Source organism: Chiloscyllium punctatum, chromosome 18 (genome assembly GCF_047496795.1).
Source record: "Chiloscyllium punctatum isolate Juve2018m chromosome 18, sChiPun1.3, whole genome shotgun sequence".
Lineage (NCBI taxonomy): Eukaryota > Metazoa > Chordata > Chondrichthyes > Orectolobiformes > Hemiscylliidae > Chiloscyllium > Chiloscyllium punctatum.
In genome coordinates, this window is record NC_092756.1 from 57,774,281 (window position 1) to 57,918,459 (window position 144,179).

The 144,179-nt window shown below is 44.4% G+C and overlaps 2 long non-coding RNA genes across 6 annotated transcripts; one reads left to right on the forward strand and one right to left on the reverse strand.

Annotated features, from left to right (window-relative positions):
- Positions 1-33,804: 33,804 nt before the first annotated feature.
- On the reverse strand, positions 33,805-82,095 carry LOC140489150 (uncharacterized). 3 transcript variants are annotated; one of them, XR_011963102.1, is made up of 8 exons: positions 82,051-82,095; positions 80,917-81,023; positions 75,311-75,436; positions 68,778-68,886; positions 59,105-59,211; positions 53,508-53,633; positions 37,368-41,279; positions 33,805-34,084 (listed from the first exon to the last, which is right to left on the reverse strand). It is a non-coding gene; the product is annotated as an uncharacterized lncRNA (long non-coding RNA). The 3 variants fall into 3 exon arrangements; XR_011963100.1 differs by lacking the exons at positions 68,778-68,886; positions 75,311-75,436 and having other exon boundaries at positions 33,805-41,279; XR_011963101.1 differs by lacking the exons at positions 68,778-68,886; positions 75,311-75,436; positions 80,917-81,023; positions 82,051-82,095 and adding an exon at positions 59,373-60,151 and having other exon boundaries at positions 33,805-41,279.
- Positions 82,096-88,728: 6,633 nt separating this feature from the next.
- On the forward strand, positions 88,729-120,647 carry LOC140489151 (uncharacterized). Of its 3 annotated transcripts, none has more exons than XR_011963104.1 (7): positions 88,729-88,885; positions 89,839-89,956; positions 95,892-96,193; positions 100,966-101,092; positions 105,528-106,855; positions 109,034-109,140; positions 118,771-120,647. It is a non-coding gene; the product is annotated as an uncharacterized lncRNA (long non-coding RNA). The 3 variants fall into 3 exon arrangements; XR_011963105.1 differs by lacking the exons at positions 100,966-101,092; positions 105,528-106,855 and adding an exon at positions 97,307-97,385 and having other exon boundaries at positions 95,892-95,976; positions 96,059-96,193; XR_011963103.1 differs by lacking the exons at positions 100,966-101,092; positions 105,528-106,855 and adding an exon at positions 97,307-97,385.
- Positions 120,648-144,179: the final 23,532 nt, after the last annotated feature.

The following is a 144,179-nucleotide window of genomic DNA, read 5'->3' on the forward strand; positions in this document are numbered from 1 at the left end:
AGAGTAAGTAAACCTATGCACCCCTCAACTACACTGTAACTGCTCCAGCAGCTACATCACAGCCCATCTGTCAGGCCTATTTTTTAACTGCTCCAGCAGCTATATCACTCCCCATCTATCAGGCTGAATCAGCAACTTGTCCAGCAGCTTTATTTCTCCTCATCCAGAAGGCCTACTCTGTAACTCTTCCAGCAGCTATATCACGCCCCCATCTGTCAGACCTACTCTGTAATTGCTGCAGCATCTATATCACTTCCATCTGCCAGGCCTACTCTGTAACTGCTGCAGCAGCTCTAGTACTCCTCATTTGTAATGCCTACTCACTAACTGCTCCAGCAGCTAGATCACTCCCAATCTGTCAGGCCTATTATTCAACTGTTACAGCAGCGATCTTACTCTCCATCTGTCAGGCCTACTCTGTAACTGCTTCAGGATGCGAATCACTCCCTATCTGTCAGGCCTACTCTGTAAATGCACCAGCAAATATATCACTCCACAAATGTCAGGCCTACTCTGTAACTGCTTCAGCAGCGGTATCACTCCTCATCTGTCAGGCCTACTTTTAACTGCTCCAGCAACGACATCACTCCCAATCTATCAGGCCTCCTCTTCAACTGTTCAAGCAGCTATGTCACACCCCATATGTGACGTCAACTCCATAACTACTCTGGCAGCGACATTACTCCCAATCTGTCAGGCCGACCCTGTACCTACTCCAGCAGCTATATCACTCCCCATCTATCAGGCCTACTCTGCAACTGCACCAACAGCAATATCAGTCCTCATCTGTAAGGCCTACTGTGTAACTGCTCCACCAGCTAGATCACTCTACATCAGTCAGGCCTCCTCTGTAACTGCTCCAGCACATGCATCACTCCCCATTTGTCTGGCCTCCTCTGTAACTGCTCTAGCAGTTATATCAATCCCCAACTGTCAGGCCTACTGTGGAACCGCTCTAGCATGTATATGGCTCCCCATCTGTGGTGCCTACTCTGTGACTGCTCTAGCAGATATTTCACTCCTCCTTTATTTGTCCTACACTGTAACTGCTCCAGCAGTAATATCACTCCGCTTCTCTTCAGCATAGTATGTAAATGCCCCTGCAGCGATATCACTCCCCATTAGTCAGGCCTACTCTGTAACCGTCCATTAGTAATATCACTCCCCTTCTCTTCGGCATAGTATGTAAATGCCCCTGCAGCAATATCGCTCCTCATCAGTCAGGCGTACTCTGTAACCAGTCTAGCAGTGATCTCACTCCCCATCTGTCAGGCCTACTGTGTAATTGCTCCAGCAGCTATGTCTCTCCCAATCTGTCAGACCTTTTGTGTAACTGCTCTCACACCTATCTCACTGCCCATCTGTCAGGCTTACTCTGTAACTGCTGCAGCAGCGATATCACTCCCTATCTGCAGGCCTACTCTGTAAATGCACCAGTAAATATATTACTCCACAAATGTCAGGCCTACTCTGTAACTGCTCCAGCAGCGGTATCACTTCTCATCCATCAGTCCTACTATCTAACTGCTCCAGAAGCGATATCACTCCCAATCTATCAGGCCTACTCTACTCTGTTCAAGCAGCTTCGTTACACCCCATATGTGACGTCAACTCCATAACTACTCCAGCAGCGACATCACTCCCAATCTGTCAGGCCGACTGTGTACCTGCTCCAGCAGCTAGATCACTCTACTTCAGTCAGGCCAACACTGTAACTGCACCAGCACATGTATCACTCCCCATTTGTCTGGCCTCCTCTGTAACTGCTCCAGCAGCGACATCAATCCCCATCTGTCAGGCCTACTGTGGAACCGCTCCAACAGGCATATGACTCCCTATCTGTGGTGCCTACTCTGTGACTGCTCTACCAGATATTTCACTCCTCCTTTATATGTCCTGCACTGCAACTGCTCCAGCAGCAATATCAGTCCGCTTCTCTTCAGCATAGTATGTAAATGCCACTGCAGCGTTATCAGTCCCCATCAGTCAGGCCTACTCTATAACTGCTACAGCAGCGATATCACTCCTCATTTCTCTGGCATACTTTGTAACAGCTCCAGAAGCTCGGTCTTTCCCCATCAGTCAGGCCTACTCTGTAAGTGCTTCAGCAGCTGTATTACACCCTCTCTGTCAGGCCTACTCTGTGAATACTCTAACTGCTAGATCACTCCCCATCTTATCATCCTAACACCCTCAAATGAAGCTGCATCAGAACTACGCAGAGCAGAGGAAAATCACCTATACCATGGATCCAAAAAGAATGGGACCCCAATGAACACAGTCCTCTGATTGCTCAGCAACAAACCCAAACAAGCAGACAAATCACATCGAGAAACCCGAGCCACTCTCCGTGACATCAAAGACATCTCGGAAATGACTGCCAGACGACTCAGCCCCCTGGGCATCATGGTAGACCACAAACCCGCTAATACACAAAAACAGCAGCTAATGAACTTGAAAGATCCTATACGGAAAATGGGCAAAAAAAAACAAAATACCGTGCATGGACTGTAACAAACACGGCATTGGACACACAGGCAAGAAAGTAGCCACCAGGATACATGAACACCTATTATCCATAAAAATACATGACCCTCTCTCACTCGTATCCTCACATGTGGAGGAGGAAGGACACCACTTCGACTGGGACAATACATCCATCCAAGGACAAACCAAACAAAGACACGCACGAGAATTCCTAAGAGCATGGCATTCCAACCAGAACTCTCTCAACAAACACATCGAGTTAGACCCCCTCTACCAGACCCTGAGAAAAGGAACAGGACGTGACTTCACCACAGGAAGTAACATCACCAACGGAAATGACATCACCAACATAAACACAAACATGTAAATAGAAAGCAGGATTGTTCAGCATTGCTTCACGTGAGGTCCACTGAAGATGTTACATAGTAGGATAACGAAACATCTGGAAATTAACCTTTCAGCTCAGCGAGCAAATCTATAAACATAACCTCAACCTGAGCTAGAAATCTCAAACCCGCTATCTGTAAGTGCATCAGCAGCTGTATCACTCCCCAAATGTCCAGCCTACTCTGTAACTATTCCAGCAGCTGTGTCATTCCCCATCTATCAGGCATACGCTACAACTGCTCCAGCAGCCATATCACTCCCCATCTCTCATGCCTACACTAACTGTTCCAGCAGCTATATCAATCCAAATCGGCCAGGTCTACTCTGTAACTGCTCCAGCAGCTATCGCACTCCCTTTCTGTCAGGCCTACTCTGTAACTTCTCCAGCAGCTATATCACTCCCCATCCCGGAGGGCTACTCTGTGACTGGTCCAGCAGCGATATCACTCCCAATTTGTCAGGTCTACTCTTTCACTGCTGCAGCAGCTTTATCACTCACCATCTGTCAAGCCTCCTCTGTAACTGCTCCAGTAGCTTCATTACTCCCCATCTCTCAGGCCGATTCTGTGACTGCTCCAGCAGCAATATCACACTCTGTCAATCAGGGGAACTCTGTTTCTCCTCCAGCAGCGATATCACTCGCCATATGTCCGGCATTTTCTGTAACTGATCCAGCAGGTATATGACTCCCCATCTCTCATGCCTACTGTATTGACACTCCACCCTCTGCATCACTCCCCATCTGTCAGGCCTACTGTGTAAGTGCTCCAGCAGCTATATCGCTCACCATCTGTATAGCCTACTCTTTAACTGCTCCTGTAACGACATCACCTTCATCATTGTGGCCTGCTCTGTAACTGGTTCAGCAGCTATATCATTCCCCATCTGTAAGGCCTACTTTTTAACTGCTCCAGTAGCGATATGACTCACCATCTGTGTGTCCTACCGTGTAACCTGTCCAGGAGGTGTATGATTCCCTATTTGTCCAGACTACTCTGTAACTCCTCCCGCAGCAATAGCTCTGCCCATCTGTCACTTCTTTTCTGTATTTGCTCCAGTAGCCATATCACTCCGATTCTGTCACGCCTACTCTGTAATTTCTCCAGCAGCTCTTTTACTCTCCATTTGTCTCTCCGACTCTGGAACCGCTATCGCAGCTAAATCACTACCCATCAGTCCGGCCTATTCTGTAACAGCTTTAGCAAATATATCACTCCACATCTGTCGCGCCTATTCTGTAAAAGCTCAGCGGCTAGATCACTCCCCATCTGTCAGGCCGACTCTGTAACTGCTCCAGCAAATGTATCAGTACACATCTGTCAGACCTACTCTCTAACTGCTCCAGTTGCTATATCACTCCTAATTTGTCAGGATTACTCTGGAAATGGTCCAGCAGCTATATCACTTCAAATTTGTCAGACCTATTCAACTGCTCCAGCAGCTATGTCACACCCCATACACGATGTCTTCTCGATAACTGCTCCCACAGCTATATCACTCCCCATCTGTCAGGCCTACTGTTGAACTTCTCCAGCAGCGACATCACTCCCCATCTGTCAGGACTCCTCTGCACCTACTCCAGCAGCAACATCGATCCTCATCTGTCATGCCTACTCTGTAACTGTTCCACCAGCTAGATCATTACACATCAGTCAGGCCTACACTGTAACTGCTCCGGCACATACATCACTCCATATTTGTTTGGCCGACTCTGTAACTGACCCAGTAGCTACATTAATCCCCATCTGTCAGGTCTACTCTGCAACTGCTCCAGCAGCTTTATGACACCCCATCTGTGAGGTCTACACTGTAACTGCTCCACCAGATATGCTACTCTCCCTTTATCTGTCCTGCACTGTAACTACTCCAGCAGCTATATCATTCCCCTTCTGTCAGGCATCCTCTGTAACTGCTCCAGCAGCAATATCACTCCCCTACTCTTAGGCATAGTGTATAAATGCAACTGTAGCGATCTCACGCCATATCTGTCAGTCCTACTATGTAACTTCTCCAGCAGCTATGTCACTTCCCATCTGTCAGACTTTCTACGTAACTGCTCCTGCACCTATCTCACTCCTCATCTGTCAGTCCTAATATGTAACTGCTCCAGCAGCGATATCACTCCCCATCTATCAGGCCTGCTCGGTTACTCTTCCTGCAGCGATATCGCTCCCTATCTGGCAGGCCTACTCTGTAACTGCTCCAGACACTAGATCACTCCTCATCACTCATGCCTACTCTGTAACTACTTCAACAGCTGTATCACTCCCTATCTGTCAGGCCTACTCTGTAACTGGTCCAGCAGCTAACTCACTCCCCATCTGTCAGGCCTACTCTTCAACTGCACCAGCAAAGACATCACTCCCAATCGGTTTAACCTACATTGCAACTGCTTCAGCAACTATTACACTCCACATCTGTCGGGCCTACTGTGTAACTGCTCCAGCAGCAATATCACTCCCCTACTCACTGGCCTCAGCAGCTATTACACTCCACATCTGTCGGGCCTACTGTGTAACCGCTCCAGCATCGACCTCACTCCCAATCTGTCAGACCGACTCTGTAACTGTTCCAGCAGCAATATCACTCCCCATCTGTCCAACATAGTATGGGAATGCCCCTGCTGCGATACCACTCCTCATCAGTCAGGCCGATTCGGTCTATATCAGCACCTATATCAATCCCCGTCTGTAAAGCCTACATTGTCACTGATCCAGCAACGATATCACTCCCAGTTTGTCAGACCGACTCAGTAACTGCTCCAGTAGCGATATCACTCCCCATTTGAGATGCTTACTCTGTAACTGTTCCAGCAGCTATATCGATCCTCGTCTGTCTCGCCTGCGCTGCAACTGCTCCAGAAAATACATCATTCCCCATTTGTCATGCTGATTCTGTAACTACTCCAGCAAGTGTACTACTCCCCATCTGTCACGGATACACTGTAACAGCTCAGCAGGCGTATCACTCCCCTTCTGGCATGCCGACAGTGTAACTGTTCCAGCATCGACATCACTCTCAATCTGTCAGACTACTCTGTAACTGTTCCAGTAGCAATATGACTCCCCATCTGTCCAGCACATTTTGTGAACACCACTGCAGGGATATCACTCCCCATCCATCAGGCCTACTCGGTTACTCCTCCAGCAGTTGGATCAGTTCCCATCTGTCAGGCGTACTCTGTAACTGCTCCAGTAGCGATCTCACTCCCCATATGAGACGCTTACTCTGTAATTGTTGCAGCAGCTGTAACACTCCCTATCTGTCACGCCTACTCTGTAACCACTACAGCAAATACGTCATTTCCCATTTGCCATGCTGACTCTGTAACTACGACAGCAGGTGTATCACTCTCCATCGGTCACGTTGACTCTGTGACAGCTCCAGCAGCGACATCACTCCCCATTTGTCCGGCCTAACCTGCAATTGATCCAGCAGCGATCTCACTCCCATCTCTAAGGCCAACTCCTTAACTGTCCCAGCAGAGATATTATTCACCATCTGTCAGGCCCATTCTGTCACAGCTCCAGCAGCGATATCACTCCCCATCCGTCACAGTGACTCTGTAACAGCTCCAGCAGCGGTATCAAACCCCATTTGTCAAGCATACTCTGCAATTGCTCCAGCAGCCATATCACTCTACATCTGTCAGGCCTCCTCTGAAACTGATTCAATAGCTTTACCACTCCTCATCAGTAAATCATACTCTGTAACTGACCAACAGCTATATCACCCTCCAAATATCTGTCAGGCCTACTCTCTAACTGCTCTAGTGCATTTCACACTCGCCATCTGTCAGGCCTATCCTGTAACTGCTCCAGCAGCTTTATCACTCCCCATTTGTCTGGCATACTATGTAACTGCTCCATCAGATATCTCATTCCCCATCTGTCAGGCCTAGTATGTAACTGATGCAGCAACGATATCACTCCCTATCTGTCAGTTGTACTGTGGAACTGCCCCTGCAGCTATATCACTCCCCATCAGAATGGCCTACTCTTTAACTTCTCAGCAGCGACATCACTCCGCATCTGGAAGGCAAATTCTTTAAATGGTCCTCCAGCGATATCACTCCCCTTCTGTCTGGTATAATCATGTAAATGGCACTGCAGTGATAACATTCCCCTTCAGTCAGTCCTACTGTGTAACTGCCCCAGCAGCGATATCACGCCCAATCTGTCCAGCCCACCCGGTAACGTCTCCAGCAGCAATGGTATTCCCAATCTGTAAGGCCTACTCTTCAATTGCTTCAGCAATGATATCACTCCCAATCTGCCAAGCCGACTCAGTAACTGCTGCAGAAGCTATATCGCTCCCCATCTGCCGATCCTGCTCTGTAACTGCTCTGGGAGATATATAATTTCTCATCTGTCATTCCTGCATTAACTGTTCGAGCAGCGATATCACTCTCCATCAGTAAGGCCTACTAGGTAACTGCTCCAGCATCTATGTCACTCCCCATCTGTCAGACCGTCTGTGTAACTGCTCCTGCACCTGTATTACTTCTTATCTGTCAGTCCTACTCTAACTGCACCAGCAGCTATATCGCTGTGCATGTGTCAGGTTACTCTGTACGGTGCGGTAAAACTCACCATCTGTCAGGCCTACTCTGCAACTTTTCCAGCAGCCACATCACTCCCCTCTGTCAGGCCCACTCTGTTACTGCTCCAGCAGAGATATTACTCCCCGTCTATCAGGCCAAATCTCTACCTGGTCCGTCAGTTCTATCACTCTCCATCTGTCAGCCCTGCTCTGTAACTGCTCCACCAGCTATACCACTCCTCCTTTGTCTTGCCAACTCTCTGACTGCTCCAGCAACTATATCACTCACCATCTGTCAGGCTCCCTCTGTAAATGCTCCAGCAGCAATATCAATCTCCAAAGTATATGAATGCTCCTGTAGTAACATCACTCTGCATCAGAGAGGCCTACTCTGTGACTGCTCCAGCAATGATATCACTCCCCATCTGTCAGGCCTGCTATGTAACTACTTCAGGATCTATGCAGCTCGCCATCTGTCAGCACTTATATGTATCTGCTCATGTGGAGCACTCCCCATCTGTGAGGCCGGCCTACTCCTTAACTGCTGCAGCAGCGATATCACTCCACATCTGTCAGTCCGCCTGTGTAACTGCTCCAACAGCGACATCTCTCCCCATCTGCCAGGCCAACTCAGTAACTGCTCCAGCAGCTATATCACTCCTCATTTGTCATTCCTAGTTTGTAAATGATCCTATATCACTTTCAATTGGTCACGCCGACTGTGTACCTCCTCCAGCAGCTATATCACTCCCGAACTGTAAGGCCAACTCTTTAACTGCTCCAGCAGCTATATCACTTCCCATCTGTCAGTCTTGCTCTGTAAATGCTGCAGCAGCTATACCACTCCCCATCTGTCGGGCCTACTCTATAATGTTCCAGCAGCCACATCTCTCCACATCTTTAAATTCTCCTGCACCCTCACACTGTCAGGCGTAGTCTATACCTGATCCGGTAACTACATCACTCCCCACCTGTCACGCCTACTCTGTAACTGCTCCAGCAGCGATATCACTCCCCATCTGTCGGGCTTACTCCAGTCCTGACAGACACTGCGGGCTATTGTCACTGTCACCACATTCAGGCCCTCAAAGTCCCCCTATATTCAGAGTATTTTTCCAGGCACAACAACACTCCTCAACTCTGTTTGTTCCTCCACTCCCTACAACACTCCCCGTATATCAAACGCTCAACCTTTGTGTAACTCGTTATGAAATATATAAATGAATTCTACCGATGTGTACTTTGCCTCATTAACATGTTTGAAGTTGACACTAAAATTGGAGGATTAGCAGATTGTGAAGAGGACTGTCCGAGAATACAGCCGAATAAAGATAAATTGGCGATTTGGGCAGAGAAGTTGCAGATGGAGTTCAATCCGGACAAATGCAAGTTTCTGCACTCTGGAAGATGCAATCGGAAAATGAACTATATAGTAAATGAAAAAGTCATGGGGAAAATTATGTGCAGAGAGATCTGGGTGTTCGGATCCTTTGTTCCCTGAATGCGTCAATGCAGGTCGATAGAATGGTCAAAAAGCCATATGGCACGCTTTCCTTAACTGGACGGGGTAATTAGCTCAAGAGTTGTCAGGTCATCTTACAGTTGTGTATGAATTCGGTTCGGCCACATTTGGAATAATGCATACATTTCTGGTGGCTACCTTACCAAAAAGATGTGGACGCTTTGGTGAAGTTGCAAAGGAGGTTCATCAGGACGTTGCATGGAATGGCAGGGGCTAGCTATGTGCTGAGATTGTGTTGATTAGGATTATTTTCATTAGAAAGAAAGAGGTTGGCGGGGACCTGACTGATGCTGACAAAATCATGAAAGGTGTAGATAGGGTGGATAACAAGATTTGTTTTCCCAGAGTGGGGGACACAATTACTAGGGTCACGAGTTCAAAGTGAGAGGGGAAACGTTTTCAGCAGATATACGTAGGAAGTTCTTTACGCAGAAGGGAGTGATTGCTGAGAACAGTTTGCCACCGGAGGTGGTAGTGGCGGGAACAATAGCATCATTAAGACGTATCTAGACAGATATATGTATGGGAGAAAGCTAAGGGATCTCCATTCTTAGAAAATAGGCTGTCAGTTTAGATACAGAATCTCGATCAGCACTGGCTTGAGGACTGAAGGGCCTCTTCCTACGTGGTAATGTTCTTCGTTCTGCAACTCTCCATCTGTGTTCCATATTACTGTCTCTAAAATATCCATCCGTGCATAAAAAATTCCTTCAATCTTCCCCATCTCTGTACTCTCCTACAGCTCCACCATCACTTTTTATCTGTGCAACTAACTCCAATCATTGAACTCTCTCAAAATGTGGAGTCCCTATAATTCTTCCCAATGTGTTTTCCTATGATGTCTGTGCAACACCCCAATCTGTAGAATCCAGTCCAATTCCTTTTTACTGTCCTGATCCAGTTCCTATAAGACTCACTATCTATTTAAGCTCGTCCAGTAGCTTCATTCAGCTACTCATCTCCATATTCTCCTCCTGCTGTTACACTCCTATCTGTGTAAACGTCACCCTGGCCTACAACCCTCCATATTGCAAGAATCTCCTCCAGTTTGTGCAATGCTCCCTATCTGTTTGTCTCCAGGCCTTATTCCTGTTCTTGTGTCTGTAAGCTCAGCCAGACTCTCCAGCCTCCTCATCGATATAAGATCCAGACTTTCTCATCCAATATCAGCAAATGTCTTCATTCACTGTGGCCTTCCGTATGTCTGTTAGTTCGTCAATTCTATTCAACTCTCTTAGTTTCTGTAATTAGCACTATTCCATAAAATACTCCTCATCTGTGTAAATTAACCCCATTCTACACTGAGAAGCCTCACTGTCCTTTTTTTAATCATCTGCTGTCCCTTCAGATCTCCCTGTGTCTTTCCTAAAGCCATTTCTCTCACCAACTTTGTCGACTGCTTGTAACTATGCGGTTCTTTATAACTTCCTCGATCCCCTGAATGTCTCCCTAACTCTGTGACCCCTATCCATCCAGAGAAACATCCACAATCACTGAAATACCTTTGGGATTGTGTCCAGGCAAATGGAATGACGGCATTAACTGAAGTGAATAGATATGTTCAAAATGTCATTATGGAGATGTGGCGACAGAATTGCGTGGCTTTGAAGTGAATATCGAAGGGTTGTCCGGATTTCAGCAGCTTAGACAAAACGACAAACAAGGTACATTAATGTTGTAAATAAAGGATGTGGTGAGTGCATTGTTAAGACAGCCATATGGATCTGAAAGTCAAACTTTAGATTCTATTTGGGTGGAACTGAGAAACAGCAAGGGGCAGCAACCGTTAGCAGGAATTACTTTATAGGCAGTGAACAGTGGTGGTAATGTAAATATGGTTACAATCAGGGCACTGAATGTACTTGTAGCAAGGTCAGGACAGGAAATGCGTGTGACAGTAGTCTCCATCCTAGCTGGATAACTAATGAGTATCAGAGATGTAATGAATATAATTCTGGATTGTGTACAAATAGCTTTCTGTAATACCATGTCAGGAGCCAGCAAGAAAATTCCCTACTCTAGATCAAAAATTAGATAAAGAGAAATGTTAAATAATCTCATTTTCAAGAAGATTTGTGAGCAAGAGAATCATATATATAATCTTTTATTGACCTTCAGTCTGATTAAGTGAAGACCATGAGAATTAGAGCTGCAATTAGGACATTTGACCCATTGAGAGTTTCCGGCATTCAGTGAGATCATGGCTGATCCAATGAACCCCTAATTCTGCTTCACTGTCTTTCCCACAACACACTTGTTTCCCTGATTAATCAAAATCTGACCATCTCTGCTTTCAATATTCTTAATAATCCAACCCTGTCAGCCCTCTGTAGTCACGAACCTCACAGAGTCACTCCACTCCAAGTGAATATGTTCCATCTCATCTACATCTTGAATGAGTGAGTCATTCCTGGGATTTGATGCCCCCTAGTTAACGATTCTCACACAAGGGAAACCAAAAGAATTTGCAAAGTTAATTACGGCAGACAACAAGAAAATTAGTGGAGTTGTGGACAATGCGGGAAGAAAATAAAGGTTGCAGCAGGATATAGATCAGCTGGAAAGATGGGTGGAGAAATGACAAAAGGAGTTTAACTTGACCAGTGTGAGATGAAACATTTGAGTGGTCAACTGCAAGAAAGTCAGGATGCTGAGGGATATGGTTTTACAGTTGGATCTTGGTGCATATCCAATTCTCCATGTAAGTGGCAATGCAAGTGGTTGAGATGGAAAAGAAAGTACACGGTATGCTTTCCTCCATCACTCACCGCTTCGAGTATGGCCGTTTGCATGTCATGTTGGAATTGTGTGTAACTTTGGTTTGGCTACATTGGAATACTGTGTGCAGCTCTCATCGCAACACGATAGCAAGAATCGGGAGTATTTGTGAAGGGTATAAAAGCAGGTTACAAACATTCTGCCTGTGTTATATCTTTTAAGAGTCTGTTAGCTTTTACCTTTACCTTTTAAGAGAGGTAAGATTGAGCAAACTTGGATTGTTTTGCGAGTATCATAGGCTGAGGCGTGAAATGATACAGAAATATAAAATTAGGAGAGGCAAGGATAATGTGGATGTCAGAATATATATTCCAGTGTAGGAGAATCAAATTCAAATGTACATAGGATTAAGCGGAGCTGGGGAAAGTTTAATAGAAATGTTCGAAGCAAGTGTTGTTATACTGAGAGAGTGAAAAATATGAAGGAAGTTAGTAGAAGCGGAAATGTGAGCAAGGTTTTGACGTGGCATTTAGTCAGAGATGTGAACAGGTAGGGACAGAGGGATATGGACCGTGTGCAGGAAAATGAGATTACTTTAGAATAGCATCATGGACAGCACAACTATGGTTGTCTGAAGGGTCTGTTGCTATGCTGTACCGTTCTGTTTTCTAACTTGCCAGTATCCAACCTGGCAAAGCCGCTCAGAATGTTGGATGTTTCATTCGATGTCTTCCTCAATCTTTGAAATTCCAATGAAGTCAAGCTGAATCAATCCATCACTTCTCTTTTTAAAATCCACCTGTTCTATCAGCTGAATCAAACTTTTCTGGTCTCCCGTCCAATGCAGCAATATCTTTCCTTATGGCACTCATGCTGTTCATAATATTCTTCGTGTGGTCTGACTTGTACCTTGTATAGTTTTAGCAAGACCTCCCTATTTCTAGACTCCATTCCCTGTGTAATAAATGTCGGCATTTGATTTGCCTTCTTTATTGCCTGCTGACCCTATAAGCTAACTTTTTCAGGTTGATCCACAAGGATTCCCAATACTCTTTGCACAGTCAGTCAGAAACCAAACGGTTTAGCCTGTTTCATGCAGTGATAAGCAATGAAATGCTGTTAGGTGGCGAAAACTGTTCTGCTGCTTGTGTCCTTGGCAAGTCGTAAGCAGAAGTTACCTTCAGGCTGACTCTATTTGATGATGTGAGGTCAAAGGTTTTTTCGGTAATGCCTTTGTTACCCATTACTGTCAGCGTTACCCAAACGCTGTTTTCCTATTCTGCCTTAGATGCCGCAGGATTGTGGCCCGTTGCATATTAATGTCCCACCTCTTTTTCGTCCTGTAACCATTTCTCTCTGGTATCTAAACTTCATATCCGTCTGTGTCACAAATCCAGTTACCTTACTGAGATACTTTGTCCATTCCAAAAAAATACATAATTTCACCTTTCCCACAATTTCCTGTCACAAACCGATTCCCTGATGTACAGTTTTAGTTAAACTCTATCCATTCTTGTTTCTTTCTGCTTGTCTTCAATCCCATCTCTGCGCTGTTCCAATGCTTCACCTTTTCTGTTTGGATTTGGAAAGCACCTTTCACCTGAACCCTGTCCATACATCCACCATGTCAGCCTAAAACCCTGTCCGTAAACCTACTAACATGATTGGCCAAGGCACCATAACTAACACAGTTCCATTGGTGCTAGTCCAACGGTATTATTATTATTTACTCGTGGATTGTGTGTGTTTCTGGCTGACCAGATTTCTTGCCCAGTCCGAGCTGCACTTGAATGAATGGCTTGCTCTGCCATCTCAGAGGGCAATTAAAAGGCAAACACTTTGTTGTTGACATGTCATGCAGACCACAAGAGAATGGCAGATGTCTTTTTCTGAAGGACAAGTGTATTGATGTACAAATGGCTTTTTTGTACATCCGCAATGGTTGAGTACTTATTTATGGATTGTTGATTGCATTTTTTTAAATTATTGATTTCAAATTCCACTATTTCAAACCTGTCTCCCCTGAACATTAGCTGAGGTTTTGGATATACGGTCTCGCAATGATACAATAAGGCCATCATCTCGCATGCTCACAGGTTGCTCATTCCTGACCAGTTATACCAATGTAACATGAAGCAAATCTCTCTCTCTCTCTCTCCCTCTCTCTCTTGCTGAAGCACAGAAACGGTTCCTTCGATCCAACTAGACCATGCTGACCAGAGACCCTGAACAACTCGCATTCACCTGAATTTGATCCCATATCCCTTCAAACCTTCTCCAATCCATTTACCTGCAAAAATGTCTTTTACATGTTGTTATTGTGCTTTTCTCTACCACTTCCCCTAGATGTTCATTCCATACATGCACTATACACTATGTGAAAAATGTTCTCCTTCAATCCCTTTTAAGTCTTTCCTCTCCCACCTCATATTCATGCCGTCTAGAACATAGAATATGACAACACAGTTCAGGCCCTTCTGCCATCAATGTTGCGCCAACCTATGGAAACAACCTGAAGCCCATCTAATCAACACTATTCAATTCTCGTCCATATGCTTATCCAATGACCATTTAAATGCCCATAAATTTGGCGAGTCCACTACTGTTGCAGGCAATCGATTCTACGCCCCTACAACCGTGAGTAAAGAAACTACCTCTGCCATCTGTTCTATATCTATTACCCCTCCGGCACGGCATCGCTATCGAGGGAAAAGGTCTCACCCTTTGAACATCTTATTTGTCTCAATTAATTAATCTGTCAACTTCCTGAACTATGGCGATATCACTCAATATCTCTCCATGAGGTGTCCATCATTGCTTGGGTCTATTTGTTGCCTCTGTCTGCGCCTCTCGCTCTTGTAGCTCCTCCACATCCTGAGCCAACAGCAATCTCTACTCCAGAGAGACGAGGCAGTACACACCAGGGATGGAGACTGGGATTTTCCAGATCTCTGTTGGAATCAGTACTACTGTACATGAGTCATCCTCACTGCGTCAGTCCATTTTCCCATTCTGACTATTTCTCCGTCTCCCGCAGGTAATCAGGATGTTCCTGACTCAGCTGAATTCCTAACTCCTGTATCGTCCATAGCCACATCAGAGACAGTTGGTCACCCAGAGAGTGATGGAGATGGAAATCTGGAACCTTCAGTAAATCCTGCAACCCACGAAAGAAACATCACAGTAAACAGCATAGGGAGGATTTAGTTGACTTCAATATTCGTATCAGGAAGATAAGATGTTGACACACTGCTGGGCAAGGAACAGCTACATTCTAGGCTTCATTCCCACTATCCTGTCAGGGTCCTGCGCTCACCTCTGCTGTACGTTCCATCCCGACATACCTCAGTCTCTTTGAAAAGCCCTGCTTATTCTTAAAACTCTCCCTACGTATGTTATCTAACCCAGACTCCAGAACTCTCCCTATCTCTGTCGGAACTAGACAGTCAAAGTGGCTCCAATAACTTCAAATCTTCCTCATCTTTCTAACTCCCTTCGGTTGTGAAACTCTCCCCAACTCTGTAACGTCATATCCTACAGGGTCGAAAGCCCTACCTATCATGTATGCTCATCCAATCCCTACAACTGTCCTTATTTTTGCAACATTGTCCTGACTCTTGAAACCTGTTTGTTAACCCTTTTCAGGCACTGCACTTTCTATGTTTCTGTTACTTTCCCCTGCTCTTAACTCTCCCTATCCCTATGATCCCCTGCAGTGTCTGCAGCCTTCCCTATCTCGAACTACCAACTGCCTCACAACCCTCCCTACATCATTCATCTCTTCCAGTCCCTTCAGCACATTCTATATCTGCAAACGTCGCATGTTCCAAGCTACTCCAGCTCCCACAATGTTGGTCAGAATCTGAAACTCATACTCTGTCTAACCTGCAGCTCTCTCTATAATCCGTGAACATCTGCAGCCACCATGACTGTCCGTGCCTTCTTTCGGTCATCCAGTCCCATTAAGCTTCTATGGAGCCCCTTTAATCTTCCTTTGTTGGGTAATCCCTTGAAATACCTACCAATTTCCCGATCTTAGCAGCAACCCCAATCTTTGTGACTCTCCAGTTCCTATAAGACTCGCATTCAATGCTAGCTCATGTAGTCTCTAAATCCACCTGTAATCGACTTATTCTTCTCTAATTCTTAGAAACTAACCTATTTCAAATTCACCCCCCTAACCTCCTCACAATAGGAAGCTCTCTCAATTTGTCGAACGCTCCCATTTTTCGAACTGTCTCCAAACCAGCAACGTTGGATCCTCCATTGCCTTTCTATCTAAACAGCCTCAAGAACCGAGAAGCCTTCTTATATCAGTGAACATCTTCAGTCACTACAATCTTCCATATCTCAATATTATGTGCAATACTCTTCTCCCTGAAGCACCCCTGTATGTGCCACTCAGTTTGCCTGCCTCTCTCTATATCCATCCCTATCTCGATGTTTAGAATTTAATCCAGCTCCCTCTACTTCTGTAAATTCCTCTAGTCCCCAAACTCCTTTGTCCACTGACATTCTTGACTAGATGTAACTCTGCTAAATGATAGCGTCCTCAAGCCCCTGTAAGCCTCCCTATCCCTGTACCCTTTACCCACCGTTCATTTCCACTCCCCCAACTAAGGAATGACTCCCGACATTTCCCAAAAGGCAGATTCTTTTATAGGCACCAGACAGTGAATGTAATCTAAATATGGTTACAGTCAGGACACTGAATGTACTTGCAGCAAGGGCAGTACTGTAACGATGCATGACAGTGGTCTCCATGTCGACTGGATAACTATTGAGTGTGACTGCTGTAATGGATAGAATCCTGGATTGTATACGAGATGGTTTTCTCATTCATATCAAGAAGCCACGAGAGTTCAGGCCATGAGATGTAGGAGTAGAATTACGCCATTTGGCCCATTGTGTGTGCTCTGCCTTTCAATGGGATCCTGGCTGATCTGATGATCCTCAACTCTACATTCCTGCCTTTTCCACAAAACTATTGATGCGCTGATTTATTAAAATCTGACCATCTCTGCTGTAAATATTTTCAATGACCCTGCCTTGACAGCCGTCTGTCATAAGAAATTCCTACATGGTAATTACCCTCTGAGTGAAGACAATCCTCCTCTTCTCCATGTTAAATGAGTGAGCACTTGCTGGGATTTCATGTCCTCTGGTTACAGATTCTCCCAAACGTGAAATAAAAAGCAGTGACAAAGATAATTATTGCAGATGACATGAAAATTAGTGGAGTTTGGGTGAATGTGCAAGAATATCAAGGTTGCAGGAGGTTACAGATTAGTTGGAAAGATGTGCAGAGAAATGACGAATTGAGTTTAATCTGGACATGTGTCAGATGATGGAGTTCAGGATGACCAATTCAAGAAAAAATAGGATACTGAGGGACATTGATGTACAGAATTATCTTGGTGCAAGTCAGTAATTCCTTGAAAATAGCAGCAGAAGTGTTACAGATGGGAAAGAAAGCAAATTGAGCACTTCCCTTCGCCAGTCACAACGTTGGGGATAATGGTTTGCACTTTATGTTATAATTGTATAAAATGTTTGTTTGGGCACATTTGGGGTGCTGTGTGCAGTTCTCCTCTCCATACAATAGGAAGGATGTGGAGTGTTGGAGAAGATGAAAAAAGGGGTTGATCAGCATTGTATGTATGTTCGGTTTTTTAAAGTGTATGTTAGGTGTAAGAGGAAATTCAACAACGTTGGATTGCTTTGCGAGAGTATCAGAGGTTTGGAGGCGACCAGGTACAGGGTTACAACATTAGGACATGGACAGATATCATGGATAGTCAGGATCTGTTTTCCAATGTGTATGCTTCAAATACTAGAGCGTATCGTTTTAAGGTGAGAAAGAGAAATTTTAAACGAGAGATGTGAGACAAGTTTTTTTTTAACAGAGACAGTGAAATTTACTGAGAGAGGTCAGAGAAGCAGAAATGTGAGTAACGTTTTGAAATGACATTTAGACAGAAACATGAGCAGGCAGAGAGTAGAGGGATATGGATCATGTACAGGCAGATGGTATCAGTTGAGTCATGGTCATGGTCGGTACAGCCATTGTGAGCCAAAAAGCCGATTGCTGTGCTGTCGTGTTCGGTTTTCTAACTTCCCAGCATCTACCCTGAATCGTGGATGCTTCATTCAATTTCTCTCTCATTTTATCTAAAATTCAATGCGTTCAACCTCAATCTACACCACCTCTTCTCATTTAAAGAATCCCTCCATTCCCAGGATCAGCCGAATGAACCTTCTCTGGCCTATTTCCAATGCGACAATATCTTTCCTTATGGTACTCATAGAGTTTATAACATTCTGGGTGTGGTCTGACTCGTACCTTGTATAGTTGTGGCAAGACCTCCTTCTGCTTGAACTCCATTCCCTTTGTTATTACCTGCTGACTTTGAAAGCTACCTTTTTCAGATTGATAAACAAGAAATGCCACAACCCTTTCTTCTGCAGGTCTGAAATCAAATAGTGTTAGCCTGACAGTAAATCGTGAGCTGAAATGTGTTAGAAAGGATATGTCAATAAACAATAACTAGAAACTTAGGAATACTTTTTTTATAAACGAGAATTTGTTATTGAGCCTGTTGGATTTTGATTGTTGGTGTGAATATAAATGGCAGAGTAGATAAGGCTGAAGAGGGGTGTGGTGGTATGGGGCATATGTTTTATTTGGATTTTCAGAAGCCTTTATTTATGTTTCAATAATGTCTAAAGAGTAAATTGATCGAGAATTGGTCGACTCCTTCATTATCAGTAATTTCCTCTATGCGTGGAAACAGAGGAGGTGGGTGCGATATTAAGCAAGAAAAGTTACCGTCAGAATTTACTGTGGAGAAAGACATGGAAGCTCGGGAACTTGGGGAAATAAATAGTGATGTCTTGGAAAGAATTCTCCACATAAAAGAGAAAGCACTGGAACCTTAAAACAAATAAAGGCAGATCAATCCTCCGTAGCTCATTAGGTCGATCCTAGAATATTGTGGGAAGCTAGGGAAGAGATTGCAGTGTCCGTAACAGAAATATCTATGCTATCAACAGACACAGTGAGGTGCCGGAGGACTGGAGCGCGGCTAATGGCATTCCATCACTTAAGGACTGCAGGGAAAAACAAGGAAATTACAGACCAGTGAGACTGGTTCCAGGACCTCTGCTCTTTGCGATTTCTAGAAATGACTTGGATATGGGTGTGGAAGAGTGGGTTAGTAAGTTTGCAAATGAAACGAAGGTTGGTGGAGCGGTGGCCAGTGTGGACATCCGTTGCAGTTTGCAACGGGATATTGACAGAATGCGGACCTGGGCTGAGAAGTGGCAGATGGAGTTCAAATTGGAAAAGTGTGAAACGATTCATTTTGGAATGTTGAACTTGAATTCAGAGTACAGTGTAGTGTAGCTTAACAGAGAGACCTTGGGGTCCATATCCATACATACCTCAAAGTTGCCACGCAAGCTGACATGGTTGTTGAGAAAGACTATGTTGTTCTGGCTTTCATTAGCTGGGAAATTGAGTTTTAAAGCCATGAGGTCATGCTGCAACTCTATCGAGTTCTGGTTATACCACACTTAGATACTGTGTTCATTTCTGGTGCTCTCATTCCAGGACGGATGTGGAAGCTTTAGAGGGGGTACAGAGGAGATTTAGAGAGCTGCTGCCTGTACTAGAGAGCGTGACTTATGAAGAAAGGTAGAGGAGACTAGGCTTTTCTGATTCGAGAGAAGAAGGGTGAGGGGCGACTTGGTTGAGGTGAACAAGACGATTTGATGATTCGGAGATGATGTGAGGCATAGATAGAGTGAATAGTGAGAGACTTTTTTTCCCATAGCATAAATGGCTATTTTGAGGGGGCACAATGTTAACATGATTGGACGAGGGTTAGGGGAGCTTTCAGTGGTAGGTTCTTTACCCAGAGTTTGCCAGGTGCGTGCAATGCACTGTCAGTGGTGGTAGGAGATTCAAATAATGTGGGACATTTAATGCACTCTTGCATAGGCACATGGATGATAGTAAAATGAAGGAAATATCGATTAGTTTGATCGTACAGTCGGATAAAAGGTTTGCATGATGTGAGGGGCTGAAGGGTCTTGTGCTGTACTGTTCTGTGTTCTACATTCCGAATGGTAAACTGGATAATGAGTTCTGATCAACATAAAAAGATATGGCATTCATGTGGAGCTAGTGAACTGGATTCAAAATGCAACATGAGCTGAGGTTTTGGAAACATGCTCTGGCGATCACACCACTAGATCATCACTTCGCCTGCACACTGTTTGCTCATCCCCGAGCGCTCATACCAGTGCACCAAAAAGCAAAACCCGTTCTTCATACCCAATTGCTTGATTGTGAAATCATGCTGAAAGCTGGTACTCTAACTCAGTATCTCTCCATGTGGTATCCCTCACTGTGTGGGTCTAATTGCTGTCTCTGTCAGCGCCTCTCGCTCTTGCAGCTACTCCAGATCCTGAGCCAACAGGATTCTCCACTCCAGAGAGACGAGGCAGCACAGGATAGGGATGGGGACTGGGATTTTCCAGAACTCTGTCGGACACAGTACCATTATTCATGTGCAACTCTCACTACATCAGTCTAATTTGGCATTCTGTCTATTTCTCTGTCTCCCGTAGGTACTCAGGAAGTGCGTGACTGAATAAACTTCCAAACTGCTGGGTGTCTTGTCCATCGCCACATTGAAAATGTTTGGTCAGCCAGGGAGACAAAGGCAGGGAGATCTGGAGCCTTTAATAAATCCTAGAGCGAATTAAGTTCGCTCACGTTGAACAAAGCAGAGAGCAATGAAAGGGTTCCAAACATCAGCTAACAAGATATGACTTAGATACAGTGCTGGAGGTGAAGCACAGTACAAACCCGACCGAGGCTAAATCACCACCACTACTGTAAGTTATTGTGGCACTGGGACACCATAGGGAGTGCCACACTTATCAATCCAAGCCTATTCTGTCTTCGTGAACAGAGGGGAAAGCAGGCATCCCACGAGAGGGCTGGAATTCTGCCTGGGATCTTTCTGTTCCGTGTTCCCCCTTCAACACTGTGTCTATGGCATGTCTTGCAGACTAGTGTCTTCATTTTCTTTTAATTTCCTCTAACAGTTCCTGTCCCTGTAATCTCCTTTATTCCCGTAGGGCCTCCAAATCTTTTTAAACAAAATCTTTACAGTGTGAAAACCGGCCCTTCAACCCAACTATTCCACATCACACTCGGAATACTAACCCACCAAGACACATTCCGCCGAACTTATAATTACCCCTGACTAATGCACCTCACTTACATATCTTGGGCAACCTACCAATGCACAGCCAATTCATCGAACCTGCACATCTTTGGGCTGTGGGACGAAACCGGAGCAATGCCACACAGACCCAGGGAGAAAGTGCAAACTCTACAGAGGCAGTCACCCGAGGCTGGTATCAAACCCGGGTCCCTCGCACTGTTAGGCCACCGTGTCGCCCCCACGAAACATACCGCAAACCAGATTACCATCTCTATTGCTGTAACTTGCTTCACTGTCTACACTCCTCCAATGAGTAACGACAGAGTCATACAGCACAAAAACAACGCATCCAACTTCTCTGTGCCAACCACTGTTCCTCAACTGAACGAGTCGCATTTGGCTGCATCTGGCTCATATCCCTTAAACCTTCTCCTTTCCATGTGTCTGCCCTAATGTCTTTTACTGTTGGCACAGTAGATTTCTCTACCAATTCCCCTGGCAGCTCATTCAGTACGTGCACCATTCTCTGTTTGGAAAATGTTCTCCTCCAATCCCTTTTACCAATCTCCTCTCTCACCTCATATTAATACCCACCAGCTATGGTCTCCCCAAAGTGGGGTAAAGTCTTTGGTTGTTCACCTTACGCGTTCCCCTCATGGTATTATTAACCTTTATAAGGACAACCCTCGGCTATCGATGCCCAATGCGAATAGGAAGGACCATATAAATATCTCTGCTCGCGTCCCCGCCACGACTTTGCCACAATGTTCTTTGATACACTTGTTCAATACCTTGGGCTTTCTCTACCTTTGTGTTGTAAAACCTGCAGCACCACCTCTTCCGTAATGGGGACCCTTTTTTAAGACATCGCTGTTTCTTTCCCTTTGTTTCCAAATCTGGGTCCACAGAACGTTCTGACACAAAATATTCATTTAGGCTTTCGCCCATCTCCTTTCGTTGCACATATGGATGGCGTCATTGATCGTCGAGGGGCCTGTTGTGTCTCTAGCTACTTGTTTGTACATGCATGCCATAGAATCTCTTTGGATTTTCCTTAACCTTATCTGCCACAGCTGTCTCATCCCCTCGTTTTGCTTTCCAGTTAGTCAAACCCTCCTGTATCAGTGACATCTTTGTCAATATTTGCTTCATTTACAGTTTCGGCAAAAAAGCTTCCTAAAGCAGGATGATCAGAAGTCGATACAGTACTCCGAAGTGAGACCCAGCAATGTCTTGTACAGCCGTAGCATGATTTACCAACTCATGTACTCAAATGTCTGACCCATGAGGCCAGTTGTACCAAATGCTTCTTTCACCATCCTGTCCGCTTCTGATGCCACTTCAAAGGAACAATATAACTGCACCCCTTGGTCTCTCTCTGTTCAACAACACTGCCCAGGGCCCAATCATTAACTGTGTTACTCCCCCCTGGTTTGTCTTAACAAAATCCAACAACTGAATTCAACTCCTTTATTCATTGCTTATCCCACTGGTCCCTCACGATAACTGCATTCACTGCTCACTATAACAGTAATTCTGTTATCCACAATATGATTAACAATGAATCATTTGTTTAAATGATACGCAACAGTGGACATAGCACTGCTCCTTATGGCACATCGCTGGACACAGGACACCACAACCTGCTCTCACTAACCTCTGTCTCCTGTTCTCAAGCCAATTTTGTACACACTACTAACCATTCTACCCAACAACACCCAGTCAAAGGGCTTGCTGTAAACAGTACAGGCAACGTTTACTGCTCTGTCTTCATCAATCTTTTTGGTCATCACCTTAACAAAATCTGTCAAGTCAGAGAGACACTATTTTTACGCACAAAGTTGTGCTGACTCTCCCTGATCAATCGTCGCCTTTCCAAATGCATGCAACTTCTGTACCTCAGAATCGCTTCCAACAACATTCACACCACTGACATCAAGCTCATTGGTGTTTCTGTACGTCGCTTTCCCTCACAGCCTTTCTTAAATACTGGCACATTAGTCACCCTCCAGGTTTCCAGGTCACCACCCGTGGCGGTAAGTGATTCCCTAGCTTCACACAATGTCCTTGAACACACTTGATAAGTTCCCAGGTGTTCGTCTATTTTGAATGCGTTTTAAAACATCCAGCACCTCCTGTCCTCCAATGTAAACTGCTTTGAATACATCACTGTTTATATCCACATTCACCAGTCTTTTGCCACAGTAAGTTCTGACGTGAAATTTTCTTTTAGGATCTTCCCCATTAATAGTCGTTCTCATTGGTCTTTCAGGGGTCACATTCGGTGTCAAGTTCATCTTCTGTTGTTCATATTCATGCAGAGTGCCTTTGGATTTTGCTTATGCTTATCTGCCAAAGCTCTCTCAGGTCCCCTTTGGGCCCTCCTGATTTCCGTGTATTACTACACCAGTAAAGTTCTTCAAGGGATTCACTTAACCCAGCTGGCAACATATGACATTTGCCACTTTTTTTCTTGGCCTGAGCCTCGATATCACTATTCATTCAGTGTTTCCTACTTGTGTCAGCATTGTCATTCTCATTAAAAGGGATATGCTTGCCCTGAACTCTCATTTTATCTCTCTTTTGAAAGCATTCCACTTGCCAGACGTCCTTTACCTGCTAATAGCCTCCATGAATCAATGTTTGAATGTCTTGTCTAATACCTTCTGGATTGAAGCAAGGCCAATTTTGATCTTTCACTTGTGGAGCACGCCAGTCCCTTTCCATAGCTATTTCCCCACTAACACTTCAGACCCTTTCCCTATCTTGTTCCTTGAATACGCTGAACAAATCCAAACCATCCAAGCTCTGAATACCCTGGCAGTGCCAGTGGAGGTTTGGAAGGTTACAATCCCTGACCATTACAATCCTATCATACTTACACATACCTGAGATCTCAAGACATATTTGCTGCTCAATTTCCCGCTGACTGTTGCGGGCCTGTAGTACAGTCATACCAAAGTGATGACTCATGCTTATTTCTCCGTTTCATTAATATAGCTTCACTGGATGGTACACAGGAATATCCCCTCGAAGTGCTGCAGTGATGTTTTCACTGATCAAAAACTCCACTTCACCACCTCTCTTCTCTTCTCTTCTTTTCCTTCAGGTAGTAGATTTATTCTGGAACATTGAGCTGCTTGACTGTCCCTACCTCAGCTGTAGTTCTGTAATTCATTTGATTTTCCAGTCCCTTGTTCCCATCCATGTGGTGACTTCATCTGACTGAATTGCAGGCATTTTACATCTAGGTAATTGCAGTTTAATTGAGGAGTTTTCCTCGTTTTCTGCTGTGTTCTTGCCTGCCTTGTCTATTTAAATTATTCCCTTGAAGTTCTGTCCCAGCCTCAACAATCAGTCTGTATCCTGACACCATCCGCTTCACTGTGAACAACACCTCACTTTTCATGTCATCTGCAAACCTGCTAACGATACCTTGTGGTTAGCATCCAATTTATTAATGCATATAATAAACACCAATGGTTCCTGAATAGATGCCAGACGAACAGCAATTGGTGAAAGAATTTCAACACATAAACATCCCTCCACCAATTTTAGATCCAATTTACCAACTTGACTTGGATCCCATCGGCTCTTCTCTTTTGGACCAGCCTTCCAAGTGGGATATTGTCAAAGGCCTTACTGGAGTCGCTGTCCTCGTCAATATTTTCAATTGTAATTTCAAAGATGTCTCAGCTGAATTTATCAGACAGGACCTTCCTCTGTCAAATTCATGCTGACTATCTCTAACAGACCCCTACCATTCCAAATGTTGATTCATCCTGCACCGCAGAATTGTTTATACTAATTTTCCTCCCACTGCTGTCAGACTATCGGCTGTGTAATTACCTGGCCTATTCCTGCTGCCTTTCTTGAACAAAACAACCACATTAGCTGTCATCAAGTAATTTGGCACTTCACCTGTGGCCAGCAAAGTATTAAATATACTCACCTTTGCCCCAGAAAATTCCTCCCTTTCCTCCCATAGCATTCTGGATACATTTCATTGTGCACGGGGAATATTTCCAACTTTATGCCTGTGAAAACATTTAATACCACCTCCTTATTGATATTAACATGTTCTAGAACCTCACCATCCCGACTGAAATCCCGACTACAATGTCTTTCGCCTGTGTGAATACAGATAGGAAGTATTCATTGAGGATCTCACCTTCTTCCCCTGGCTCCATGCAGATTGTCCCTTTTGTTTCTAACAGGCCCCACTCTTCATCTAGGCATCTTCCTCCTTTAAATATACAGATAAAATACCTTGTGGCATTTCTGCAATCGTGTCTGTAAAATATATTTCATGGCCATTGTTTGCCCCGCATTTTCCACAGTCCCCTTGCAGTCTTTATACTTGTGAAAGGCTTCACCTGTTTTTTACTGCACTCTAATTTATTCATCAAACTCACGATATCGATTGATCAGTATTCACTGGACATGTTGCCTTTACGGTTCCCTTGTGCACCACAACCACCTGATGAAGATGCGCGCCCCAAAAGCTCGTGCCTCCAAATAAATCTGTTGGACTGTAACCTGGTGTCCTTTAATTTTTAACTTTGACTACTCCAGTCGAATACCAGCAACTCTGCATTATAAACTCCCATCGGTTGACTGAATCGTTTTGAAAGAAATGGAACCACTGGCAAATAGAAGTCTTTTATAGGTGTAATATGAGGAATCAAGGGCCAATACGTCCCTGTTAGAGTGAAGGGAAAAGCTGGCAAATTGAGGAATTCCTGGCTGATGGAGGCGTAGAGGCTCTAATCAGGAAACAAGAAAGCTTTAAGCTCTCATTATCTATGTAACCTCTTCCATTCATAGACACGATCAATATGTGGAGTCCCTACAATCCACTCAGGTCTCTGTAACACTCGTGATCTGTCGACCTCACTCAAATGCCTGTGATTCACTAGATCCAGTTCCGAAAAGACTCACTATCTGTGTAACATCCTCCCGTCAATCGCACCCCACCGTCAACGTAATATCCTCCAGTATCTCCATCTATCTACTCATCTCCATAACCTTTTCCAGCTCTTACACACCTATCTGTGTAAACGTCACCATCCCCTGCAAACCTACCCACTGTGACCAAACTAGAGGAGGTTACTAATCTCCCTTATCTGTGAAACTGTGTCCAACCAAAATTGCTGTACTCATCTCCTGGGAAAAAAAAAACTGTTCAAGGCCACACCCTCTACATCTAAATAACTGGCAGAACATCAGCTTTCCTATGTCAATAAACATGTTCAGTCCAAACTACCCTCCACATGTTTGTTTGTTCTTCTAGTCTATACAAGTCACACTATCTCTCTAATCTACTTCATTCCCTAAACAGTCCCTGCCTGTGTAAACCAGCCCTGTCCTACCAAAACCCTTATCCCTGAAAAATGATCCATCCCTCCCAATCTCCCCATTTCCATGAACACCTGTGCGTCCTACAGCTCGCCACATTTCTGTAACCTCCTGTGGCTCTGTTGTCCTCCGTTCCTGTGAAACCACCTCCAGTCTCCACAACTCTCCCAGTCTGGATCGTCTGCTCCAGATCAGCCCATTGCTATCACTGTTCCTCCCAACAATCCGAGCAAGCCTTCCTAGTCGTGTGTCTTCATTCAGACCCAATTCTCTCCAGCTTTCCGAAACCTCTTCCTGTCATTGTGATTCTCCCTATTTCAAACATAGAACAATACAGCAAGCAACCGGCCCTCCAGCCCTCGATATTGTTCTGACCTTTAATCCTACTGTCAGATTAAACTAACCTACAGATCATTAATTTCATTGTCATGCATGTGCCGATCGAAGAGTTGATTAAATGCCCCCAATGTATTTGAATCTACTACCGCTGTCAGTGCATTCCACACACCCACCACTCTCTGTGTAAAGCAGCTACGTCTATCATCTAAGCTAAACTTTCAATTACCTTAAAATTATCTCCCCTTGCGACAGCCATTTCTGCCTTGGGAAGATGTCTCTGGCTATCTACTCTCTCTATGCCTCTCATTACCCCTACCAAATTACTAGTCTTCCATCTTTGCTCCAATGAGAAAAGGCCTGGCATCATCAACGGTTCCTTCATAAGAAATGCCCTCTAGTCCAGGCAGCATCCTAGCAAAAGTCATCTGCACCCTCACGAAAGTGTTCATATTTTCCTCACAATGTGGCAACCAGAACTGAACACAGTATTCCAAACGTGGTCTAACCAGTGCTCGATAGAGCTGGAGCATAACCTCGCAGCTCGGAAACACAATCCTCTTGTTAAGGAAAGTCAACCCTATCAGCTTGAGTGATCGATGGATGTGGACCCCGAGATCTGCTCGTTCCTCCACACTGCCAAGAATCCTGACTTTAACACTGTAAAGGTTTCTTGCTGAATCCTTCAATCTTAAACCCTCCCTATTTGGTAAATCCCTCCAGTCCCAAAAAACTCATGAACTGTGTAAACCTTCCTCCTTTATTAGCAGCAACGCTCAAAATCATTGAAGTCTCTTTTGCCACTTCAATATTCCTAATACCTGCAAAATCCTTCCATTCTGATATCTCTCCATATCTCTGTAGCCCCCCACAAGCTCCAGTCCCCTTCTAGAGAATATTGCAGGGGAAGGAAGAGTTGCAGGATGTGGACCATGTTATGGAGGTAAGAAGGGAGAATGATACAAAGGATGTGGATTCTCAGAAGGTTAAAGATAACAGAATTCTTGGAACCTGCAAGGTGAGACAGGGCATAGGTTGTGGAACGTGAAGGATGTCACAATTTGAACAGAGATCTTTTTGAATCGGATCGTTCAGCCGATCTTGTTGTCCTAATTCTGGAGATCTTTGCTGGAATGGGTGAGCACAGCTACAGATTCCAGGCTGGGATATGTGAGTTCAGATGTGAATCTATTTGCCCATTCTATCTGTGTGCCTGATACTAACCTGGTACTTCTGTATGACTTCCAGATCTGCATGACTTACCAGAGCTCACCTCAAAAAAACCTTCAGTCGGAATGCTCTTTATTTTTTCATTATTTTTAATTGCCAGTTTTGTGAGATGCAGGAATGGGGAGTTTCCATTTTTGAGAGAATGAAACTTTTATCATTGAGTCTGATACATGCAGAGGAATTTCGTGGATTCTGCTGTTCGAGGAAGACTATCACACAGAGGAATATCCACGGAGTGCCGATGGTCTTTGGTTGGTAGAGTGTGAATTCACCAGTTTATGTCGGCTAGGGCGCAGTGTTTCTGGAGAATGTATAGGTGTGTCACTACCTACCGTGTGGTTAAGGGGTGAGTGCCCGGGCCCTGAGCACCAGGAGCTGGGCAATCTCATGCTGTTTGCACGTGGGGCTTGGTCACTAGACTGGGTGAGAGCAGCTCACTGAGTAAATGTCAGGTCAGAGATTGGAGTCCTCCTGTATATTTGACCTTATGCCTTTTGGTTACCTCCCTCTCATGAGTGAGCGTGTCATGTTCTCCACTCCTGACAGTGTCCACTTCCTGTAAACCCTTCCAGCTGTTGAACATCTTTTCCTCTCACTCCCCCTTGGCTTTCCAACCTGGCCTTCGCCTCATATCTCCTACAGTCCCAAACGTCCTTGCTCTTTGCTATCTCATTGTATTCCTTTGAACTGTGTGTGAACAAACCTGAAGTCGGTTTGAGCCACTGAAAACAAGATGACTTTTCACCTCTCTATCTCTGTCAAATGGAGTGTTCTTGTTTGTCTCTCTCCCATAAGAGAAAGGAAACATCCCTTCAGCATCCACCCGGCCCATCCCCCTGAGGATCTGTACAGTTTAATGGGGACAAATATCTTCCTGATGACCCTCATTGGCACAGCATCGGAGTGACATGTTTGTGTTCCTCTATTTGCTGCAACCTTTTCCTGTTTCGCAGCGTCACTTCCATTCCGAAACCTCCCCCAGTCTGGACAGTACTCCGAATCACTAAGTACTGAGAATGCTCCAATTTCCCTACCTCTGTAAACTCCTCACATTCTTGCAATCCTCCTTGGTTGTGTACCCTTCCAGCATCTACAGTCCTTCCAATTTCTAGTATCTCCTACAGGCTCCACCATCTCTGTATCGTCCAATTGCTATATTTCTCACTGCCTCTGTAAACGGCTCCAACACCTTCAAACTTCCCTATCTCTGGCATGGTTTGCAGTTCCAATAAAAATCCCTCTAATAGGAACTTCCAACCACCACCCTCCATGTCTCCGTAACCCCCCACAGTTCTCTCTATTTCTGTTCCCACCTTCAGTCCCAACAAACGTACTTGCATGTACAACCTCATCAAGTTCCTATATCTCTCCCAGCTGTGCAGTCTCCACCAGACTATACAACTCTCTCGCTGTCCCTGATGATTGCAGTGATTTCAAACCTCCCCAATTCTATAACATCTCGTGTCTCTGTGTCCCTCCCTTTCATGGTGAGCTGCTCCAATTGCCACGACATTCCTGCCTGTGTACACCATCAAGTTGATACAACACTTCTCATTTCTGTAGCGTCTTGCAGACCCTACAATCCTTTCCATGTTTGTTAATTCTGCCTACCGCTAGTACTTTCTTTATTCGAGTAAATTCCTCCAGTCATTACAATCTCCTCTAGATTCTACAGCTATTGCTATCTATGTAACCTCATTCGGGCCCACATCATCCATTGTGCTGAATCCTGCATTGCCATTGCAGATCCCTTATTGCTTAACATTGTTCAGCCTCTAAAACAATCCCTATGAGTGTAATATCCTCCAGTCCCTACATCACTCCCGATCTGTGTAACCTCTTCAAATACCAACAATCCTCCCTATCTGTTTAAGAGTTCCTATATGCCTTACTATTGGTTTAACTGTTTTGAGTCCATTATATCCTGACTAAAGTACTGATGAGTATCAGTGCTGTAATAGAATCCTGGACTGTATACGAGGTAGCTTAAGTAATACCATGTCAATGAGCCATTAAGAGAATGGACCATTCTATAACAAATTTTGTGTATTGAGAAATACCTAATAATGTAATTGAAAAGGAGCTTTGTTTAAAGAGAAGCAGAATATTGTGCATTTTTTTTCGAGGTGAAACATGATTTAGATCACTCAGATGTGAGAGTGGAATTTGACGATTTGGCCCAACAATTATATTTCACCATTCAACGAGATCATTGCTGATCAGGTAATCCCCAACTCTACATTGCTGAATTTTCCAGGTAGCCTTTGTTTCCCTGATGAATTAAACTCTGACCATCGTTATTCTAAATATACTTAATGACCCAGCCTCACTAGCCTTCTGCAGTAAGAAATTCCCACAGATTCACTATTCTTTGAGGGAAGAAATTCCTCCTCACTTCTATCTTGAATAAGTGTACCTTGCTGGGATTTTATGCCCTTTGGTTGCAGATCTTCATACAAGGAAAACCAAAGGAAGTGGCAAAGATAATTATTGAGTGTAAGGCTATGGATAGTGCCTACATGGGCTTTAGTAAACCTTATGCAACGGTAGGTTGGTCCGAAAGATCAAATCACAATCCATGGAATCCATGGTCTTTGGTAAGTTGGATACAAAATTTTGTTGGTCATAATAGACAGCAGAACCTGGAGGCGTATATTTCTGATTGTATCTCTGTGGCCAGAGATGTTTCATAAAGATCAGTATTGCGATTTCTGATTGGAATTTATATCTGTGACTGAGATGAATTTCTCAGTAGTCAGATGAGCACTTTTGCAGAAGACATTTGAATAGGCATGTACTAATTATGGATAGTTGGTGAAATTGTGGGAAGTGAGGAAGTTTTTAAAGGATGCAGCAATGTGTAGATCAAATGGAACGTTGGATGTAGAAACAGAAAATTGAATTTCATCGTGACAATTGTGAGGTGATTTATTTTTTAAGTGAAATGCAAGAGAAAATTACACTGTAAATGACCAGACCCTTGGGAACATTGATATGCAGAGGGATCTTGAAAAGAAATCCATAACTCCCTGAACATAACAACACAGCAGGATGTATGATTAAGAAGGAGTGTGGCAGCATCGAGTAGACACATTGGCATGTCATGTTTCAATTTAATAAAAAATCAGATTGGCCACACATGCGTATAGTTCTCATCGCCACACAATAGGAAGCATATGGAGCTTTAGAAGGGGTGCAGTAATGGTTTACCAGAATGTTGCCTTGATGAAAATGTGTTTAATATAAGGAGGTTGGACGCAAGTCGATTGTTTTGCGAGAATATTGGAGGCTGTGGGGTACATTAGTACAGGTATATAGAATTATGATTGGCGTGGATAGTTTGGATAGTCGTAACCTTTTTTCCAATGTGGCAATGTCAAATACTAGGCCGCCTTGGTTTACGTTTGCGAGTGAAAAAAATTAAATGAGATGAATGAGGCAAGTTTTTTTTTCCATAGAGGGTGGAAGCTGCTCAGGACGTGGTAGAAGCTGATATGTTTGCAAAGTTTTGATGTGGCATTCATACAGACACGTGAACAGGAAGAGAGTAAAGGGATACGGACCATGTGCAGAAGATGAGATTAGTTTAGAATAGCATCAGAGTCAGCACAGCCATGTTGGGCTGAGGGCCTATTGCTGGACTATACTGTTGTATTTTCGCACTTCCCAGCATCTACCCTGGCAAAGCCCCTTTGAATCTTGCATGTTGCATACAATTTCTCGCCCATTCTTCGCAAATACTAATGGGTTCAAACTCAACTTACTACGTCTCTTTTCATTAGAAAATCGCTCCATCTCCAAGATCAGATGAGTGAACCTTCTCTGGGCTCCATCCAATACAAGAATATCTTTCTTTAGGACACTCACACTCTTCAGAATATTGTCGGTGCGCTCTGACTCGTATTTTGCACAGTTTTTACAAGACCTTCCTACTTTTAGACAACATTCCCTTTGTACTGAATTTCAGCATTTGATTTATCTTCTCTATTACCTACTGAACCTGTAAGCTACCTTTTTCGCATTGATACACAAGGACTCCCAAAACCCTTTGTGCAGTTAGTCTGAAAGCAAACAGTATTAGCCTGACAGTTAGTTGGGAACGTGCAGAGTATATTATAAAGGATATGACAATGAACAATAACTGGTCCCTTGGAAACAATGAGAGATTCATGGTTTTATAACAGGGGAATATTTTTAAATCTGTTGGATTTTATATTTTAGTGTGACCTCCAATGTTAGAATGGATAAGTGTGGAGAAGAGAATGATGGAATGGGGATATTTGGAGATTCAGAAGCATGCTGGCAAGTTTCAACAAGAGCTAAAGGTTAGCTAGGGAGAGGATAGGGCCGCTGAAAGGTCAATGAGGTTGTCTATGTGGAATCACTGTTTCATGGGCGAGATCCGAAACAAATGTTTTGCATTAGGTTTTACTGTGGAGAAAGACATGGGAACTCGGGAACTTGGGAAAATAAATTGTGATGTCTTAAGCAGAATTCACATTGGAGAACTGGAGGCGTTGAATGTCTTTAAATGCAAAAAGGTAGCTAAAACATCGGGCCATGGTCAGATGTATCGCAGCACCTTGTGAGAAGCTAGCGAGGAAATTATAGGCCTCATCGTAAAGAAATTTGGATCATCGACGGCCACTACAGACCTGTAGCATGGGTAAGTTGTTGAAGGAGATCCTGAAATTGGATCTTCATACATTTGGAGTGGCAATGACAGAATTGCGATCGTCAGCATGGCTTTGTGGGAAAAATGTCTCTCAAACCTGATTGAGTTTTTGAGGTCGTAGCCAAATAATAGGTCAAGGCAGAACAGTAGTCGTTATGTACATTAACTTGAGCAAGACCTTTGACAAGGATCTGCATTGCAGACTGATTAACAAGTCTAGATCACACATAACCAGGAAGCACTCACCACCTGGGTACAAAATTGGATTGACGGTAGGAGACAGGGCATGTTCATAGAGGGTTGATGCCCAAACTGCAGGCCTGTGATAAACAGTGTGCCATGGGGTTCGGTGCTGGGTCCACTGTTGTGCCTCATTCATATAAACGATTTGGATAAGAATACAGGTGTCGGGCTGATCATATTTGTGAGTGAAACTGAAACTGGTGGTAATGTGGGCAGTGAAGATGATTATCTAAGAGTACGTGATCAGCAGTGCTCCTGGGCCAGTGAGTTTCGGAATAGCAGGTGGAGAAATGCATGTTTTGCATTCTGGTAAAACAACCCGAGGAGGGAAGGGGAGCTTGTCTAGTTAATTTTAGGTCCCTGGGTAGTTTTGTCAAACAGAGAGATGGAGGGATGCAGGTACACAGTTCTTTGAAAGTTGTGTCAAATGTGGACTGTCTGGTGAAACAGGTGTTTGGATGCTTACCTTCATTGTTATGAGCATTGAGAATAAGACTTGGGACGTCATGTTGTGGCTGTACAGGGCATTGGTGAAGCCACCATAACAGCATTGTTCATTATCTGAAAAAAAAATCTAATCTGGTTCACGTACGTCCCTTTGAAAGGGCATCTGACATTCTTACCTGGTCTGGCTCACATGTCACTCCAGACCCACAGAAATATGGCTGACTCTGAGCCACATCTGGGCTATTTTCTGTGGACAAAGAATCCTGGTCCAGCCAGTAGACTCTTCAGTCCATGAATGAACAAGGATAAATACGTATTTTCATTGCTGCCTCTTCAAATACTTGCAGCTGCAGCAATTCATACTGGCTTTGTGACACTGTTCTGGACATTACCACTCTCCGTAACACACTCGCCACCTTCAGCATCTTTAACTCTGTTTGCTCCTTTCAACTCATTAAATCCCGAGAAAGTTTCTCCATTATACCACACTCCTCCTGAGAGGACACCCCTTGAAACCCGTTTAAGAAATATTTCCATGGTTCCTTCAGAATTGTTAGGTTATTTGTCTTCTAAACATTTCAGAAGCACAGGCGGGAATGTCCGGCTGAGATTTTGTCATTTTGTTTAATATTTAAATATTTAACTGTTAATATTTAACAGTTCCGTCAATTCTTTTCCACAGTTCATTTACAGCCAGTTATATCGATCTGTTTCCCCTGTTTAGCTTGGTCAGTTCTTCTCTCAAACTTCAGGGGATTGGCATTTTTTCTGATCGTCGGGTGCGCTCAGCGGTCACTTAAAAATTCACAATCTCTTTGACTTCCACTCTATTGCAATTTCCCATCGGTTCGCTCAGTGTGACATCACTCCTTCACTCAGTTTCATCACCCAACGGTCGATCTGAAATAGTTATGCTCTTAGCTAGTTGCAGAAACCCTGATAAAAAATATTCTTTGAACTCCTCCCCGAGGATCGCTCTTGCCAGTGTGATTTTCCTAGATTATACAAAGTTTGATGTCTCCCCAAATTATCATACAACATTTATTTAAAATTCCAACCGATTCCTGTTTAATCCAGCGATGAGAAATTAAATCCTGCACGGCACCATTAAAAAAAACTGTTCTCCTGCTTGTGTTTTTGACACGTAGTGGCCAGAATTTACACTGATTCTATTACAAAATCTGAGGCCAAATATTATCTCTGTCATGCCTTTGTTACCCACTACGATCAGGTTACCCTTCCTGCTTTCCCATTTTGCCTGAGTTCCCGCTAGGTTGCCTACCATTGAATTGAAATGTTCAATTTTTTCTTCACTCTGTAACTGCATCTCTCTGGTGTCTAAATCACTTTCATATCTGTACCACAAGTCCATCTACCTAATTGCAGAGAATTTTTCCATTCAAAAAAAGTTATAATTTATATTTTCCAAATCTTTCCTCTCACAAACCTATTCGCTGATGTACAGTGAGAGGAAAACTCTTCCTTCCTATTACTTTCTGCTTGTCTTCATTCACATCCTCATGCTGTTCCAATGCTTGACATGTTGTGTTTGAATTTGGAAAGCTTCTTTTACCTGAACACTGTCTCAGAATTCTCTCTGTGAGTTTAAAGCCCTGGCTATAATCCTACCGACATGATTGGCCAGGACTATGGCCCCAGCAGATTTAGGTTTTAATTCATACGTGGAATGTGAGCATTTATGGCAGGCCAGCATTTCATGCCAACCCATAGCTGTCCTTGAGCTGAGCAGCTTGCTCGATTAATTGAGAGTGCAGTTGAGATTCAACCCCTTGATCAGGACGTGGAGTCATATGTAGGCCAGACCAACTGACTATAACAGATTTCCATCATTAAAGGATATTGAGCTTTCAGATGGGTATCCCTGACATTGGCATTAAGTCCTGGATGAACAGTCTAATGAGAGTAAGACGAGGCCATCGCCTATCCCCCTGATAGCTGCCTCATTCCTGAGTACTGATCCCAGTGCACCATGAATCAAACCCCTCCTTCCTGACTGTGGTTTGATCCTGTTACCTTCCTGCAAATGGATATATCAATCAATATCTCTCCATGTAGGATCCTTCATTGTGATGGTCTAATTGCTATCTCTATCTGCAGCTTTTTGCAGCTACTCCAGATCCTGAGCCAACAGAATTCTTCACCTTGAAGAGACGAGGCATCACAGGCCAGGGATGAAGACTATGATTTTCCAGATCTCAGTTCGGCTCAGTGCTGTTTCCCTCATCGCCATGTGCAACCCTCACTGCCTCAGTCTAATTTCCCATTCTGTCTATTTCTCTGTCTACTGTCGTTACTCAGGAAGTTCCTGACACTCAATTTCTAATTCCTGTATTGCCCAACACCTCATTGAACGCAGTTTGTCAGCCAGAAGGCAAGGAGATATGGAGATTGCAATAAATCCAGCAGCGAAGTAAGAACACTCACATTCAACAGGGCAGAACGCATTTATAGCGCTCGAAACATCTACCCACAAAACATGATATTGACACAGTGCTGAAGGATGAGAACAGAGCAGTAAGAACCCAGGCTCAACCTCCACCCACTTGTGAGAGGACGACGATCAGCTCTGCTGTACTGAGCCTTCCTGAGACAGCATATGGAGTTCCCACTTATTGATCGAGGCCTGCGCTGTCTTAATGAGGATCAGTGCAACAGAGCTGAAGGCAGTACTCTCATGACAGACTGCTAATGCTGTCTGGGATTTTCCTGTTTTGTATTCCCTCTCCAAGACTCTATCAATTTCATGTCATAGAATCATACAGCAAGGAAACAGGAGAACACATCTGTTCCAGTGCCTTAAATCCTTCTAACTCCTAAAACTGTTCTTATCCCTTTAAACTCTTCTGCTTTCCAACTCTTCAATGCATCATCTCCCTGTAATCGCCTCAAATACTACCACGCCCTGTTTTTGTAGTATTTTACAGCATCTGCCACCATCTCGATTTCCGTATCCTCATCCAGAACAGCACTCCACATCTCTGTGTAACTGATGGGAATGCTGCAAACCTGCCTTCACAGCCCTCATTAACCGTCTGAAATCCTGCCGCCCTACTGTCCTCAGCATCTCTGGTCCTCCAATTCCTACAATTTTCCTGGATCTGTGAACTGATTAAGCCCCTTTAAAACTCCCAACCTCAGTAAACTCTTGTCCCTACAACTAACATGACAACTGTGTCGTGCCCAGCCACTACACCCTCCCTATCTCTGTAAACTCGTTGGTAAGCTCCAAATACCAACCCTATCAGTGTAATCCCCGTTCTCTATAATTCCCCCGATCTCTGTAACTTCTTCAGGACTGATAAGTCTGTACCTGTCCCGACAACCTATCTGACCTCGAAACAACATCAGTGATCTCACAATATCTGACCTCTGTAGCATCCTCCAGTCTGTACAGTCCTGCTTTTCAGTGTTAGCTTCTCTTGTGCCTGAATTCCCCTTTATCTCTGGTTATAGACCTTTGCTCAGGAGAACAACATCATTATCCACCCTGTGAGAACGCAAGAATCTTTGGTGTATCAACACATTTGCCTTGTTTTCTCAATAAATTCTAACCAGTTCAAAGTACAATTTTCTCCGCCTCTTCTCATTAATATCCCAGCTTGAGGATCTGTCTGGTGAATCTTGTCTGAACTGCCTCCAGTGCAAGAACATTTTCCCTTTAGATAGGGGACTAAGTGTTTTCTGTTGTGAGTTGATTCCTGCCTTCTGTCGTTGTTGCATGCCTTCGCTATTATTATTTTCCATTCTCTTTGGAATCAATGCCAGCATTACATTTGCCTTCTCTATGACCGGCTGATCCTGTATGCCACGTTTCTGAGATTTATGCACAATGATTCCCAAGTTTTTTTCTGTGGTGGAGCTTTCTCCAATCGATCTGAAACCAAGACATGACAGTACTAAGAAGGAACGTGTCGGAATTCCTGATGAACATTATGCCCGAAATGATAATTCACACTTCAAACCCAATGGAATAAGGACAGTCCATAAGTCCACAAGATATAGGAGTAGAATGAGACCATTCGGACCATTGAGTCTGCTCCACCATTCAATTATAGCTGAAATGTTTCCCAACCCCATTCTCTCTTCTAGTCCCTGAAAGCCTTGATCCCCTTAGTCATCACGAACTAATCTATCTCTGAGTTAGGTATGCAGAATTACTTACCTCCACAGCCCCGTGAGGCAGTGAGTTCCACAGATTGATCATCCTCTCGCTGAAAATATTCCTCCATATCACATTTTAAAGGATCATTCCTTCGCTCTGAAACTGTGTCCCTAGTCTCTCTCACTCGTGGAAACATCTCCATGTTCAGTCCATTCAGGCCCCTCACCTACAGGCGGATGTAAGAACATAAGAACGTAGGAGCAGGAATAGGCTATCTGGTCCTAAGAGTCTGCTCTGCCATTCAATCAGATGATGGCTAATGTTTTCATGGACTCAGCTCCACTTGCCCACCGTCTCAACGTGCCCGTTAATTCTTTTCTTGTTAAAAAAGTAATCGATCTTCACTTCATACTTCTACCGAACTTTGAAACGCGTTCAACCTTCAACCTACCCATGTCTGTCACCTTCTCTGGTTGCCTTCAACCTCCCAGTTCTGTCACCTTATCCAGCCGGTTCAACCCTCCAAATCTCTATCACCTTCTCTAGCCCGTTCAACCCTCCATATCTGTGTAACCTACTCCACCCCCTTCAACCCTTCCTATCTCTGTAAGCTTCTCAAGATTCTTCAACCGTCCACATCTCTGTAACCTTCTCAAGCCGCTTCAACTCTCCGTATCTCTGTAACCTTCAAAGGCCTCTTCAACCCTCCGTATCTCTGTAAGCTTCTCCATCCCCTTCAAGCTTCCATAACTGTGTACTTCTTAAGACGCTTCAACTTTTCATATCTCTGGAACATTCTCAGCCCCTACAACGCTCACTATGCCTGTAATCCTCTCCAGCCCCTTTGACCATCCATATGTCTGTCACCCTCTCCAGCCTCTTCAGCCCTCCCCATCTAGGTAACCTTCGCAAGCTTCTTCAACCTGATATCCCTCCTTATCATTGTAACATTCCCAGCTCCTACACCCCTCTCTGTCCCTGAAACATTCTCCAGCACCTACACCCTCCATATCTCTGTAACATTCTCCAGCACCTGCAACCCCTTCCTATCTGTGTACCATTCTGCAGTGCCAACACTCCTCCCTGTAATCTAATCCAGCACCTATACCCCTCCCATTTCCTGTAACATTCTCCAGCACCTACACATTCTCCCCATGCCTGTAACAGTCTTTAGGACCTTGGCCGTCCCTATCCCTGTAACATTGTCCAGCACCTACACCTCTCCCAATCCCTGTAACCTAATCCAGCACCTGAAACTATGCACTAACCCTGTAACATTCACCAGAGCGTGCCCCCTTCTTAGCACTGTTACCTTATCCAACACCTCCCTCCCTGCCTGTGTATGCTTCTTCAGAACCTATAACTCTTCCAATCTCTGATACCTACCACAGCATGTAAATGTCTCTTTATTCTCTGCAACCTCCTCCAAATACTAATATCTTCTGATCTATGTTGCCCTCTCCACACTTCACTCTGATCTCTCTTTGTAATCTCGTCAAGTCCATATACTCCAAGTGGGAATTCAGAGGAATAGAGCAATGAAGAAGTTGTTGATAGTTTGATGTTTCGTCTGTATATATACAGGAAATACTCTGATAGTTTCCCACATTGTCAGGTAGATGCCAGTGCTGTAGCCCGGCAGGAACAGCTTGAATGGAATGTAATCAGAGCACAAACACTTCGCATTATCCAAAACCACCAGCCATTTGCTGATACTACACAAAATGAACCGAATTAGCTGAAGACTGACATCTAGAGGAATCTAAAGCAGATCATCCCATCGACCCTTCTTTCTATACATTGTTGGGAATGGTTCAACCTTATCTTCTCTTGTTGTGCTGGGCTCTTTCATTATTGAGAAGGCAACATTTATGGATCCTCCACCAGTAAGTTATTTGATTGTCCACAGCATTCACCCAGACTGCAGTCGACAGGAGTGCAGAGATTAGGTCTGATTTGTTGGTTCAATCTGTCTATCACTTGCAGTTTTCACTCTTTGGTGTGTAAGAGATACTGTTTGTTAATGTTACCTCATTTTCAATATACCTTCGCAGGCCCTCCTATGTTCCTCACTGCACAAGGGTTCATTCCCCCTGGCCTGATGGTCAATTTAACGAGGAGGATACGCCAGGCAGTGTCAGTGAAAATTGTGCTGGAGGGTAGCAAAGCGGGAAGAGGAGAGGGAAAAGGTATTGAGAGAGTGGGGAGCGAGAGAAAGAGAGACAATCAAGAAAGAAGAGGTACAGAACAGTGAAAACAAAAACACAAATAAAGAAGATAAATAAAATAATTTAAATAAAATTACCTGAAGTTGTTTGAATTCAGCAACTTCAGACAATTTTACTTCATTTTTTTAATTTATCTTTTTTATCATTTCACCTGCACTATCATAGAGCCATTAGATATGGACAGCACAGAAAACACAGTCTTCAGTCGAACTCGTCCTTTCCGAACAGATATCCTCACCTGATCCAGCCGCGATTGCATGCACTTGACCCATTTCTCTCTAACCCCTTCCTATCCAAGTACACATCCAGATTCCTTAACAGTATTTGAATTATACCATCCATCACCAGCTCATCTGGTAACTTACTCCAGAAACGCACCACCTTCTGCGTGCAGCCGTTGCCCCTCACTGCCTTTCGAATTCTCACCCTCCCACACCAGATTTATACCCTCTAGTTCTGCACTGCCCCACCTGAGCGAAAGGAACTTGTCTATTAACCCGATTCATTCCCCTCATGATTGAAAAACCTCCATAAGATCAGCTCCCAGCCTCTGACGCGCCAGGCGAAATAGTGAGTGAGTGTTCAGCCTGTAAACTTTTGCACCTTTTCCATTTTCAAATGTAGGATGTAGCATGCTGTCTGAAGCAATCATTTTAGCAGCTGACCTGTCGCTGACAAACTCTGCAGGAAGGCCTGTAAAACTTGCTAAATATGCTGTCAAACGAAGATTGCATAAGCAGCATGAGTCATTGAGCAAAACGTGCAATTGACTTCTGAGCTGTTGCTGACACCAAAGCAACTGCGTCGTTCGGGAGCAGAAAGAACCCCACTGATAGATTACAATTCAAATGCATTTGGCATACGGTTCGTAGCAGTTTATAAGCAGCACATAACCCTGATTCCAAAGGTCTGTGAGTATCCAGAAGAACAGTGAGCGATCGTTGAAGGTACGTTTCTCCAGACGAAATTTGTCAACGTGACAAGCTGCAGCTGAGCTGGTGGCGTTGCGATTGAAATTACATGCGTCCGGATATTGTGCTGAATTTTAGATATCAGAGCAAATGGTTAACTCGAGTATGCGCGTTTGGAAAAGTAAATGTCTTTTTTTGTTGAAAAGCTTTGCAACGAAAGGAAATGCTTCAGACTGTCGTGCGATCGATTAGAAGCAGAAAATGCCCAGCCGCCGTGGTTGTGAGCACCGGCAATATAGGCATTTGCTTTCACCGGCGCCCACGCTTTGGTCCATTAGCTCAGCTGGTTAGAGCGTGGTACTGATAACGCCAAGGTCGTGGGTTCAACCCCCAAGCTGACCATGTGTTGCGCTTGTGTGGTTTTGCTGTGCTTCCAAACAACGTGCTCCACAAAGCAGGAAGCGTCACCTGCGCAATAAAACATTTGACAGGGATAGACGCAAGACTTGATCACCATACCCGTGATGACTGGTAGATGTTGTCTGCAGCAATACAACCAGTCTCAATTGTTTTCACCAACAAATGCAAAACGTGAAGTATATGCAGTATTAGGCAGACCTGGCACAGTGTCGGAGGAGAACCAGAGTTCAGGCTTCAATTCAAATCAAAGATTCGTCATGTTATTTTCCTGGATCTCTGTTAATACTTGTCACACGACTTCCAGAGGGAATTCGTTCGCTTGCTCACCTCTCATGCATCGACACTGGAGTTATCATATCACCGGCAAAATCATATTGCCATTAATAAAAGCAAATTACTGCGGATGATGGAATCTGAAAACAAAAGAGAAAATGCTGGATAATTCTCAGCAGGTCTGGCACCATCTGCAAGGAGAGAAAAGAGCTGACGTTTCGAGTCTAACTGATTAAAACTGATAAAAACAAAGGGGGAGTATTATGGAGCTATTTATACCACGCTGAGAGAAGGTGAGTCAAGGCTCCAGATGCAAAGGTGATAATGAGAGTGCATGGAGAGATTAAAAGGCGTGAATGACCCAGGCTGAAGCCAGCGCTATGTGACAAAATATGTGAGGGATGGGTGAAGCAGAAACAAAATGGAAAACAGGGGAGAAGGATAGCAAAGCAGGAAGAGGAGAGGGAAAAGGTATTGAGAGAATGGGAAGCGAGAGAAAGAGAGACAATCAAGAAATAAGAGGTATAGAACAGTGAAAAAAAACACAAATAAGAAAATGAAATAAAATAATTTCTTCAAGGCTGCAATATTTCCTGCATCTATCACCATTTCAGATGCTGACAGACCTGCTGAGGATCTCCAGCACTTTGTTTTTTTTTGCAGATTTCCACCATTTTGCTGTAGCACAGAGACATCGACATGTATACAGCTCCAGATTTTGTTGACTCTCCTTCCTGGGATGTCAGGAATGATGGCTGAAGAGGGACTCAATCTTCGTTTAATCCTCCTTTCCTTTGGCTTTCTGAGCCGCTACCTACATCACTAATATTCTACCTCCCATTCCCTGTCCTGAATCTGACCCATCTAAGCCTACACTTTCCTTCCCACCCCCCTGCCAGACTTGTTACAAACTCACCAATGGAACTGGAAAAAGCCACCAACATATTTGTCTCAGCTCTGCCCGGGGGTAACCGATCAGGCTGGTACAGGTCCCACCCAGAAACAGTCCCAGTGCCTGAAGAATCATAACCCTTCTCTGGTACACCATTTCCCCAGCCACACATCCAGCTGATCTACCTTCTCATTCCTGCTCTCATTAGCACATGGCACTGGGAGTAAGTCTGACATTATTACATTTCAGGAGCTACATTGTAATGTATCTCTGCTCTCCCTATGTCCAGCTTTCAGGCCCTCATCCCTCTGTTTAGCGATATCTTTGGTATCTGTATGTTGCACGACAACGGCCTGTTTACCTTCCAGCTCCAGAACGTCCTGCAGCCACTCCATGATATCATGGATCTTGGCACCAGGGAGATTACATACCATCCTGGATTCATGTCTGTGGGCACAGAAATGCCTGGCTGTACCCCTGATTATTGAATCCCCTGTCACTATAGCCCATCCACTCTCATTCCTCTTGTTCTGATCAGCAGAGCTCTCTGGCTGATGCTGATTTCCCAAGAAGCCACCCCCACCCATTCCCGCCCTTACAGAATCCCAAGCGGTATACAGTATCTGTATGAGAAGGGGATAACAACGGGGGACTCCTGTACTCGCTTCCTGAGCCTTTTACTAGATCTGATGGTCACCCATTCCCTTTCTGCCTGTGTAACCCTCACCTGCAGTGTGACTAACTCACTAAACGTGCTGTCCATAACCTTCTCAGTATTGCAGATGCTCCACAGTGAGTCCACTCTCAGCTCCAGCTCTGAAAGGCAGTTTCCCAGTAGCTGCAGATGGGAACCCTTGCTGCACAAATAGCCGTCAGGGACACTGGAAGCGGCTCTTGTTTCCCACATTGTGCAAGAGGAGCACACCACGGGTCTGAGGGCTCCTGTCACAATGTCTCTCTACATTCATCTAGTTACTCCCATTAGGAGAATTTAAATGAGTGAGTAACCTTCCTTCACTTCAAACATGTCCAATTATAATAACAAAAAAAATCTTTACTTAAGCTGATATGTCATACTTTAAAAACTTAAATACTCCACAGGTATCACTGACAAATTGGCTATTCCCATTGGGACTGTGAATTTCTAAAAGGCCTGAACTAAAATGGAGTTTCAGCTTCACCTTCTCCCTGTTTCACCTCACTATTTACACCCAACTCCAAAACACTCTCATTGAGCCAAGCAGCCCTCACTGTGCAGCCCTGTCATTTTCATTGTCTGCTCACACCTACACTGTACTGTTCCAATGCATCTCAATGGGAGCTCAGGGACAGCACCTCATCTTTCAATTCAGCCCTTTGTAACCCCAGAGTCAACATGGACTTCAGCAGTTTCTGAATGAACAGACAGTTGTCAGAATCTGGAACGTTCCACCTGAAATGGTGCTGGAATTTGAGTCCATGAGAAATTTGCAGAGAATTGGAAGTAGGGAGTTTACAGATTAACATTATAAAGTGGATGATTGAGACTAAATCTGAAAGTTCCTGCAAGAAGACGAGGTGTAATTTGGATAAATCTGTGCTGTCTCTCAGGCCAATACCTCCTTCCACAGCTAGAGGGCCAAGAATTGAACACATACCCCAAGGGGGATCCAACTGTGGACCTGAACATCTGTCTGCTTTTGGCTTGACAAAAATATTGAAGATATTTTCCCCACACACACAACAGACAAACCTTTCTCCTTCCACAGTTAAATGCCAATGACATTCAGATCCTGATGACTCCGCTGACTGTAGAAACTTGTTTATTGAGATCCCAGTCTCAATTATTCTCAATTAATATCCTATAAACTGAATTCACAAAACAAAGCTCACAGTCAGTGCAAGATGAATAGTGAAGACAAACACTTCTCTTGGTATGTGTGTGATGTCTAAATGCTCCTCTTCAAATCACCCCGCCCCCACCCAGGAAGAGGACACGTCCATGCTCCTTGCTGTACCTTGCCCCAAATAAAGATGGTGGCTATAACCCAGGACCTCTCACTGCCTGAGGCCCAAGCCATCTTCCCCTTTGCTGCAAACGTGGGACCAAGAGTTTCTAATTCAGACGAACGACCTGCACAGAGTGTAACTAAACCCTCCCAGTCTACACTGATACATTTCATCTGGTTTCTGCTGCCACTCTCCCCTTTCCGCCTCCTACACACTCCATGGGTCATCATGGGTCCAGTGACCCTTCCTCAGAACCGATGACAGCTGGGAAAATTAGAATCCCTTCAGGAAACAGGCCCTTTGGCCCAACAATTCCACACCCACCCTCCGAAGTTTATCCCACCCAGACCCATTCTCCTATTCTATTACTCTCCATTTCCCCCGAACTAATGCACATCCCTGAACCCTACGGGAACCTTAGCTGGGCCAATTCACCGAACCTACAGATCTTTGGGCTACAGGAGATAGGGGTTAAAGAGTAAATAATAGGTGGGGACAGAGCCCAAAGAGAGACAGGAACATTTGGAAAGATAAAGGAGTGGGAAGGTGGAAAGCTGTTAATGGAGGAGACAGGAACCTTCTAGCATCTCAGTGGTGGTGGTGGAAATGGCGGCTGATGATCTACATTGTGCCTGCAAAAAAGACCCTGAGCTTCCAGTTGCCTGCTCTTTAACACACAAGACTGTTCCCTGTCCAACATCTCTGTCTCATGCTTACTGCAGTGCTCCAGTGAAGCTTGACGCAAGCTGGAAGAACACTTCAGAACATACCAAATGGCTTCCTATTTCAAAGACAGCAATTTCCCCTCACATGTGGTCAGCAACGCCCTCCAGCGTATCTCCTCCACTTCCCACACCACTGCCCTTGAACCCCACCCCTCCAAATGCAACAAAGATGGAATCCCACCATCCTCACCTTCCACCCAGATACAACACATCATCCTCTGCTCTTTCCACCATCAGATCCAACCACCTGAGATATATTTCCCTCCCCACCCCTTTCAGCATTCCACAGAGACCATACCTTCTGTGACTTCCACGTTAGATCCACACTCCCCACCAACCCACCCTCCACTCTAAGCACCTTCGCTTGCCACTGCAAGAGGTGGAAAACCTGTGCCCACACCTTCCCCTCGCCTCCATCCAAGGCACCACTGGATCCTCCGACATCCAGCAGAGAATTCCCTGCCCACCCAAACACCTCACCTATTGTGTCCCTTGCTCTCGGGACGCCAAATTGTGGAGTATTTCAGGGAACATTTCTGGGACACATGCACTAACCAACCCATCACCCTGTAGCTGACCATTTCGGCTACCCCCGACTCCCTCCGCCACCACGCTGTCATGGACATGCAAGTCCTCCATCCCACAAATCCGAGCCACCCGACACCTGGAGGAAGAACACCTCATCTTCCACCTTGGGAACTTTCAACCACACGGCATCAAGGTTTCCTCATCTCCTATCCCCCAACTTATCTCAGATTCAACCCTCCAACTCGGCAAAACCCTCTTGAACAGTCCCACTTGCCCATCTTCCTTTCGAATTGTCCATTCTGCCCTCCATCTACAACCACCTATTGCCACCCTAGCTCCCATCCCTCCATCCCCAAACACCCCTCCCTATTTATCTCTCAGCCATATTCCCCCACCCACATTTCTGATGAAAGCTGACATGCCCAATACATCAATTCTCCAGCTCCTTGGATGCTGCCTGATCTGCTGTGCTTTTCCAGAGCCACACTTTAACGCAAACTGGAAGAAAACCACCTCATCTCCCTCTCAGGAACCCTGCAACCCTCTGGCTTCAACATCAAATTCAATAATTTTAGGTCCTGAACTCTCCCACGTCCTAGTGTCTTTCCCCCCTACCCCACATACCAGGCCTTGTTATTACATAGCCTGCCATTACACACTACCTATGGTTAGCCACGAACAGTCCCCAGAAACAGCTATTCACCCTCCCCGCATCAGATCGTTATCCACTCCTTTGTCCAACTGCTCTTATCTCTCTCTTTGGACTCTATCCCCACTTATCATTTACTCCTTAACCCCTACCTTCTATATAAAAACGGACATTTTTTTCTCAGTAACATCAGTTCCTGAGGAAGCATCACTGGATCGAAAATGCGAACTGATTTCTTTTCACAGATGCTGACAGATCTGTTGAGCTTTTCCAGTACCTTCTGGTTGTTGTGTGTGATTTACAGCATCCGAAGTTCTTTTGGTTCTAATTTACCCGGAGTATCTAATTCAGGTCCAGCAGACTGAAACAGTGTTTATCAACCTTCCCAGTCCACACTAACTCCATCTCTCTCCCAGTATCTGCTGTCTCTCCCACTCCTGAACATTCAGTCCCCCCTCACAGTGACACTGCGCCTGCAAAACTGATGGTCATGTGTTGGCCTGCTGGACCCACCCCTCATTCACTCCCATTGGCTGGAGGATCACGCCATCTCTCCTATTGGTCTGAAGCTGTGTCAATCAGCCAGGCCCCATTGTGACCTGAGTGGTGGGATCCTCCCAGGTGCATCAGAGGCTGAGGGGTGACCTCATAGAGGTTTATAAAACCATGAGGGGCCTGGGTAGGATAAATAGACAAGGTCATTTCCCTGGGGTCGGGGAGTCCAGAATGAGAAGGCATAGGTTTAAGATGAGAGGGGAAGAGTTTAAAATGGATCTAAGGGGCAATTTTTTCCCACTGAGGTTGGTGCGTGTATGGAGTCTTCTGTCAGGAAGTGGAGGATGTTGGTACAATTAAACCATTTGGCATCTGGATGGGTATATGAATAGGAAGGTTGTAGAGTGATATGTAAAAACAAGGACTGCAGATGCTGAAAACCAAATCCTGGATTAGTGGTGCTGGAAGAGCACAGCAGTTCAGGCAGCATCCAACGAGCAGCGAAATCAACCTTTCGGGCAAAAGCCCTTCATCAGGAATAAAGGCACTGAGCCTGAAGCATGGAGAGATAAGCTAGAGGAGGGTGGGGGTGGGGAGAGAGTAGCATAGAGTACAATGGGTGAGTGGGGGAGGAGATGAAGGTGATAGGTCAAGGAGGAGAGGGTGGAGTGGATAGGTGGAAAAGAAGATAGGCAGGTCGGACAAGTCAAGGAGACAGTAACTGAGCTGGAAGTTTGAAACTAGGATGAGGTGGGGGAAGGGGAAATGAGGAAGCTGTTGAAGTCCACATTGACGCCCTGGGGTTGAAGTGTTCCGAGGCGGAAGATGAGGCGTTCTTCCTCCAGGCGTCTGGTGGTGAGGGAGCGGCGGTGAAGGAGGCCCAGGACCTCCATGTCCTCGGCAGAGTGGGAGGGGGAGTTGAAATGTTGGGCCACGGGGCGGTTTGGTTGATTGGTGTGGGGGTCGCAGAGATGTTCCCTAAAGCGCTCTGCTAGGAGGCGCCCAGACTCCCCAATGTAGAGGAGACCACATCGGGAGCAACAGATACAATAAATGATATTGGTGGATGTGCAGGTGAAACTTTGATGGATGTGGAAGGCTCCTTTAGGGCCTTGGATAGAGGTGAGGGAGGAGGTGTGGGCACAGGTTTTACAGTTCCTGCGGTGGCAGGGGAAAGTGCCAGAATGGGAGGGTGGGTCGTAGGGGGGTGTGGACCTGACCAGGTCGTCACGGAGGGAACGGTCTTTGCGGAAGGCGGAAAGGGGTGGGGAGGGAAATATATCCCTGGTGGTGGGGTCTTTTTGGAGGTGGCGGAAATGTCGGTGGATGATTTGGTTGATGCGAAGATTTGTAGGGTGGAAGGTGAGCACCAGGGGCGTTCTGTCCTTGTTACGGTTGGAGGGGTGGGGTCTGAGGGCGGAGGTGCGGGATGTGGACGAGATGCGTTGGAGGGCATCTTTAACCACGTGGGAAGGGAAATTGCAGTCTCTAAAGAAGGAGGCCATCTGGTGTGTCCTATGGTGGAACTGGTCCTCCTGGGATCAGATACGGCGGAGGCGGAGAAATTGGGAATACGGGATGACAATTTTGCAAGAGATAGGGTGGGAAGTGGTGTAATCCAGGTAGCTATGGGAGTCAGTGGGTTTGTAAAAAATGTCAGTGTCAAGTCAGTCGTCACTAATGGAGATGGAGAGGTCCAGGAAGGGGAGCGAGGTGTCAGAGATAGCCCAGGTAAATTTAAGGTCAGGGTGGAATGTGTTGGTGAAGTTGATGAATTGCTCAACCTCCTCGCGGGAGCACGAGGTGGCGCCAATGAAGTCATCAATGTAGCGGAGGAAGAGGTGGGGAGTGGTGCCGGTGTAATTATGGAAGATCAACTGTTCTACATAGCCAACAAAGAGACAGGCATAGCTGGGGCCCATACGTGTGCCCATGGCTACGCCTTTGGTCTGGAGGAAGTGGGAGGATTCAAAGGAGAAATTGTTAAGGGTGAGGACCAGTTCGGCCAAACGAATGAGAGTGTCAGTGGAAGGGTACTGTTGGGGACGTCTGGAGAGGAAAAAAAGGAGGGCTTGGAGGCCCTGGTCATGGCGAATGGAGGTGTAGAGGGATTGGATATCCATGGTGAAGATCAGGCGTTGGGGGCCAGGCAAACGGAAGTCTTGGAGGAGGTGGAGGGCGTGGGTGGTGTCTCGAACGTATGTGGGGAGTTCCTGGATTAGGGGGGATAGGACAGTGTCAAGGTAGGTAGAGATGAGTTCAGTGGGGCAGGAGCATGCTGAGACAATGGGTCGGCCAGGGTGGTCAGGCTTGTGGATCTTGGGAAGGAGTTAGAACCGGGCAGTGCGGGGTTCCCGGACTGTGAGGTTGGAAGCTGTGGGTGGGAGATCTCCTGAGGTGATGAGGTTCTGTATGGTCTGGGAGATTGTGGTTTGGTGATGAGGGTGGGGTGATGGTCGAGGGGGCAGTAGAAAGAGGTGTCCTCGAGTTGGCGTTTGGCTTCAGCAGTGTAGAGGTCAGTTCGCCAGACTACCACTGCGCCCCCTTTATCCGCTGGCTTGATGGTGAGGTTGGGATTGGAGCAGAGGGATTGGAGGGCTGCGCGTTGTGAGGGTGAGAGGTTGGAGTGGGGGAGGGGGGACGACAGTTTGAGGCGGTTAATGTCCCGGCGGCAGTTGGAAATGAAGAGGTCGAGGGCAGGGAATAGGCCAGCGCGGGGTGTCCAAGTGGATGCAGTGTGTTGGAGGTGGGCGAAGGGGTCCTCGAAAGTTGGGCGGGAGTCCTGATTGTGAAAGTAAGCTCGGAGGCGGAGGCGACGGAAGATTTGTTCGATGTCACGTCGTGTATTAAATTCATTGATGCGTGGGCGGAGGGGGATGAAGGTGAGTCCTTTGCTGAGGACTGATCGTTCGTCCTCAGTGAGTGGGAGGTCTGGAGGGATGGTGAAAACTCGGCCGGGCCGGGAGCTGGGATCTGGTGTGGGTGTGGAGCTGGGAGTGGGGTCGGAGCCAGTACCTGGAGTGGGTGTGATGGTGGGGGAAATGGGGGTGGAGGCATGAGCAGGGGTAATGTTGCCCTCGGGGTTCTGGGGGGGGGGTGGGGAAAGTGACAGTGGGGTCTGTGGGGGCCGTGTCAGCAGAATGCAGGTGAGTGGCGCTGGTGGGGGTGGAAGTGGTGGTGATCATGGCAGTAGGGGTGGCGGGAGTCACTGAGCATGTGGCATCAGCGATGATGTGAGGGCCGGAAGTGGCTGTGGGAGTGGCCATGATGTGGGCGGAAGTGACATCATCACTCAGCGTGGGGGTGGTAGCTGCGTCAGCCGCATGGCTAATGGCGTTTCTGAGGCCAGGGGAATCTTCTGGAATGTTTGAGGAGCGCTGGTTATGGAGGTGGGTGGATAAAAGTTTGTTGTACTTAGAGTTTTTGACCGATCTGCCTATCTTCTTTTCCACCTATCCACTCCACCCTCTCCTCCTTGACCTATCACCTTCATCTCCTCCCCCACTCACCCATTGTACTCTATGCTCCTCTCTCCCCACCCTCACCCTCCTCTAGCTTATCTCTCCATGCTTCAGGCTGACTGCCTTTATTCCTGATGAAGGGCTTTTGCCCAAAACGTTGATTTCGCTGCTCGTTGGATGCTGCCTGAACTGCTGTGCTCTTCCAGCACCACTAATCCAGTATGTAGAGTGATAAGTGCCAAGTGTTGGCAAATGGGACTAGATTAGGTTGGGATATCTGGTCAGCATGGACCAGTTTAACCAAAGGGTTTATTTTCATGCTGTACATCTCTACGGCTCTGCCCTGTGCTGAGCTTCATCATTCACAGTGAATGGGTCAGTATGACAGAGCACAGGGACTGGAGGCTATTCAGCCCATTGGGGCTGTACTCTCTCCCTCTGGAGATGGTGCCAGTCAGTCCCAACTCACCTCCCATTTGGACAGAGCCCTCCAAATCCTTCCTTAAAAATGTTAAATTTCAAATTTGTTTTGACAATAACTACTGAATCTGCATCCAGCTGTCAGTCAAACTGTTCCAGATGCTCAGAACTTAGTGAGTAAAATAATCTTCACATTTTTCTTTGCATTATTTGCCAGTTACCTGAAAATAGTTACTAAAAATTGTGACGTTAAAAATTTCTCACTCTGTCTCTCTGTAAATGAAATACCCTGGAAACAAATCAACTCCTGGTCAAAATCACTGCTTAACCTTCTCAGCTCCAAGGAGAATTGTCTGACCTTCTGCTAAATCTTAATTTTAATTTATTAGTGCCATAGAGATGTACAGCACAGAAACAGACCCTTCAGTCCAACTTGTCCATGCCGACCAGATATCCTAAATTAATCTCGTCCCATATGCCAGCAGTTGGCCCATAGCCTTCTAAACCTTTCCCAATCACATATCCAATGAGATGCCTTTTAAATGTTGTAACCGTACCAGTCTCCACACTTTCTCTGGCAGCTCATTCCATACACGTGCCACGTTCCGCTTGAAACTTTGCCCTTAATATCCCTTTTCAATCTTTTCCCTCACGCCTGTGTTTTCTAGTTTTGGACTCACCTAAACAGGAATACGACCCTGGCTGTTTACCCTATCCATGTCCCTCACGATTTTATCAACCTCTATGGTCACCTCTCAGCATCCGATTCTCCAGTGAAAACAGCCTCAGTCTATTCAGCCTCTCCCTATAGCTCAATCCCTCAACCCTGGCAACATCTTTGCATCTTTTCTGAATCCTTTCAAGTTTCACAATATCATTCCAATAGCGGGGAGACCAGGAATGAAAGCAGAATTCCAGAAGTGGCTGAATGAATGTCCTGTACAGCTGCAAAATGACGTCACAACTCCTGTACTCAATGCACAGACCAATAAAGGCAAGTACACCAAACACTTTCTTCACTACCCTGCCTATCTATGATTCCACTTTCAAGGAACTATGAACCTGCACTCCAAGATCTCTTTGTTCAGCAACACTCACCAGGACCTTCCCATTGAGTGTAGAAGTCCTACCCTGATTTGCTTTTCCAAAATGCAAAACCTTATATTTATCTAAATTAAACTGCATCTGGAACTCCTCAGCCCATTTGATTGGAGTCTCATTGTATTCTCGGGTAACTTTGCTGTCCACTGCACCTCCAATTTTGGTGTCTATTGTAAACCTACGAACCATAGCTCCTATATTCACATAGACATCATTTATATAAATGGCAAAAAGCAGTGGACCCAGCACCCAGCCTGACAGCATATTGCTCATCACAGGCTTCCAGTCCAAAAAGTACCCTCCACTATGACACTGACTGCTCAGCAAGGTTAGAGCTCATGGCATATAGGGAGAAATAGCCATTTGGATACAGAACTGGCTCTTCAGACTGGAGTCCTGTGACTAGTGGAGTGTTACAAGGATCACTGCTGGATGCACTACCTTTCGTCATTTATATCAATGACTTGGATGTGAACATCGGAGGTATAGTTAGTGAGATGACACCAAAACTGGAGGTGTAGTGGACAGTGATAAATAGTACCTCAGAGTACAATGGGATCTTGATCAGATGGGTGAATGGGCTGAGGACTGGCATTTTGGAAACTCAAATCTTAGCAGGACTTATACACTTAATGGTAAGGTCCTGGTGAGTGTTACTGAACAAAGAGACCTTGGAGTGCAGGTAGTTAGGATAGTGAAGGCAGCATTTGGTATGCTTTCCTTTATCGGACTAAGTATTGAGTACAGGAGTTGTGAGGTCATGTTGTGGCTGTACAGGACATTGGTTAGGCCACTTTTGGAACGTTGTGTACAAATTTGGTCTCCCTCCTATTGGAAGGATGTTGTGAAACTTGAAAGGGTTCAGAAAAGATTTCTAAGAACTTTGCCAGGGTTGGAGGATTTGAGCTAGGCTGGGGGTTGAATAGATTGGGGCTGTATTCCCTGCAGCGTCGGAGGTTGAGAGGTGATCTTATCTATGTACGTAAAAACCTGAGATGGATGGATAGGATAAATAGACAAAGTCTTTTCCCTGGCATGGGGGAATCCCAGCACAAGAGGGCATAGGTTTATGTTATGAGGGGAAAGACTTTAAAGAGACTTGAGAGACAACGTTTTCACACAGAGGGTGGTACGTGTATGGAATGAGCTGCCAGAGGAAGTAGTGGAGGCCATTACGATTGCAACATTTAAAAGGCATCTTCATGTGTATATGAATAGGAAGGATATGGGCCGGGTGCTGACAGGGGGGACTAGATTGCATTGGGATATCTGATCAGCATGTACTGGTTGGACCGACGGGTCTCTGTTTCTGTGCTGTCCATCTATAATTCTTTGACCTTCCAGCCAATTCCGTATCCAAACAGCTAGTTCCGGCAGAATTCTATGGTATTGAACCTGCTAACCAGTGTGTTATGTGAAACTTTGTGTCTTTCTCAAGTCCAAGTGACTGATTTCAATGCACAAAGCCATGCTGACTCTCCCTAATCATTTCTTGCTTTTCCAATGACTTGTAAATCCTGTCCCTGGGAATACCTTCCAACAACTTCTCTGCCACTGACTTCAGGCTCACCGGTCTATAGTTCCCTGGCTTTTCCTTACCACCTTTCTCAAATAATGGCACCCATCTTCCAGCACCTCACCTGTGGCGATCGATGATACAAATATCGCAGCGAGGGGCCCGGCAAAAGCTTCCCTATTTACCCACAAAGTTCTGGGATACACCTGATCAGATTCAGGGATTTATCCACCTTTATGCATTTTAAGACATCCAGTACCTCCTCCTCTATAATATGTACACTTGCCAAGTTATCACTATTTATTTCTCCAACTTTCATATCCCCTTTCAGTAAAAACTGACATGAAAGAATTACAGAATCTCTCCCACCTCCTGCTGTTCCAAAGACAGTCTTGTTGATCTTTGAGGGTCGCTATTCTCTGCCTAGTTATTCTTTTGTCTTTAGTGTATTTGTAGAATCTCTTCGGATTCTCCTTAAACCTATTTCCCAAAGCTATCTCATGTCCCCGTTTTTGCCTCCTGGTTTCCCGTGAGTATACTCCTACTGCCCTTATCGTCCTCTAGGGATTCACACAAACAGAGTGGTCTGTACCTGCCATATCCTTCCTTCATTTTCTTGACCAGAGCCTCAATTTCTCAGGTCATGCAGCATTCTCGACGCCTCCCAGCCTTGGCCTTAACGGGAACATACTGTCTGTGTACTCTCATTGTCGCAGGCCTATGGAGGCAATGGCAGATGAGGACAGAGAAACAATCATTATCAGTAAAGAGGTAGTGTTGGGAAAACTAACAACTCATCCTTATCTCTATAATTCCTCTCTAGCCTCAGAACTATCACTATCTCTGCATCAAAGACATCTCAATAATCTCTGCAACATCCTCCAACCACTAATCTCCTCCAGTCTCAACACACTTTCTATCTTTCATCTTGTCCACCCTCACAAATCTTTGTGATGTGCCTTTCTTTAATTCCAGCCTTCAGGATAACCCATTTTTATTTCAGATTCCTGCACCCAGAGCTCCACAATGTCCCGCTTAAACTCTGTCACATTTTCCTCCAAAAAACATTAATCAATTCCGTATCATCTATTCTAATATCACCTTCTCTGACCTGGTTTCTATTGTGGCTTGTCATATTCCTATATTACGCATCTGTGGTCTACATGACGGAAAATGGTTTTGTGGTCCATTGGGTTTATGCTGTAAAGAAATCTCCCAGCTAACTATTTTAATCCCATTTTCCAGCACAGAGCCCATAGACCTGTCAGCCTTGGCCTTGAAAGTGTGTTCCTAAATAGATTTTAAATGCCATCGGGATTTCTGTCTCTCACTCTCTTCCAGACAGTGAGGTTTAGTGCAACTGTTGCTCTATGACATCACCCACAGGAACACAGAGCAGCTGGGTCTGTGTGAACCACAGATCGCCCACACATTGGGAAGGATGGCAGGGTCCCTGAGAGGGGGCACAGGAGATTTACCAGGATGGTTCAAGGAATGGGGGATTTTAGTTGCAGAATATGTGGGGCTTTTTTAACATTAATTGTTCATGTGACATGTGTGTTGCTAATACACATCAAGAATAACCGTCCGCAATTAATGGACTCTCCTTTTCAACCTCTCCCCTTGCCTGCTCTGTGGTAATATTCAGGTTAACCACTACGAGACACCTCTCTCTAATGAGAGCGCAGTCCTATGGTTGGGTAGGACAACGCTGACTTGATCTTTTACACAGTGATGCCACTGTGCCTCGAGGGTGGGGAAAGGGAATGCTGAAGGTGGTGGATGGGAAACCACTCAGGTACAGTGCTTTATCCTGGAGGATGTTCACTTTCTTTAATATTGTTGGGGGGTGGGGGGTGCACTGATGCAGGCAAGTGGAGAATGTTCCAACACAATCCTGATGTGTACCTTATAGAGAGCAAACAGACATTGGGGAATCAGGGGTTTGGAAAAACTGAGAGCATTCTCCTTGTAGCAAAGGAAATTTGGGGAGCTGTGACAAAGCGGTTTACAAAAGTTACACGTAATAATAAACCTTACACCTATCAGCTCATTATACAAGGGTTACAGGACACATGTTGAAGATTTGGGAAGATCTATTGAGAGGATGGTTTGATTCAAGGGAGAACTTTTATTCAGCAAATGGTATTGATGTGGAACACAATACTCTCACACAATATGAATATCCAGGTCCTGATGTATTGAGTAATTCTGTCAGAGTTTGGCGTTACAACGACTGAGATTACCATCTGAATATCTGTCTGTAATACAAGTTTATAAAATCCGTCACTGTCAGTTCAAGCTTGAAACTCATACAATCCCCTCCTCCTGGCCCAGGAGGACTGTACACATTACCCCTGGTGGAGATTAGCAGGCAATTCAGGGGCAAATCTATGTGGGTTTTTAGGAGTTTCCACCTTGGGACTTCATGTGACTGAACATGGGACAGAATACTCCAAGATTCAGTGAGATATGGAGAGCAGGATTTGCATCCTTTTCTTTCCTTCCATTCTGCCGCTGTGCCTCCTCAATAAGACATGGGGTGTGAAAGGCTCATGCACCTTGATGGGCAAGATGTCTCCATTCTGACCAATGGGCAACAAGCTCCTCCCAGTCATTAAACAGAGTATCCCTGAAAGATAGCAACTGCGCATGCTTCCCACTGCCCAGTGCTCACAGTACATGTTTCGAATAATGAGGGGGGAAATCTCCTAGAAAAGGCATAACAGGAAAGTTCCAAAAGGTTATAAGCAGTTTACAGAGAGATATTCACAGGAAACCTGGGCAACAAGTTGGCAAGTAGAGTATAACTTGGGATAAACTGTAGAAAGCTGCACCACAAAGGGATTGGGGAAAATGAGCAGAAAACACAGAAAGCGAGCACACAGTTACAACAAGGAATCAGGAAGGGGAATAGAATGCTGTCCCTTATTTCAAAGAGTTTGCAATATAAGAGTTTGGAGTATATACCTTAGGGCAACTAAACAAATGGCGAGTGAGACCACATCTGGAGTAACGTGAACAGATTTGGTCGTTTTAGTTAACGAAATAGTATAGTTTATTGGAGGCATTTCAGAGAAAATCCATTGGGATGATCCCTGTTTTGAAGGGATTATCCTGTAAGCAAAGGCTGAATAAGTTGGGAATATACTCACTGGACTTTGGAAGAATGAGAGGTGATCTCTTTGATACATACAGGATTCTGTCAAGGTTTGACAGGGTAAATATGGAGAGGATGTGTCCCATTACGGGTTGGTCTTGAACCAGATTCTGGGTCAGTCGCGGAATCAAGGGTTCTGTTTCAGATTTGTCAAGTTAAAGGCAACACCGACACAGGTTAGGGTTTCAGGAGAAATGGAGCTGGAGTGAGGAGGAGATAAGCAACGTTTTAGAGATTGGAATTCCTGGTGTTTGTGATTGTGTAGATGTCTGATCAGAAGGTCACCTTGGGGTCAGATATGAAAGCAATATTGTGAAGAATGTAGTTCTTCCTCAGACACTTCCCAGTGAGAGGGAGGGACACAGCAATAAGGGAAAGGAATTTGGAATAGCAACTGAAGGCAATGGGTTTAACAATGACAGTGTATCATTGGAGTGAATTGCAGCTAATCGAAGCGTGGTAAGCAGTTTGATAACTGAGTAATAGTGGAGTAATGGAGAGGGATGATGGGGAGGGAGAGCTGGACATTGTCAGTGTACATGTGAAACCTAACAGTGCTTTTGGGCGATGTTACCTCCTGGCAGTATGTAGGTGAGAAACTGGACGGACCACGGATAGATCCTGGAGGGACACCAAATACAATGAACTCAGAAAGGAAAGGGAGAGTGGAGATGGAGCAAGATTTTCCAATGATGGTGAGGTCAAATATTAGGTTTTAGCAGAATGGGAGAGAAGGACATAACCAAAAAAGACAGACAGCCAGATCATGGAACAATATCTGTGAATTGTGAGGGAGGGTGGGGAGGGTGGTGACAAGCAGGAGGATGAGACAGAGATTTGGAATATCCATGATTTCGCTACACTAGGGTAAATGGTCAAGATGACCTCTAATAAGGCTTGACAAGGGAGTCGAGGAAATACAAGTTTTGGACTAAAATGAGGAGCACCCTTGTGAGGCAGTGTGGCTCGGTGGGCGAGTGGAGAGGGAGGAAAGAAGCAGAGGCAGCTGATCGGATTGTCTCAATGTTATGGACAGAGAAACTCCATGTGCTCCTCACTCGTTGTTGGAAGGGAGGATGGAGGAGACAGGATAATGGACAGTGTTTTTATTTCCAAAACAATAAACAAAACCTGTGATTGTGATTATAAAAATAAGTGAACAAACCTGTCGTATTTATCATTTATCAAGAATATTAAAATATACAACTGAAGTTCAGGTTTGAATCCCAAATCGGTAGAGGGTGGCTCTGAATTCAAGAAAAAAATAACTGGAATGAAGAATCTACTGTTTGCCATGGAACCATTGGGGATGTTTTTCTGCTATTGACAATGTTCTTGAGGGAAAGAAACCCGACAGTGGCCCATCAAGTCACTCATTGTATTAATCACTGCACAGTCTCAACAAAGGAATGAAACTGGATGGACCACATTACATCTATCAATGCACTGGAAAATACAACCACACAATCAGCCCTCTTGACCGTGCAATTTCTGCCTCACTGTGGGCCAACAACAGCAGCAGAACTATACTCCAGCCCAATCTGAAATCTCATGGCCTGATATCTCCCACTCAACCATTAACATCAAGCCAGGGGAATCAACCCTGGTTCAATGGTGAATGCAGGAGGGCATGTAAGGAACAGTCCAAGGCATACCTAAAAAATAGGTGCCAACCTGGTGCAGCTACCAAACCTGCATGCCAAACAGCACAAGCAACACCAAATAGAACTAAGTGATCCCATAACCAACAGATTAGATCGGAGTTCTGCCACAACAAGTCAAGATTAGTGATGGACAATTAAACAACTCACTGGAGGAAGCATCACAGGTATCCCCACCCTTACCGATGGAGGGGTCTCACACATTCATGCAACAGATAAGAGGACAGCATTAGCAGCGATTTTCAGCCAGCAGTGCCAATTGGATGAGCCTTCTCCATTGGTCCCTCACATCACAGATATGGATCGACTTGGTTGAAAACTGATTTCCAATCAGATCACGAAATGGATAAGCAGTGTAAAGGTATGGGCCCTGCCAATATTCTGGCAATAATACTGTTGGCTGTGCTCCAGAACCTGCTGCCCACCAAGGCAAGTACTGCTCCAGCACTGGCACCTCCTGACTTTGTGGAACATTGCTCAGGGATGTTCCAACACAACAACACAGGGCAGATCCAACTCAGCCAATTCCCCCCCATCAGTCCACACTCGCTCAGCAGTGAGGTGATGGAAGGTGTCATCAACAGTGCTGTCAAGCACCTGCTCAGCAATAACCTGCTCAGTGATGCCCAGTTTGGGTTCTGCCAGGGCCACTCAGTTCCTGAGCTTGTTACAGACTTGATTCACAAACTGACAAACAGCTGAATGAGGTGAGGATGACAGGCCAGACCCCCTCCAAGACCACTATTTCGACTTCAGTGATATCACCTGACCTCACCACAGTCTCAGCTCATTTGCTGAAACTCCCATTCATTCCTTTTGTTGACTCTAGATTTCATTGTCTAAACCCACTCCTGGCCAGCATCCCACATTCACCCTCCCGATAATCTCAAGAATATTGAAAACTCTACTGCCGAACTGCTCACTTGTACCAAAACTTGCTGAACAATCAAAAGACTCCCATTTCTAAGCAACAATTTACTTTCGCACCTTTGAATTAATTCCTGGCTGTAATTATTCCTATCTCCCTGCACCACACACCCTTTCATATCTCAATAACTCATTTTAGTTCAGACTCTCAATTATGTGTTTATTCTTGAGTTCACCTGTGTGAATGTTTCTATAGACTCCAAGGGAACATGGTCTGGAATCCCCAGTCTAACTCTCTAAGATCTACTTTCATACTTTAAGACATTCTTGAAAAGCTACTTATTTGGCAATGGTTGTGGCCACTGGACAAAATATTCTCCATCTGTAGCCGTATGTCAAAACTTCTCAAGAATATTTTTGTGAAATTAAAACCATGATGATTTGTACAGATATCTTCTACTCTTCAATATCGCCGAGTGAATAATCTGTAATGTCGCTTACCCAACCACGTTGTGGGAGTACCTTCACCATACAAACTGCAGCAGTACAAGGAAGTCAAACATCACCCTCTCCACAGGCAACAAGGCTTTGGCATTGATCGCTGGTTTCTGTGGAAGGAGAAATACACAGTTGATGTTTCATGGAGTGCAATATGAATTACAGGGAATGAAAATGGTGCAGAACTTGACTGTCAGAAATTGAAGGAAAATGCACTCGCTTATTGGAAAAAAGAATTCTTGACTGTCTAAGATATTGTGGAAAAAATAACCTGATAATGGAACATCATACGGTCAGGAGCCGGGCAGCAGTGGACAATTCATTTACATTCCTGAAGAAGGGCTTATGCCGAAACGTCGATACTCCTGCTCCTCGGATGCTGCCTGGCCTGCTGTGTTTTTCCAACTCTACATTTTTCAATTCATTTACAAAACAGCTGTGAAAGTAATAGTAAAATACTATACAGAGCAAAAATACACCCATGAGAGACTGAGGAAGTTAGATAATGAACAAGTGGACATCAGAGAACCCAGAGGTGAACTACAGCAAAGTTCACTTTTATGATCCCACAGTCAAAGATATCTAGCACAGAAACAGACTTCTTCGGTCCAACCTATGCCAACCAGATATCCTAATCTAAATCTACCTTCATTAAATCCTTTTTGCCACGCCTCAGCCCATTGGCCCATCTGATCAATATCCCACTGTACTCTGAGATAACCTTCTTCATTGTCCACAATACCTCCAAGTTTGGTGTCACCTGCAAAATTACTAACTATACGGCCTCTATTCACATCAAAATCATTTAAATGAATGATGAAACAAATCCAGAAAAAAGTCCATTTCTCTGGGTTTGAATGTGCTCTGTGTAAATCCTGCCCTATGACTCTTTTTACCAGGAAGGCTGTACACACATCCCTCTGAACTTTGCCCCCTACAAAGCTGGCGGCCGCGCACGTGTCCAGTGAATCATTGCCCCGAATAAAGATGGCGGCGCTCACTCGGGCCGATTACTCAACGAGGCATTTTCCCATTTGCTGCAAAAGCTGGACTGTAAGTTTCAAATTTGTATTTTCCGATGTGCAGCAAATGATTGTAAAACCTCTCAGACCATACCAACACCATTTCCCTCCCGCTTCCTGCTATTTATTTCTTTCCTGACCGACAGCACTCCGCGCCGACCGCGAGGGTGATCACGTGGTATAGTCTAGTCCCGCCTTCATTCACTGATTGGCCGGAGGACCAACTGCCCCGCCAAGTCCTCCAGCTCCGCCCCTACCTTTCCATTGGTCCGCCGCTGACATCAATCACTTCTTCGGTCCAACCTGTCTATGACAACCAGTTATCCTAAACTAATCTATGTAAATTAAATCCTATCTGCCTGTCCTCAGCCCATTGGCCCATCTGATCAATATCCCATTGTATTCTGAGATCACCTTCTTCATTATCTACAATACCAACTGTTGGCTGGAGCTTGCGCACTGCTTCGTGGATTTTGTTGCTGTTTCTCAGTTACAAGAGTGAGGGACAATGTTAAAAATCACACAACCACCTGATGAAGGACCAGCAAAGTAGTGCTTCCAAATAAACCTGTTGGACTATAACCTGGTGTTCTGTGAATTTTAATTTTGTCCATCCTAATCCAACACCAGCACCTCCAAGTCACGAGTGAGGGAGGAATGCATAACATAAGAACAAAAGATCGAGGAAAAGGAGAAGGCCATCCTGCCCTTCGAGCCTGCTCTACCATTCAATAAGATCATGGCTGATCATTTTGTGGATGCAGAACCATTTACCCACGTTCTCACCGTATTCCTTAATTAATTATTTCTTTTTTAAAAAACTAACTTAGCTTTAAAAACGTTAATTCAACCAGCATCAACTACTTCCCCGGGCAATGCACTCCATCGAGGTCAAGACATTCCTTCTCAATTCACTCCTAAATTTGCTGCCTCTAACCTTGTGGTGATGCCCTCTTGTCCGAGCTTCACCTGCCAGTGGATACATCCTCTCCACTTCTATTTTATTTATTCCATTCATTATTTTATATCTATCCATTCTTCTGAATTCCAATGAATATTATCCCAATCTACTCAGTCTCTGTTAAGTCAAACCCCTCACCTCCGGAAACAACATAGTTAACCTCCTCTGCACCCCCTCTAGTGCCAGTGGATCCTTGAGCACGTAATGAGGTAAAAACTGCATGCAGTACTCCAGGTGTGGCCTCACCAGCACCCACTGTAGCGAGAACATAACCTCTGCTTTTAAACACAATCCCTTCAGCAATGAAGGACAAAATTCCATTTGCCTTCTGAATTGATTGTTATACCTGGTGACTAACCCTCCTGCAGAAGGATGTTCAGGTGCCTCTGCATAGCAAATAATGTAACTTTTTACAAATTTAAGTAATAATCTTTTTATTAATGTTACTCCAACCAAAGAGTATGACTTTACATTTATGAACATCATATTCCACTTGCCAAACCATTGCCCACTCACTCAATGTATCTATGTTCCCCTTCAAAGTTTCCCAGTCCTCTGCACACTTTGTCCTGCTACTCATTTTAGTCTAATATGCAAACTTTGACACCCTACATGTGGTCCCCAACTCCAAATCATCTGTATCAATTCTAAATAATTGCAGTCCCAACACTGATCCTAGAGGCACACTACTAGTTACCGATTGCCAGCCATAATAAGGCTTATTTATCCCCACTCTTTGCTTCCTGTTAGTCAACCAATCTTCTATCCATGCTAATACTCTATCCCATGCACCCTCATATAATGCAACAGCCACTTGCGTGGCACCTTGTTGAAGGCCTTTTGGAAATCCAGGTACACCGCATCCACTGGGTCCCTGTTGTTCACCTTGTTCGAAATGTCTTCATAGGATTCCAAACGATTTGTCAAGCATGACCTGTCCTTCATGAATCCATGCTCTGTCTGCCCAAGGGGACAATTTGTATCGGGATTCCCTGCTATTTCTTCCTTGATAATAGACCCAAACATCTTTCTAACTACAGAGAATAAACTAACTGGTGTAGAATTCCCTATCTTTTGTCCACCGCCTTTTCTTACAGTCCTTCCTTTTCACTGGAATATGCCTTTGCTGAACACTTCCTAAAATGTCTTTGAAAATCTTTCACTGCTCATCAACTGTCCCACCATAAAATCTTTGTTTTCAGTCTACTTTATCCAGGTTCTCCCTCATTCTATTTTAGTTCCCCATGTTCAAGCACAGGACCAAGGTATTAGATTTTATCTTCGCACTGGAGGAGAAAGTGAGGACTGCAGATGCTGGAGATCAGAGCTGAAAATGTGTTTCTGGAAAAGCGCAGCAGGTCAGGCAGCATCCAAGGAACAGGAGAATCGACGTTTCGGGCATGAGCCTTTCTTCAGGAATGAGGAGAGTGTGTCCAGCAGGCTAAGATAAAAGGTAGAGAGGAGGGATTCGGGGGAGGGGCGTTGGAAATGTGATAGGTGGAAGGAGGTCAAAGTGAGGGTGATAGGCCGGACTGGGGGTGGGGCAGAGAGGTCAGGAAGAAGATTGCAGGTTAGGAAGGCAGAGCTGAGTTCGAGTGATTTTACTGAGACAAGGTCGGGGGGAGAGGAAATGAGGAAACTGGATAAATCTGAATTCATCCCTTGTGGTTGGAGGGTTCCTAGGCGGAAGATGGGGCGCTCTTCCTCCAACTTTCGTGTTGCTATGGTCTGACGATGGAGGAGTCCAAGGACCTGCATGTCCTTGGTGGAGTGGGAGGGGGAGTTGAAGTATTGAGCCACGGGGTGGTTGGGTTGGTTCGTCCAGGTGTCCCAGAGGTGTTCTCTGAAACGTTCCGCAAGTAGGCGGCCTGTCTCCCCAATATAGACGAGGCCACATCGGGTGCAGCGGATGCAATAAATGACGTGTGTGGAGGTGCAGGTGAATTTGTGGTGGATATGGAAGTATCCCTTGAGGCCTTGGAGAGAAGTAAGGGGGGAGGTGTGGGCGCAAGTTTTGCATTTCTTGCGGTTGCAGGGGAAGGTGCCGGGAGTGGAGGTTGGGTTGGTGGGGGGTGTGGACCTGACAAGGGAGTCACGGATGGGAGTGGTCTTTTCGGAACGCTGATAGGGGAGGAGAGGGAAATATATCCCTGGTGGTGGGGTCTATTTGGAGGTGGCTGAAATGACGACGGATGATACGCTGTATATGGTGTTTGGTGGGGTGGTAGGTGAGGACCAGTGGGGTTCTGTCCTGGTGGCGGTTGGAGAGGCGGGGCTCAAGGACGGAGGAGCGGGAAGTGGAGGAGATGCAGTGGAGGGCATCGTCGACCACGTCTGGGGGTAAATTGCGGTCTTTGAAGAAGGAGGCCATCTGGGTTGTACGTATTGGAACTGGTCCTCCTCGGAGCAGATGCAGCAGCGAAGGAATTTGGAATATGGGATGGCGTTTTTTTTTTACAGGGGGCAGGATGGGAGGAGGTGTAGTCTAGGTAGCTGTGGGAGCCGGTCGGTTGATAGTAAATGTCCGTGTTGATTCGGTCGCCCGAGATAGAAATGGAAAGGTCTAGGAGGGGGAGGGAGGAGTCTGAAATTGTCCAGGTGAATTTGAGGTCAGGGTGGAAGGTGTGGGTAAAGTGGATGAACTGTTCAACCTCCTCATGGGAGCATGAGGCAGCACCGATACAGTCATCGATGTAGCGGAGGAAAAGGTGGGGGGTGGTGCAAGTGTCGCTGCGGAAGATGGACTGTTCCACATATCCTACGAAGAGGCAGGCATAGCTGGGGCCCATGCGACTGCCCTTGGCTACTCCTTTGGTTTGGAGGAAGTGGGAGGATTGGAAAGAGAAGTTGTTCAGGGTGAGGACCAGTTCAGTCAGTCGAAGGAGGGTGTCAGTGGAAGGATACTGGTTGGTACAGTGGGAAAGGAAGAAGCGGAGGGCTTTGAGTTCTTCATGTTGGGGAATGGAGGTGTACAGGGACTGGTGAAGATAAGGCGTTGGGGGCCGGGGAAACGAAAATCATGGAGGAGGTGGAGGGCGTGAGTGGTGTCCCGAACGTAGGTGGGGAGTTCTTGGACTAAGGGGGACAAGACCGTGTCGAGGTATGCAGAGATGAGTTCGGTGGGGCAAGATCAGGCTGAGACAATGAGTCAGCCGGGGCAGTCACGTTTGTGGATTTTGGGCAGGAGGTAGAAACTGGCGGTGGGGTTGAGGGACTATGAGGTTGGAGGCGGTGGATGGGAGATCCCCTGAGGTGATGAGGTTATGGATGGTCTGGGAGATGATGGTTTGGTGGTGGGAGGTGGGGTCATGGTCAAGGGGTCAGCAGGAGGAGGTGTCCGCGAGCTGGCGTTTAGCCTCAGCGGTGTAAAGGTCGGTGTGCCAAACTACTACCGGGCCTCCCTTGTCTGCCAGTTTGATAGTGAGGTTGGGGTTGGAACGGATGGAGTGGAGGGCTGCACGTCCCGAGGGTGAGAGGGGTGGAGAAGTTGAGGCGGTTAATGTCGCAGCGGCAGTTGGCTATGAAGAGATCGAGGGCAGATAATTTATCTTCACACCTCTCCATATGTATTCTAACTTCAACCATACAGCGATCACTTCTTCCAAGAGGATCCCTAACTCTGAGGTCATTAATTATTCCTGTCTCATTGCATGGGGGCCAGATCTTGGATAGCTTGCTCCTTGTCAGTTCCATTTCATACTGTTCAAAAAAACTATCATGGATACACTTAATGAACTCCTCAAGGCTACCCTGACCGAGCTGGTTCGACCAATCTACATGTAGATTAAAATCACCCATGGTAATCGACATGCCATTTTTACAGGCATTAGTTATTTCTTTGTTTATTGTCCATCCCAATATGATGTTATTATTTGGCCTACACACTGCGCCTATCAGTGACTTTCTTGTTAGAATTTTGAAAGCATCATTCCTGTTTCCTCTAATGTACAGCAATAACAACAACTACTTGCTTTATATGGAATCTTTCAGAATGGCAAATCTCCTAAGGTGTTTCATGGATGATCAAAACATTGATTAAGGAGGATGATTTAAAAATACATCTTAAAAGAGGATAGAGAAGGTTAGGGAGGGTTTTCCACAGACTTCTGCCCTTGACAGCTCCAATTGTGGAGTGATGCAGGTGGGGTGGGGTGGGGTGGGGTGGAAAAGGGAACGTGCAAAGGGGAAATGGAGGAGCGTAGGCAGTGCATAAGGTCTTAAGGATAGAGGAGGTTCCAGACTGAGTCTGTCTGTCATAGACAGTATGGCTGCCTCATGGAATTTGAAGCACCGCAATGGGCCCATGCATGTCATGTTAGTCAAGGATAGTATAACGGTGGCTGAGAGAACATTTGAGGAGGACTTGTCTACTGATGTAGTGTGGGCTGAGGTTAGAAACAGGAGAGGGGAGGTCACACTGCTTGGATTTTTTATAGGCCGCCACAGAGTTCCAGGGAGGGGGAAAGAGAGGATTAGCAAAATTACTCTGGGTAGGAGTGAAAGTAACATGGTGGTCATTATGGGGGACTTTAACTTCCCCAACATTGACTGGAAATGCTATAACTCTCGTACGTTGGATGGATCAGTTTTTGTCCAATGTGTACAGGAGGGTTTCCTGACACAGTATATCGAAGGGTGGACAAGAGGGGAGGCCACATTGGATCTGGTGCTTGGTCATGAACGAGACTAGGTGTTTGAGTTAGGTGTAGGTGAGCACTTTGGAGAGAGTGATCATAATTCAGTTATGTTTAGTTTAGCGATGAAAAGGGATAGGTACATGCCACAGGTGAAGACTTATCAATGGGGCAGTGGCAATTATAATGCGATTCTGCAAGAATTAGGATGCATAGGATGGAGTCGCGAAATGCAGTGGATGCAGACAATGGAAATGTGGAGCTGGTTTAAGGAACAGATATGGTGTGTCCTTGATAGGTATGTCCCTGTCAGGCAGGGAGGAAATGATAAGGTAAGGGAACCGTGATTTACCACAGAAATTGCATCTCTTGTTAAGAAGAAGTAGGAGGCTTATGTGTTGATGAGGCAAATGGTACAGATGAGGCGATGGAGACTTACAGATCAGCTAGGAAGGATTTAATGAGAGTGAAGAAGAGCAAAGAGAGGACACAAGCAGTCTTTAGCGAATAGAATAAAGGAGAACCCTAAAGCTTTCTATAGGTATGTGAGGAATAAAGGATAGGGTAGGAATAGGGCCAATCAAAGACAGAAGTGGGAAGTGGAGTGTGGACACTGGAAATCGGAGAGGTGCTAAACGAACATTTCTCATTGGTTTTCACTCAGGAAAATTAGAATATTGTAGATAATAATGAGGTAGAAGACGTTAGACTAGAAAGGACCGAGGTTAGTTACGAACACGTGTTATCAATTCCAGAAGGATTAAAGTAGACAAGTCCTCTGGGCTAGATGGGATTTATCTGTAGATTGTCTGGGAAGCTAGGGAGAAGTTAGCAAAGACTTCGGCTTTGATATTGAGTTGTCATTGCCGACAGGTTCAGTACCAGAGGACTGGATGATTGCAAATGTTATGCCCTTGATCAAGAAGGGCAGTAGAGATGACCCAGGTAATTATATACCAGTGAGCCTTACTTCTGTTGTAGGAATGGTTTTGGAAAGGATTATAAGAGACACTATTTGTAATCATCTGGCAAACAACAATATGATTTCAGATCGTCAATATGCTTTCGTCAAGGGCAGGTCATGTCTCACAAACCTCATTGAGATTTTTGAGAAGCACATGGAGTCATAGACATGTAAACAGCTCCATATTTTGTTGACTCACATTCCTGGGATGTCAGGACTGATGGCTGAACAGGGACTCAATCTTCGTTTAATCCTCCTTTCCTTTGGCTTTCTGAGCCGCGAACTACATCACTAATATTCTACCTCCCATTCCCTGTTCTGAATCTGACCCTCTAAGCCTACACTTTAGTTCCCATCCCCCTGCCAGACTAGTTACAAACTCACCAACAGAACTGGCAAAAGCCCCCACCAGATTTGTCTCAGCTCTGCCCGGGGTAACCGGTCAGGCTGGTATAGGTCCCACCTAACCCAGAAACAGTCCCAGTGCCTGAAGAATCATAACCCTTCTCTGGTACACCATTTCCCCAGCCACACATCCAGCTGATCTACCTTCTCATTCCTGCTCTCATTAGCACATGGCACTGGGAGTAAGTCTGACATTATTACATTTCAGGAACTACATTTTAATGCATCTCTGCTCTCCCTATATCCAGCTTTCAGGCCCTCATCCCTCTGTTTAGCGATGTTATTGGTATCTGTGTGTTGCACGACCACGGGCTGTTTACTCTCCAGCCCCAGAACGTCCTGCAGCCACTCCATGATATCATGGATCTTGGCACCAGGGAGATTACATACCATCCTGGATTCATGTCTGTGGGCACAGAAGTGCCAGGCTGTACCCCTGATTATTGAATCCCCTGCCACTCTCATTCCTCTTGTTCTGATCAGCAGAGCTCTCTGTGATGTCATTAACCTGGCTGATGCTGATTTCCCGAGAAGCCACCCCACCCATTGCCGCCCTTACAGAATCCCAAGTGGTAGACAGTATCTGTATGAGAAGGGGATAACAACGGGGGACTCCTGTACTCGCTTCCTGAGCCTTTTACTAGATCTGATGGTCACCCATTCCCTTTCTGCCTGTGTAACCCTCACCTGCAGTGTGACTAACTCACTAAACGTGCTGTCCATAACATTCTCAGTATTGCAGATGCTCCACAGTGAGTCCACTCTCAGCTCCAGCTCTGAAAAGCAGTTTCCCAGTAGCTGCAGATGGGAACCCTTGCTGCACAAATAGCCGTCAGGGACACTGGAAGCGGCCCTTATTTCCCACATTGTGCAAGAGGAGCACACCACGGGTCTGAGGGCTCCTGTCACAACGTCTCTCTACATTCATCTAGTTACTCCCATTAAGAGAATTTAAGTGAGTGAGTAACCTTCCTTCACTTCAAACATGTCCATTATAATAACAAAAAAAATCTTTACTTAAGCTGATATGTCATACTTTACAAACTTAAATACTCCACAGGTATCACTGCCAAATTGGCTATTCCCATTGGGACTGTGAATTTCTGAAAGGCCTGAACTAAAATGGAGTTTCAGCTTCACCTTCTCCCTGTTTCACCTCACTATTTACACCCAACTCCAAAACACTCTCATTGAGCCAAGCAGCACTAACAGTGCAGCCCTGTCATTTTCATTGTCTGCTCACACCTACACTGTACTGTTCCAATGCACCTCAATGGGAGCTCAGGACCAGCATTGCATCTATCAATTCAGCTCTTTGTAACCCCAGAGTCAAAATGGACTTCAGCAGTTTCTGAATGAACAGACAGTTGTCAGAATCTGGAACGTTCCACCTGAAATGGTGCTGGAATTTGAGTCCATGAGAAATTTGCAGAGAATTGGAAGTAGGGAGTTTACAGATTAACATTACAAAGTGGATGATTGAGACTAAATCTGACAGTTCCTGCAAAAAGACGAGGTGTAATTTGGATAAATCTGTGCTCCCTCTCAGGCCAATACCTCCTTCCACAGCTGCAGGGCCAAGAATTGAACACATACCCCAAGGGTGATCCAACCATGAACTTCAACATCTTTCTGCTTTTGGCTTGACAAAAATATTGAAGATATTTTCCCACAGACAGAACAGACAAACCTTTCTCCTTCCACAGTTAAATGCCAATGATATTCAGATCCCGATGACTCCGCTGACTGTAGAAACTTGTTTATTGAGATCCCTGTCTCAATTATTCTCAATTAATATCCTATAAAATGAATTCACAAAACAAAGCTCACAGTCAGTGCAAGATGAATAGTGAAGGTAAACACTTCTCTCGGTATGTGTTTGATGTGTAAATGCTCCTCTTCAAATCACCCCGCCCCCACCCAGGAAGAGGACACGTGCATGCTCCTTGCTGTACCTTGCCCCAAATAAAGATGGTGGCTATAACCCAGGACCTCTCATTGCCTGAGGCCCAAGCCATCTTCCCCTTTGCTGCAAACGTGGGACCAAGAGTTTCTAATTCAGACTAACGACCTGCCCAGAGTGTAACTAAACCCTCCCAGTCTACACTGATACATTTCATCTGGTTTCTGCTGCCACTCTCCCCTTTCCGCCTCCTACACACACCATGGGTTACCGCGGGTCCAGTGACCCTTCCTCAGAACCGATGACAGCTGGGAAAATTAGAATCCCTTCAGGAAACAGGCCCTTTGGCCCAACAATTCCACACCCACCCTCCGAAGTTTATCCCACCCAGACCCATTCTCCTATTCTATTACTCTCCACTTCCCCCGAACTAATGCACATCCCTGAACCCTACGGGAACCTTAGCTGGGCCAATTCACCGAACCTACAGATCTTTGGGCTACAGGAGATAGGGGTTAAAGAGTAAATAATAGGTGGGGACAGAGCCCAAAGAAACACAGGAACATTTGGAAAGAGAAAGGAGTGGGAAGGTGGAAAGCTGTTAATGGAGGAGACAGGAACCTTCTTGCATCTCAGTGGTGGTGGTGCAAATGGTGGCTGATGATCTACATTGTGTCTGCAAAAAAGACCCTGAGCTTCCAGTTGCCTGCTCTTTAACACACAAGACTGTTCCCTGTCCAACATCTCTGTCTCATGCTTACTGCAGTGTTTCAGTGAAGCTTGATGCAAGCTGGAAGAACACTTCAGAACATACCAAATGGCTTCCTATTTCAAGGACTGCAATTTCCCCTCACGTGGTCAACAATGCCCTCCAGTGTATCTCCTCCACTTCCCACACCACTGCCCTTGAACCCCACCCCTTCAAATGCAACAAAGATGGAATCCCACCATCCTCACCTTCCACCCAGATACAACACATCATCCTCTGCTCTTTCCACCATCAGATCCAACCACCTGAGAGATATTTCCCTCCCCACCCCTTTCAGCATTCCACAGAGACCATACCTTCTGTGACTTCCACGTTAGATCCACACTCCCCACCAACCCACCCTCCACTCTAAGCACCTTCACTTGCCACTGCAAGAAGATGAAAACCTGTGCCCACACCTTCCCCTCACCTCCATCCAAGGCACCACTGGATCCTCCCACATCCAGCAGAGATTTCCCTGCCCACCCAAACACCTCACCTATTGTGTCCCTTGCTCTCAGGACACCAAATTGTGGAGTATTTCAGGGAACATTTCTGGGACACATGTACCAACCAACCCCACCGCCCTGTGGCCGACCACTTTGGCTACCCCCCACACCCTCCGCCACCACGCTGCCAAGGACATGCAAGCCCTCCATCCCAAATCCGAGCCACCCGACACCTGGAGGAAGAACACCTCATCTTCCACCTTGGGAACTTTCAACCACACAGCATCAAGGTTTCCTCATCTCCCATCCCCCAACTTATCTCAGATTCAACCCTCCAACTCGGCACTGGCCTCTTGAACAGTTCCACCTGTCTATCTTCCTTCCCAATTATCCATTCCACCCACTCACCACGACCCTCCATCTACAACCACCTATTGCCTCCCTAGCTCCCTTCCCCCAACCCCAAACACCCCTCCCTATTTATCTCTCAGCCGTATTCCAGCACCCACATTTCTGATGAAAGCTGACATGCCCAATACATCAATTCTCCTGCTCCTTGGATGCTGCCTGATCTGCTGTGCTTTTCCAGAGCCACACTTTAACGCAAACTGGAAGAACAACACCTCATCTCCCACTCAGGAACCCTGCAATCCTCTGGCTTCAACATCAAATTCAATAATTTTAGGACCTGAACTCTCCCACGTCCTAGTGTCTTTGCCCCCTACCCCACATACCAGGCCTTGTTATTACGAAGCCTGCCATTACACACTACCTATGGTGAGCCACTAACAGTCCCCAGAAACAGCTATTCACCCTCCCCCCGTCAGATCGTTATCCACTCCTTTGTCCAACTGCTCTTATCTCTCTCTTTGGACTCTATCCCCACTTATTATTTACTCCTCAACCCCTACCTTCTGCATAAAAACAGACTTTTTTTCTCAGTAACATCAGTTCCTGAAGAAGCGTCAATGGATCGAAAATGTGAACTGATTTCTTTTCACAGATGCTGCCTGATCTGCTGAGTTTTCCAGCACCTTCTGGTTGTTGTGTGCGATTTACAGCATCCGAAGTTCTTTTGGTTCACATTTACCCAGAGTATCTAATTCAGGTCCAGCAGACTGAAACAGTGTTTATCGACCTTCCCAGTCCACACTAACTCCATCTCTCTCCCAGTATCTGCTGTCTCTCCCACTCCTTCACATTCAGTCCCCCCTCACAGTGACACTGCGCCTGCAAAGCTGATGGTCATGTGTTGGCCTGCTGGACCCACCCCTCATTCACTCCCATTGGCTGGAGGATCATACCAACTCTCCTATTGGTCTGAAGCTGTGTCAATCAGCCAGGCCCCATTGTGACCTGAGTGGTGAGATCCTCCCAGGTGCATCAGAGGCTGAGGGGTGACCTCATAGAGGTTTATAAAACCATGAGGGGCCTGGGTAGGATAAATAGACAAGGTCATTTCCCTGGGGTCGGGGAGTCCAGAATGAGAAGGCATAGGTTTAAGATGAGAGGGGAAGAATTTAAAATGGATCGGAGGGGCAATTTTTTTTCCCCACTGAGGTTGGTGCATGTATGGAATCTTCTGTCGGGAAGTGGAGGATGTTGGTACAATTAAACCATTTGGCATTTGGATGGGTATATGAATAGGAAGGGTGCAGAGTGATATGTGCCAAGTGTTGGCAAATGGGTCTAGATTAGGTTGGGATATCTGGTCAGCATGGACCAGTTTAAGCAAATGGTTTATTTTCATGCTGTACATCTCTACGGCTCTGCCCTATGATGAGCTTCATCATTCACAGTGAATGGGTCAGTATCACAGAGCACAGGGACTGGAGGCTATTCAGCCCATTGGGGCTGTACTCTCTCCCTCTGGAGATGGTGCCTTTCAGTCCCAACTCACCTCCCGTTTGGATATAGCCCTCCAAATCCTTCCTTAAAAATGTTAAATTTCAAATTTGTTTTGACAATAACTACTGAATCTGCATCCAGCTGTCTTTCAAACTGTTCCAGATGCTCAGAACTTAGTGAGTAAAATAATCTTCACATTTTTCTTTGCATTATTTGCCAATTACCTGAAAATGGTTACTAAAAATTGTGACGTTAAAAATTTCTCACTGTCTGTCCGTAAATGAAATACCCTGGAAACAAATCAACTCCTGTTCGAAATCACTGCTTAACCTTCTCAGCTCCAAGGAGAATTGTCTGACCTTCTGCTAACTCTCCATAAAAGAGAAACCTATCTTAATTTTAATTTATTAGTGTCATAGAGATGTACAGCACAGAAACAAACCCTTCAGTCCAACTTGTCCATGCCGACCAGATATCCTCAATTAATCTCGTCCCATATGCCAGCCCTTGGCCCATAGCCTTCTAAACCTTTCCCAATCACATACCCAGTGAGATGCCTTTTAAATGTTGTAACTGTACCGGCCTCCACATTTTCTCTGGCAGCTCATTCCATACACGTGCCACATTCAGCTTGAAACTTTACCCCGAATATCCCTTTTCAATCTTTTCCCTCACGCCTGTGCTTTCAAGTTTTGGACTCACCTAAACCGGAATAAGACCCTGGCTGTTGACCCTATCCATGCCCCTCACGATTTTATCAACCTCTATGGTCACCTCTCAGCATCCGATTCTCCAGTGAAAACAGCCTCAGTCTATTCAGCCTCTCCCTATAGCTCAACCCTGGCAACATCTTTGCATCTTTCCTGAATCCTTTCAAATTTCACAATATCATTCCAATAGCGGGGAGACCAGGAATGAAAGCAGAATTCCAGAAGTGGCTGAATGAATGTCCTGTACAGCCGCAAACTGACGTCACAACCCCTGTACTCAATGCACTGACCAATAAAGGCAAGTACACCAAACACTTTCTTCACTACCCTGCCTATCTATGATTCCACTTTCAAGGAACTATGAACCTGCACTCCAAGATCTCTTTGTTCAGCAACACTCCCCAGGACCTTCCCTTTAAGTGTAGAAGTCCCACCCTGATTTGCTTTTCCAAAATGCAGAACCTCACATATCTAAATTAAACTTCATCTGCCACTCCTCAGCCCATTTGATCAGAATCTCATTGTACTCTCGGGTAACTTTGCTGTCCACTGCACCTCCAATTTTGGTGTCTATTGTAAACCTACTAACCATAGCTCCTATATTCACATAGAAATTATTTATATAAATGGCAAAAAGCAGTGGACCCACTACCCAGCCTGACAGCATATTGCTCATCACTGGCTTCCAGTGCAAAAGCACCCTCCACTATGACACTGACTGCTCAGCAAGGTTAGAGCTCATGGCATACAGGGAGATCTAACCATTTGGATACAGAACTGGCTCAAAGGCAGAAGACAGAGGGTGGTGATGGAGGGTTGCTTTTCAGACTGGAGGCCTGTGACTAGTGGAGTATTACAAGGATCACTGCTGGATCCACTACCTTTCATCATTTATATCAATGACTTAGATGTGATCATAGGAGGTTTAGTTAGTGAGATGACACCAAAACTGGAGGTGTAGTGGACAGTGGAAAAGATTACCTCAGAGTACAATGGGATCTTGATCAGATGGGTGAATGGGCTGAGGAGTGGCATTTTGGGAAAGCAAATCTTAGCAGGACATATACACTTAATGGTAAGGTCCTGAGGAGTGTTACTGAACAAAGAGACCTTGGAGTGCAGGTAGATTGGATAGTGAAGGCGGCATTTGGTATGCTTGCCTTTATCGGACAATGTATTGAGTACAGGAGTTATGAGATCATGTTGCAGCTGTACAGGACACTGGTTAGGCCACTTTTGGAACGTTGCCTACAAATATGGTCTCCCTCCTATTGGAAGGATGTTGTGAAACTTGAAAGGGTTCAGAAAAGATTTACAAGAACGTTGCCAGGGTTGGAGGATTTGAGCTAGGCTGGGGGTTGAATAGAGGTTGAATGGATTGGGGCTGTTTTCCCTGCAACGTCGGAGGCTGAGAGGTGATCTTATCTATGTATATAAAAACCTGAGGTGCATGGATAGGATAAATAGACAAAGTCTTTTCCCTGGCGTGGGGGATCCCAGCACTAGACGGCATAGGTTTATGGTATGAGGGGAAAGACTTTAAAGAGACTTGAGAGACAACGTTTTCACACAGACGGTGGGACGTGTATGGAATGAGCTGCCAGAGGAAGTGGTGGAGGTCATTACGATTGCAGCATTTAAAAGGCATCTTCATGTGTATATGAATAGGAAGGATATGGGCCGGGTGCTGACAGGTGGGACTAGATTGCATTGGGATATCTGATCAGCATGTACTGGTTGGACCGACGGGTCTCTGTTTCTGTGCTGTCCATCTATGACTCTTTGACCTTCCAGCCAATTCCGTATCCAAACAGCTAGTTCCGCCAGAATTCTATGGTATTGAACCTGCTAACCAGTGTGTTATGTGAAACTTTGTGTCTTTCTCAAGTCCAAGTTAATGATTTCAATGCACAAAGCCATGCTGACTCTCCCTAATCATTTTTTGCTTTTCCAATGACATGTAAATCCTGTCCGAGAATCCCTTCCAACAACTTCTCTGCCACTGACTTCAGGCTCACCGATCTATAGTTCCCTGGCTTTTCCTTACCACCTTTCTCAAATAATGGCACCCATCTTCCAGCACCTCACCTGTGGCGATCGATGATACAAATATTGCAGCGAGGGGCCCAGCAAAAGCTTCCCTATTTACCCACAAAGTTCTGGGATAAACCTGATCAGATTCAGGGATTTATCCACCCTTATGCATTTTAAGCCATCCAGTACCACCTCCTCTGTAATATGTACACTTGCCAAGTTATCACTATTTATTTCTCCAACTTCTCTAACTTCCATATCCCCTTTCAGTAAAAACTGAAATGAAATACTTACAGAATCTCTCCCACCTCCTGCTGTTCCATAGACAGTCTTGTTGATCTTTGAGGGTCGCTATTCTCTGCCTAGTTATTGTTTTGTCTTTAGTGTATTTGTAGAATCTCTTTGGATTCTCCTTAAACCTATTTCCCAAAGCTATCTCATGTCCCCTTTTCTGCCTCCTGGTTTCCCGAGAGTATACTCCTACTGCCCTTATCGTCCTCTAGGGATTCACACAAACAGAGTGGTCTGTACCTGCCATATCCTTCCTTCATTTTCTTGACCAGAGCCTCAATTTCTCAGGTCATGCAGCATTCTCGACGCCTCCCAGCCTTGGCCTTAACGGGAACATACTGTCTGTGTACTCTCATTGTCGCAGGCCTATGGAGGCAATGGCAGATGAGGACAGAGAAACAATCATTATCAGTAAAGAGGTAGTGTTGGGAAAACTAACAACTCATCCTTATCTCTTTAATTCCTCTCTAGCCTCAGAACTATCACTATCTCTGCATCAAAGACATCTCAATAATCTCTGCAACATCCTCCAACCACTAATCTCCTCCAGTCTCAACACACTTTCTATCTTTCATCTTGTCCACCCTCACAAATCTTTGTGATGTGCCTTTCTTTAATTCCAGCCTTCAGGATAACCCATTTTTATTTCAGATTCCTGCACCCAGAGCTCCACAATGTCCCGCTTAAACTCTGTCACATTTTCCTCCAAAAAACATTAATCAATTCCGTATCATCTATTCTAATATCACCTTCTCTGACCTGGTTTCTATTGTGGCTTGTCATATCCCTATGTTACGCGTCTGTGGTCTACATGACGGAAAACGGTTTTGTGGTCCATTGGGTTTATGCTGTAAAGAAATCTCCCAGATGACTATTTTAATCCCATTTTCCAGCACAGAGCACATACACCTGTCAACCTTGGCCTTGCAAGTGTGTTCCTAAATAGATTTTAAATGCCTTCAGGATTTCTGTCTCTCACTCTTCCAGACAGTGAGGTTTAGTGCAACTGTTGCTCTATGCTATCACCCACAGGGTTCAGAGCAGCTGGGTCTGTGCAAACCACAGATCGCCCACACATTGTGAAGGATGGCAGGGTCCCCGAGACAGGGCACAGGAGATTGACCAGGATGGTTCAAGGAATGAGGGATTTTAGTTGCAGAATTTGTGGGGCTTTTTTAACATTAATTGTTCACGTGACATGTGTGTTGCTAATACACATAAAGAACAACCATCCGCAATTAATTGACTCTCCTTTTCACCCTCTCCCCTTGCCTATGCTCTGGTAATATTCAGATTAACCACTACTAGACATCTCTCTCTAATGAGAGAGCAGTCCTATGGTTGGGTAGAACAATGCTGACTTGATCTTTTACACAGCGATGCCACTGTGCCTCGAGGGTGGGGAAAGGGAATGCTGAAGGTGGTGGATGGGAAACCACTCAGGTACAGTACTTTATCCTGGAGGATGTTCACTTTCTTTAATATTGTTGGGGGGGTGCACTGATGCAGGCAAGTGGAGAATGTTCCAACACAATCCTGATGTGTACCTGATAGAGAGCAAACAGACATTGGGAAATCAGCGGTTTGGAAAAACTGAGTGTGTTCTCCTTGTAGCAAAGGAAATTTGGGGAGCTGTGACAAAGCGGTTTACAAAAGTTACATATTAAAATAATAAACCTTACACCCGTCAGCTCATTATACAAGGGTTACAGGACACATGTTGAAGATTTGGGAAGATCTATTGAGAGGATGGTTTGATTCAAGGGAGAACTTTTATTCAGCAAATGGTATTGATCTGGAACACAATACTCTCACACATATGAATATCCAGGGCCTGATGTATTGAGTAATTCTGTCAGAGTTGGGCATTACAGTGACTGAGATTACCATCTGAATATCTGCCTGTGTTACAAGTTTATAAAATCCGTCACTGTCAGTTCAAGTTTGAAACTCATACACTCCCCTCCTCCTGGCTCAGGATGACTGTACATATTACCCCTGGTGGAGGTTAGCAGGCACTTCAAGGGCAAATCTATGTGGGTTTCTATGAGTTTCCACCTTGGGACTTCATGTGACTGAACATGGGACAGAATGTCCCAAGATTCAATGAGTTATAGAGAGCAGGATTTGCTTCCTTTTCTTTCCTTTCCTTCCATTCTGCCGCTGTGTCTCCTCAATAAGACATGGGGTGTGAAAGGCTCATGCAGCTCGATGGGCAAGATGTCTCCATTCTGACCAATGGGCAACAAGCTCCTCCCCGTCATGAAACAGAGTATCCCTGAAAGATAGCAACTGCGCATGCTTCCCACTGCCCAGTGCTCCCAGTACATGTTTCGAATAATGAGGGGGGAAATCTCCTAGAAAAGGCATAACAGGAAAGTTCCAAAAGGATTATAAACAGTTTACAGAGAGATATTCACAGGAAACCTGGGCAACAAGTTGGCAAATAGAGTATAACTTGGGAAAAACTGTAGAAAGCTGCACCAAAGGGACTGGGGGAAAATGAGCAGGAAACACAGAAAGCTAGCACACAATTACAACAGGGAATCAGGAAAGGGAATGGAATGCTGTCCCTTATTTCAAAGTGTTTGCAATATAAGAGTTTAGAGTATATACCTGAGGGCAACTAAACAAATGGCAAGTGAGACCACATCTGGAGTAACGTGAACAGATTTGGTCACTTTAGTTCATGAAATAGTGCAGTTTATTGGAGGCATTTCAGAGAAGATCCATTGGGATTATCCCTGTTTTGAAGGGATTATCCTGTAAGCAAAGGCTGAATAAATTGGGAATATACTCACTGGACTTTGGAAGAATGAGAGGTGATCTCTTTGAAACATACAGGATTCTGTCAAGGTTTGACAGGGTAAATATGGAGAGGATGTGTCCCATTACGGGTGAGTCTTGAACCAGATTCTGGGTCAGTCGCGGAATCAAGGATTCTGTTTCAGATTTGTCAAGTTAAAGGCAACACCGACACAGGTTAGGGTTTCAGTAGCAATGGAGCTGGGGTGAGAAGTAGACAAGCAACGTTTTAGAGATTGGAATTCCTGGTGTTTGTGATTGTGTAGATGTCTGATCAGAAGGTCACCTTGGGGTCAGATATGAAAGCAATATTGTGAAGAATGTAGTTCTGCCTCAGACACTTCCCAGTGAGAGGGAGGGACACAGCAGGAAGGGAAATGAATTTGGAAAAACAACTGAAGGCAATGGGTTTAACAATTGCAGTGTTTCATTGGAGTGAATTGCAGCTAATCGAAGCGTGGTAAGCAGTTTGATAACTGAGTAATAGTGGAGTAATGGAGAGGGATGATGGGGAGGGAGAGCTGGGCATCGTCAGTGTACATGTGAAACCTAACACAGTGCTTTTGGGCGATGTTACCTCCTGGCAGTATGTAGGTGAGAAACAGGACGGGCCAAGGATAGACCCTGGAGGGACACCAAATACAAGGAATTCAGAAAGGAAAGGGAGAGTGGAGATGGAGCAGGATTTTCCAATGATGGTGAGGTCAAATATTAGGTTTTAGCAGAATGGGAGAGAAGGACATAACCAGAAAAGACAGACAGATCATGGAACAATATCTGTGAATTGCAAGGTTGGATTGGGGGGGGGGGGGGGGAGGGGAGGGGGCAGTGACGGTGACAAGCAGGAGGATTAGACAGATTTGGAATGTCCATGATTTAGCTACACTAGGGTAAATGGTCAAGATGACCTCTAATAAGGCTTGACAAGAGACTCGAGGAAATGCAAGTTTAGGACTAAAATGAGGAGCATCCTTGTGAGGCAGTTTGGCTCGGTGGACGAGTGGAGAGGGAGGGAAGAAGCAGAGGCAGCTGATCGGATTGTCTCAATGTTATGGACAGAGAAACTCCATGTGCTCCTCACTCGTTGTTGGAAGGGAGGATGGAGGAGACAGGATAATGGACAGTGTTTTTATTTCCAAAACAATAAACAAAACCTGTGATAGTGATTCTAAAAATAAGTTAACAAACCTGTCGTATTTATCATTTATCAAGAATATTAAAATATACAACTGAAGTTCAGGTTTGAATCCCAAATTGGTAGAGGGTGGCTCTGAATTCACGAAAAAAATACCTGGAATGAAGAAAATACTGTTTGCCATGGAACCATTGTCAATGGCAGAAAAACATCCCCAATGTCCTTGAGGGAAAGAAACCCGACAGTGGCCCATCAAGTCACTCATTGTATTAATCACTACACAGTCTCAGCAAAGGAATGAAACTGGATGGACCACATTACATCTACCAATGCACTGGAAAATACAACCACAAATCAGCCCTCTTGACCCTGCAACTTCTGTCTCACTGTGGGCCAACAACAGCAGCAGAACTGTACTCCAGCCTAATCTGAAATCTCATGGCCTGATATCCCACACTTAACCATTAACATCAAGCCAGGGGAATCAACCCTGGTTCAATGGTGAATGCAGGAGGGCATGCCAGCAGTACAAGGCATACCTAAAAATGAGGTGCAAACCTGGTGCAGCTACCAAACCTGCAAGCCAAACAGCACAAGCAACACCAAATAGAACCAACAGATTAGATCAGAGTTCTGCAGTTCTGCCACACCTAGTCAAGAATAGTGATGGACAATTAAACAACTCACTGGAGGAAGCATCACAGATATCCCCACCCTTACTGATGGAGGGGTCTCACACATTCATGCACCAGATAAGAGGACAGCATTAGCAGCGATTTTCAGCCAGCAGTGCCAAGTGGATGAGCCTTCTCCATTGGTCCCTGACATCACAGATATGGATCGACTTGGTTGAAAACTCATTTCAAATCAGATCAAGAAATGGATAAGCAATGTAAAGGTATGGGCCCTGCCAATATTCTGGCAATAATACTGTTGGCTGTGCTCCAGAACCTGCTGCCCAACAAGACAAGTACTGTTCCAGCACTGGCACCGACTGACTGTGGAACATTGCTCAGGGATGTTCCAACACAACAACACAGGGCAGATCCAACTCAGCCAATTCCCCTCCATCAGTCCACACTCGCTCAGCAGTGAAGTGATGGAAGGTGTCATCAACAGTGCTGTCAAGCACCTGCTCAGCAATAACCTGCTCAGCGATGCCCAGTTTGGGTTCTGCCAGGGCCACTCAGTTCCTGAGCTTGTTACAGACTTGATTCACAAACTGACAAACAGCTGAATGAGGTGAGGATGACAGGCCAGACCCCCTCCAAGACCACTATTTCGACTTCAGTGATATCACCTGACCTCACCACAGTCTCAGCTCATTTGCTGAAACTCTCATTCATTCCTTTTGTTAACTCAAGATCTCATTGTCTAAACCCACTCCTGGCCAGCATCCCACATTCACCCTCCCGATAATATCAAGAATATTGAAAACTCTACTGCCAAAGTGCTCACTTGTACCAAAACCTGTTGATCAATCAAAAGACTCCCATTTATAAGCAACAACAATTTACTTTCGCACCTTTGAATTAATTCCTGGCTGTAATCATTCCTATCTCCCTGCACCACACACCTTTTCATATCTCAATAACTCATTTTAGTTCAGACTCTCAATGATGTGTTTATTTTTGAGATCACCTGTGTGACTGTTTCCATAGACTCCAAGGGAACATGGTCTGGAATCCCCACTCTAACCCACTAAGATCTACTTTCTTCCTTTAAGGCATTCTTGAAAAACTGCTTATTTGGCAATGGTTGTGGTCACTGGACACAATATTCTCCATCTGTAGCCTTATGTCAAAACTTCTCAATAATATTTTTGTGAAATTAAAACTATGATGATTTGTACAGATATCTTCTACTCTTCAATATCACTGAGTGAATAATCTGTAATGTCTCTTACCCAACCACGTTGGAGGAGCACCTTCACCATACAAACTGCAGCAGTACAAGGAAGTCAAACATCACCCTCTCCACAGGCAACAAGGCTTTGGCATTGATCACTGGTTTCTGTGGAAGGAGAAATACACAGTTGATGTTTCATGGAGTGCAATATGAATTACAGGGAATGAAAATGGTGCAGAACTTGACTGTCAGAAATTGAAGGAAAATGCACTCGCTTATTGGAAAAAAGAATTCTTGACTGTCTAAGATATTGTGGAAAAAATAACCTGATAATGGAACAGCATACGGTCAGGAACCGGCAGCAGTGGACAATTCATTTACATTCCTGAAGAAGGGCTTATACTCCTGCTCCTTGGATGCTGCCTGGCCTGCTGTGTTTTTCCAGCTCTACATTTTTCAATTCATTTACAAAACAGCTGTGAAAGTAATAGTAAAATACTATACAGAGCAAAACTACACCCATGAGAGACTGAGGAAGCTAGATAAGGAACAAGTGGACAGAGAACCCAGAGGTGAATCAGAGCAGAATTCACTTTTATGATCCCACAGTCAAAGATGTCGAGCACAGAAGTAGACTTCTTCGGTCCAACCTATGCCAACCAGATATCCTAACCTAATCTACCTAAATTAAATCCTTTTTGCCACTCCTCAGCCCATTGGCCCATCTGATCAATATCCCACTGTAGTCTGAGATAACCTCCTTCATTGTCCACAATACCTCCAATTTTGGTGTCACCTGCAAGCTTATTAACTATACGGCCTCTATTCATATCCAAATCATTTAAAAGAATGATGAAACAAATCCAGAAAAAAGTCCATTTCTCTGGGTTTGAATGTGCTCTGTGTAAATCCTGCCCTAGGACTCTTTTTACCAGGGAAGGCTGCACATACATCCCTCTGAACTTTGCCCCCTACAAAGCTGGCGGCCGCGCACGTGTCCAGTGAATCATTGCCCCGAATAAAGATGGCGGCGCTCACTCGGGCCGATTACTCAACGAGGCATATTCCCGTTTGCTGCAAAAACGGGACTGTAAGGTTCAAAGTTGTATCTTCCGATGTATACCAAATGATGGAAAAACCTCTCAGCCCATACCAACACCATTTCCTTCCTGCTGTTTATTTCTTTCCTTACCGACAGCTCTCCGCGCAGACATCCCCATCATCTGCGCCCACCGCGAGGATAATCACGTGGTATAGTCTAGTCCCGCCCTCATTCACTGATTGGCCGGAGGACCAAATGCCCCGCCAGGTCCTCCAGCTCTGCCCCTGCCTTTCCATTGGTCCGCCGCTGACATCAATCACTTCTTCGGTCCAACCGGTTTTTGCCAACCAGTTATCCTAAACTAATCTATGTAAATTAAATCCTATCTGCCTGTCCTCAGCCCACTGGTCCATCTGATCAATATCCCATTGTATTCTGAGATAACCTTCTTCATTGTCCACAATACCAACTGTTGGCTGGAGCTTGCGCACTGCTTCGTGGCTTTTGTTGCTGTTTCTCAGTTACAAGAGTGAGGGACAATGTTAAAAATCACACAACCACCTGATGAAGGACCAGCAAAGTAGTGCTTCCAAATAAACCTGTTGGACTATAAGCTGGTGTTCTGTGAATTTTAATTTTGTCCATCCTAATCCAACACCAGCATCTACAAGTCACGAGTGAGGGAGGAATGCATAACATAAGAACAAAAGATCTTGGAAAAGGAGAAGGCCGTCCTGCGCTTCGAGCCTGCTCTACCATTCGATAAGATTATGGCTGATCATTTTGTGGATGCAGAACCATTTACCCACGTTCTCACCATATTCCTTAATTAGTTATTTCCTTTTTAAAAAAAACTAACTTAGCTTTAAAAACGTTCATTGAACTAGCATCAACTACTTCCCTGGGCAATGCACTCCATCGAGGTCAAGACATTCCTTCTCAATTCACTCCTAAATTTGCTGCCTCTAATCTTGTGCTGATGCCCTCTTGTCCTGGCTTCATCTGCCAGTGGAAACATCCTCTCTACTTCTATTTTATCCATTCCATTCATTATTTTATATATTTCCTATTCTTCTGAATTCCAATGAATATAATCCCAATCTACTCCGTCTCTGTTAAGCCAAACCCCTCACCTCCGGAATCAACATAGTTAATCTCCTCTGCACCCCCTCTAGTGCCAGTACATCCTTGAGCACGTAAGGAGGTAAAAACTGCATGCAGTACTCCAGGTGTGGCCTCACCAGCACCCATTATAGCGAGAACATAACCTCTGCTTTTAAACACAATCCCTTCAGCAATGAAGGACAAAATTCCATTTGCCTTCTGAATTGATTGTTACACCTGGTGACCCACCCTCCTGCAGAAGAATATTCAGGTGCCTCTGCGTAGCAAATAATGTAACTTTTTTTAAAATTCAAGTAATCATCTTTTTATTAATGTTACTCCAACCAAAGAGTATGACTTTACATTTATAAAAATAATATTCCACTTGCCAAACCATTGCCCACTAACTCAATGTATCTATGTTCCTCTGCAAAGTTTCCCAGTCCTCTGCACACTTTCTCCTGCTACTCATCTTAGTCTCATATGCAAACTTTGACACCCGACATGTGGTCCCCAACTCCAAATCATCTGTATCAATTCTAAATAATTGCAGTCCCAACACTGATCCTAGAGGCACGCTACTAGTTACTGATTGCCAGCCAGAATAAGGCTTATTTATCCCCACTCTTTGCTTCCTGTTAGTCAACCAAATCTTCTATCCATGCTAATACTGTATCCCATGCACCCTTATATAATGCAACAGCCACTTGCGTGGCACCTTGTTGAAGGCCTTTTGGAAATCAAGGTACACCGCGTCCACTGGGTCCCCGTTGTCCACCTTGCTTGAAATGTCTTCTTAGAATTCCAAACGATTTGTCAAGCATGACCTGCCCTTCATGAATCCATGCTCTGTCTGCCCAATGGGACAATTTCTATCGAGATTCCCTGCTATTTCTTCCCTGATAATAGATCCACGCATCTTTCCAACTACAGAGAATAAGGTAACTGGTGTAGAATTCCCTATCTTTTGTCCACCGCCTTTTCTTATAGTCCTTCCTTTTCACTGAAATATGCCTTTGCTGAGCACTTCCTAAAATGTCTTTGAAAATCTTTCACTGCTCATCAACTGTCCCACCATAAAATCTTTGTTTCCAGTCTACTTTATCCAGGTTCTCCCTCATTCTATTTTCCCCGTGTTCAAACACAGGACCAAGATATTAAATTTTATCTTCACACTTTCCAGATGTACTCTAAATTCAACCATACAGTGATCACTTCTTGCAAGAGGATCCCTAACTCTGAGGTCATTAATTATTCCTGTCTCATTGCACGGGGGCCAGATCTTGGATAGCTTGCTCCTTGTCGGTTACATTTCATACTGTTCAAAAAACTATCATGGATACACTTAATGAACTCCTCAAGGCTACCCTGACTGAGCTGGTTTGACCAATCTACATGTAGATTAAAATCACCCATGATAATAGCCGTACCATTTTTACAGGCATTAGTTATTTCTTTGTATATTGCCCATCCCATTGTAATGTTATTATTTAGCCTACACACTGTGCCTATCACTTTCTTGTTAGAATTTTGAAAGCATCATTCCTGTTTCTCCTAATGTACAGCAATAACAACAACTACTTGCTTTATATGGAATCTTTCACAACGGCAAATCTCCTAAGGTGCTTCATGGATGATCAAAACATTGATTGAGGAGAATGATTTTAAAATACATCGTAACGGAGGAGAGAGAAGGTTAGGGAGGGTATTCCACAGACTTCTGCTCTTGACAGCTCCAATTGTGGAGTGATGCAGGTGGGGTGGGTTGAAAAGGGAACGTGCAAAGGGGAAATGGAGGAGCATAGGCAGTGCATAAGGTCTTAAGGATAGAGGAGGTTCCAGACTAAGTCTGTCTGTCATAGACAGTATGGCTGCCTCATGGAATTTGAAGCACCGGAATGGGCCCATGCATGTCATGTTAGTCAAGGATAGTATAACGGTGGCTGAGGGAACATTTGATGAGGACTTGTCTACTGAATTAGTGTGGGCTGAGGTTAGAAACAAGAGAGGGGAGGTCACACTGCTTGGATTTTTTATAGGCCACCACAGAGTTCCAGGGAGGGGGAAGAGGTGATTAGCAAAATTACTCTGGGTAGGAGTGAAAGTAACATGGTGGTCATTGTGGGGGACTTTAACTTCCCCAACATTGACTGGAAATAGTATGTTGGATGGATCAGTTTTTGTCCAATGTGTACAGGAGGGTTTCCTGACACAGTATGTCAAAGGGCCGACAAGAGGGGATGCCACATTGGATCTGGTGCTTGGTCATGAACCGGACTAGGTGTTTGATTTAGTTGTAGGTGAGCACTTTGGAGAGAGTGATCATAATTCAGTTATGTTTAGTTTGGCGATGAAAAGGGATAGGTACATGCCACAGGTGAAGACTTATCGATGGGGCAGTGGCAATTATAATGCGATTCAGCAAGAATTAGGATGCATAGGATGGGGTAGTGAAATGCAGTGGATGCAGACAATGGAAATGTGGAGCTGGTTTAAGGAACAGATATTGTGTGTCCTTGATAGGTATGTCCCTGTCAGGCAGGGAGGAAGTGATAAGGTAAGGAAACTGTGGTTTACCACAGAAATTGCATCTCTTGTTAAGAAGAAGTAGGAGGCTTATGTTTTGATGAGGCAAATGGTACAGATGAGGCGATGGAGACTTACAGATCAGCTAGGAAGGCTTTAAAGAGGGTTAAGAAGAACAAAGAGAGGACACGAGCAGTCTTTAGCGAATAGAATAAAGGAGAACCCTTAAGCTTTCTATAGGTATGTGAGGAATAAAGGATAGGGTAGAAATCGGGCCAATCAAAGACAGAAGTGGGAAGTTGAGTGTGGACACTGGAAATTGGAGAAGTGCGAAACGAATATTTCTCATTCGTTTTCACTCAGGAAAATTAGAATATTGTAGATAATAATGAGGTAGAAGATGTTAGACTAGAAAGGATAGAGGTTAGTTTCGAACAGGTGTTATCAATTCTAGAAGGATTGAATGTAGACAAGTCCCCTGGGCTAGATGGGATTTATCCGTAGATTGTCTGGAAAGCTAGGGAGAAGATTATCAAAGCCAAAGTCTTTGCTTTGAGCTGTCATTGCCTACAAGTTCAGTAACAGAGGACTGGATGATTGCAAATGTTATGCCCTTGATCAAGAAGGGAAGTAGAGATGACCCAGGTAATTATATACCAGTGACCCTTACTTCTGTTGTAGGAAATGTTTTGGAAAGGATTATAAGAGACACTATTTGTAATCATCTGGCAAACAACAATATGATTTCAAATCGTCAATATGGTTTTGTCAAGGGCAGGTCGTGTCTCACAAATCTCATTGAGTTTTTTGAGATGGTGACCAAGCATATAGATAAGGTAGGGCAGTTGACGTGGTATACATGGACTTCAGTAAAGCCTTTAATAAGGTTCCACATGGTAGGCTGTTAGAGAAAATGCAGTGACATGGAATTGAGTGTGATTTAGCAGTTTGGATTAGAAACTGGTTTTCTGAAAGGCGGCAGCGAGTGGTGGATGATGGAAAATAATCAGCCTCCAGTGCGGTTATTAGTGGTGTGCCACAAGGGTCTGTTTTGGGATCACTGCTGTTTGTCATTTTTATAAAGGTGTTAGACGCAGGCATAGGGGATGGATTAGTAAATTTGCAGACGACACCAAAGTCAGTGTGGAGTAGTGGACAGTGTGGAAGAATGTTACAGGTTGCAGGAGGACTTTGATAAACTGCAGAATTGGGCTGAATGTAGCAAATGGAGTTCAATGCAGCTAAATGTAAGGTGATGCACTTTGTGAAGGATAACAGGAAGGCAGAGTACTGGGTCAATGGAAAGATTCTTGGTCGTGTAGATGTGCAGAAGGATGTTGGAGGCCATGTACATAGATGCCTGAAAGTTGCCACCAGGTGTACAGTACTGTTAAGGCGGCATACAGTGTGTTAGATTTCATTTGGAGATGGATTGAGTTCTGGAGCCGCAATATCATGCTGCAACTATCCAAAACACTGGTGTAGCCATATTTGGAATATTGTGTGCAGTTCTGGTGCCCATATTTCTGGAAGGATGTGGAAGCATGGGAAAAGGCGCAGAGGATATATACCAGGATGTTGTGTGGTCTGGAGGGAAGGTCTTATGAGGAAAGGTTGAGAGACTTGAACGTGTTCTCAGCGGCAAGAAGAAGGCGAAGAGAGGATTTGATAGAGACATACAAGATGATCGGAGGCTTAGATAGGGTAGACAGTGAAATTCTTTTTCCTAGGATTATGACATTAGTGTGTATAAGGGGGCATATCTCCAAATCGAGGGGCGATAGATTTAAGACAGATGTCAGAGGCAGGTTCTTTACTCAGAGTGGTTAGGACATGGAATCCACTACCTACTAATGTAGTTAACTCAGCCACGTTAGTGAGATTTAAACAATCCTTTAGATAAGCACATGGGTGATTTCAGGATAGTGTAGGGGGACGAGCTGAGAATAGTTCATAGGTTGGCGCAACATCAAGGACCAAAGGGCCTGTTCTGCACTGTATTGTTCTCTGACTATTGTGCTACAAGAGATTTTTACTGTCTTAAACAGAGTGATGGATCTTGTATTGTGGGCTTACGAAGTGTCACTGATCTCTACCAAACATGTACGAGGTAGAGAATGCTGCCTGATCTGCGCTTTTCCAGCAACACATTTTCAGCTCTGATGTCCAGCATCTGCAGTCCTCACTTTCTCCATGTACGAAGTAGAGCCACGACAATAATAAGAGGCTGCAACAGGAGGGGGACAGGTAGCTCCATACAAAACCCGACTCCTTCTCAACAGTTTTCACATCAAAAACTGAGCGCCTTCCAGAAAAGCACCTCTATAGCCCACAACATTTTGCCCCCACAATCGTGGTATCTGGCTGTGCACTAAGAGGCGTGCAAGAGTCTGTACTGGGACCCTGAAACGCTTGGTAAAGAGTCAAATCATCTGAGCATTGAGAGCCCCACCACATTGCATGCATTTTCTATTGTTTTCTCTCTGTTCCTGACTTCCCTTGTTTTTCTTAATGAACCTGCTAAAAGTTGTTATTACACACGCCTGCACAAGCTGTGAATTGAACCCAGGCCTCTCGGTCCAAGATTCGGGATATTTTCACCGCGTCACAAAACATCGACTCGAACTTCCTTTGTCCCTTGCCTGCTCAGTCTCGCCTGAATCAACTCTGCAATTGGGAGGAAGGGGCGGAACAGGAGGACTGAGTAGCGGCCGGTCCTCCAACCAGAGTGAGTGAGGAGAGGGGACAAAGCATTCTCGGGAGTGAACGCTTCAAGATTGGTCAGAGAGCAAACTATTTTGCAGGATTGAACATTCTCACGGCATAGTGGAGCATTAAACGTCTTTCATAAATCAATGTGAGATTTTAAGAAATACTGTAGTAGAAACGTAAATCTGATAACGTACATATTTCCAATCGATTTACACAACTCGAGTAAGAAACTTCTTTTCAAGCTCCCAGAACGACTGGTAATTTGCATACCTGGCCGGTATGGTTGATTTGGACCGGACAATCTATTTGACTGTTAGACATCTCTATGACTGTAACTCGACAAAACAATTGTTAATGAATAATATTGTACCCATCAGGCTTTGCAGTTATGAATATTCTCTCTCAATTCAATGATAACCTCAGACGCACGCGCAGTTTGGTTTCAATACAGAGCATGCGCAGTGTCACATTGGTCAGGACAGAGAGAAATGGAGCTGCTTTCTCCGGCAGCGGCTGCGATCGGCTTCAGAGAGCGGCGCTCAGAGCCGGTGTGTGGGAGCCTCGCTGGGAGAAAGGAGCGGAGAGAATTCACAAATCCCGGATAAAGGTTAAAAATGACTCGAGAAAGACCCTCCAAGCCCAGGTAAAGAGGTGGCGGTCTCTGATCAGGGAAGGGGCCCAGAGTCACGGCCGCCATTTGTTTGAGGGAAGAGTGAGGAAGCTCAGGGCCGCCATCTTGAGAAGGTCAAGGTGCAGGAGGGCGGGGCTCTCGGGGTCTGTAGAACAATCAGAGGAAAGGGAAGCCCCATTGTTATTGATTAATTCCACGAACACAGCTTCACTGGGCGATCCTGCAGGAATATCCTCTCTCAGTCCTGCTGGGATGTATCACCCCATCAGAACCAGCAGCTCTCCTCCTCTCTCAGCTCCCCTTCTGTCCTTCCTGCAGCATCTGTCCCCTGGAACATTGAGCTGCCTGTCCTGTCCCTCCCTCAGCTGTTGTTTCTGTAATACCTGTGATATCCCAGTCCCATCTTAGATTACTTCACTAAAGACAGGAATTCACCCGATGGATTTTTCTTAACATCAGCAATTGTTTAATACTCCCTTACAGGTTTTTAATTACATCGTTTTTGAAGCATTTCATTCACATTCAATCATTTGCAATGGCGGGATTTAAAACTGTGTCCAGAGAACTTTTGCTGAGTTTCTGGATAAATTGCTTCACAATAATGCCCCTAGGCCGTAACTTCGTCTGCTCACAGTTTGCGCATCCCAGTACAACATGAATCAAAACCCTTTCTTTGTGCACAATTATTTGATGCTGAACTCTGGGGATGTCACTCAGTATCTCTCCTTGTGCGGTCCCTCACTGTGTGGGTCTAATTGCTGCCTCTGTCAGCGTCTCTCACTCTTGCAGCTACTCCAGATCCTGAGCCAACAGAATTCTCCACTCCAGAGAGATGAGGCAGTACAGGCCAGGAATGGAGACTGGGATTTTCCAGATCTCTGTGGGGCTCACTGCCATTTTACATGTGTAACCCTCACAAGCATCAGTCTAATTTCCCATTCTGCCTATTTCTGTGTCTTCTACAGGTACTTGAAGGAGTTACTGACTCAATAGACCTGCCAACTGCTGGTTGGGAAGATGTTTGGTCAGCCAGAGAGAAAAAGGTCAGGGAGGTCAGGAGCCTTATATAAATCCTGCCGCCAGGTAAGATTACACACAGTGCACAGAGCAAAGAGCAATGAGAGGGCTCCAAACATCAGCTAACAGGCCATGACATAGATATAGTGCTGGAGGGGGAGCAGACTCGCCTCAGGCTCAATCACCACTTCTACTTTAAGTTTTATTGTACTGAGATCGCATCGGGAGTTCCCAGTTTTCAATCCAGGCGTGTGCTGTCTTGTTGAGCACCAGGACAACAGAGGGGAAAACAGGCCTCACATGAGAGAGTGGTAATGCTGCCTGGGATCTTTCTGTTTTCTACTCCCTCTCCAACATTGTATCTATGGCTCATCTTGTGGACCAGTGTCTTCAATCATTCTAACTCCTATAACAGTTCCTATCTCTGTCATCTCCTTCCCTCTCACCAATTATTTCACATATTTGAAACCTCCAGTCCAGATGACCATCCGTATCGCTGTAACTTGCTTCAGTCTCTACAACATGCCTTGTCTCGATAGTCTCCTCCTCCAACAACTGGAGACATTGGGTCTGTTTCTGTGCTGCATTACTCTTTGTTTGATGTTTCCTAAATGGAATGAGTTGCATTTGTCTGTGTTTGGCCCATATCCCTTCCAATCTTCTCCTCTCCATGTACCTGCCCAAATGTCATTTCCATGTTGTAATTGTACTTGATTTCACCATTTCCTCTGGCAGTCCGTTCCATCTATGCACCATTCTCTGTGGAAAATGTTGCCCCTCAGCTCCCTCTTTAAATCCTTGCTCTCTCACCACATGTTTATGGCTCTAGATTTGGACTCACCTACCCTTCGCTATTCACCTTACTTAAGCCCTACATTGTTTCATACACCTTTATAAGGTCAACACGTGGCCTCCTCTGCCCAGGAGAAATATTGACGACAATGTTACAAATATCTCCAACTCATGTACTCAATGTTCTGGCCACTGATGACAAGTGTGCCAAATGCTGCTTTCCCCTCCCTGTCCCCCTGTGATGCCACTTCCAAGGAACAATGTAACTGCACCCCTTGATCTCCCTCTGTTCGACAACACTGCGCAGGTCCCTACCATTAACTGTTTTAATCCTCCCTGGTTTGCCTGAACTAAATCGAACACCTGAATTAAATCTCATCTTTCATTCCTTGTCCCACTGGCCCAGTTGATAACATCCCCTTCGATAACTATATTCCCTGCCCACTCTTCCACTAATCTTGGTATCCACAAACATGCTAACAGGGACTCCTTTTTTTCACTCAGATTGTTTATGTAAGTGGTGCAGAACAGTGGTCCCAGCACCAATCCTTACAGCACACCGCTGGTCAGAGGCCCCAGTCTGAACAACAACCCTCTCCCACCTCCCTCTGTCTCCCACTGTCATCCCATTTTGTATCCAGTTGGCGAGCTCTCCCTGATCCCTTGTGACCTAACCTTACTATCCAATGTATCATGCTACACCCTGACCAAGGGTTGCTGAAGCCAAAAACAACGTCTGTTGCTCTGCCTTCATCTATCTTCAAGTCAAATTTGTGAGGCATATTTTCCCACGCACAAAGCCATACTGGCTGCCGTAATCAGTCCTTGTCGTTCCAAATACCACCTACCTCTCAGAATGACCTCCAACAACTGACCCACCCTGATGTCTGGCTCATCAGTCTGTAGTTTCCTGGCTTCCTCTTGCAGCCTTTGTTAATTAATGACAGAACATTATAATCATAGTCAGAGAGTCAGACCACACTGTTCGGTCAATGCTAACCATACTCGAAAACTGATCTTGTCCCACCTGCCTGTACCTTGATCCTATCCCTTCAAACCTTTCCTATTCATGTACTAATCCTAATGTCTTTTAAACATTGTAATTGTCCCCACATTCACCCCTTCCTTGGGAAGTTCATTCCACACACAATCCACCCTCTGTGTAACAATGTGACCCTCACGACTTTTTTTTTAAATGTCTCTCCTCTTACACTTAAAAATGTAGCTTCTAGTCTTGAAACTCCTCTGTCCTTGGGAAAAAACCAGCTCCCATTAACTCTATCTATTCCCCTCATTATTTTATAAACTTCTACGAGGTCATCTGTCAACATTCAGGTTTCAATGAAAAAAATACCAACCTATTCAGCCTTTCTTTAGAACTTTCATAACCAGCCACATTCCAGTAAATCTCATCTGAACCCTTTCGAGCTTAATAATATCCTTCTTATAACTGGGCGACCTGAACTGGACACAGTATTCCAGAAGAGGACCCACCAATGGCCTGTATAATCTCAATGCGACTTCCCAACTCCAATATCCAAAGTAATGAAAGCAAGTGTGGCAAGTCCCTTTTTAACCATCCTGTCTCCATGTTGCAAACTTCAAAGAATTATGTACCTATACCTCGAGGTCCCTCTGTTCTACAACACTACTGAAGGTCCTACCATTAATTGGATAGGCCCTGCCTGTGTTTGTTGTACCAAATGCATTCCCTCGCATTATACAGATTGAACTCCATCGACAGTTTTTCAGCCAATCACGCATTTCATCAGGATCCCTTTGTAATCTCAGAAAACCTTCTTCACTGTCCACAATGCCACCCTCCAGTCTACCTGCCTGTCACACATGGTACAGATATCTCTGCTAGGGGCCCTACAATTTCTTCACCAGCTTCCCATAATGTCCTGAGATACATTTAATCAGGGCCTGGGGAGTTATCTACCTTTGTGGTTTAAAACCTCCAGCACCTCCTCTTCGATAATGTGGACTCATTTCAAGATATTGAGTTAGAGAGATGTACAGCACGGAAACAGATCCTTCAGACCAACTCCTGCATGATGTATCTAGTCACATTTGCCAGAATTTTGCCAATATCCCTCTAAACCCTTTTTATTCATATACCCATCATATAAAATGTATTTCTATCAGCCTGCACTATTTCCTCTGGCCGTTTATTCCATAGACTCTGCCGGAACCAGTTTTCCTTTAGGTCCCTTCGAAACGTTCCTCTCGCACTTTAAAGCTGTGCCCTGTCAGTTTGGAATTCCCCAGCCTGGGAAAAAAGACCTTGTCTATTGACCCTATCGATGACCATCATGATTTTAAAGACCTTTATCAGGTAACTCCTCAGCCTCCCATGTTCAAGTGAAAACAGCCCCAGCTTATTCAGGCTTTTCCCTGAAGAGCAAACCCTTCAACCCTGGCAGCATCCTTGTTCATTTCTTCCGAACCTTTCATGTTCCACAACATCCTCCCGATGGCATTGAGACCAGAATTGCACACAGTATTCTAATAGTAGTTAGGACAAACATGGTTTAGTCCCCCGAGCGCCCCAGTCTTTATCCACAGTAAGTTCCAAAGTGAAATATTTGTTTCGGATCCTGTAGTTGACCACATTGTTGGCTTCATTGATCATTATGGATACCTGTTTTGTCCCTCACTCTTCTTTTGCTCTTAATACACTTATAGAATCTCTTTCAATTCTCCTTAACTTCTGTGCCAAAGCTATCTTATGCTCCCTCTTTACGTTCCTGATTTCCATCCTAAGAGTATTTCTACAGCCCCGATGTTATTGAAGGGATTCACTTGAGTCAGCCAGTTATGTGCCCCCCTGTTTTCTTGACCAGAGCCTCGAAATTCAGCCAGTATTTCTTAATTCAGTCAGCATTGAGCTGCACACTAACAGGAACACGCTGGCGCTGAACGGTCCTTTTATCTTGGTTTTAAAATATTCCAATTTGCCAGACTTCCCTTTACCTGCAAATAGACTCCCAGATCTAATTTTAAAATTTATGTCTAATACTATCTTGCTCCGTGGTATAACTTGAACTTGTGGACCAGGCCTGTCCTTTTCCATCGCTATTTTCAAATTAATACAATTGTGGTGACTTTCCAAAGTGCTCCCCCACTAACACCTCAGTCCTGTTCCCTACCTTGTTTCCCAAGGGGAGGTCAGGTTTAGCCCCATTCTCCAGTTGGGCCATTTACATAATGACTGTGTACCTGTGCTGACATCTTCAGACATCTAGGGACTTGCCCACCAAGGTCCCTGTGTTCCTCAGTTCTCCAGGAGGACCTACCATTCATGATGTATACTGTTCGCTTATGAGACTCCCCACAGTGCATTACCTCACAGTGATCAGAAGTAAACTCTGTTTGCCATTCCTCTGCTCAGTTTATCATCTGATCGATATCAGACTGCAGCCTGAGACTGTCCCCCTCACTGTGGACAACGCTCTCACTTTTCATGTCATCGGTAAACCTACTAATGATTCCTTCTGCTTTCATATCCGAGATATTAATGTACATAATAACCAGCAATGGTTCCTGCACAGATCCCTGTTGTACATCTACTGGACAAAGGCTTCCTATCATAAAAACAATCCTCCACCAATTGTGGATACAATTTATCAACTTGCCTTGGATGCCATGGGCTCTTCCCTTTTGGACCAGCCTTCCATTTGGGACCTTGTCAATGACCTTAATGAACTCCATGTAACCCACATCATCTGCACTGCCCTCATCAAAATCAGAGGACAGTCCTCAAGCGAATCCATACAGACAATTCCTAATATATTCCTGTCCTTTCGAATGTTGATTCATCGTGTTCCTCAGAATTGTTTCCAATAATTTCCCTCCCCCTCCTATCAGACTATCTGCTCTGTAATTACCTGGCCCATCCCTGCTGCTCTTGAACAAAGGAACCACATTAGCGATCCTCCAGTCATTCAGCACTTCAGCTGTGGCCAGCAAAGTATTAAATATATCCGCCAGGGCCCCAGCAATCTGCTCCATTACCTCCCATAGCAGCTTGGGATATATTTGATTGTTACTGGGTATTTCTCCACCTTTTTGCCTGTGAAAATATTTAATGCCTCCTCCTCATTGATCTTAACATGTTCCTGAACCTCACCATCCCTGGCTTCAATGTCTTTCTCCTGTGTGAATACAGATGGGAAGGATTCATTGAAGACCTCACCACCTTCCTCTGGCTCCATGCACTGATTGTCCCTTTGGTTTCTAACAGGCCCCACTGCTTAGTTGGGAATTCTCTTACTCTAACTGTGCTTATTAAGTACCTTGTGGCTTATCCTTAACATTATTAGCTAAGGATATTTTGTGACCGTTGTTTGCCTGTTCATTTTTAAGGACTACAACCACCACCCCCTGCATCCACCCCATCCCCCCTGCCCCACACACTCGAGAATTTTGAATGGCTTCGTCTGTTTTTATTGCTCTGTATTTTCTTTATCAAACTCACAATATCGCTTGATCAGTATTTGCTAAATGTGCTATTTGAGCCATTCACTCCTCGCAAAACACATTTGCTCTGAATTCTCACTGCATCACATTTAACATCTCCCGTGTTCCAAATAGAGACTCCAACAAGTGTAGTTCCTTGCAGTCGAGGCTTGCCAGTCTAATGATAACGTTGAATGACAGTGATAATCTCATGATAAATGGCCTCCCCAAGTTTAGATACTTAGCTTCTGCATTACTCTTATCTTTTTCCATAATGTCTTTGAAGCTAACTGTTATGGTCTCTGTGCTCAAAAAAGCTCCTCATCTCTGTCATCTTGTCCAGAACCTATTGCCCACCCTGTCTCTAACCTTCTCGAGTCCTTACCAACCTCCCCATCTGTGCACCTTCCTCCAGCCTGGAGAGCACATGATATCACTGTAACCCTCCCCAGTCTTCACACCACTCATGCATTCACCTATTTACAATAGTGGGATTTGAACATGGCTGAGTTTCTGGATAAATAGCACAGCGATAATACCACCAGGCCATCACTTCACCTTCTCACAGGTTTCCCATCCCTGAGCACTGACACCAGAAGCAAAATGAATCAAAACCCCTTCTTTCTACGCAATGGTTTGTTACGAAATCTTCCTGCGCTCTGCTGATATCACTCAGTATCTCTCCATTTGGTATTCCTCACTGTGAGGGTTTAATTGCTGCCTCTGTCAGTGTCTCTCACTCTTCCAGCTACTCCAGATCCTGAGCCAACAGAATCCATCTATCCAGAGAGATGAAGCAGCACAGACCAGAGATGGAGATTGGGATTTTTCAGGTCAGTATGGCAATTATTACCATTCTGCATGTGTTTCCATCACCCTAATTTCAGAGACTGTCTATTTCTCTGTCTCCTGTAGGTATTTAGGAAGTTCCCGACTCAGTAGTCTTCCCAATTGCTGGGTGTCTCATCCATCACCTCATTGAAGATGGTTGGTCAGCCAGAGCGACAAAGGGCAGGGAGATCTGGAGCATTCAATAAATCCTGCAGTGAGGTAAGATCACTCACAGTGCACAGAGCAGAGAGCAATGAGATATCTCCAAACATCGGCTAACAAGACATGACACAGATACAGTGCTGGAGGGAGAGCACAGTACAGACACACCTCAGGCTTAATCACCACCCCCACTGTAAGTTTTCTTGCACTGAGACAGCATCGAGAGTTCCCAGTTTTCAATCCAGGCCTGTGCTGCCTTGGTGAGCATCTGGACAACAGAGGGGAAAGCAGGCCTCCCACGAGAGGCTTGTAACCGTGACCAGTCTAAAGAGTCCTTGCTAACTCTGCAACCCTCAGTATTGCTAACTTCATCCAGTCTCGACAACCGAGCAGAAAGCAATGAGAAGGCTCCAAACCTCTGTTAACAAGACATGACATTGATACAGTTCTGGAGGGGGAGTACAGAATATCCCCACCTCATGCACAATCACCACCCTGGCTTTACGTTCTGTTGTACTAAGACTTGCTACTCTCCAACGCTGCATCTACGGCATGTCTTGTGGACCAGTGTCTTCAATAATTTGTAACTCCTATAACAGATCCTATCTCTGTAACCTCCACCTATCCCAATCGTCCCTCCACATATTTGAAATGTACTGCATTCCAGACTACCATCCCTGTCGCTGTAACTTGCTTCAGTGTCTACAACATGCCTTATCTAAGGAATCTCCTCCTCCAATCACTGGAGACAGAGTCATAGAGCACGGAAACCGTTCCTTTGATTCAAATAGTCCATAATGACCGGAGACCCTGAACGATTCGAGTTTCCCTGCATTTGACCCAAATCCCTTCAAAGCTTCTCCTCTCCATGTACCTGGCCAAATGTCTTTTGCATGTTGTTATTGTACTTTGCTCTACCACTTCCTCTGAAAGCTCATTCCATACCTGCACCATCCTATGTGTGGTAAATATTCTCCTCCAATCCCTTTTACATCTTTCTTCGCTCCTTTCATATTTATTCCCTCTAGAACATAGAATGTGGCAGCGCAGTACAGGCTCTTTGACTCTCGATGTTGCACCAAGCTGTGGAACAAATTTGAAGCCCAAGTAGCTGACACTATTCCATTCTCGTCCATATGACTATCCAATGACCATTTAAATGCCTTTCAGGTTACCAGATCTACTCCTGTTGCTGGCAGACCTGAGGAGAGTCAATACAGTGTGTGAATAATCCTGGGACCTGAGAATGGTCAGTACAGTGTGTGAATACTCACGTGGCCTGAGAATATCAATACTGTGTCGCGTGTGATTGCCCCAATGATGTGTGAACAATCCAGTGGCCTGAGGATGGTCAATCATGTGTTAATACCCCTGTGGCCTGAGGATAGTCAATGCTGAGTGTTAGTTATCCTTTGGCCTGAGGATTGTGAACATAGATTGTGAAAAATCCTGCGGCCTGAGAATTTCAGTACTGTGTGTAAATAATCCCGTATCCTGAGAATGGCCAATATTGTGTTTGAATGATTCTTTCCTGAGGATGGTCAATACTGTGTGCGAATAATCCTGGGAACTGAGAATGCACAATACTGTGTGTGAATATTACTGTGGCCTGAGGACGGTCAATGCTGTTTGTAAATAATCCTATGGTCTGAGAATGGTCAATATAGCGTGTGAAAAATCCTGCGGCCTGAGAACTTCAATACTGTGTGTAAATAATCCTGTAGGCTCAGGATACTTAATACTGTGTGTGAATTAATCTTACTGAGTGAAGATGGTCAATACTGTGTTTGACTAATTCTCTCTTGAGGATGGTCAATACTGTATGTGAATAATCCTGGGAACTGAGGTTCGTCAATACTATGTGTGAATATTATAGTGGCTGAGGACGGTCAATGCTGTTCGTGAGTAATCCTGTGGCCTGAGGATGGTCAATACTGTGTGAATAATCCTGAGGCCTGAGAATATTCTATTCTGTGTGTAAATAAACCTGTGGCCTGAGGATGGTAAATACTGTGTGCTAATAATCCGGTGTCCTGAGGATGATCAATACTATTAGTGGGCAGCACGTTGGCACAGTGGTTAGCACTGCTGCCTCACAGCGCCAGAGACCCAGGTTCAATTCCTGCCTCAGGCGACTGACCGTATGGAGTTTGCACTTTCTCCCCGTGTCTGCGTGGGTTTCCTCTGGATGCTCCGGTTTCCTCTCACAGTCCAAAGATGTGCAGGTCAGGTGAATTGGCCATGCTAAATTGTCCATTGGTGTTAGGTGTAGGGGTATGGGTGGGTTGCGCTTCGGCGGGTCGGTGTGGACTTGTTGGACCGAAGGGCCTGTTTCCACACTGTAATGTAATCGAATCAAATGTTTGTGAATAATTGTTTGGCCTGAGAATATTCAATAATGTGTGTGAATAATCCTGTGGCCTGAGAATATTCAACACTGTTTGTGAACAATCCTGTGGCCAGAGGATTGGAAATACTCTATGAATATTCCTGTGGCCTGAGGACAGTCAATACTGTGTGTGAATAGTCCAGTGATCTGGGAATGGGAAATAATATGTGTGAATAATCCTATATCCTGAGGATGGTCGATACTGTGTTTGAATAATTCTCTCTTGAGGATGGTCAATACTGTATGTGAATAATCCTGGGAACTGAGGTTCGTCAGTACTATGTGTGAATATTATAGTGGCTGAGGACGGTCAATGCTGTTCGTGAATAATCCTGTGGCCTGAGGATGGTCAATACTGTGTCTGACTAATCCTGTAGTCACTGAAGTGTTGTTTTTTTGATTAGCAACTGGTTGATCCTCTCCCTCATATGTCCCTCCACATTGCTGCAAACCCCTCCAGCTGCAGCAATCCGTACTGGCTTTGTAACACTGTTCAGGCCCTGATGACTCTCTGTAACACTCTCAGCACATTCGTCTCTCCCTGATCCTGTCGTGTCATTAAACGCTGACAATGATTCCCCTTCCCACAGCCCTCCCCCTGCTAGCAGACCCTTTGCAATCTCTTTAAAACTTACTCCTAAAACACACTCTCACTTTAGGATTTTAAGTACTTTTGGTGACCTTCTCCACCTCATAATTTACTATGATCCATTTTGTTCTGAGTGAGGGACCGGTGGGAATTTCTTGCTGAGGATTTGTCTGTTTCAATGAAATGTTCTTTTGTTGTGTGTTTTACACTGTTCTTTCAAACGTTTTCCACTGTTCGTTTACAGACACATATTTCAGTCCGTTGAGCCTGTTAACCTTAGTCAGTTCTACTGTCAAACTTATGTGATTGGCTATTTTTGTTTCTAGTTGTAGCTTGGCCTTTCTGTGATTCACTGAAATGCTTTAAATTAATTTAAATTGCACGTTATCGCAATTTCCCAGAGGATCTCTCCAGGTGACGTCACTCATTCTATAAGTTTCATCTCACAACTATTTACCTGAGACATTTACATCCCTCGCCAGTTGCACAGTGTGTTATTCAAAGAAACACCAAAAACAATCTCTTTACTCCCCTCCCAATATCACACTTATCTGTGTGATTGTCCCAGATGATGCGAATATTGAACTTTCCCAAAATTATCACAATACATTTGTTTAAAAAATTCCAATGAATTCCTGGTTAATGCAGTGATGAGCAATGAAATGCTTTTCTGTGGCTAAAACTGTTCTGCTGCTTGTGTCCTTGGCAAGTACTGGCCAGAATTTGACTACTGGCTGACTCTACTTCATGATCTGAGGCCAAATGATTTCTCTGTAATGCTGTTGTTATCCATTATTGTTAGGATTGCCCATTTCGCCTGAGTTTCTGCAAGGTTGTGGATCATTGAATATTTATGTTCCATCTTTTGTTCGCCCGGAAACCATGTCTCCCTGGTGTCTAAATCTCTTTTAACTTTGGGTCACAAATCCATCTCCCTTATTGATGAGACTTTGTCCATTCCAAAAAAAAATTTGCTCTTTCCCACAACTTCCTGTCAAAAACCGATTCACTGTTGTGCGACTTGAGTTAAACTTTGTCCCATCCTGTCCCCTTCTGCTTGTCTTCAGCCACATTCCCATGCTGTTCTGATGTGTCACCTTTTCTCTTTGGATTTGGAAAACTCCTTTCACCTGAACCCTGTCCCTGCATCCTCTGGGTCAGTTTAAAGCCCTGTCCATAAACCTACCAACATTATTGGCCAGGACACTGGTTCCAGTACAGTTCCAGTGGGACCATCCGAATGGATTATTTATTAAATCAGGTATGGGATGTGGGTGTCTCTGGCTGACCAGCCTTTCTTGCCCAACCCGAGCTGACCTTGAGCTGAGTAACTTGCTCAACCATTTCAGAGGGTCATTGAGAGGCAAACACTTTGCTGTGAGTATGTCGTGCAGACCACGAGAGGATGGACAGATGTCTTTCTAAAAGGACAAATGTTTGGATATTTTGTACATCATCAGTGGTTTTATACTTATTTATGGATTATTATTATTTTAAAAACTATTGATTTCAAATGTCTCCATTTCAGATGGTGGGATTCAAATCTGCCTCCCCTGAAGATTAGCTGAGGTTTTGGATACATTGTGTAGCAATAATACCACGAGGGCATCACTTCACCTGCCCACAGGTTGCTCATCCCAGAGCACTGATACCAGAGCACCATGAAGCTAAACCCATTCTTCCGACTCAGTTGTGTGATGCGGACATCTTCCAGCAATCTTGGGCTCTTAATTGATATCGCTCCATTTTCCAGATCTCTGTGGGGCTCATTGCCATTCTCTATGTGTAACCCTCACTACATCAGTCTAATTTCCAATTTTGTCTATTCCTCTGTCTCCTCTTGGTACTTAGGAAGGTCCTGACACAATAGACTTCCCAACTGCTGGGTGTCTCGTCCATCACCACATTGATGATGTTTGGTCAGCCAGAGAGACCAAGGGCAGGGAGATCTGGAACCTTCAACAAATCCAGTAGTGAGGTAATATCACCTACAGTGCACAGAACAAAGAACAACAAGAGGGCTCCAAACATTGGCTAACAAGACATGACATAGATAGTGTTGGAGTGGAGGCACAGTACAGCCACAACACATGCTCAATCACCACCCCTACTTTAAGTTTTGTTGTACTAAGACTCACTACTCTGCACAATTGTATCTATGGCATGTCTTGTGGTCCAGTGTCTTCAATAATTTGTAATTCCTATAACCGTTCCTGTCCCTGTAACCTCCTCCCTTCCTGATGGTCCCTCCACATATTTGAAACGTACTGCATTCCAAACTACCATCTCCCTATCTCAGTGTCTACAACATGCCTTCTCTCGGTAATCTCCTCCTCTTTAACTGGATAGAGTCATGCACCACAGAAATGGTTCCTTCGATCCAACCAGTCCATGCAGACCAGAGTCCCTGAATGAGATGCATTTCCTTGCATTTGACCCATATCCCTTCAAACCTTCTCCTCTCCATGTAATTGCCCAAATGTCTTTTACATGTTCTCATTGTACTTTTCTCTACCACTTCCCCCGGAAGCTCATTCCATACCTGCACCATCCTCTGTGTGTAAAATGTTCTCCTCCAATTTCTTTAAAGTCTTTCTCTTTCATTTCATATTTATGTCCTCTAGAACATAGAACATGACAATGCACTGCAGGCCCTTCGGCCCTCAATTTTGTGTTAATTTCTGGAACCAATCTGAAGCCCAACTAACTGACGCTATTCCAGTCTCATCCATATGCCTATCCAGTGACCATTTAAATGCTCTTAAAGTTGGTGAGTCTACTACTGTTGCAGGCTCTGCATTCCACGCCCCTACTGCTTTGAGTTAAGTGGCTACCTCTGACATCTGTCCTACATCTATCACCCTTCAATTTAAAGCCTCTGCTAGGCATTGCCTTCCAAGGGAAAAGGCTCTCAACCCATCTTAGATTATCTTAGATGTCTCGATTAATTCGCCTCAAACATCTTCTCTCGAACAAAAACAGCTTCAAGTCCCTCAGCCTTTTCTTGTAATATCTTCCCTCCAGAACAAGTAACATCCCAGTAAATCTCCTCTGAATCCTTTCCAAAGCTTACATATCCTTCCTGTAATGTAGTGACCTGAACTGTACACGATACCCCAGGTGTGGCCACCCGTGAGTTTTGTACAGCTGTGGCATGATCTCATTGTTCCGAAACTCACTCCCTCTCCTAATAAAAGCTAACACACCAAATGCCTTCTGAACGAACTTATCAACTTGAGTGGCAATTTTCAGGGATCAGTGTACGTGGACATAGAGATCTCTCTGTTTTTCTACACTACCAAGAAACTTACCATTAGCCCAGTACTCTGTGTTCCAGTTACTCCTTCCAAAGTGAATCATCTCACACTTTTCTGTATTAAACTCCATTTGTGAACTTTCAGTCCAGCTGTGCAGCTTATCTATGCCTCTCTCTAACCTACAACATCCTGCATCACTATTCGCAACTCTACCAACCTTAGTATCATCCGCAACTTTACTAACCCATCCTTCAATGCCCTCATCCAGGCCATTTATATCAATGACAAGCAACAGTGGATCCAAAACAAGATCGTGGCGTTACCCCACTAGTAACTGAATTCCAGGATGAATATTTCCCATCAACCACGACTCTCTGTCTTCTTTCATTGAGCTACTTTCTGATCCAAACTGCAAAATTACCAACAATTTTGTTCTGATTTGGAGATGCTGGTGTTGGACTGGGGTGTATAAAGTTAAAAATCACACAACACCAGGTTATAGACCAACAGGTTTAACTGGAAGCACACAAGCTTTCAGAGCGATGCTTCTTCATCAGGTGATTGTTCCAATTACAATCACCTGATGAAGGAGCGTCGCTCCGAAAGCGAGTGTGTTTCCAATTAAACCTGTTGGACTATAACCTGGTGTTGTGTGATTTTCAACAATTGTGTTGGTATTGACCTCTGTATTGTCTGCAATAGCTTACCGTGGGGAACGTTAACAAATCCAAAAACACCACATCAACTGCTTTACCCTCATCCACTTCTTTGGTCACCTTCTCAAAGAACTCAGGTTTGCGATGCACGACCTACCCTTCAGAAAACCATGTTGACTATCCCTCATCAATTTATTCATCTCCAGATGGTTACAATTCCTATCTGTTATAAGCCTTTCCAACACTTTACCCAGAATCAAAGTAATGCTCACAGCTCTATAATTACCAGGGTTTTCTCTATTTCCCTTCTTGGACAAGGGGACAATATTTGGATCCTCCATCCTTCTGGCACTATCTCTGTAGACAATAACAACATAAAGATCAAACCCAAAGACGTAGCAGTCGCCTCCCTGGCTTCCCAGAGAATATGAGGATAAATCCTATCCAGCCCAGGGGAGTTAGCTAGCTTTACACTTTGCAGAATTGCTAACACCTCCTTCTTCTGTAGTTCAATCCCTTCTAGTTATGAACTCCACTACCCTGGGGTAAAGACGTTGGCTAATCAACTTACCTGTAACCATCATTGTTTTATAAACCTTTATGAGGTCACCTCTCAGCCATCTCCGCCCAGTGGAAATACAAAGAATGATGATATATGTATTTCTGTTAACGTTCCCAACACTACTTTGCCACAATGTACTGGGATACACTTGTTCAAGACCTGGGGCTTTCTCTACCTTTGTGTTTTAAGACCTCCAGTACTAGGTCTTCTGTAATGGGGACTTTGTACAAGACATCACGGTTTCTTTCCCTTTGTTTCCTAGTCTTTGTCCACAGTATGTTCTGACATGAAATATTCATTTCGGGTCTCGCCCATCTCCTGTGGTTCCACATTTGGATGGCCTCACTGATCTTTCGGGGACCCTTTTGTCTGTCCAGTTGCTTTTTTGTCCTTGTGTGCTGTGGAAAATTCTTTTGCATTCTCCTTAAACTTATGTGCCAAATCTATCTCACCCTCACTCCCCCCCTCCCCCCAACGACACCACCCCGCCCAATGTTGCTTTCCAGCTTATCCAGCCTCTCGGATTTTGTCAAACCCTCCAGTATCAGTAACGTCTTCGTCAATCTTTGCTCCATTTACAGCATCAGTAAATGCTTCTTAAATCGCGAGGATCAGAATTCTACGCAGCGTTCCAAAGCTGTGCTGTCTATCCCTAAACAATCCTTGCCTTTGCAAATGCATGTAATTCCTGTTCAGCGGAATCGCTTCCAACAACGTATGCATCACTGACATCAAGCTAATTGGCGTTGATGTCCCTGGCTTTTCCTCACAGCCTTTCCTGAGGACTGGCAAAATATTAGCCACCCTCCAGGCTTCCAGCTCATCACCTGTGGCTGTCAGTGATAGACAAATCTCTTTATGGGACCCCACAATTTCTTCCTGAGTTTCCCACAATATCCAGGGATATACTTGATTAGCTCCCAGGGATTTGTCTACCATTTATGCATTTAAAAACCTCCAGCACCTCCTGTTCTATTATGCGGACTCTTTTGAAGACATCACTGTTTATTTCCCTGAGTTGCCCAGTTTTTCCTCACAGTAAGTTGAAAAGTGAAATTTTCATTTAGGATCTCAGCCATCTCTTCTGGTTCCACACTTGGTTGGCCCCATTAAACCATATTCAATCCGTGTTTAATGTTCTGTTGTTAATATGCTTGTACTTTCCTCAGTTTGATCTGCCAGAGCTTTCTGTGGTCCTCTTTGGCCCCACGTGATCTCTCACTTAAGTGTATTACTTCACCCGTAGTGTTCTTGAAGGGATTCCCTTAATCCAGCTGGCTATACGTGACACCTGGCCCCTTTTTCTGGACCAGAACCTGTATATCACCAGTCATCCAGTGTTTCTCACTTGCATCAGCATTATCCTTCACACGAACAGGAATATGCTGGCACTGAACTCTCATTTTATCTCTCTTTTGAACGCTTCCCACCTGCCTGACGTCCCTTTACCTGCAAATAGCCTCCACAAGCGATTGTTAAAAGCTCTTGACTCATATCTTCTGGATTCAGGCAAGGCCAGTTTTGATCATTAACTTGTGGACCAGCCATGTTCTTTTCCATCACTATTTTCAAACTAATACGATTGTTGTGACTTTTCCAAAGTGTTCCCCTACTAACACCTCTGTCCCTTTCCCTTACTTGTTTCCCAAGGGGAGGTCCGGTTTTACCCCTTCCTGCAGTCTGACCATTTCCATTCTGACTGGGACAATTTTCTTGAACGTGCCTAACGAATCCCTCCCATCCAACCTCCAAACACTCTGGCAGTCCCAGCCTAGGTTTGGAAAATTAAAATCCCCGACCATTACAACCCTATCCTTCTTACAGATATCTGAGATTGCCTGAAATATTTACTGCTCAATTTCCCGCTGACTATTGAGGGCCTGTAGTGCAGTCATATCAAAGTGATGACCAATTCTCATTTCTCATTTCCACCATTAGCCAATACCAACCTGCTGGACAGACATAACAGACAGCAGGACGGTGAACCTATCAACAAAGACGGCATACTTAAACAACTGGACCTGTGCCTCACAACACACTTCACATTCAACAACCAAATATACGAACAAATCAACGGAACACCCATGGGCTCACCGATCTCTGGACCCATAGCATAAGCAGTAATGCAAAGGTTAAAACAAACAGTCTTACCACAAATACAACCCAAACTCTGGGTCAGATACGTGGATGACACCTTTGTAATAATTAAAAACACAGAAATAGAGAACACACACCAGATCATCAATGCCACACTCACAGGAATCTGATTCACTAGAGAGGAAGAAAAGGACAACCAACTCCCCTTCCTAGACGTGATGGTACAGAGAACACCGAACGGAGAATTCACCACAAAGGTTTACAGGAAAGCCACACACACAGACCAAGTCCTAAACTATGAAAGCAACCACCCCAACACACAAACGAAGTTGCATCAGGACACTATTCAATAGGGCCACAACACACTGCAGCACACCAGAACTGCAAAAAGAGGAAGAGGAACACCTATGCAAGGTATTTGCCAAAAACGGATACCCTCGCAATTTCATCAACAGATGCCAAAGGGAGAGACAACGGAAAAAGGACATGCCGCAACCCAAAGGACTAGCCACACTACCATACATCAGGAGCATTTCTGAACTGACAGCCAGACTACTGCGACCACTAGGACTCATAACAGCACACAAACCAACAGCCACGCTCAGACAACAACTCACCAGAACGAAGGACCCGATACCCAACATGAGAAAAACTAATGTAGTGTACAAAATCCCATGCAAGGACTGCACAAAACACTACATCGGACAAACAGGAAGACAGTTAACGATCCGTATGCATGAACACCAACTAGCCACGAAACGACACGACCAGCTATCCTTAGTAGCCACACACACAGACGACAAGCAACATGAATTCGACTGGGACAACACTACCATTATAGGGCAAGCCAAACAGAGAACAGCCAGGGAATTCCTAGAGGCATGGCACTCATCCACAGACTCTATCAACAAACACATCGACCTGGACCCAATATTCCGGCCACTACAGCAGACAGCTCGAACTGACAACTGGAAGCGGCAGAGACAGGCCACTATAAATGCCGGAGGAAACAGCACAGAAGCGCTTCACAGGAGGCTCCCAAGCACTGAGGATATCACCTAGACAGGGGACGAAACATTTGCAAGACAAATTCCCAGCTCGGCAAACAGAACCACAACAGAGGCTGAATAGGCTGGGGCTATTTTCTCTGGAGATTCAAAGACTGATAGGTGACTTCATGGAGATTTATAAAATCACGAGGGGTGTGAATAAGGTGGGCAGCGGGTCCTATTTCCTCAGGTTAGGTCGGTTCAAAACTAGAGCACCTGGGTTGAAGTTGAGAGGGGAAACATTTAAAAGGGATCTCAATGGCAACGTTTTCAAGCTGAGTGTGACGTGTGTATGGGAGGGGCTACCAGATGAAGTAGTGGAGGCTGATAAAATCACAACATTTAAAAGGCTTCCAATTGGGTACATGAATAGGAAGGGTTTTGATGGATACAGGCCAATAGACGGTAAATGGTAATCCATTAGTTTAGGATTCCTTGTTGGCACGGACGAATTGGACTGAAGGTCTGTTTCTTTGATCTCAATAAATTAAGATGCATTCCTCTATTTTGTGGAGAGCTAGCTGAAGCACAGATAATTATCCTTGGAGCTGAGAAGGTGAAGCAGTGATTTCGATCTGAAGCAGATTTGGTTCCAAGGTCTTGAATTTGCACAGAGAGAGAGGAATTGTGAACACTGTCACAATTTTTAGTAACTACTTTCAAGTAATTGGCAAATAATACAAGGTGAAAATGTGAACACTATTTTACTCAGTAAGTTCTGAGATCTGGAACAGTCTGAACGACACAGATTCAGCAGGTATTCTGAAACAGACTTGGAATTTTACTTTTTCAGGAAAGATTTGGGGGGCTATGGGCACAAGGCAGGGGACTTGGGACAGATTTGCAGCATCTCCAGAGGGAGAGAGTACAGCCCCAATGGGCTGAATAGCCCCCAGGCCCTTTGCTCTTTGATACTGCCCCATTCACTGTGAATGATGAATCTCATCCCAGGGCAGAGAGAGGGATCAGCCCTCCGCTCTTATCACAATGGGGCCCGGCTGATTGACGGCAGCTCCAGACCAATGGGAGGAGAATCTGTGTGGTCCTGCAGCCAAAGGGATTGAATGAGGGGTGTGGCCAGCAAGACAACACCTGTCCATGAGCTGTGCAGGTGCAGTGTCACTGTTTGGGGTTGGGAGAGACAGCAGAGACTGGGACAGAGGCTGTGGGACCTGAATTACCAACTCCCGGTAAATTAGAACCAAAAGAACTGTGAAAGATGTAAATCAGAAACAACAACCAGGAGGTTCTGGAAAAGCTCAGCAGGTCTGGCAGTATCTGTGCTGAGAAATCAGAGTTAAAGTTTCAGACTCAGTGTCCCTTCCTCAGAACAGATGTTACTGAGAAAAAAATGTCAGTTTATGTGCAGAAGTTAGTGTGGGGGGAGGATAAAAGGAGGAAAGGATAGGTGGGGATAGAGTGAGAAGAACGGTTGGGTAAAGGAGTGGATAACGTTCTGGCTGGGGGAGGGTGATGAGCTGTTAATGGAGACTGTTAGTGTCTAACCATAGGTAGTGTGTAATGGCAGGCTGTGAGAACGAGGCCTGGTGTGTGGGGTAGGGGGCTACGACATGAGGTTGTTAACTTATGGTTAGCCACTAACTGTCTCCATTGTAAGCTGTTGCCAACCTATATCACTCCACGATTGGAGCTGCCGAGGACATAAACCTTTGGAATATCTTCCCTAACCCCCTCTGTCCGCTTTAATGATGTATCTAAAAATTGTTCTCTTTAATCAACATTTCCATCATTCCTGAAGCATTTTAGGAGATTTGTCAATGTGAAAGGCCCCATACAATGCAGGTAGTTGTTGTTATTGTCTGACATCAGGAGAAACAGGGATGAGCCCTCTCTCTCTCTCTCTCTCTCAAACCTGATGAACAGCAGCAAAATCAGGAAGCACTGAGCATGCTCCAGCCCACAATGGGCCTCGGATTATTGATGTCAGCGCAGGACCAATAAGAGTGGGGGAACAGGGGCTAGAGGTGCTGGTTGGTCCTTCAATCAATCGGAGTGAATGAGGAGCGGGACAATACTCAACCACGTGATAAACTTCACTGACAGCACACTGTTGTTGTGACCAAGGCATTGGAAATGTGTGAAGGTGAAGGGCAGGGGAAAGGAAAGACCTATTGACCCGGAAGAGAAGGAAATTTTCATGGTATGGGATGAGAGGTTTTACAGAACTTAGTGCACGTTGTAAAACACAAATTTCAAAATCCAAATTCTGCACCATTTTCCCTCCCTATAATTCATTTTGCACTCCCTCAAATATCAACTGTGTTTCTCCCTCCACAGATACCAGTGATCAGTGCCAAAGCCCCATTGCCTGTGGAGAAGGTGATGTTTGACTTCCTTGTACAGCTGCAGTTCGTGTGGTGAAGATGCTCCCACAATGTGGTTGGGTAAGAGCTGTTATAGATTATTCACTCAGTAACATTGAAGAGTTGACAATGAATGTGCAAATCAACAACAGTTTGTTTTTTTATCATGCTATAATTCCACAGAAATACTATTGAGAACTTCTGACATGAGGCCACAGATGGGGATATTAGGTCAGGTGACCAAAAGAATTGCCAAATAAGCAGGTTTTCAGGAGTACCTTAAAGGTGGAAAGCAGGTCTGAGGGGGTTAGGGTGGGAATTCCAAACCGTGTCGCCTTGGCAACAGTAGAAACAGCCAGACAGGTGAAGCAATGAATAAACACATCGTTGGGAGTCTGAAAGAAAATGAGTTGTCGGGATCGCACAGGTTGTGTGGTGCAGGGAGACAGGGATGTTCACAGCCAGGAATTACATCAAGGGTGAGAATTTTAAATTGTTGCTTGTTAATAGGAGCCTTTTGATGGATCAACAAGTTTTGGTCCAAGTGAGCACTTGGGCAGTCGGGTTTTAGATACTCTTGAGATTACATGTAAGTTGAATGTGGGAGGCTGGCCAGGACTGTGTTTGGATAATGAAGTCTGGAGATAACACTGGGATGGACGAGTATTTCAGTAAATGAGCTGAGACCAGGGTGGAGTTGGGTGATGTCACTGATGTAGGAATAGTGCTTTTGGAGTTGGGCTGCTCCTCCTCCTCATCACTCCCCCTCCCCAATTCACAGATATTGTTCCTTGTTCTGGCTGTCTGTCTTTTCTGGTTATGTCCTTCTCTCCCATTCTGCTACAAATTAATATTTGACCCCACCGTTTATGCAAAAACCTACTCCATCCCGACTCTCCCTTTCCTTTCTGAATTCCTTGTATTTGGTGTCCCTTAAGGATCTCTCCTTGGTCCCTCCTGTTTCTCACCTACATACTGCCAGGAGGTGATATTGTCCAAAAGCACCGTGTTAGGTTTAACATGTACATTGACAATGCCCAGCTCTCCCTCCCCATCATCCCTCTCCATTACTAAGTTATCAAACTGCTCATCACACTCCCGCTACGCGATTGGCTGCAATTTCCTGCAACGGAACGTTGCAATGGTTAAACCCATTGCCTTCAGTTGCTATTACAAATTACTTTCCCTTACTGCTGAGCCCCTCCCTCTCCCTGGGAACTGTCTGAGGCAGAACTACACTCTTGACAATATTGCTCTCATATCTGACCCCAAGGTGACCTTCTGATCAGATATCTACACAATCACAAACACCAGGAATTCCAATCTCTTAAAATGTTGTTTGTCTCCACCTCACCCCAGCTCCATTGCTACTGAAACCCCTGACCTGTGTCGGTGTTGCCTTAAACTTGACGAATCCAAAACAGAACCTGTGATTCCACGACTATCCCAGAATCTGGTTCCAGACTCCCTCATGATGGGAAACATCCTCTCAGTATTTACCCTGTCAAACTCCTTAAGAATCCGACATGTTACAATGAGATCCCCTCTCATTCTTCCCAAATCCAGTGAGTAGAGTCCCAACTTCTTCAGCATTTTCTTAAAAGATAATCCCTGCAAACCAGGGTTCATCCCAGTCAAACTTCTGTGAAATGCCTCTGATGAAATGACGTATTTCCTTAAATAAAGGGACCAAAACGTCTGTCATTACTCCAGATGTGGTCTCACTCGCACTTTATAAAGTTCCTCTGAGGTATATACTCCAAACCACTCCCTTTAATCCTGCACAGATGTTATTGGAAATGCTCAGCAGGTCATGCAGCATCTGTGAAGAAAAATCAGTTAAAGTTTCGGGTCTGGTCACCCTTCCTCAGATACGTTAACTCTAATTTCTTTTCACAGATGCTGCTAGACCTGCTGAACCTTTCCAGAAACTTCTTTCTCTTCCTGGTTTACAGCATCTTCAGTTTGTTCAGTTTTCATATCCTTTAATCTTGCCATCTGTCTTCTAGAATTTGTCTTTTCAACCTTGGAAAAAAGATTCACATTTGTTTGGTCTCCCCTACTCTGGGGGAAAAAAAGAAACCATGACTAGTCACCCTAACATTGCTCCTCATAATTTTATAAAGTTCGATAAAGCCACCTAAAGTGTCCAGTGCTGCAGGGAAATAGCCTCAGCCTATTCAGCCTCTCCCTATGGTTCAAACGTTCCAATACTGGCAACACCCTGGAAAAACCATTCTGAACTCTTGCAAGTTTCCCAACATCTTTCCTGTAACAGGGAGACTGGAATTGAAAGCAGTCTGGGGATTCCAAAAGTGGCCGAGCCAATAAACCGTACAAAAACGAAACATGATCTCCCAACTCCTAAACTCAATGCACTGCCCAATAACAGCGAGCATACCGCATACCACCTTCACCAACCTGTCTACCTTCAACCACACTTTCAAGGAACTATCAACCCACACTTCACGGTCTGTTTGTCTGTCAACACTTCCCAGGAACTTGTCATTAAGAGGTTGAGTCCTTTTCTGGTAACATCTTTCTGAAATCAGGGAGACCACAATTGAATACAGTATTCTAAAACTGGCCTCCCCAATGCCCTACTCAGCCACAACGTGCCCTCCTAACCCCTATACTCAGTGACAGAATCCCTACAGTGTGGAAGCAGGCCTTTCGGCCCATGGGACCATACCAACCATCGGAACAGCATTCCACCCTAACTCTGTAACCTACCATTACCCAAAGCTCATCCAGCTAACCTGCATGTCTTTGGATTTGTGGGAGGAAATTTAGAGCACCCAGAGGAAGCCCACGCAGACACACAGGGAGAATGTGCAACCACCACACAGACAGTTGAATCGAATCGAATCAGCACATTCCATTCAATGTTAGTGTCCCAAATGCCACGTTCAGCACCTGATCTCCCTGAAATTCTCCATTCCAAGAACTATGCAGTTGTTCTGAGCCCTTCAGAGGGAATTAAGGTGAGGAGGAGAAAACAGGAACAGGATGGAGTTGTAGATCTATAAAATAACTCTCCATCTTCCACCTCTGTTTCCCCCGTCTGCTCCCCCAGGTCTCCCCCCACTCTGTCTGTCCCCCCTCCCTCTGTCAGCCTGTTGTTCCCCCCCCGTCGGTCTGTTCCTCCTCTTCCCCCCCTCCCAATCAGCCTGTTCCCCTCCCCCTCTGTCAGCCTATTTCCCCCACTCCCTTCCCCTCTCCCATCTCTTCCCCACTTTGTTGGTTGCCTCCCCCACCCCCCCCAGGTCTGTTCCCCCTTTCTGTCAGTCGCACCCCCCACGTTCTCCTCCTCTCTAAACCCACTTTCTGTCCCGACCCGTCTCTGTGCCACCCCTCTCTATCCCCCTCTCTTTCCCCACCCATTTCTGTCCCACCCCCCTCGATCCACCCACGTCCTGTCTGCCTATCCTCCCTCCCAATCCCCTAGTTCTGTACTCCCCCACTGCAGGGCAAATATCTTGTCTATTTACCCTATCCATGCCCAGCCTGATTTTAAAAATCTCTTTCAGGTCACCATTCAGCCTCTGACGCTCCAGGGAAAAAAGTCTATCCAACCCTGGCAACATGCTATAATTCTTTTCTGATCTCTTTAAAGTTTAAGAACATCCATTTGATAGGAAGGAGAACAGAATTCGATGGAATATTGATTCGGCAACTTTTGCAATGTCCTGTACAGCCGCAATATGACCTCCCAACCCCTATACTCAATGCTCTGACCAATAAAGACAAACAGACCAACTGCCGCCTTCACTATCCTATCTACTTGCTACTCTACTGTCAAGGAACTATGAACCTGCACTCCAAGGACTCTTTGTTTAGCAGCACTCCCCAGGAACTTACTATTAACTGTATAAGTCCTGCTAAAGTTTGCTTTTCCAAAATGCAGCAGCTTGCATTTTTCTAAACTGAACTCCTCAGTCCATTCACCCATCTGATCCAGATCCCCTTGTACTCTGAGGTAATCTTTTTCACTGTCCACTACACCTCCCATTTTGGTGTCATCTGCAAACTTACTTACAATACCTCTTATGTTCACAACCAAATCATGGATAAAAATGACGAAAAGTAGTGGATCCAGCACCGATCCTTGTGACACTCCACTGGTCACAGGCCTCCAGCCTGAAAAGCACCCTCTGCCTTCTACCTTCGGGACAGTTCTGTACTCCATGCGATCTAACCTTGCTGACCAGGCTCCCATGAGGAACCTTGTCGAACACATTACTGAAGTCCATGTTCTGACCTCAGCAATCCTCTTTGCTACTTCTTCAAAAAAACTGAGTCAAATTCATGAGATATAATTTCCCATGCACAAAGCTGTTATTGGTATCCAGGATTGAACTCTGTACATTGGTGTTTGCGTTGCCCAGTTATAGGTGTTAATATTCTGGATGAGGTTCAAGTACACCAGCATTTTGTCAGAGAGTCTGTATTGAGTCTTGTTAATGTCACCAACACAGGTGAGTTCCTCTTGAAAGGCAGTCCCTGTACCCCTTGCCCACCAGGAAATAGTGTAAGTGTCCTTACCTCTGGACTAGGAGGATCAGGCTCAGAGTTGAGTAACAACATCTTTGAAGAGGCTGATTAGTAAACCTGCCCAAACCACCAGGCCATACTGTCTCCCAGCTGTCCCTGCCTGAGTCTCCAAACAGAACCTTCCTGTAGTTTCTCTCCTGTCAGACTCTCCCATTGCTCAGTTTGTCCAGGATCCCCTCCTGCTGCTGCACTGATCCTGTCCCTCACTGACCTGTCCATCCTCCAGTGTCCTCCACATTCATTCATTGTTTACAATCCCATTGTCCCAGTCCTCCAGCCCCGCCCCCTCCCGTCGACAGAGACGGCTCAGTGGTTGGCACTGCTGCCTCACAGCACCAGGTACCCAGGTTCGATTCCGGCCACGGCGACTGTCTGTGTGGAGTTTGCTCATTCTCCTCGTGTCTGAGCGGGTTTGCTCCCACAATCCAAAGATGTGCAGGGCAGGTGAATTGGCCATTCGAAATTGCCCATAGTATTAGTTACATGAGTTTGGGGGCATGGGTCTGTGTAAGTTACTGTTTGCAGGGTCAGTATGGACTTGTTTGGCCGAAGGGCCTGTTTCCATACTGTCGGGATTCTGATATATTGGGCAGCAGCTGCTGTCAATCACCCGGACTCCTGTATGATCGGGAGCACGTGCTGTCGGAGGGAAGACAAGTGCACGGGCGCAGTGCTGGCCAATTGTGGGAGTATGCACAGTATAGGTCAGTACCTGGGAAGGAGGCTGTGGGTGTGAGGGATTAATCTATCATTAGCAGCTTCATCCCTCTGGGAGCAGGACCCAGGGGAATGGCCCCTTCTCTTGCTCCCCTGACATGTGATCAGACTATCAGTGGGGCAGCGTTTTGCAGAAAGTTATCAGAACTCTTTTGTGAAGATTCAGGGTTGTTATGGAAAGGGACAAGGATGGGCCTGCAATTAGAATTCTAATTTGGCTCATTTTAGTCAGATGGGTCTTGGCCAGAGCGTGCAGGAAGCAGTGTATGCAGGATGGTTCTCATCAGGAGCTAGGAAACTGAATTCGAAGAGAGTGTGTGAGAACTGGGTGGGGAGGAAAGGAGTGGGGGGATTGGTTTGGATTTCAGTTCACAGAAGAGAGAAATTGTGAGACTGATGTTTAAAGCTTTGGGGGAAACAAGGAAACTACAGTTTAATACTACAATTGTCTTATGAATTTCCATCTTGTATTAACAGTGGTAACTTGTGTGCTCTGTTGTATGGTACTGAAAGGGTGGATTTGCGGATGAGAAATTCAAATTGAACTTCATGTTCAGATCTGATAGTTACTTGATCCGAGCCGATCTGAATATCATTGGCCTTTTCATCTGGAAGGAAAGGTGTGCATTCTGTCCGTGGGCGAATATTTCAAATGTCAGTGTGACTGCAAAAGTACTGAGACACAGCCAAGTCCATGTCAGCGTGGTGAGTGTGGAGAGAGAGTTCATTTGTTTTTGAAAGTCTGGAAAATCATGGCACATTTTCCAGGAACAATTAAGCCACAACTTTGCTTTGTAGAAGGACAAGTCTTTAATTAACCATACAACCAGAAAGACACAAGGATACCTGCACCATGGGGAACACTATGAAAAGGGGATTGTTGTAAAGGAGTTCATTCTCGATCATGGATTGTAATCCATTGGCATTGTCCCGTCGGTTCCAGCCCCGCGGGGAAATACTGGGAATATGAGGAATGTAATGGAGGTTTCAGTTATTAAACTGTAAAAAGTGCAGAACAATTTACAAGGATGTTGCCAGGGCTCAGGGGTCTGAGTTATAGGGAGAGGTTGGACAAGTGAGGATTTTACATTTAGAGCAGAGGAAACTGAGGGGGTTCTTTTTTAGAATTGTATAAGACCATGAGAGGCATGGATAAGGTGCATGGATAATGCACTCAGTCTTTTTCCCAGGAACTCGAGGATTGGACGGCTTGATTGGATCAGTTTAAGGTTAGAGGAGAAAGAATAAAAGGGAAGCTGAGTGGCAACTGTTTTACACACAGGGTGGTATGTATATGGAATGAGCTGCCAGTGGAAGTGGTTCAGGCAGGAACACTCTCAACAGGTAAAAGACATTTGGACAAATACATGGATAGGAAAGGGTCAGAAGCAAATGGGCCAAGTGCAGGGAAATGGGGTTAGCGTGGATGGACATTCTGGTCGGCATGGGCCAGTTTGGGCCAAATGGCCTGTCTCTGCTGTCAGATTCTATAACTCTAAGTGCATTTGCTATTTCTCCCCCTAACTCTGTTGGTATCCTGGGATGTATTCCATCGGGGCAAGGAGACTTGTGTACCTTTAGCTCCATTAGCTTGCCCAGCTCTAACTCTTTCATGATAATGGTTATTATCTAGGTCCTCACCTTCCTCAGTCTCCTTATCAATTACTGGCATGTTCTTCATATCCTCCACTGTGAAGACTGACTGCTGTGTGCTCATATTCCTGAACCCTGCTGGATAGGAATAACTGGGCACAGAACTCTGAGAGGTCTTCTTTGAGTCTTTATTGATGAGACATGGCAGTTACATGGATAGTGTACATGCAAAACACCTCCAGGCAGCATCAGGTAACTCCCCACCTGTCCGATGTGCCACTCCCATTCTTAAACCTTTGTCGTTTGGGACTTTGAATAGAGACTGTCTCTCAGTATTATCTCCATGGCAACGGCAGTTAGAAAGTCTACTTCAGTTCAGCACTTTGTGGTTAAACCACACACCCCTCCCCCAGGCCCCCATGGCTCCCTCAAGTATCTGACAGGCACTTCAGTTTCAGTGGGGTATCTATCAGGATTCTGATGTGGAGGAGCCGGGGTTGGGGTGGGGTGGACAAAGTTAAAAAAATCACACATCACCAGGTTATAGTCCAACAGGTTTATTTGGCAGTACAAGCTTTTGGAGTGTGCTGTGATTTTTAATTTGATCAGGATTATCTCTTTGGTAACAGATAAGTGCTTCAACAATTAGAGGCCATATGTTCCCCGAACAATAGGTTCCCCTCTAGCAGGGTAAACTGCTATTCTGGCCCTGGGTGTAGCTACTCATCACTTTTCTCCCCCAATTCCATCTCGCTTTCTGTTGATCTTTAAAGTTTTTCTAATCTCCATGGTCTTTGCCAATCTGTATGCATTCTATTTCAGTTTGATAGTCTCCCTTATTTCCTGAGCCCCCCCCCCCCACCCACCCATGGCAGATTACTCCTTTTCCTACAATCCTTCCTTTTCCCTGATATATACTTTTGCTGAGCACTTCGAAAAGTTGCTTTGATATTCCCGCACTGTCCGTCAACTTTCCCACCATAAAGTCTTTGTTTCCAGTCTACATTTGCCAACTTCTGCCACATCCTATTGTCGTCTCCTTTTGTTTAAGCACTGATCTTGGAATTGAATTTAATCTTCCAGCTTTCCATATTGTTCTGAGTTCAACCAGACTTCTCAGAATTCTTTTATCAGATTACAAGGTGAGACGATGTTTCCTGGGTGTTTTAGTTTTCATTGTCAGTGACCTTGGCTTTGTAATAAAGTACAGGATAGATAATCACAACAGAGTATTCTGGACGGTGTGAATGTACGACGCAATCTAAAACCATAAATCACTGTCTCCCCTCAGTTTAAAATTGCAAAATCATTACCCCCTACACACTTCCTCACTATCTAAGCTTGGTATGCTAATCCACCTGACTATCTGTCATTTTCCGAAAATCTCCTTTGGTGAAGGTGGTGTGTTTTGGATTCAGCTTTCCAGGTATTACCGTAAGAAGATAAGCCCTGGGCACAGGAGAACCAGCTCCACCATTTAATACGGTGATGATTGAGTTCACATCGGTCTCAGCTGGATTTTCCCGCCTGCTCTCTCTCGCCCTTCATCTCATTGCAAATTCAACATCTGTATCTCTTCATTAAATTGGCTTATTGTCCTGGCATCCAGCGCATTTTGAAAAGGGAATTCCACAGATTCTCAACACATCGAGACAAGTACATTCTTCTTCATGAGAATAGAATAGAGTCCCTATAGTGCAGAAACAGGGTATTCGTCCATCGAGTCCACACCAACCCTATGATGACCATCCCATTCAGACCCACTCATTCCCTGTAACCCTGCATTTCCCATGGCTAATTGTCTAACCGGCACGTGCATGGACACTATCAGCAATTTAGCATGGGCAATTCACCTAACCTGCACATCTTTGGACTGTGTGAGGAAACTGGAGAACTGCACGAAACCATGCAAACATGGGGAGAATGTGTAAACTCCACACAGTCGCCTAAGGTCCCTGACGCTGTGAGGCAGCATTGCTAACCACTGAGCCACCTCTGCTTAAAACCTACTGCGCCTTATTAACCTCCCTATCCCCCAATTGGCTGAATCTATGTTCCTTACATCAGAAATCAGATTGTCTAAGCGGATGTCTCAATAAATCTCAGTGACAGCCCACATGTCCCGTGTGTCTGAATGGGGATCCGATACACAACATCCTCCATCCCACACTTTTCATTCACATTCCAGAGACAGGTCTCCAGTGGCTGCATGAGAACTGCAAATCCCAAATTCCGAGGCAGGGACCACACGTCTGTGGGAAAACCTGGCACTGCACAAGTACAGAATGTGGGTGGGTTTGGGAGCATGTGCTTTGGGGTAACTAGTGGAAAGTATTTCACACTCTGATTGTCTGGAGGAGGAACGTATTTGCTTGTAATATTGATCTGTTGGAGGGTCAAAGTGTCACCACACCCACATGGGACCAAGTTACATTCCCAACTTGTCATAACACTGGAATTGACCAATGGGAAACAAAGAAAGATGTGACCCATTCTCCCAGACTGAAGGTTCCTCTTCTGTCCAGGATCTGCCATCTCCCTGTCTGTTTCCTTTTGTTTCATTCTGCTGTTACATTATTGACTTGCAGCAACTGAAGGGAAAGGAAGTGAACCCAGAAAGGGTGCAGACTCTAACCAGGGACGGGAAGTGGTGGCAGAGACCTGTTTATCAACAACTTCATGAGAATGGGGAGGGTGTACATTAGGGGGTAGTAGAGTCAGAATGGTGGGAGAGTGTAAGTGGGCTGGAGGGTTACAGCTTTGGGGGAAGAAAGGGGAAAAAGATATTCCAGAGAAACTAGAATTGTCTGTTCTGAATTTCTAATCTGTACATATTCCTTTATACAGGGTGCTAGATGGTGAAGATTTGCAGACTGAAATCTCAACATCAATTGCCAATTGTGATTAAGTTAACCAGCATTTGAAGAACCAAAGATGGAGCATCACTCGGCCAAAATCCTACAACACTCTCCTCACGGCATTGTCGGTCTATCTGCGCCAAATGGACTGTGAATGGTTCAAGACAGCAGCTCGCTACCATCTTCTCAAGGGTAACGAGAGATGGGGTATAAATGCTGGCTGAGCCAGTGATGACCTTATCCTGGAAACAGTTTCTATCTCTAGTTGGTGAAACCCGGTTGATGTTACTGCAGGATGATGAGGGACGCTGAGTGCATCCTCCAGGAGGCAGCACCATCACATTACCCCCGCCTACACCCACACAGTAACACACCAAAGCAACTGGAACAAAAGGCAGTGAAGCCAAAGGAGGATTTATATATAGTTCTTTGAGGTAAAGTCATCAAAGGGGATTGGAACCCAGCAGGAACAGGAGATTGAGCTGCATTGTTAGCTGTATCCCCTTGAATGGTGGAGCAGGATTGAAAGGCCGAATGGCCTCCTGCTATCTCCCAGGTATGTATATAGCCATGGAGCCCGGGTAGGAAGAAGTGGGCAGGACAGGGATTCTCCAGGAGATTGCACTTCCACATCAGTTTTCAGTGAGAGATGGTTTGATGGATTTTATTTAACATTTGTCTTTAACACAAGGTTTGTGAATTTGGTTTTAAAATATTGTAGCTATTTATTCCACAATAAATAAAACTAAAAGAAAAGAAATGAAGCTATCTGAATATGATAGTTTTTAAAACTTTCAAACGTCCTGTAAAACAAAAGGCTGTCTATTCCCAGACACCATCACTTTCCAGTTACTCAAACTCCAGGGAAATATTCCCTCCCTGTCTGAACCTTTGGTTTGATTTAACTGCTTTTCAGTTCTCCTTCTGTGAGCTTTGAAGCATTCTTTTTCCCCACATTTCTCCTACCCAGAAGTGTTATCTCACACAGCTGAGCAACCTTCCCACCTTCATCATTATGCCATTTTGGGTTTTTGTTTATATATAATCACCAGCAGTAAACCACCCGTGTAACCAATTGAATATTTACAAACAAAGCCCATTATGGGCAAAGCAAACCATTACAAATGGCAAAATGAGAAGGGGCCAAATCAAAGTAGAGTTAGGGGTGAGGGGGCAGCAGTGGAGATGAAGCACTGTATCCCCTGCGATGACCACCTCTATCTAAAGGCATCGAGAACATTGATACATACCACATGCTCCTTATCCAAGGACATCCTGCTTTATCCTCAATCATAGAATAGAATCCCAACAGTGTGGCAGGAGAGCATTGGCCCATCAAACCCCACCAACCATCCAAAGTGCATCCCACCTGGAGCACTCCATCCCTGTAACACTGCATTTCCCATGGCTGATCCACCGAGTCTGCACAATCCTGGGCACTGTGGACAATTTCGCACAACTGATCCACCTAACCCACAAATATTTGAACTGTTGGAGGAAACCAGAGCATCTGGAGGGGGCCCACACAATCATAGGGGAATGTGAAAACTTCAGTCCATGAAGCAGCCAGTAACATGCACCAGTGAATTGAATTCTAACAGCAGCATTGCCCTGGCAGGAGAGATTGAGGAGCTTGAAGCTGTCTTCTCTGGAGTATCTAAACATGAAACACTTCAAATGAACAAAAATCTTCAAGAGCTCGAGAGGATAGATACAGGAAGGATGTGCTCTCTGGCTGGTGTGCCTGGAATAAAATAAACACTGACTACAGTATCTTTACCCAGCATCCCCTTTAGCTGCATAAATGTTTAAGATTTATTTGCTGCTCTAATTACACTCCCAGTTTTAACTGCTGTAATGTTGATGACTATGCAAATATATAAAATATAATTAAATCCATCCCAAAACCTCTCTGTATCTGTGTCTCACTTTTGTTCACCGAGACACTCATTCAATCTGACGTCTTTACAAACCCTGCTCTGATATTTCCTTAGAGGGCTCAGAATGAAATATTCACTGAAATGTTACTGCGCAAAAAAATACTGATTGGCTCATCAGCTCTCCAAAGGATCACCTCACTGAATGCCATTCTACTCCCTTCACCCCATAAACGTTCCCATTCATCCTCTTCCAATAACACCGGCGAGTTCACAAGTAACCACAGCGATTGGATTTGTTTTGTTTGTTCGTGGGATCACGGCATCACTTGCTGGGGCAGCATTTGTCATTCATTCGAACTGCCCAAGAGATGGTTCAGAGTCAACCACGTTACTCAATGTCTGCATTCACATGTAGGCTGGACCAGGTCAGAATTAACAGTTTCTCAGACCCAATGACATGAAGAGTTGATTTCTGACCTATTATCTTATTTCTGAAATGATAATGAATAGTTTTTGCAGTTGACTTAAAAGTGAAAGACCAAAATGGGTTTTATTCTGATTGAGCACGTCCTCCTATTTTCTCAGTTGTTATTGACAATCTTATTCCCCTCGCACCAGAACCTGTTCCAGAGAGTATTATAGAAAAGGCAGAATGGTCAGCTGCAGGTGGTCACCTGACCCATCACTGGACCCAAAGGTTCACTCTACACAGATGCTGCCAGATCTGCTGATTTTTTTCCAGCAATTTCTGTTTTTTTTCCTGATTTCCCAGCATTTTCAGATGTTTCGTTTTTGAATATTGATCTTGTCTGTTGCAGAGGAGTTTATTGATGAGTTTGGAGAGTTTTGAACAGTGCAACTTAGGCCACAAATCAGCCATGATCTATTGAATGGTAGAACAGGGTTGAAGGGCTGAATGGCTTCCTCCTGTTCCAATGAAAGTTATCCATCTGCAGCTTGTGGTAACATTTCCCCTCACTGCTCACTTCACCTCCATGTCTAACACACTGTTACTAACTGAACAAACCTCCTGTGTTTGAACTAAACCTGCTCATGTTCAGTGGCTCCCTCTACTGCCACCCGGATTTAACTCTCATCATGGAATGCTGTCTCGTGTTACTGCGGGAATGCCCACAAGGACTAATCCTGGAGTCTGTATCCCCTGGGATCCAAAAATCCAGTTTATTTCCTTCTTCCTATTTTGTTCTAGCATTGAACTCCCGGTTTCAATCCATTCTCCTGTCATGCTCTTCAACATGCCCATGGGGGTGGACTAGAGGCAGCTGGCACCTGAGATTGTGGGGGGAGGCAGATTCAATCAGGGATTTGGGAAAACACTCAGACAATGACACATCCATCTGATTGTTGACTCAGACAGATAGGCAGAAAGAAAGATGCACATTTAGATAACACCTTTGATGACCTGGGGCAATGAAACATGCTTCCAACCCAATGATTTCAACCTCAAATCTCTGAAAACAAAGACACAAAGCTTCCTACTTGTACCAGGTTGTTTCTCAGCCTCCTCTTTTCTTAAGAAAAGAGTTTTAAGCTGTTAAGCTTTTCCTGGTGATTATAACCACGGTGTTTCTGTCAGATTTGGGACTGAACCTTTATTTTCCTGTTGTGAGTGATGCTAATAGCAGAAACATTTCCTGACTTGTGAGGGGTTTCGGTTGGAGTATTTATATTTACACATTCATTCCCACCCTCATATACAGTGTGAAATTGATGTAAAACAGAAGGAAAGGATTGAGTGAGCACCCACAGAAACACAGAAGGCAGCATGTGTACCTGAGTTGAATGAACCTGGACTTAGGAAAATGTGACAACAATCACAACTAGTTAGAATTACAGAATCCCTTAGGCGCACAAAGAGACTATTCGGACCATCGAGTCTGCAATGACCTGCTGTCCCACCCCACCTCCTTAACCCCACATTTAGCATGGCTAACCCAACCCACCTAACCTACACACTACAGGCCATGTTAGCACAGCCAATTCATCAAACCTGCACATCTGTGGGAGGGTCACATGTTATGTCTAAGTGCTCAGGATTGTGGATGACGGCTCACAAATACTTGACTTTGACGCAAATCCTCTTTTTTTTTTCAAAATAAAATCTGGGGGAAACTGCAGCCAGAAAGATTTCCGATTATCTCATGAGGAAGAGAATTCAAATCTCGTGCCACTGACCCAGGGGGCGCAGTGAAGTCACAGAGGTCTGCGAACCATCAGAAATGTAACAAGTTGTGAGCAAGGTGGGGGTGAGACAAAGACAAAAAGACACTCTGTCACAAGGGGGAAGGCAGGAGAGATTAAATTGCAGAAATGATAGTCCCTAAAGGCCATGGGGAATAGAGTTAGGGCTGGGAAAGAAACCAGGAAACAAGGTGAGCAGCTGTCAAAGAAATAAATTGACAAAAACAGACTATAACAACATAGAGGGCAGAGTACGCAGTCTGAAATTGTTGCTCTCATTGGTGAGCACAGAACGCTGTAAAGCCTGGGTCATTCTATTACAGCCAACACATGCAGGATGGGCCAAGTGGCCTCGATCTGTGCTGTAACTTTCTGATAAATTTATTCTGACATTTGAAATTCAGGTCGGATGGTGTTCATAAATTCTCAAATTGGACTTGAGTTTAATATTCTGGAGAAATGTTAAATAAATCACAATATCCCATTCTGCAGACTTTAGTCGGCAGCCCTGCATGTTCCAGCATCTCAGTTACATCCATGTCCTTTTGTTCTAATGTGATGCTGGTTACTGCCTCTGCCACTCCATCAATGAGTTCCTGCTCCCTACCATCTCCGAGTGAAATGAATTCTCCCCTCCCCTTCCTTCTGGGAATTAGTTTCAATCTAAATCCTCCAGTTTCTGACCTCTCAGTTAATGAATAGCTCCTTCCTATCCACTAGATTTGGATTCCTCAGCATTTTATCACTTCAATTAAATCTCAGCTCATCCTCCTCGGAAATCATCCCCAGCCTATCCAACCTTTCCTCAGAGCAGAAATTTCCCAATTGTAGAAACATTCTGATCAATCTCCTGTGTACCCTCTCCGGTGTGATCACATCAACCCTGGAATAAGGGGATCAGAAGTGTGTGCAGTACTTAACCTGCAGTCAAACGAGTGTTCCTGACATTTCCCATGTCACCACCGTGTTCTTGTGGTTGTCGCTCACACAAGAAGTGTCCTGGTTTTCCCACATGGAACTGGATGTGCACTCCATTGGGCTGGGATTCCCTACCATGTGTTTATTTGTTAACTAATCCTAAATTAACTTCAGATTAAAACAACATTATCAGCTACCTACCAATCAACTTCTTCCATTGCACCCAAGTCACCTTACTTCTTAAAAATCTCTTTAAAATTATTACTATCGAAACACAACAGGCTTTAAGTTGCTGATCAAGTATTTAGATGTCTCCACTGTTACAATCACTTGAAGATTATCTTTACCTTCAGCTACATTTGGTGAATTGAACACTGATTGTAAATATATGAGTATCAAACGGACTTGAGTTTTATGATAATTAATCCAGTCTGACATTCTTCTTGGTTAATATCTTGAAGAGAACTGTCCTCAGAACTCCAGCTGTGCTCTGACTTCATTCACAACTGGATTTAGTTGGACTGCAGATCTTAGATCTGTTACGATGTTTCCCGGATTGCTTCACTCTGTCTATCACTTGCTGCTTATGCTGTTAGGCACACAAGTAACTTCATCAGGTTAACACCTCATTTTTAGGTATTCATGCTGCTGTTACTGACATGCCCTCCAGAATTCTCTCAGTTGAATGAGGATTGATACTCTGGTTTAATGGTAAGAGGTAAGTTGGGGAATATGCTGGGCCGTGATTCTGTAAGTTTTGTTGGAATGCAATTCTACTGCTGTTAGTGGAAGGAAAGAGCTAAACTCTTACACTGTTGGCTCCATATACGACGTGCAGTATCATGAACACTGATAGGCCAAGACATGAAATATGAGCAGCACTGTACAATGATGCAGGATCACAACTGCAGTAAGCGGAGTCTAGGATCCAACTTGACATAGGAGTTGGGAAAGAAGCAGCTGATCAGATTGTCTCATTCATAGTCACAAAGAGACTCTGAGATTATTGTACTCTTGGGGGTGAGGATGGAGGAGGTTGGGGAGATGGAGAGCCCTTCAAAAGAAACTAATCTGCCTGAGAGTTATGAGATCGACTTGATTGCCATGCATTTAATAGAAAGTTAATTGAAACTGTTTTTGTCCCCAATAGATAATAAGACTAATGGTGCTTCCAATCATCACCAGAATACATGGTTCAGAGATGGATGTCAATAGCCAATCAACATCCAACTCCTGCAATCATTGAGCAAACATATGTGTGATTACCCAGTTCTGATGAACCAGAAAATCACTGTTCACTCTGTGTAGATAGACAGCGATGTGGGGAAGTATTGGCCGAGTGGTATTGTTGCGAGACAGTTAATCTAAAACCCCAGATAGTGTTCTGGAGACCTGGGTTCAAAGCCTGCTGCAGCAGATGGGTGGATTTGAATTCAATTAAAAAAAACTGTTGAATTTTGAGTCTAATGATGACCATTAATCGATTGTCCGAAAAACCCACCTGGTTCAGTAATGCCCTTTCAAGAAGGAAGACCTTACCTGGTCTGGCCAACATTGTGACCTCAGACCCACAGCAATGTGGTTGACTCTTATTTGCCCTCTGGGTAATTAGGGATGGGCAGTAAATGCTGCCGGGCCAGCGACACCCTCATCCTGTGAATGAATAAAGGAAAATAAAAATTTGTACCCAGTCTGAATCTGTACATGTTCAACAATGTTGTGAACATTTCCAAAGCTAAGATCTCTATGTGCACAACTTTATGAGCTGCCAAAACCATTGTTCATTACTTGGCGTGAAAAAGAGAAAAAAATCCTTCAACTGTGGCTATCAGTAAATTGACTGGTGTCTCAGCAGGATGGATGCCTGAGTGAATCCCTTCCCCCTCGCACACACGCGCACACACACACACACACACACACACACACACAGCAGGTGAACAGCTTCTCCCCAGTCTGACTGGTTTGGCCAATTTCTAGGTGGGATGGTTAAAGAATTCCCTTCTGGCATTCCCCACATTTCCAGAGTCGATCTCTAGTGTTTTGCCATTTCAGATAAATGCTAGCAGACTGTTATACACACCGTTAGCCTCTTCCCCTCCCAAGAGAACCCAGTATAAAGCAGTAAACATTATCTCCTGCTGCAGAGGGACAGCCTGTATTGGTCTGAGTAGGAACACTGAGCAGATTTACCTAAATGACAACTTAATCGCTGACCAGAACAAGTTAAGCAAGTCCAAATAAAATGCATTATAGCACAGAAAGAGGCCCATCAAATCCAAGCTGGCTCTCTGTAGCAGAATCCCATATTCTCATTCCCCATACGTACCCCAAACTCTGCAAGTTTATTTTCCACAGAACTGATCTAATTGTTTTTATTAATTATTGATCTTCTCTACTTGCACCACCAAAATAGGCAGCATGTTCTGCATATTTCCAGCCAATACAGTCAGCAGAGATACTTACTCATCTCCCACTGTCTCAAAACCTTACATCTAGTCTTGTACCATTACCTATCAAATACCGATACTTTTGCCTGTGATATCTAGGTCTGTTATAATCTTATACAGCTCTATCAAAAATATATTTAACATAAAACAGCAATCTCTTCAAATCAATCCAGTGACTGCATTTTCCTCATCAGTGAACCACTCCAGTAAGTTTGTACTCCACACCCTGAAGATCACTCATATCCTTCCTTGTTAATGTCTGTTTTGTTCCACAAATCCAGACGACACAAGTTTTTTGTACAACAGCAGTAGCTTTATTATCAGACAGCTGGCAAGAATTTCAAAGCATCTCTAAAGTAGCCTAGTGTCTACTTGTACAGACTCATCTTCACGAATCTCTGCCTTACCCACAGAGACAGTATATTTAATAAGAATTAGACAAAAGCATATCAGTCACATGGGCGATTGTCATTACATAGTTTAAAGCAGGTAATTATGAATTTACAAAGCTTGATGAATGCCAGTGTCCTGTGATAATGTGTGATGGATTACAGAAACTGATTATCTTATTGTCCATGATTATGTGTTGATGGGAAAAGATTAAGGCAGAAGAGTTCTTCCTTCAGTACATGGGGGATTCACTTACCTATGCTCATATGGAGGGGAGGTAATCAATGGGAGCAGGAGGCAGTTTAACAGGGTTGTGCCCAGGGCTCTCAGTCCTGTCTGGAAAGGGCAAATTGCTCTATCTGGGGTTATGGTGGAATCCACATGTGTGGCTCCAAGAGGTTCTGTTTCGAAGATACGGTCTGCCTCACCCCTACTGAGGTGTTCAGTCTGTATTGGAAGAGTACAGGCCTTGTACTCTTACAATACGGCAATAAGACCTTTGGCAGGAGAATGTTTAACCCTTGAGTTGCCAATGCATCCTGAAAGAGAAGCAAAGTATGGAACAGGCCCCTCTGTGGTATTTTAACTTCCTCATCCTGACCAGGAATCTGTTGACCACAGTTGGATGCAATGATTGACTATGACCTAACTAGAACTTTGTCAATGATCAGCAACTTTTCCATGAGTATGTTATCATTCCCTCTATTAATGAAGCCCAGCATCCTATACGTTTACTCAAAACACTTTATGTTCTCTCTCCTTTAAGGATTTGTACACATTGTTCCCCATTCCTGCTGTCCTGCTCTCTGTGTCTGTGCCATTCAAATATATATTCCCTTTCTACATTGCTTCTCTCAAAATGCATCAACTTACTGTGTGTTCTAAAGAAGAGACATATTACACTCAAAATATTATCTCTCGCACCACACATTCCCCCCCTCCCCCCCCGGAAAACAGAACAGTACAGCACCGGAATAAACAGCTCACCATGTCTGTGTGGATCATGATGCCATTCCAAACTGATTCCATCTGCCTGTATCTGATCCATATCCCTGCCAACCCTTGCCTGCTTATCTGTCTGTCCAAATGCCTCTTAAACATTGTGATTGTTTCTGCTTTTACCATCTCTCAGGCAAGTACATTCTCGTCACTGACCACCTCCTGCAGAAGAAACTTGTCTGACACAACTCCCTTTTACCTTGCACAGATGTTGTTGGAAATGCTCAGCAGGTCATGCAGCATCTGTGAAGAAAAATCCGTTAAAGTTTCGGGTCCGGTCCCCGTTGCTCAGAAATGTTAACTAATTTCTCTTCACAGATGCTGCTAGAACTGCTGAGCTTTTTCAGAAACTTCTGTTTTTCTTTCTGGTTTACAACATCTGCTGTTCTTTCGGTTTTCATTTCCTTTAAACTTGCCCCCTCTCCCCTTAAATATATGGCCTGTGGAATTGATAATTTCCACTTGGAAAAAGATTCAGATTATTCACTCTGTCTGTGCCTCTCGGATCACTCCACAGCCACTGACTTTCCAAAGACAACAATCCGAGATTTTCCAACCTCTCCCAATCCAGGCAACATCCTGGTAAACCCATTTCCACCCTCTCCAAAGCCTCCACATCCTCCTTATAATGCGGTGCTCAACACAGCCCACAATACCCCAAAGGTGGCCTAATGACAGTTTTATATTCACTCCCTGACAGAAGAAGGCAAGCCTGCCATCCACCTCCTTCACCACATTCAGGGAGCTGTGAACTTGCACCTGAAGATCCCTCTGTATATCAATGCTGCTCAGGGCACTTCCTTTTAGTGTATACATTCCTCTTACAATGAGCCGCCCAAAATGCATCACGTCACACTTGTCTGAATTAAAATCTGTCTGCAATTTCTCCGCATAACCTTCAAACTGATCTCGTCCTTGATGTTTCCTTTGACAACATTCTTCACAATTCACAACTTCTTAACTTTGTGCCATCTACAAACTTGCTAATTAAATCATTTATATTTTTAGGCAAATCATTTAAGTGTATTACAAACAACAGATGTCGCAGCTCTGACCCTTGTGGAACAGAGGCACTGGTCACAGACCTCCAGCGGCAACATACCCCTGCACAACTGTTACTGGGAGAAATATCAAAGAGGAGCCTTGAGGTCTGTGTTGCGCAGCACGACTAATGTTTATTCAGAGCTCCTTACTAACGCAGGATGGAAGAGTTCCCTCTCTGGAATTCCGTGACTCCCCCAGCCAAGTCCAGCATTTGGATGTGTTTCTTTCATACGTTCCACTAATATTTCCCCCCTGAGCCGATCTCCTGGGTTCGGGATGTCAGCTCGGATGTTTATGAGCTCCCTTTCCCAGTCTCTGATTCCCTGTCCGTCTGCAACTTCCCCTCTCAGCTCATGCAGTTGCTTTGTCAGTTCTTTCACAAATTGTTTCACCCTATCCTTGCCATTGTACATCTCCTGCCCTCCCACTACCATACCCTCTGGCAGCTGCATAGACCAAATTCAAAGGGGGATTGCTCAGTTCCCTTTGCTGGGGTTTGTGGGGATTGTGGGGAGTACACTAACCCATCCCGGCCTGTCTCTGTCAGGGCCTTAGTCAGACTAGCTTTCAGTGTCTGCTTCATTCCTTCTACTGTCCCTGAGCTCTGGGGGTGGTATGTGAGATGGGATTTCTGCTCAGTACCAAACAGGCCACAGAGCTGCTTAACTTCGTTTCCTGGAACATGTGTCCCTTGGTCAGAATCTGCAGGGGAATGTTTCCAACCACTGAGTAAACCTGTTTATTAAGACCCAGCAGGATTTCCTTCCCTGGGATTGGGATGGGGGTGTATGTAAAATCCATCTGTAATTGTTCCCGTGGGCCCCTGGGTCCCTGCTTCTGCCGCCATTTTATCCTGATTGTTTTCCCTGACTCACACTGTGTACAAACTACACCCCTTCAACAAAACCTTCTTGTTCCAGAACACCCCTGTAGTTGATCATCCGATATTGCATTTTATCCTGCTCAATATGGGCCAGCCCATGATATGTTTTTCATAATGTTTGTCTTATACAGTGGCACTGCTGGATCATCCTATGTCCTATTACTGCCCCACCCTTTTCCCATTCCTGTTTCTCCTGCTGTGGGACTGTTTCTGGAAATGTCTTTAAACTTTCCTTTCTCGCTTCTGTAGCTACTGCCACTGCATCCTCCTCAAATGTCTGCACTGTTTCAGTAAGTATGCTCACCCATGCTCACCAACTACCCCGTTGGTGTGGGGTTTCTACTTTCCTGTGAGCTCTAATCTTCATTATTGCTGCTTCACTGGGAAAGTTATCTGCTTCCACGAACTCTCTGACCTGTTCTTCATGCTCAATGTGGCCCCCAGACAGGGTGATATACCTTCACCGAGCCCAGTCATGAACTATACCAAAGGCATGCTGACTGTGTGCATTTTGCCTCCCTCACCCCTGGTTAATGTCTGTGCTTCTTCCAGGGCTCGTGATGGTTCTCTATTTCTGGAGAATTCCCCACAAAATTCCCACAATAATTAAACAATCCTAAAGTTTGCCTGATCCCTTTATGGTGGATAGTTTTATAATCATAGTTTTTGTTCCCGCTGGGACTGTTCCCTCTCCCTTCCTGATTTGATCTCCCCAATATGGTGTCCCAGTTCCGTCTCTCCCTACCTTCCCAGTTTCACTCTGTGTGTTAATTGTAAGCCTGGCCTGGCTAACCTGATCCAATACCCTGTATAATATCTGGATATGTTCTTTCTCACTGCTTGAGGTGATGAGGTGTTGTGGTTCGATCAGTGTGACGAAATCCATCAAACACACATCAGTGGGATATACTGGAATATTGCGGGATCCCTGAGGTAATAGTATCCTGGTGGACTGTTCTCCTCGGTCAGTAAACACCACTCTCTTCTGCCATTCAATGTCCACAGGTATGGACCCAGACTATTTCCAGTTTCTGTCAATCTATCACTGTCACAATTACTGCCTTCTCAGCCCCAGCTTTGATGAGATCCCGTTTGTGTGAGGAGTGAGGGGGCCTTCGATCTTTACAGAGTTGCCCAGTGGTGCCATAGACAGGGCCTTCTGGACCTTATAGGGCGGTGGGTCATCCCACCCATTGTCGTCCCTCTGTCCATACATAGGTGCTTTGTCATCTAACCCGTTCCAGTCAGTGTCACCATCCTCACTGCCTTCTGAGGAGTGCGGGGCACTAGGTACCTCCCCCACTGTAACTACCACCTGGCCATTTGGCTTTGAGGCCTCACGTCTGAGAGCCACCACCTTCACTTGTTCCTGTTTCCCATAATAATGTAACACATCCTGTCATTCCTGGAATAAAACAGAACAAAATGTGAATTTGGTTTTACTTGAAATATTAATAATTTGACATTCACTTTACATATCTATAGAGGTGAGAATTCTACTGTGATTATTTAAGTGAATTTAACGTGATCATACAATGAAAAAAACAGATAATCAACGACGATGAATGAACTGAATAAAATGTGATTATTTGTACAAGTTCTTGCAATGAAAATTCAATTTTACTTAATGTTTGTCACCCATTACACCATGGACATTATTATTAGGGAATAAAGCAATAGAACGATATCAGAGAAAATAAATAGACTTTAATTTTAGCTTCACTGCAATAATGAACCAAAACAATATTTGGAAATATGGTTGAACTACATAACAAAGTTTCCAGTGTCATTATTGACGTTAAAACTATTTTAGTTTGCAAGTTGTTTTGCACTAAGTATAATTGGAAATGAATTGTGATTTGGAATACACCATTTAAAATATATTTTGAAGAGAATAATCAGATATATTTTTTGGAGGAAATTAGGAATGGAAATAAACATATATTCATTGATATTAATAGTTTTAAAATGTTGAGAAGTTGACTGGGATTATTTTAATTGAGACAGGCTGCATGATTATAAAGACTAATTCGCCATTTTCATTGCACTGTTGGTTTCACTAGAATCTGTTGTGGTCTAAGCTCTTGTTGTGTGCAATGGTCTGTCACTAATACCTTAATTAACCTGCGAGTACCTGATCAGGTTTCTGTTGTCTGTAAGTCAGTCTGTAAGTGCGCTGCTCACCTCCTTTTATGAGGGGAAAGAAGTGGCAGATCACTCAGAATGTTTTCTCGCACACACCATCAGCAGGGAAGGGTTTTTTCTAAAGATTTTCAATCTCTATCTACAAATCTGATTTGTCAATTTGTGGAGGATTCAGCCCCTTTGTTCTGAGCTATTTTTATACAAGCAGTTGGTTCATTCTGGCTTTGCCAAGAATGTTGTTTACTTTTCCCTTTTACTGTGATTCTGCAGGTTCGCATATTCTGTGAGTCAATAATGTTCAGTAACTGAACGTTGATTGATTTTGTCTCTAACAGAGCAGTGGCCTTGTTTTCAGCTAATTATTCACTATCCATTTCCTGGTTGTGTTGAATGTTCCAGAACCAGACTCTGACCAATGTTTCCATTCATTTGTGTTGGATTCACTGCCAGCCACATGGTCAGTCAGTTTCAGCAGTTTGAATTCAAAAATCATCAAGAATTATGAGTCTATTGATGAAATTATTCTCGATTGTCAGGAAACATCCAACTCGGTCACTGATGTCCTTTAGGGAATGAAGCTGCCATCCTTACCTGATCTAGTCTACATGTGACCCCTGACCCACAGCAATGTCGTTGACTCTTACCTGCCCTCTGGGTAATAAATGCTGCCCATAGCCAGTGGCACCTACATCCAGTGAAGGAATTTTCTACAAAGCTCTTAGTCCTGTGTCATGTGAGAAAGAAGCAGAAGGTGAAGTTTCAGCCCCTCAAGTCCATCCATCATTCAATAAGACCAGGCCTGATCTGTTAGTGATTTGTGTTCCATCTTCCCCCAACTTCCCTTTACAAGAACCTATCAACCTGTATCTTAAAATTCTCAGTGAGCCCACCTTCTGGGGCAGAGAGTTCCAAAGTTGCACAGCCCTCTGAGAGGAAATAAATCTCCTCATCTCTGTCCTGAAAGGGTGAATCTAATTTTAAAGCAGTTCTCTCGAGTTCACGTATGACCCACAAGAGGAAACATCCTTTCCACATCCTCCTTAACAAACCATTCAGGATCTTAGACACTTCAGTCATGTCACCCCTCACTCTCCCAAACTCCGGCTGAAACAAATCCAGCCTGTCCAACCGATCCACATTTTATTACTGTCACACCAGGTTGAAATGTTGTGTTGTGTTTATTATGCAGTGAATGTGTTGTTCCACTGTGTGGGGTCTAAGAGTCAACGTGAGCCATACCAGCTTTCCTGTCTCAGTGTGTTACATATATCTTACATCACTGTGGTGATCCCATCACTCCCTACCTCATATAACCAAAAAGAATGGCAGAGAGAGATCAAGAAAAGTTGTTAGAAAATGTGTTGTCGCCTAAAAGGTACTTGGTCTGTTTGTAGAGATTGCATTGTAATTGAAGTAACCAGTTAATGAAAAGTTACTGACAAAATATTTTAAGTGGAGTTGCTGCTGGTGATGGAAATGCTGTGGTTGGTATAAGAGAGGGCTGGGGAGAATACTGTACTGATGAGAAAGTTGAGCAAGGTAACCTTTTATCTTTGTCAAAAAGAAGAGGCAGAGATTGCAATTAGGACAGAGTTGGAGCTGTTTTGATCTTGCAGACATTATTTTAATATTTATTTGATGTGATGTGGGTGTCACTGGCTGGGCCCAGCATTTATTGCCCGTCCCTAATTACCCTTGAGAAATTGGTGCTGAGCTGTCTTCTTGAATTGGTGCAGTCTACCTGCTGTGGGTTGACCCACAATACCATTGGGGTGGGGATTTCCAGGACATTCACCCACCGACAGTGAAGGAATGGCGATATATTCCCAAGTCAGGGTGGGTTAGTATCTTGGAGGGGAACTTGAAGGTAGTTGTATTTCCATCTAGCTGCTGCCTTTGTCCTTCGAGATGGAAGTGGCCATGGGTTCCTTGAGTGTTGTTAGGGCTGCACTAATCCAGGCAAGTGGGGAGTATTCCATCACACTCCTGACATGTGCCTGGTAGCTGATGGGCAGGCTTTCAGGAGCCAGGAGTTGAATTACTCTTGTAGCCACTGTGTTTGTGTGGTGAGACCAATTCAGTTTCTGATCAATATTTTTCCGCAGGATAGTGTTGATAGTCGGTGTTCAGTGATGGTAACAGCATTGAATGTCAAGTGATGGGAGTTAGGTCATTTCTTATACGTGATGGTCGTAGCCTGCATTTGTGTGGGATGTATGTTACTTGCCCCTTGTCAGCCCAAACCTGGATATTGTCCAGATCTTGTTGTTCTTGGGGTTGGAGTGCTTCAGTACCTGAGGAGTTAATTGTTTATCAACGTTTAATAATTACAAAATTATAAAATTCCTTTTTCTGTCAAATGTCATGGACTGTATCTTGTGGTCACTCTGATATTAACTTTCATAATCTCCTTATTTTCTTTCTAATTCAGACACAAATGATTGAACATCAATCAGGATAAAATTAAATAATTTAAAAACATACGTTTCTACATGTAAACTAATTGAATGAAATACATTACTTCTGTATTGGCTGCATTTTGAGCAAAAGTCATTTCATTTCAATAATTACTAAATGGCTCATTTATTGTCCTCAATCCATCAATCCAGCTGTTATATTTTAGTCTCCATAATGTTCCCATGCAGGAAGGGCAGGACTATAATCACATACTTATTGCGGTTACTCACAGGGAAAGCTGCTCAGATATTTATTGTGATAATTGGACTAGGATTGTATGAGACAGTTCCAGTGTGTAATGGATAAAAAGAATTACTAATTTCTAATAATGATGGAATGAAGCGACAATGATCTTAAATAAATATAAGTCTCATGATAATCAAATAATTCAATATGTTTGAAGCAGTTATTCATATACATAAATTAACATTGACCTGCTTTGTAATGCACATGAATTGGAAATAAAGCATTCGCCATTCAACGTGACTACTCAGCAAAAGACGACTTTCCTCAGTTTCACAGAATTGTGATTTCTAAGAATTCAAGATTTATTGTAAAAGAATATTTGAAACATTTGTTAATTCAAGTTTGTGTACACAAGAAACACATGAAATTCAAATAATGTTTAATGTGAAAAATAGTTAGTTCTTTTGTAATAATCAGAAATATAGAAATGTTAGCATTGAAGTGAAATACAATCAGTACAAGAACGCAAACAGCTGTGAATGCTGGAACTCAGAAACAAAATCAGTAATTGCTGGAAAACAACACAGCAGGTATGGCAGCATCTGTGGGAAGCATTCAGTGTTAATACTTTGGGTCCAGTGACCCTTCCTCAGAATGTATATTTGCTCACAGCCAATTCAATCCAACTAAACTTCCATACTGAAAATTATTTTGCGAAGATAAAGAGATTGTAGAGTGCAATATTGTTTGTCAGTTGATGTATTGAGCCATTGTTCCACATCGACAGCTGGATATATTACATTTAAACAATGATTACCAGTTAGACATTAGCAATAATTAGTTTTAAAATGGCTGAAACCAAATTTAAGGTTGATAAGAAATTCCTTATTGCAATGTTATTGTGCAGTATATCTGAAAAAACTGAAAAATTGAAGTGAAAAATAAGTAGCCATCTCCTAATTGATAAGGCTGATTAATAATCCTTCCATTAATATGAGAATTCAAATGTAAGAGAATGAGATAGTTACTATGAGTATTGGGTGAGAAAACTCTGGTTGATTGCAGGTGTGTTGACCTGAAAAGAATGTTAATATTTCATTATGATACTGGCACTAAGAAATAATGGATTCAACTAAAATGTGAATCTCATGATGGTGTGAGAATAGAAATGACAATTAAATAATAATTAATGTTAGAACTCAACACTTCAAATGATTCAATATATTCAAAGCAGTTTGTACTTGATATTCATTAAGATCAGTAAACTGAGAATTAAAATATTGGGTTAATTTAAAACAAAAGTCACACCTTCAGAGATTATTCATCAGAATTGTTTTGTCATTGAAAAAAACGTCATTTATTCAAGAATTCTGCATTTCCCTCATTTTCTGTCTTTTTTCCACAGGGGTCTGTACTGGAACCCTTCTGGTTATGATACAAATATATAGAAGTGACATGAATTAAAATCTAATTGGGTGAGTTTATAAGCTTGCAGATGATACAAAGTTCAGTGCAGTTGTGAATAATGTAGAAGGTTGTCGAAGAATGCAGCAGGAAAAAAGATAAACTGCAGCTATAGCCAGAGAAATTAAAGGTAAAGCTTAATCCATACAAGTGTGAGGTGTCTCACTTTGGGAGCTCAAATGTGAAGGAAAAGTAGATAGTTAATGGCGGGACCCTGAACAGCTTTGTTGTTCAAAGGGATGTTGGCGTTCAAGACCATGGCTCCCTGAAAGTGTCCATGCAAGTAGATAGGGTGGTAAGGAAGGCAAATGGCATGCTGGCCTTTATTAGTTAGGGAACTGGTTACAAGAGTCAGGATATCATGTTGCAACTTCATAAGACTTTGGTTAAGGCATACTTAAAGTATTGTATTTACTTCTGTTCGCCACATTACAGGAAGGATATGGAGGATTTGGAGAGGGTACAGAGGGCATCTACCATGATGCTGCCTGGATTTGGAGAGGCTGCTTTTTTGTGGAGTGGCGGTGGCTGGGGGGAAGAACTGATTGAAGTCTATACAATCATGAGATACATAGGTAGGGTTGTCAGTCAGGAAGTTTCTCCCCAGTGTTGAAACGTCAAAAGGTTGAGGCATGCATTTAACGCTGGGGGGGGGGGGGGGGGGTGGGGGGGGGAAGAGAGTTCAAGGGGCATGTGAGGGGCAATTATTTTTTACACAGGGAGTGGTAGGTGTCTGGAATGAACTTCAAGGGTTGGTGGTGGAGGCAGATACATTAAGGCTATTGAATGTTCATTTCGATAATTTGGATGGATATGGATCAAGGGTCGGCAGAAGGGATGAGTTTCTTTTGCATTATGTTCAGCATAACGTTATGGGCCAAAGGACCCATTCCGGTGCTACGCAGATCTTTGAGAGAAAACTAATATCTCACTCATATGACATTTAATCTAATCAATATTTAGCCACAAGTGTCAGAAATAGGAAGAAAATAAGTAGAGAACGAACTTGTCTATAATCTAAAGATAGAGTCAATGACATTTACAGAGGTAATTTTTTGATTTTTTAAAATTATAATATTAATAACTTTGGAGATGTGTTGAAAACATTTGCAGTTACTGATGTGCTGAGCCAAAATTACCCTTTTTAAACTGAAGATTGGACTAGAAACCTGTTAGAAAACGTGAAAATATTCAGTAAGGTGTGATGCACATCATAATTTAATCCATTGATTATTACTGCCAATACTACAATACAAAAACAGGTCTACACCGAAAAGCATCGATTTTCCATCCAATGCTCATTGGAAATATTGGAATACTACTCATTTCAACAATCAAAGTAATCACAGCCTCATCGATTAAGAGATATCTAATGACATTTCACCAATAATTACTGTTTATTTCGAACAAACAGCAATAGGAAATTTCTGATTAACATGCAGTTCACTGACAGCATATTAATAATTTAGTTATTGGTAATATCTAACCATTGATCAATCCAGAAAAGGATAGAAAAGTGGAATTATGGCTCAGTACATCAACTGATGGAAAAATATTGCAGTGTTCACTCTCCCAAATATTGTGAATATCGATATATATTTTGATTTGATTTGATTATATTTTTCTTCAACACAAAGATTTATTCTAATTCTGATCACAGTAAGATTTAAATATTTTAAAGGTAAAAAAATTTAAATTTGTGACAATTTTTGTAAACCAAAAAATAGAATTTACAGGTGTTTGCTCTTTACCCCGTTGGTGTGGCGTTTCTACTTTCCTGTGAGCTCTAATCTTCATTATTGCTGCTTCACTGGGAAAGTTAGCTGCTTCCACTAACTCTCTGACCTGTTCTTTATGCTCAATGTGGCCCCCAGTCAGGGTGATATACCTTCACCGAGCCCAGTCATGAACTATACCAAAGGCATGCAGACTGTGTGCATTTTGCCTCCCTCACCCCTGGTTAATGTCCGCGCTTCTGCCAGGGCTTGTGATGGTTCTCTATGTGACTGTGCAATGTGTAGACATGAACAGCTTCCTAGGTTCCCTCTCCGACTCCTCTCATTTTAGTAATTGAGGGGGTGAGGGGTAAATCCTTATCGGTAACTGACAAAGATGCTCCGGTGTTAGAATCATGCAAGTGTTGGCCCCTTAACAGCACGTTAATGAATATTCATGGGCAATGCATATACCTACATGAACACAGGCCACTCACAATATGAACACCTATCTCCCACTCTGTGCCTACGTTCCTTGTCTATGTGCCTTTTCCTGCTTCCCTTGTAACATTGTGGGTCTGATTACCCTCCCTGTACTGCAGCTATTCCCCTGTGTTTCTGTGTTTGCCTCAGCTCTCATGGCCCAATTCAGAATGTGGTTAGAATTATCTCCCACTGGGAGTCTCATGTTTATAATTATAGTTATATGGGGTCCCATGTCATCTTTTAAATACATCAAACCTATTTCATCATCACAGGTTGGGGTTTGGTAATCCCCTGTGGTCTTTACACACCTCAGGCTTCCTCTCTGTATGATCCTCGATATTACCCTTAGTTCTCTGAGTCACCAAGGTTATTTTAGCCCATTCAGCCTGTCCCCTCCCCAGTGTGTCCCTGTAATATCTGTAAATGCATTGCGCCATGGATCAGCTGTACTCTGGGGGGGAACCAGCTCGCACCCCATCCTCTCATTGCAGGTACAGTTTCTGCTGTACACTTCAGGGCATCTTGGGCCGAGGGAGGGTCCGTACATCATCTTCGGTGAGACTGTGTACCTCTACTAATTCATCCATATTGTCCCAATAAGGCCCATTATTACCATTTCTCTATCAGGCTGGTGTTCAGTCACCAACATCTGTTATTCAGCGGGTGAACGGTTCAGGTTTGGTTTCTGTCAGTTCCCTTTGTTGCTCCCTACTGTCTAAGTTGAGCTTTGATGCCCAGTGGTGCCATAGACACGGCCTTCTGGGCCTTACAGGGCGGTGGGTCATCCCACCCATTGCCGTCCCTGTGTCCATACGTTGGTGCTTTGTCATCGAACCCGTTCCAGTCAGTGTCACCACCCTCACTGCCTTCTGAGGAGAGCGGGGCACTCGGTACCTCCCCCACTGTAACTACCACCTGGCCCTTTGACTTTAAGGCCTCACGTCTGAGAGCCACCACCTCACTTGTTCCTGTTTCCCATAATAATTCAACACATCCTGTCATTCCTGGAATAAAACAGAACAAAATGTGAATTTGGTTTTACTTGAAATATTAATAATTTGACATTCACTTTACATATTTATACAGGTGAAAATTCTACTGTGATTATTTAAGTGAATTTAACGTGATCATACAATGAAAATAACTGATAATCAAAATGAATGAACTGAATAATAAGTGATTATTTGTACAAGTTCTTGCAATGAAAATTCAATTTTATTTAATGTTTGTCACCTATTACACCATGGGCATTGGTAAATATTCAGCATGGAGTCCAGTTACAAGTGGAGTTCCGCAGGGATCAGTTCTGGGTCCTCTGCTGTTTGTAATTTTTATTAATGACTTAGATGAGGGAGTCGAAGGGTGGGTCAGTAAATTTGCAGATGATACAAAGATAGGTGGAGTTGTGGACAGTGAGGAGGGCTGTTGTCGGCTGCAGAAGGACTTAGATATGATGCAGAGCTGGGCTGAGGAGTGGCAGATGGAGTTCAACCCTGCCAAGTGTGAAGTTGTCCATTTTGGAAGAACAAATAAGAATGCGGAATACAGGGTTAATGGTAGGGTTCTTGGTCAGGTGGAGGAACAGAGGGATCTTGGGGTCTATGTACATAGATCTTTGAAGGTTGCCACTCAGGTGGATAGAGTTTGTAAGAAGGCCTATGGAGTATTATCGTTCATTAGCAGAGGGATTGAATTCAAGAGTCGTGAGGTGATGTTGCAGCTGTACAGGACTTTGGTTAGGCCACATTTGGAGTACTGTGTGCAGTTCTGGTCGCCTCACTTTAGGAAAGATGTGGAAGCTTTGGAGAGGGTGCAGAGAAGATTTACCAGGATGTTGCCTGGAATGGAGAGTAGGTCATACGAGGATAGGTTGAGAGTTCTCGGCCTTTTCTCGTTGGAACGGCGAAGGATGAGGGGTGACTTGATAGAGGTTTATAAGATGATCAGAGGAATAGATAGAGTAGACAGTCAGAAACTTTTTCCCCGGGTACAACAGAGTGTTACAAGGGGACATAAATTTAAGGTGAAGGGTGGAAGGTATAGGGGAGATGTCAGGGGTGGGTTCTTCACCCAGAGAGTGGTGGGGGCATGGAATGCGCTGCCCGTGGGAGTGGTAGAGTCAGATTCATTGGCGACCTTTAAGCGGCATTTGGATAGGTACATGGATGGGTGCTTAATCTAGGATAGAAGTTCGGCACAACATCGTGGGCCGAAGGGCCTGTTCTGTGCTGTATTGTTCTATGTTCTATGTTATTAGGGAATAAAGTAATGGAAGGATATCAGAGAAAATAAATAGACTTTAATTTTAGCTTCACTGCAATAATGAACCAAAACAATATTTGGAAATATGGTTAAACGACATAATAAAGTTTCCAGTGTCATTATTGAAAACTATTTTAGTTTGCAAGTTGTTTTGCACTAAGAATTGTGATTTGGAATGCACCACTTAAAATATATTTTGAAGAGAATAATCAGATACATTTTTGGAGGAAATTAGGAATGGAAATAAATATATATTCATTGATATTAATAGTTTTAAAATGTTGAGAAGTTGACTGGGATTATTTTAATTGAGAGGCTGCATGATAATAAAGACCAATTCACCGTTTTCATTGCATTGTTGGTTTCACTAGAATCTGTTGTGAAGCTCTTGTTGTGTGCAATGGACTGTCACTAATCGCTTAATTAACCTGCGAGTCCCTGATCAGGTTTCCTTTGTCTATAAATCAGTCTGTAAGTGAGCAACACACCTCCTTTTGTGAGGGGAAACAGATTCTCTTCAAAGGAAATAAGTGGCAGATCACTCTGAGAATGGTTTCTAGCACACACCAACAGCAGGAAAGGGTTCTTTCGAAAGAATTCCAATCTCTGTCTACAAATCTGATTTGTCAGTTTGTGGAGGATTCAGCCGCTTTGTTCAGAGCTGTTTTTATACAAGCAGTTGGATCATTCTGTCTTTGCCAAGAATGTTGCTTACTTTTCCCTTTTACTGTGATTCTACAGGTTCGCATATTCTGTGAGTCGATAATGTTCAGTGACTGAACATTGATTGATTTTGTCTCTAACAGAGCAGTGGCCTTGTTTTCAGCTAAGTATTCACTTTCCATTTCCTGGTTGTGTTGAATGTTCCAGAACCAGACTCTGAGCAATGTTTCCATTCACTTGTGTTGGAGTCACTGACAGCCACATGGTCAGTCAGTTTCAGCAGTTTGAATTCAATAATCATCTAGAATTATGAGTCTATTGATGAAATTATTCTCGATTGTCAGGAAAAACCCATCTCGGTCATTGATGTCCTTTAGGGAAGGAAGCTGCCATCCTTACCTGATCTGGTCTACATGTGACCCCTGACCCACAGCAATGTGATTGACTCTTACCTGCCCTCTGGGTAATAAATGCTGCCCATAGCCAGTGGCACTTACATCCAGTGAATGAATTTTCAACAAAGCTCTTAGTCCTGTGACATGTGAGAAAGAAGCAGGAGGTGACCATTCGGCCCCTCAAGTCCACTCCATTAATCAATAAGGCCAGGCCTGATCTGTCAGTGATTTGTGTTCCATCTTCTCCCAACTTCCCTTAATAAGAACCTATCAACCTGTGTCTTAAAAATATTCATTGAGCACACCTTCTGGGGCAGAGAGTTCCAAAGTTGCACAGCCCTCTGAGAGGAAATAAATCTCCTCATCTCTGTCCTGAAAGGATGAATCTAATTTTAATGTAGTTCTCTCGAGTTCACGTATGACCCACAATAGGAAACATCCTTTCCACATCCTCCTTAACAAACCATTCAGGATCTTAGACACTTCAGTCATGTCACCCCTCACTCTCCCAAACTCCGTCTGAAACAAATCCAGCCTGTCCAACCGATCCACATTTTATTACTGTCATGCCGGGTTGAAATGTTGTGTTGTGTTTATTATGTAGTGAATGTGTTGTCCCACCGTGTGGGGTCTAAGAGTCAACGTGAATCATACTAGCTTTCCTGTCTCACTGTGTTACATATATCTTACATCACTGTGGTGATCCCATCACTCCCTACCTCATATAACCAAAAAGAATGGCAGAGAGAGATCAAGAAAAGTTGTTAGAAAATTTGTTGTCGCCTAAAAGGTACTTGGTCTGTTTGTAGAGATTGCATTGTAATTGAAGTAACCAGTTAATGAAAAGTTACTGACAAAATATTTGAAGCAGAGTTGCTGCTGGTGATGGAAATGCTGCTGGTTGGTATAAGAGAGGGCTGGGGGGAATACTGTACTGATGAGAAAGTTGAGCAAGGTAACCTTTTATCTTTGTCAAAAAGAAGAGGCAGAGATTGGAACGAGGGCAATGTTGGAGCTGTTTTGATCTTCGAGACATTATTTTAATATTTATTTGATGTGATGTGGGTGTCACTGGCTGGGCCCAGCATTTATTGCCCGTCCCTAATTACCCTTGAGAAATTGGTGCTGAGCTGTCTTCTTGAATTGGTGCAGTCTACCTGCTGTGGGTTGACCCACAATACCATTGGGGTGGGGATTTCCAGGACATTCACCCACCGACAGTGAAGGAATGGCGATATATTCCCAAGTCAGGGTGGGTTAGTATCTTGGAGGGGAACTTGAAGGTAGTTGTATTTCCATCTATCTGCTGCCTTTGTCCATCGAGATGGAAGTGGCCATGGGTTCCTTGAGTGTTGTTAGGGCTGCACTAATCCAGGCAAGTGGGGAGTATTCCTTCACACTCCTGACTTGTTCCTGGTAGCTGTTGGGCAGGCTTTCAGGAGCCAGGAGTTGAATTACTCTTGTAGCCACTGTGTTTGTGTGGTGAGACCAATTCAGTTTCTGATCAATGATTATCCCCAGGGTGATGTTGATAGTCGGTGTTCAGTGATGGTAACAGCATTGAATGTCAAGTGATGGTAGTTAGGTCATTTCTTATACGTGATGGTCGCAGCCTGCATTTGTGTGGCATGTATGTTACTTGCCCCTTGTCAGCCCAAACCTAGATATTGTCCAGATCTTCTTGTTCTTGGGGTTGGAGTGCTTCAGTACCTGAGGAGTTAATTGTTTATCAATGTTCAATAATTACAAAATTATGCAAATTCCTTTTTCTATCGAATGTCATGGACTGTATCTTGTGGTCACTCTGATATTAACTTTCATTATCTCCTTATTTTCTTCCTAATTCAGACACAGATGTTTGAACATCGATCAGAATAAAATTAAGTAAATTAAATACATACGTTTCTACCTGTAAACTAATTGAATGAAATACATTACTTCTGTATTGTCTGCATTTTGAGCAAAAGTCATTTCTTTTCAATCATTACTGAATGGCTCATTTATTGTCCTCAATCCATCAATCCAGCTGTTAGATTTTAGTCTTCAGCTTACCGATCTTAATGATGTCTAATCAACATCAGAGCAAAGTGCTTTTAAAATGTTGAGTCAACTTATTTGTTCAGATTACACCATTTATTATGAATTTATTATCCTTATAATAATTACAGAATAATTTGTTTGTCTTTCTAACGTGTATACTCTGATCCATAGTTTAATTTAATCTATTGTAAACAATGCTATTGTTTTCAGGTCAACTATCTCACAGTGGAACCAATGATTTTGCACCCAACATGCTTTAAAACTGACTTTTGTTCATTTGAATAATCACAGTAATCTCAGCCTTATAAATTCAGAGAACTGTAAATACTTTTCACTGCAATGATTGCTGTTCATGTCTACACATTGCACAGTCACATAGCAACATTAAATATCTCCTTCTTTGAAGTGCACTGATATATTTTCAAAAATCTATGTGTTGCTAATATGTAATTATTGTTCAGTTCTGTACGGGGTATAAATGTGCAATAATAGCTCAGTACGTGAACTGATATGAATACATTGCAGTGTACAGACTCTCAATCATTGTGAATATCAATTTTTATTTTAACCATGGAAACACAGTTGAATTAATTCAATTATATTTCGCTTTAATGCTGGCATTCATTGTATTTCTAATCACAATAAGAGTGAACTATTCCATGTGACACAATTATTTAAAATTCATGTCACATTTTTTGGACACAAAATAGAATTAACACCCGTTTTTGCTTTCCTTTACCTATCACAGTCAAGTTTGAATTGTAGAAAGTTAGACTGATACAGCACAGAAACAGACCATTCAGCCCAACTTGGCATTCCGGC